The sequence below is a fragment of the Musca vetustissima genome, unplaced genomic scaffold (genome assembly GCF_032173495.1).
Source record: "Musca vetustissima isolate MV318-11 ecotype Yass unplaced genomic scaffold, APGP_CSIRO_Mvet_v1 utg14190, whole genome shotgun sequence".
Classification (NCBI taxonomy): Eukaryota; Metazoa; Arthropoda; class Insecta; order Diptera; family Muscidae; genus Musca; species Musca vetustissima.
This window is the reverse complement of record NW_026872556.1, coordinates 1-133058: the sequence shown is the minus strand read 5'-3', so window position 1 is coordinate 133058 and position 133058 is coordinate 1. Positions and strand designations below refer to the sequence as shown.

General features: G+C 34.6%; 2 protein-coding genes across 2 annotated transcripts; one reads left to right on the top strand and one right to left on the bottom strand.

The window, feature by feature from the left end:
• Positions 1–1745: 1745 nt before the first annotated feature.
• LOC133329038 (ionotropic receptor 21a-like) lies at positions 1746–2985 on the top strand (the record flags this gene model as incomplete). The annotated part of the gene is made up of 5 exons (XM_061537573.1): positions 1746–1823; positions 1877–2200; positions 2261–2363; positions 2423–2534; positions 2591–2985. Coding segments are annotated over 5 exons (1012 nt in total), but the record flags the coding sequence as incomplete, so codon positions are not given.
• A 37358-nt stretch (positions 2986–40343) lies between these two features.
• LOC133329141 (guanine nucleotide exchange factor DBS-like) lies at positions 40344–131510 on the bottom strand (the record flags this gene model as incomplete). The annotated part of the gene is made up of 11 exons (XM_061537674.1): positions 131456–131510; positions 78371–78868; positions 78188–78302; positions 76174–76264; positions 75869–76099; positions 75647–75796; positions 75470–75582; positions 69970–70090; positions 69595–69903; positions 69327–69536; positions 40344–40517 (listed from the first exon to the last, which is right to left on the bottom strand). Coding segments are annotated over exons 1-11 (2037 nt in total), but the record flags the coding sequence as incomplete, so codon positions are not given.
• Between the last annotated feature and the right edge of the window lie 1548 nt (positions 131511–133058).

Genomic DNA, 133058 nt, shown 5'->3' with positions numbered 1-133058 from the left:
GACATTAAACTGTTAGCGTAGACCTTATCTCTATGTTGGCCCTAAACAGAAGTCTGAAGGTTTTAAATCACATGATCTATGTGACCAATTTCATAACATCATCGAGAGATACAATATTCCAAAAATTTTTCCCTATAAACAAACCATGGTCTCCGTCCTAAAAATATCCGAAATCATCTGTTGATATCGAAATCCAAACATCGTAATTGTTGATACAATCCCAATTACGAAAAAAGGAAGGAACATAAATTGTCAGTCACACCTTGAGTGTGGAGAGGCTTCTCAACAATACCTATTTAGTTTTCCGAATCCCAGATGCCATAATTTTGTTTGTTGATCTCTTGATAGCGTAATCCAGTTACCGTAACTGTTTATCTAATGTCATTATCGAAAAAGAAAAGTCCAATGAACCTGACGGGCCACAAACTGCACCGGACAGTCACACCTCGAGGATGCAGAGGCTTCTCAACAATATCTCTGGGGTTTTACGAGCTCTAGATGTGATTATGTTGATTGTTCATCTCTAGATAGTGTAATCCAGTCCTTGTTAAGGTCCAGAAGAATCAAATAGACAACAAACAGCACACTTTGAGGATAGAGAAGTTGTTCTTGTGCTTTCCGAGCATGCAAATTATGTATCGAAACATGTTCGTTATGTAAAAGATGTATCTGCAACATTTTCGTTATGCAAAATGTGTATCTGCAACATTTTCATAACGATAAGCTTTGATCCGCAACATTCTATGCACGAAAAGATTTTGTCGATCACATTTCGGTCGTAAAAAAAGTGTATTCGAAATATTTTCCCAATGATAAAATATATATGGATGAAATATTATCGAAAACACTTTTCTACACCGTATTACCGTAATCTGTTTTTTCTTGGATTTTCCGAGCCCCAGATGATATTATTTCGATTATTGATTTCTTGAGAGCTAAACCAGTCCTTGTAAAGATCCAGAAGAATCCAACAGCACAAACTGAGAGTGGAGAGGCTGTTCGTGTGTTTTCCGAGGATGCAAAAGATGTATCGCAACATGTTCGTTATGCAAAAGATGTATTCGCAACATTTTCGTTATGCAAAATGTGTATCTGCAAAAATATTTTTGTCGATCACATTTCGGTCGAAAAAAAAAATATATTCGGAATATTTTCCCAATGTAAAATATATCGATAAAATGCCGTATCTTCTCTTGGGTTTTCCGAGCCCCAGATGCACACTTTGAGAGTCGAGAGAATGTTCGTGTGTTTTCCGAGCATGCAAAATATGTATCGCAACATGTTCGTTATGAAAAATATGTATCCGCAACATTTTCGTTATGCAAAATATGTATCTGCAACATTTAATTAACGATACTCGTTGATCTGCCACATTTTCTACACGAAAATATTTTATCCGTATCTTCTCTTGGGTTTTCCGAGCCCCAGATGCACACTATGAGGGTCGAGAGGCTGTTCGTGGGATTTTTCCGAGCATGCAAAATATGTATCGCAACATGTTCGTTATGCAAAAGATGTATCCGCAACATTTTCGTTATGCAAAATGTGTATCTGCAACATTTTATTAACGATACTCGTTGATCGGCCACATTTTCTACGCGAAAATATGTTATCCCACACATTTCGGTGGTGAAAAAATTGTAACCGAAATATTTTCCCAGTGATAAAATATAATCGAAAGCGCTAGTCTACAGAAAAAATATTTTGGTATAAAAAATAATAACCGTGTCTTTTTGCTTCAACAGGGATACCGATTACATATATCTGGATATGTCTATGTATTTGGTCAGATCCGGTATAACATGTTTGGTACCAGCGCCAAGGTAAAATAACCTTTGTGAACTTATCGTCCATTCAAAAACAAAATTTCTTTTAGACGTTTGGCAAGTTGGATTTTACCCCTCGAACCTTTTCAATTCACTCTCTGGTTAGCTGTTTTGGTCTATCTCTTTGTAGAGGTCATTAGTCTGGCCTTGACCTATCGATTTGAGACGAGATTTGTGTCCGCAATGAGTGACTCTTGGCCGGAGAGTTTAAATTTTGGTATCGTTACAACTCTTAAATTATTTGTATCACAATCGGGATCGAAAAAGGTAATTTCACAGACGGTGAGGGTTTTGCTATTCACATGTTTCCTAAATGATCTGATCATAACCAGTATTTATGGTGGAGGATTGGCCAGTATTTTAACGGTGCCAAGGTAAGAGGAGGGATTGTTGGAATATTGTATTTGGAAAAATTATCGATTTTTTTGTTAAAGTTATGATGAAGCTGCCGATACCTTGGATCGTATGTGGTCTCACAAATTACAATGGGCTGCAAATTCGGAGGCCTGGGTCTCCGCCATACGCAATGCAGAAGATGTAGGAACAATCTGATATTAAGTGATATATTTCTATCTAACCTCAATTAAATGTTCTAGGATCGTATTAATGGCATTTTGGAGAACTTCTTTATATATTCCGATGAAAAACTGGAACAGTTGGCTAGCTCACCATCAAGTTGGGGCTTTACTGTGGAACGTTTGCCATTTGGTAGGTTTTAATAATGGAGTTAAGGAGATATCTCAATAACTTGTTCGTTCTTATAGGACACTTTGCTATTGGCGATTATCTGACCACGGAAAGTATCAATCATTTGAAAATAATGCAGGAGGATTTATATTTCCAATATACTGTGGCCTTTACCGCCCGATGTTGGCCCATGTTATCGGCTTTTGATAACCTGATTTATTGGTGGCATTCGGCCGGGTTGGATAACTATTGGGAATGGCGTGCTGTGGCCGATAATATGAATGTCCAAAAGCAGAAGCAGGTTGAGGCCACGCTCTATTCGAATATCGAAGATATGGGTCCCGTAAAATTGGGTATGGCCAATTTTGTTGGCATTCTCTTGCTTTGGATGTTGGGTATAACCATTTCGTTTCTGGTATTCTTATATGAGGTGTTGAGAGATTATGTTGAGCGAAAGAAGAGAGGAGAGTAAAAATTAGAACACTTTGTGCACAATTTTTGTAGAGAGTAGAGTAGAAATTACACCCAAATAAATGTACTTAAAAATTTAAAAAAATAGAAATATTTTATTTTTTTTCGGGGGAACAAATTTTTGGGGAAAAATTTTGGGTGAAATTTTTTTTCGGTGAAAAATTTTTTCGTGTAGAAAATTGTTCGGGGAAAAATTTGTCGGTGAAAAAATTTTTCGTTATAGAAAAATTTTTCGTTATAGAAAAATTTTCGATGAAAAAATTTTTCGTTATAGAAAAATTTTCGATGAAAAAATTTTTCGTTATAGAAAAATTTTCGATGAAAAAATTTTTCGTTATAGAAAAATTTTCGATGAAAAAATTTTTCGTTATAGAAAAATTTTCGATGAAAAAATTTTTCGTTATAGAAAAATTTTCGATGAAAAAATTTTTCGTTATAGAAAAATTTTCGATGAAAAAATTTTTCGTTATAGAAAAATTTTCGATGAAAAAATTTTTCGTTATAGAAAAATTTTCGATGAAAAAATTTTTCGTTATAGAAAAATTTTCGATGAAAAAATTTTTCGTTATAGAAAAATTTTCGATGAAAAAATTTTTCGTTATAGAAATATTTTCGATGAAAAAATTTTTCGTTATAGAAAAATTTTCGATGAAAAAATTTTTCGTTATAGAAAAATTTTCGATGAAACAATTTTTCGTTATAGAAAAATTTTCGATGAAACAATTTTTCGTTATAGAAAAATTTTCGATGAAACAATTTTTCGTTATAGAAAAATTTTCGATGAAACAATTTTTCGTTACAGAAAAATTTTCGATGAACAAATTTTTCGTTATAGAAAAATTTTCGATGAACAAATTTTTCGTTATAGAAAAATTTTCGATGAACAAATTTTTCGTTATAGAAAAATTTTCGATGAACAAATTTTTCGTTATAGAAAAATTTTAGATGAACAAATTTTTCGTTATAGAAAAATTTTCGATGGAAAAATTTTTCGTTATAGAGAAATTTTCGATGAAAAAATTTTTCGTTATAGAGAAATTTTCGATGAAAAAATTTTTCGTTATAGAAAAATTTTCTATGAAAAAATTCTTCGTTATAGAAAAATTTTCGATGAAAAAATTCTTCGTTATAGAAAAATTTTCGATGAAAAAATTTTTCGTTACAGAAAAATTTTCGATGAAAAAATTTTTCGTTATAGAAAAATTTTCGATGAAAGAATTTTTCGTTATAGAAAAATTTTGGATGAAAAAATTTTTCGTTATAGAAAAATTTTCGATGAAAAAATTTTTCCTTATAGAAAAATTTTCGATGAAAAAATTTTTCGTTATAGAAAAATTTTCGATGAAAAAATTTTTCGTTATAGAAAAATTTTCGATGAAAAAATTTTTCGTTATAGAAAAATTTTCGATGAAAAAATTTTTCGTTATAGAAAAATTTTCGATGAAAAAATTTTTCGTTATAGAAAAATTTTCGATGAAAAAATTTTTCGTTATAGAAAAATTTTCGATGAAAAAATTTTTCGTTATAGAAAAATTTTCGATGAAAAAATTTTTCGTTATAGAAAAATTTTCGATGAACAAATTTTTCGTTATAGAAAAATTTTCGATGAACAAATTTTTCGTTATAGAAAAATTTTAGATGAACAAATTTTTCGTTATAGAAAAATTTTAGATGAAAAAATTTTTCGTTATAGAAAAATTTTCGATGAACAAATTTTTCGTTATAGAAAAATTTTCGATGAACAAATTTTTCGTTATAGAAAAATTTTCGATGAACAAATTTTTCGTTATAGAAAAATTTTCGATGAACAAATTTTTCGTTATAGAAAAATTTTCGATGAACAAATTTTTCGTTATAGAAAAATTTTCGATGAACAAATTTTTCGTTATAGAAAAATTTTCGATGGAAAAATTTTTCGTTATAGAGAAATTTTCGATGAAAAAATTTTTCGTTATAGAGAAATTTTCGATGAAAAAATTTTTCGTTATAGAAAAATTTTCGATGAAAAAATTTTTCGTTATAGAAAAATTTTCGATGAAAAAATTCTTCGTTATAGAAAAATTTTCGATGAAAAAATTTTTCGTTACAGAAAAATTTTCGATGAAAAAATTTTTCGGTATAGAAAAATTTTCGATAAAATAATTTTTGGGTATAGAAAAATTTTCGATGAAAAAATTTTTCGTTATAGATTTTTTCGTATTGAAAAATGTTCGGGGAAAATTTTTCGTTGAACACAATTTTCGAGTTTTATGCCTTTTTGGGGCGTCTAGAGAAATATTCGGTGGAGAATATGTTTTCGTATTGAAAAAAGTGTTCAAATATGTTGCGCCAAAAACTTCAGTACATTCAACTTTCTTTCTGTAAAATCAATGCCCATCAAATATATATGTCGTAATCGTTGCTTCCGTATTGGTATTGCGGTACCCCTCCACTATTACGTTATAGTACATTTCTCTACTTTCTGTTCGAATTTTCATTACTTCATACTAGGCATGCATTACACGCACATTTCCTGCCCTTTTACAATTTCAATGAACCATAAGCGGAACATGTTGCAGAACGTTACGAGACCTTGGCATTCGCCGTTGCATTTAAGGGGGGAAATGATGCAATTTTCTACACTTTTTCTTTGGCCAGTGAAATGCTGCTCTCTGCCGCTGATTGTTACAACACAGATCGATCGATAGATAGACATTTAACCGATATTGTTGTTGCATTCCAAACGGTTCGGTTATAAATCGAATTGAATTTCTTTCTTTCTCTATTTTTTTTCCTATCTTTCATTAGTAGCGGTGCAAAACCGCCCATTAATTCCCGTTGGAGTTACTTTAATTCAGTTACGGTGGATGTTACTGTTCGATTGTGCCCAGTTCGGTGCAGCGCACCGTTCCGTTGCGATCTCTATTGCCATTATATAATTAGATGGTAAATGTTGTCGTTTTCTTTATCTTCTTCTTTCCCTGATCATTTGCTGGCAATTGCTAAGACCCCATTTGAAGCTACCTTCCATCAAATAGCTGCCATAATATTTACACGATGGCACACACAGCAAGTGAAGTAATGATGACCAGAAGAATTTCTTCTTTTTGCGTAATACGGAGAGTGTTCCGTCTCCATTTGTTGTTGTCATTATGACCACCAGGGAAAAGCGGTTAATATTTGTGGCGATTAGAGACATTTATAAATTACATGGAAGGTTGTGCGTTTGTTTCTGTTGTTGTTGTTACTGTATTAAATTTCTTCAATTTCCTCTAAATTCAAGCTATTGCTGGCGGGCCGCTTAACCACTTCCCCACCTCTGCCAGAGGGGGGCATCATTATAATATGTCCACTCACAGCCGGTGGACTTTCTTCATTTACATAATATTAATCAACATTTTATTATGTCATGTACTTGATGTTGGAGTTGTTGTTGTTGTTATTTTATTTATTTAAATAATTTTTAATCGTAAACATGATTTAAATGTTTTGTGCCTCATCTGCGTGTGAAATAATATGGCCACATAATGTAACAAAGCTCTACAAAGTCTCATGCGACATATTTATCTATTAATTGTGAGGAACAACAACAAAATAGACAAATTTATTTTATAATGGAACTTGTTTGGAAAATAAAACTATTTTTAGAAAAATACGAAGTTTTAACAAATGTTCAAGTTAATATTTTGTCTACAGCAATTTATATACAGGGTTGCCCATAGTCGACGGATTCATGTTTTGTTTTTAAAAAAATCAAAGAAAAAAATAAAAATTTGGCAGTTGGCAATGTTAATCATTTAATTTGTTCCAAGTAGATTTGTTTACATCAATTTTTGAATATGATATCTCTCAAATGGCCGCCTCTGGCGTTGATGACGTATTGTGGCCTTTTTGCTGCATTTTCCATCGTTTTTGCCAACATTTCGGTCGGAATAGCGGCTATTTCTTCACGAATGTTGTCCTTGAGCTCTTTTACGGTCCTTGGCTTGTTAACGTAAACCTTTGACTTCAAATATCCCCACAAGAAGAAGTCAGGCGGCGTCAAATCGGGCGAACGCTATTGCCAGTCCAAATCACCACTTTTCGACACCAAACGGGCGCGGAAACAAATTCTTCAGCAAATCGATTGTTATGCGACTTGTGTGCGGTGGAGCGCCGTCTTGTTGAACCCAGAACTGCCTCATACGCTTTCGACGAATAATTGGCATCACAAAATTGGTCATCATGTCGCGATAACGCTCCTGATTGATGGTAACAGCATGGCCATTTTCATTTTGGAAGAAAAACGGCCCAATGACCGTTTTCGCACTAACGCCGCACCAAACTGTGACTTTTTCGTCATGAAGAGGCACTTCTTAAATCTCCTGAGGATTTTCAGTGGCAACTTTGCTTATTTACGGTCCCATTCAATGTGAAATGGGATTCATCGGACATGATAATTTTCTTCGAAAATTGATCGTCATCTTCGGCCATTTCGATGACTCTTTGGGCCCATTACAATCGACGAGACTTGTCCGCAGGCAACATTCTTTGCGTCAGTTGAATTTTGTACGGGAACAAATCAATGCGAATAATCCGTTGTAAAGTGGACCGAGCCATGCCCAACTGCTGAGAACGGCGTTTTTGGGATGTTCTTGTGATGTTCTCGGCCGATCGCCTTGGTCAACTTTTATATGGCCTCTTCGGATTAGAAAGAGCCTTACCAGTCGAAAATTTTTCGTACAAATGCTTAATGGTGTTCTTAGAAGGCGCACTTCTCACATTTTTTTATGTTTTAAAAGCACGTTGAGTTTTCACAATTGACTTCTTCTGTTGAATAGAAATTTCAACTATTTCAGAGCGCTCGCGTGGCGTGTATTGGTTCATGGTAAAAATCTGCTTGGACTGACGCTTCAAACGCGGTATGTCATTAAGCGATGTGACATCTCTGTCAAAAGTTATGGCGATGCCAGATGGGTCCGTCGAATATGGGCAACCCTGTACAAAACACATTTAAATTTAAAATGTAGTTATTAAAACTATCTTTTGTAGAAAAATATATTTAACACTGTTGAAGATTGGTGTTGAAATCGGAAAATTCCTAAAAATTAAACTTTTCCCACAAAATCCGTAGAAGTAAAGGAAAATAATGTTTTCTTCAGAAGAGTCGAATTTTCGTGGCTTCGAATGTCTCTTTTATCAACATATACGACCTATGTAAAACCACATAGCCTAATATGCCGATGAGGTGCTAAACCAAGGGCAAAACCCGTCGCGTAATGGTGGGTGTATAGGTTCTTCTCCTGGCTTTCTTTTTCATTACAAAACTTCGGACATTACGATCGACTCGAAAGACTTAAAACTCGTGGAAATGGTCATCGTCCTTACAGGAAAAAAATGAGGTATTTTTTCAAGGAAGAACATAGTTTACTTAGCTGGCTCGAGACAGAACATTTGTTTCATAAACCGAGCTTAAAAAATATTTCACGCCATGGAGGACCATATTTCGAAATGTTGTCTTCCTCTTTATTTTTCCATCAAATTCGTGGCCTTCCCCTTCAGCGTGAACCATCAATTGACTCACTTTTATGTTTCTCATCCATTCTCATAACATGATCTAGCCACCGTAGTCGCTGCAGCTCGATACGTCTGACTATGTCGATGTCCGAGTATAGATGGTAAAACTCGTGGTTCATTCGACGGCGATATTTACCGTCGATGCAGATCTTTCAAAGAAATTTTCTCTCATACACTCCAGGAGCTAGCTCATCTGCTTGCGCAAGTACTCATACTTCAGATCTATACACCAGCATAGTAACAGAATCTTGTAGAGTGTGAGAGGTGGCCTTGATCTTGAATTGCTTACTGAGACCATAAAACCACCATCACTATTCTTCTCCGAATTTAAAAACTGATTTTATTGGTTCTATATATATGGCAGTACTGAGGTATAAAAACTCGTTGACTACCTCAAAGCTGTAGTTTTCAAGTTCCGCAGTTGGTCCGAGTCTACTGGACGTCTTGCGTGTTGATACCATCAGCTTGGTGTCAATTCCTTCAAAAGTGTTTATTACCGCTCGCAATGTTCGGCCCATTATGTCAATGTCATCGGCTGTGCTGTTTGGTGTACAGAGTGCCATTTCTGATCACATTTTCGTCTCTTATGACCTTTTCCAGCAGGATGTTAAAAAGGTCACACAACAAACTGTCACCTTGTATGAATCCTCGTTCGGCATTGAAGGTTTCCAAGATGTCCTTTCCGACTTCAACTTCTGATCTTGTGTTATTCTGTATAGCCGTATTAATTTAACAGGAATGCCGAACGCAGACACGGCTTTAAAAACCTCTGAGCGGATTAGGCTGTCGAATGCGGCTTTATAGTCGATGAATAGGTGTTATGTGTCGTTGTGTTTTTCGTGGGTCTTTTTCAGGATGTCGAATGCGGCTTTATAGTCGACGAATAGGTGGTATGTGTCTATGTGTTTTTCGTGGGTCTTTTTCAGGATTTGGCGGAGTGTGAAAATCTGGTCAATGGTGGGTTGGCCAGGTATGAAGCCGTGTTGATAAGATCTAATAATATCATTGACCATTGGTTTCAGTCGTTCACACCGCATGTTCGATAGCACTTTATATGCGATTGGAAGGAGACTAATTCCTCTATAATTGACACATATCATATTGTCTCCTTTTTTGTGCAAGGGACACAGGATGCTGACATTACAATTATTGGACATGCATTCCTCTAGCAAAATTTTTACTAATCAGCTGGTGCATGCTCTTGATTAGCATCTGATAACCGATCTTGAATAGGTGGTATACTGTAATCTCTTATTGGTTCAGGGGTACCTTCTTCATCATGGCGTTAACTTAAAAAATGTAGTTATTAAGAAACAAGGAAAAGCGTCTTTATGTTTGGCCTGGCCGAACCATGATGTGGACATTTAATGGTAATCGTTCGGAACCTTCATAAATGGCGGTCAATGCCATGGTACCAAATTGTAGTCAATTCCTTTTAAAAACGTGCCCATTATACCACATAATAGAGGTTATGTGATGCTAGTCTCAAAAGTGAATCGATATCAATTATTTTTGCTAGGGAGATTAGCCACCCAATGCGATCACAAAGTACGAAAAGCCTTGGTTGATTTGATCGGCTGAATAATGACCGATCATTATCCAAACAGTCCTTCTAATTAGTTGCCACAATTTCCTTCCACATGGAAAAGGGGTGATGTTCGACTGATAATTGTGACGTCTAGAAAGACTAGACTAAAGCAGACAAAAAAAATTTCGGTTCATTTCATGCCCGAAATATCGTCTGATGACCATCGAAAATTATAAGCGTCATCCTTGACGATGACCGGATCCTTGTGTAAAATTTTCATTGCCATCACTGCAACATTTCCGTTCTCTAGTGTGAAAATAGTAATAGTAGGCTGTATCAGAATTATCAACCACTCCTCTTGGATATACTATTAACTTCTCGGGTCTATGTCCTTCAGGAGTAAATATATATGACATAGCATACAAATTTTGTAATTTTTCACACAAAAGTCTGGGTTCATTTGAACCGTTAAATATAGACCGATCTTCATTACGACAGTCATGCTTATTCCGTGGTCAGACCACTTTCTCGATGTTTGGGTCATAATTGTGGACCCTATAACGACTAGACTAAAATATGCGTTTGCGTCCATTTCATCACCAAATTATTAACCGATCATTAGCAAAAACATTAGATGACTTCTTTGTCCAGAACCCATCCTACATGCAAAATTTCGCGACGAATTACTGTGTCCTGTATCGTGTTTGCTTGCTTACTTAGCTGGCTTGTTACAGAACGGTTGTTCCATAAGCCGAGCTTAAAAAAGTTGCATCGTGATTACAAATTATAATGAATAGACAGCCGGCACACATATCTATATCGTCTCAACAAACCAAGCTATGACGATCTATATACAATGAGGTATGTCAAGGACCAAACTTAGTACGACCTAAAATGGTTATCACGACCTAATAAATCAAGTTCGAAGATATGGAAACACAAAGTGTCATCATTTATAAATCCAATTCTAAGCGAATGACATGTCGGACAATAATGGAATATGGATAGAATGTCTTTGGACCTGCGCAAACTATATATATCCGTCATCAACACTGACTGATAATGTAAAATAGTCGTTTTATTCCAAAAAGGGCCTATTGAAAATAGTTATATCTAAAAGATTCTCCTCAAGAATTTGTCTGTGAATATTTTTCCTTATGAACTGAACTTTATCGAAAGAGATGTTTTTTTTAATATTTACTTCACACATCACTTATGGAATCATTTAAGCGAACACAACCCCCCCCTTTTACAATACCCTCACCATAGAAATACTGAAAATTTTTTGAAATGAAAACAATTCTTCCAATCGATTGTTGTAAACCAAATAGAAAATTCAGCAATTTCAATGGGGGTTTTCCTAAAATCTCAAAACCCTAAAATGTTGACATATATTCTTAACGCATGGTACGGTGAAACATGTGTATAAAATCCTGAAAATACTCCAATTTAGAGGGCAATATTATATATGAGGCATACTAAAGCGGGACCAATATTGACAACATTGTGTAGATATTAGCAACAACTTGGTGTTTTCATTATATAAGGGGTTAGGCCTAATTAAGGGCCGATGTAGCTCAAGTTCCAAGCTAATATTTTAGTTTTGAATCCCAATACCGTCCATCACGCTAAATATTAAATAGGTAGGATGTTTTATATAGGACCTGGTCCTAAATGCGGGTCGATACAGTTCATTCTCAAACCTCACGTTTTAGTTTTTAGGTCGATATCCTCCGAGAGAAAAATTATTACAACGTATGGCTATATCGACTAAATCGTTTTAGAATTCCATACTATATGGGGTATGAACTGAAAATTTCGTCTACCGAATATCCCCCCTACTAGGGTGGAATAATGCTATATGGGATAACCGCAACACACAGAAAAACCAGCTAACTATTTTAAAATAAAAAAGGGGGTTATAAGGGGACTACCCCTAAAAGGGGGTGAATATTAATAATTTTTTGTAGGAAGATTTTTTACCATATACGACTACAAAATACCTAATTACAGCGAATTCGGTTGAAAACCGTGCTCAAGAACCCCAAAATACCAAAAATTGGAGGGTACCCTTATATGGGGGCTACCCGAAAAAATGGACCTATATTTAGTGGAGAGATTTGATACCCAATAAGAACTCAAAGTACTAAATTACAGCCAATTCAGTGAAAAAATCCGGTCAAAACCCCCCAAAATCTGAAAATTGGGAGGTACCGTTCTATGGGGGCTACCAGAAAAAGTGGACCTATATTTATAACTTTTAGTGGAGAAAATTGGCATCCAGAAAGAACCCATTTTACCAAATTTCAGCGAATTCGTTTGAAAAACGCGCTCAAGAACCCTGAAATACTGAAAATTTGGCGGTACCCTTATATGAGGGCTACCCGAAAAAATTGACCTATATTTATAATTTTTTGTGGAGAGATTTGATACCCAATAAGAACTCAAAGTACTAAATTACAGTCAATTCGGTGAAAAAAAATCCGGTCAAAACCCCCCAAAAACTGGAAATTGGGAGGTACCGTTCTATGGGTGCCACCAGAAAAAGTGGACCTATATTTATAATTTTTAGTGCAGAAATTTGGTATCCAAAAAAAACCATTTTACTAAATTTCAGCGAATTCGGTTGAAAAACGCGCTCAAGAACATCGAAATACTGAAAATTTGCCTGGACGATATAGCCCATCATCGAACTTGACCTGCCTGCAGACAAAAGACGACTCTATGCTAAATTTTGGCGTTCTATCTCAATTCGTTTAGACGCTAGAGTGATTACAACAGACAGACGGACATGCTTAGATCGTCATAGAATTTTACATTGATCAAGAATATATACCTATACCCTCCATACTATGGTGGAGGGTATAATAAGGAAGTTCTTCACCGATTGGCTTTATCCTAGTTCATTCGATAGCTATACACTCACAGAAAAACGTGTAAAAATTTGCACTCGATTGGGTTATTAGTTTTTGAGTTATCGTGCCCGCCATTCGCAAAAGAGAAAAACGCGTTTAAAGTTTGAGAAGCCCTTCAGCCGTCACTTCTCTGCTGACAGAATAAATCGGCTATATCTTCAAGAGTTCTTGAGATTTTCACTTGAAATTTTGTAGGGACATTCTTGAGCTAGTGTAGATTCGGGAGGGCCCCCTTAAATGTTAATTTTATATTGAAGAAAAAATAACTGCATTTAAATATTTACTTTGTATTTTTCAGTTAAAAAAAATAGAAAACAATGACAAATTATCACATCACAAAACATTTAGACTTTTTTTGCAAGATTTGATGATAACTGATATTCATGTCTCCACCCCATGACAGATGGACTAGCAGAAAATCAAACAAACCACAAAAATAGTATAGCTGATGGAGATTTCCTTCAAATCTATTGTCTTTCATGAATGAATGAATAATGAATGCGTGAATGAACGACTGAATGACAGACATACACAGAGACAGACAGACAAAGTACACAAATATCGTCGAGCCATTTGATTTGCAAAAAAGAAAATTTTGTCATATTCAAAAGAGGTGAACATTTTGTAGCCCCCACCTTTGCAAAACCCAGGGAATCGATAGGGAACCGACCGACATGCGATAGCTATCTATGACCAAGTACATTTATTTCTAATTGCAAATATGTCCATTGTTGGTTTTGTAAAACATTTACATGATGCATTGGTAGGGTAAATATGTGAGTTATGGTGTGTTATAAATGATGCAAATGTTTTTTGCATAGTTTTTTATTTTGTAAAATACCCTCTGTAAGCTTCTTAGACGAAATGTTAATTTTTTTCCGGAATTGTATAATAAAGCATTTTCACAAGTTTGTCTGTTTGAATATTTTGTCTGAAAAATGTTGCCTACATTTGATTGATGGGTGTTTTCTTACAAAATATTGTAGATTTTTCAACAACAACATATGGGTAGGTTTTTTTTATATTGGTTAGTGAAGATTTTGTACATGCAATCGTGATGGCATTTTGTTGTACCCATACGAGTATGTTAGGAAATGCTGGCTATTTGTTGATTTCATAGGCTGGGTATTTAATATTTTAAATTGAAGTTATTACTTAATATCATTAAATTAAAGAGCTTACCAAAAAATTTGTAAGAAATTAATCCGACACTTACCTAAAAAGAGCAAAAAAATAAACAAAGTATTAGATTATTTAATTGAATAAATTAAAAATTGAATTTAATTTCAAATATAAAACGTCAAAATATATTAATGTTTATAAGAGATCAGAAAAAAGACGAAAACTATGTTTTTCAAACCATTATCTTATTCATAAGCAAGTTTATTTACCAAATAAAAGTCCAGATGTTCTAGATAGGCCAGCATGTATAGAAATCCAAAGTTCTTAAGAAAATTTTCCTGACGAAAACCAGAATGTGTCCTATATTATATGTTAATGTCCGGATTTCTGCATTCTATGAATGCAATTCATAAAACTTTAAATACTGGTTTGTTGTCAGTGAGAGCGAAAAACAACTTTGGAGTGTGTTTGCCGATTTTTTATGGCACAGAAACTATTGGCTTTTTGACTTTTTTTAAATTCATTTTATGTTTTCTTCTTTGTTTTGTCTTGTTCTTATTAGAACAATTAGAACCGTCTCATACAATGCTAAACTTTTGACTCGTAAATTTGTTGCTCGTATCAACACTTCTTTGTGATAATGTATTTGACATTTATATCGAAATAATATGGAAAATACAAATGCGAATTTTATAACACCAATGCAGAGGACGTTTGCAGTCTGAAATAAAGAAACAATGGAATACAAAACTGACCACAATCGAGTGAGTGGAGAGACTGCGGTTATAAATAAGAGAAAGAGTAGACAAACAAACGGTTGCAAAAAAAAAACTTCTCTGTCTCTGCCTCCTCACAACCAAAACTTAGATGAACTATGAATGGTGGTGACTTTTTGGGATGAATAAATTTGTTTTAGTCCAAAGAGGGAGAGCGATAGAGAGTGGAAAAAATGAACGCAATTAGTGATAGAGCGAAATATGAAACTAGTTTAATATTAATGAAATTTTTACATTTTTTTCATTTTACTTGCATTCTAAGCGAGGTACAATAGGGAAAAAGAATTATGAATGAAATTATAAAAGTATTCATTAATTTTACTTCTGTGTAAGATATTCATAAACCATAAGAAGATATTCTTATAGAAGAACAGAAGGTATTCTTTGAGAAACCCAGAATGAATGTTATATAAAGTCGGAAGGTCTACGTATAGAGGGTCAGACATAATAATTACATAAATTTAATGGCATAACGCTAGCAATTGCTATTTTCATTAAAAACCAAAATACTTCAATAATAAAACTAGCAACATAGGAAGACCAATAATGTATTTTTCTAAATGACCAGCAGGTCACGAGAGAAATTTTAGAAAACTGATGGCCAGGAGGTCTTTATAGACGAAGTAACGTATATGGAATCAATAAAGGTGAAATGAAGGGCCAGGACCAAGGACATCTTTATAGACGATCTGAAAGGCAGGGAGCATATCATACAGCAGATATAGTGCCGAAGATCAGAGCCATAGTTTCCTGTAGTTGACCTAAATACCAGTGATTGTTCACAGATGTGATGATGAAAATGATTTATATTAAGATAAGCGTAAGAGAGTTTTTATTAAGATGTCTTCTTGCCTTTTTATAGAAAACCTCAAGATCTTCTTATACAGTATCATATATCCGTCCTATAAAAGACCAAAAATACTAAATTTTTTTCTTAACGAAGACCACAAGATTGTTTTATATATACGGCCTAGCGGTCCTCTGCTTATTTTAGAAGACCAACGGGTCGAGGAAATCTTTAGGTTTTTATAAGTCTTCTTATAAAAGCCAATACATACACTTATAGAATACCAAATTGTCTTTCTCTTATAGAAGATTAAAATCTGTTCCCAAAGAGAAGTCTAGAAGATGCATATTTATTATAGAATACCAAAGTTTGTGTTTTCATAAAAATCGAACAGATGCTTAAACAAAATTTTTACGATTGATGGGCACCATAAATAAAAAAAAACAATAATCCAATTGGTTCCAAATTTTAAAACGTTTTTCTGGACCTACATAGCTTTCGTATGAACTAGGATTAATGTAATCGGTCAAGATTTTCCTTATTTTCCATATCGGGGTTTTTTGGTCGAATAATGTATGCTCATTTACCAGCCGGTTGAAATTTGTCTTCAATTATAATTTGATGTCAGAGAATCTTTATAGACGAGTTGAAGAGCGTTTTTTAAGAAGAGTTGGGGTTAGGGATTTTGAATAGGCTAAGAAATGAAGTTCTGGGAATCCTATGTAAATTGCCTGAATACTCGGAAATTATTCACAGTGGAGCTGAATGCCTGCGAGTCGAGGTGAGAAAAAAGGCGTGTCTATGGTTGTCTAGTAGGTTGTCTTATATTTGACCAGAATGGTTCTTTTTCTACATATGATTCGAAGGTTGGTGACTTAAAATCTTCTTCTCAAAGACTATATTTACAGATAGCGGAAAGAACTTAGAAGGTAAATAACTTTTAAAAATTGCAATAATGACAAATGTTGCCAATTTTAGCTTCCAATATAATTTCACACATAACCAAAGGGAAGTCCAGAAGTACTGTTTAAGGAAGACCAGTAGTTCCTCTTTCGGAGGGATTAACTCATAATTCATTATAATATAGAAGACCAGAATGTTTGGAGTTTATATTTATACCCTTCACCACACTGCGGTACAGGGCATTATGTCTTTGTGCGTATGTTTCTAACAGGCAAAAGGAAACGAGATAGGGATGTGGTTCCTTTTGAGAATATGCATAGAATCACTTTTTGAGTCGATTTACGCATGTCCGTCCGTCCGTCTGTCTGTCCATGTTAAATTGGATTGAAATCGAATTGGATGAAATTTGGTATAGGTAACTTATTTGTCCCATATATATATTTTCGTCCGATTGAATGTAAATGGTCCACCAAAGTCCAAATATATCTTTCGATTTCCACGAAATTTGGCACAGCGTAATTAATTAGGCCTAGAATGATGTGTGCTAAGTTTCCTGAAAATCGGTTCAGATTTAGATATAGCTCCCATATATATTTTCGTCGAATTTAATGTAAATGGTGCACCAAAGTTCCTTAAAATCATTCCATTAGCACGAAATTTGGCACAGCGTAATGAGTTAGGTCTAAAATGATGTGTTTTAAGTATCGTGAAAATCGGTTCAGATTTAGATATAGCTCTCATATATATTTTCGTCCGATTTAAGGTAAATGCTGTACCAAAGTCCCTTAATATCATTCGGAATTTGGCACAGCGTAATGAATCACATGTTTATGGATCCAATTTCATTTTACTAGTCCTTTAAAAATGCGACGTCGGTTAGGATTCATCTGTTTAAGGGTATCATATAGTCGGTTCCGTCCGGCTTTACTACTTTCCTTACTGGTTTTATATTGTCTTTTCATATTTTCAAGTCAGTAAAAGACCAAAAGACCAGATTGTGTTCCTATAGAAGAGTCACACCAATAAAAGACTTTAAGAGTCTTCTGCTTTTAAAATTGCAATAATACCAAAGGTTGCTGCTTCCATTGGAATAGCACACATAACTCATATGCCAGTGAACTACTCTCATCTGATAAAAACCAATACTCGAACACATCAATTATTAGATCATGCCATTGCGCCAACAAAAAAACCAATTCCCTTAACTTACTGACATCTGCGTGGGAAGAAAATCACTTTACCATAATAAAGACATGAAAAAAGAAAAATAAATAAAATATCTAAGGTGAAATTATTTATGGAAATTAGCAAAGGCACAAAGTCTCCCGCACATTTTCCATCAAACAAGAGAAAATATACCCTTAGGCCCTAAGCAAAAAAAAAAAAAAGAAGATCAACGACTGATTGGCTGGTCGCGTTGCTGCATTACAATTACCCGCCAAAGATGTCTTATTTAGGCCACCATAAAACCAAATCAGCAAAATAAAGACATAGTCTTTAGTTTATTTGCCATAAAAATGGCCAATTTGTCTGGTCATAAGTGCTCAGGTGGCGGATTGTTGTACATTTCTTGTTAGAGAGACCTGGCTAACATTGCCACCACCACCAAGACCATCATCTTCTTTTTCTTCATTGGCATCTTCATCAGTTTTCGAGACGCATGAAAAACCTCAAAGTCACATTAAATCGGGTAAAATGTGAATGATGGGAAAATTGCAATTATTTTGGTTTTGAAAACAACAACAGTAACAATAAACATGAATTTTCAACAAAATACGAAATATATTTTTCTGTGGAAAATACAAAAAAATTAAAAAAAAAATATTTCCAAAACATTGCTAAAAGAAAAACGAAAGTTTTTTTTGTTTTTTTTTTTCGGTGGGCTCTTGCTGGCCACAATCATCGTGAACATGTTGGATAGTCAGTGAATGAGTGAACGAGCAAGTGACTTGCTAATGTTGTTGCCTTAACGTCATTGCTCACTCATTCATTCACTCACTGTGGCTAGATTTATTTATTTTCTATTTAATTTATTATTCAATTGAGTTGTTGCTGTTGTTGTTTGGATTAATTTTTATTTATTATTGTTTGGAGAGGAGTTTTCAAAACCACTATTAGCAGTCGTGGTTGTTATTATTATGCTTCTTCTTTTTTTGTTGATGTCGATTTTTTCGACATTGTATTGCGCAGTCGTGCGTGCCAATATTGCCGCTGGCTGTGTGTGTTTTTTGGGTTTTCTGACTTTTTCCCCAATTCGACTTCTATTTCTATGATTGGTTATTGCTTCCAGTTTTTTTGTTGATTTCCATTTAAAGCGTTAATTTAATGGTGAAAATTTATTAAATGCTTTTAAACATGCAGCTGCTACTATTGGCACTTCGGCATATGGTAGTGGTTGTCGGTTCAACTTGGTGGGAGGATGATCCGCCAGTAATGCCTGAATGCGAAAACCAACTGCTCACGTCCATTGTGCCGCTGAACATGTTAACAAATTATTCCACCACCACCTCCACCATTCGTATCGTAATATAATCAAAGAAACAACTAATAATTATTTAATTCCGTTTTTTGCCACATTCTACGTGAGCCGGAGTCTTATAAAAAATTGAATAATAATTTGATAATTTGATTTTTCGAATTACCAAAATCAGGTTGTTAACAAGTGTGCGGAAAGTTTTCTTGTGGGCTCATGGAATGGATAATTTTAATGGGGTCCATTAGAAAATATTTTGGTCTTCTATATAGGAAGACTAGTATTTTTAAAGCGCTTATGGGGTTCTCTAAAATACATTCTCAGTTTCTGTAAGAAAAACTCATGATTTAGAAGACCACAAAGACTTTTTATAAAACACCAGATGGCACTTTTATAAAAAAAGGAAATAGACCAATATGTATTGTTATGGAAGAGAAATTTGATATTCTTATAAGAATTGTTTTTTAGATTACTAAAAGGTACTGATTGACTGACTTAGCGATTCATCAACGCCCAGACGAAACGGCTGAAGCTAGAACCATGAAATTTGGGATGAAGGTCACTATTGGTCCGAAGGTGTCAGATAAGGCTTGGTTTTTGGAAATTCGTACTAGAGCGGCACGAAAAGTACTAAAACGTACTAAATGTATTTTTTTTATTAATTTCTCTTTCGAGATGAGCCCATATTCGACGGACCCATCTGGCAACGCCATAACTTTTGACAGAGATGTCACATCGCTTAATGACATACCGTGTTTGAAGGGTCAATCCAAGCAGATTTTTTACCATGAACCAATACATGCCACGCGAGCGCTCTGAAATAGTTGAAATTTACATTCAACAGAAGAAGTCAATTGTGAAAACTCAACGTGCTTTTAAAACATTAAAAAATGTGAGAAGTGCGCCTTCTAAGAACACCATTAAGCATTTATACGAAAAATTTTCGACTGGTAAGGCTCTTTCTAATCCGAAGAGGCCATATAAAAGTCGACCAAGGCGATCGGCCGAGAATATCGCTGCCGTACGAGCCAGTGTTGAGAGGTCCCCAAGAACATCCCAAAAACACCGTTCTCAGCAGTTGGGCATGGCTCGGTCCACTCAACAACGGTCTATTCGCATTGATTTGCATTTGTTCCCGTACAAAATTCAATTGACGCAAGGAATGTTGCCTGCGGACAAGCCTCGTCGATTGGAATGGGCCCAAAGAGTCATCGAAATGACCGAAGATGACGAGAAATTTTGGAACAAAATTATCATGTCCGATGAAGTCCATTTTACATTGAATGGGACCGTAAATAAGCAAAATTGCCGTTTTTACGCCACTGAAAATCCTCATGAGATTCAAGAAGTGTCTCTTCATGACGAAAAAGTCACAGTTTGGTGCGGCGTTAGTGCGAAAACGGTCATTGGGCCGTTTTTCTTCCAAAATGAAAATGGTCATGCTGTTATCATCAATCAGGAGCGTTATCGCGACATGATGACCAATTTTGTGATGCCAATTATTCGTCGAAAGCGTATGAGGCAGTTCTGGTTTCAACAAGACGGCGCTCCACCACACACAAGTCGCATAACAATCGATTTTCTAAAGAATTTGTTTCGAAAAGTGGTGATTTGGACTGGCCACCGCGTTCGCCCGATTTGACGAAGCCTGACTTCTTCTTGTGGGGATATTTGAAGTCAAAGGTTTACGTTAACAAGCCAAGGACCGTAGAAGAGCTCAAGGACAACATTCGTGAAGAAATAGCCGCTATTCCGGCCGAAATGTTGGCAAAATGCAGCAAAAAGGGCACAATACGCCATTAACGCCAGAGGCGGCCATTTGAGAGATATCATATTCAAAAATTGATGTAAACAAATCTACTTGGAACAAATTAAATGATTAACATTGCCAACCGGCTAATTTTTATTTTTTTTCTTTGATTTAAAAAAAAAAAACATGGGTCCGTCGAATATGATCGGAGTTGCAATGAAAAGGAATGCCAGAGAGAGGCCGTTGGTTGAGAGGCTCATCAGGCATATTGGGCAATGTGGCTTACAAATGTCTTTACTTGATAAGTTGTATTTATGTCGACTATTGTTGCGAAATTGCATCTACGAATTAAATTCAACCGTGTCAAGGTTCGGACATTTGGCATCACACCAGAACATTCCTTTTCAGAGCAGATTTTCCTTGTAGTGACGGACTTTTTTTCCATACAGATTACAATATTTTTCTTCAATGGTATGCAACTGCATATTGTACAACCTTAGGAAGATAAGGTGGTGGCTTTGAATGCTAAGGCGCCGGACATCAACAGATGCCATGGGAACCAGGGTTCAAATCACAGCCGGGCTCAAGCTGAATTTTTTGAGTTTTGTTTTTATGTCTTTTTAGGGTTCGCCCTAAAAAGACATAGAAACAAAACTCATTCATGTAAATGTTTTTTATTAACTTCTGTTTCGAGATGAGCTACATGTGTGACTAAATGTCGTACCACTTGTTTTAGGCAAACCGGTAGAGCTACAACTCTTAAATTCGAAATGAGGGTCGCTGACAATTTCAATTTTTATTCTATAGAGCTGGAATCACTGTTGGGGGTACGTAGGAAGTTTTGGAAATGTCTACTAATGTGTTCTAAATGGTACTAAATTTGGTACAATTTGAATTTAGGTGAATCAGTATTGCTGGAACACTGAAATATGGAAATGAGATTATTGTTACAGTGTAGGTTTAGGGGTATTTGAAAAATTGTACTTATGGTTACTAAATGGTACTAAATTTGTTACAATTTGGATTTAGAGAGGTGGATTATTGAAAATTTTAAATTAAGACTACTGTTGGAGTGGAGTATTGAGGTATCTAGGTAGTTTTTAGAATTCTTACTTATGTGTACTAAATAGTACTAAACATGGTACAATTTGAATTTTGGGAGAACCGATAGAGATAGAATTCTGAAATTCGGAGTTTGGATTCCTGTTGGGTGTAGGATTGGGATATATAGGTAGGTTTGGAATTTAGTACTTATATTTACGAAAAACAGTAAATTTGATACAATTTGGATTTAGGTGAAGCGATAGAGCTGAAATACTAAATATTTGGAATTAATATCTGTTGGAGTGTACAATAAAGGCATACAAATGACATTGGAAATTCCTACTAAATGGTACTTAATTTCCTACAATTTGAATTTGGGGTAAGGTCTGGAATCCTTAAATTGGAAAATAAGATTGGTATGGGATAGTATGATATAGGTTGTAATGGAAATCTGTTGGTCGGATTATTGGCGGTCAGAATTGGTGTGTAGTGTTGATATATGGAAGTAGTTTTGGAAATTGAGATATGGAAGTAGTTTGGAACATAGGTAATGAACTTTTAATTATGGTCGGTATTGATTTTTAAATAATTCCCACATTTGCTAACGAAGTAGCGGACATATGCTAGTATATTATAAAAAATAGAATACAACTTCTATTGGAAGACCAGAGTTTTCATATAGAAGACTAGTAAGACTTCATGTAGAGTTATTCTTATAGGAAAACAACAGTTTTTTTTTATAAAAATCGAAAGGTTTTCTTATAGAGAATATCGAGAGGTATTTTTATAAAAAACAGAAAAAGTTCTTATAGAAACTAACCAAGACCAAGACCTTTACGTCATATTTTTGAAGACCCATGTAAGCTCAAGGAGTTTTTATTATTTAAGGGAACCCCCCATTCTCGATTTTAATTTTTCAAGATTTTCAATGGGCTGGTAAATCAATACCAATGATTGTTAATGTTTGTAACTTTGCACATATATATTTGAAGATTTAAAAGAGAAGAAAAATAATTTACAAAAAATTTTTGTTATTGTTTTGTTGTTGTTTTTTTGTAATTAAAGAAAAGTCCTTATTTTTGATGGCGGGCATGATAACTCCCCACTGGAACATCGGAATCCGAAAATTCCAACGGTGTTAGAAAGAGCACATGTCTGTCTCTCGTATGAACTAGGATTATTGACTTCGCTCTAAAATTAACAAAAATGGCGGACTTTTGAAAAAATATTTTTGGAAAATCGCCGATTTTTTACCAAAAAACCAAGTTAAAAAATAAGGAAGATTTTCACCGATTGGCTTTATCCTAGTTCATACGATAGCTATACACTCACAGAGAAACGTGTACAAATTTGGAATCGATTGGGTCATTAGTTTTTGAGTTATCGTGCCCGCCATTCACAAAAGAGAAAAACGAGTTTAAAGTTTGAGAAGCCCTTTAGCCGTCACTTGATGCTGACACAATAAATCGGCTATATCTTCAAGAGTTCTTGAGATTTTCTCTTGAAATTTTGTAGGGACATTCTTGAATTAGAATCAAAAAAAGTTTGACCCCGAGAATGGGGGGGGGGGGGGGGTGTCCCCTTTAGAGAATAGAATAAAAGACTTGATCTTCTCTAAGAAGTGTATTTACTGAACTTATATAAGCAGGTGTCTTCTGGTCTTCTATAAGCAGCCATTCTGACATTCCAAAAGGAAAAAAGAAACTATTCTGGTCTTCCGCAAGAAAAACACTTATGAAAGTAGGGTATTCTATAAGAAGAACTTCCGTTTTCCTATAAAAAAAACCAATAGGGATAGACTTCTATAGACCATCCCCTCTATAAAAAAATCTTCCAGATCATCTATAAGAATAGCTTTAGGTTTTCTATACGGTATTCTACACGAATGGTATTCTATACGAAAAGCATTCTGATATTCTATAAGTAATTCTATTAGTTCTTCTGTTCGTCCGTGAAAGACTCCTTACAGCTGGCCTTTGAAAGTCTACATTCAACTTATCTATGAAAGACTCCTATCTTCAGCTCTTCTATGGAATTCAATATTCAGCTCGTGGATGAAAGTCTTCCTTCTCATCAACTTTTCTATGAAAGACTTCCTATCTATAAATCGTCGTCTATAATCGTCTACATATACTCCATTAGATAGTCTTCTGGTAGTTCATAGAATACTCTCCTCTTCAGCTCGTCCTTGAAATACTCCCTTCAATGAAATTCTACCTTCAGCAAGTGAATGCAAGACTCGATTCAGATCATCTATGAAAGGCTCCTTTGTCTTTAAAAGATTCCCTTTAGGTAGCTTACAATTGCCTCCTTGTCAGCAGGAATATAGATTTATATCAGCTCGTCTATAAAAGTCTTTCTTTAGTTCACCCGTGATTGACTTCCCTCAGTTCGTCTATGAATTGATCACTTCAGATAGCATAGAAAGTCTACCTTATATTATATATTCCGTATATTAGATATAACGGTTGGTCGCGTAAATAGGACCGTTTGGTCATCGATATATAAATTTTCAACATAAATAACCTGCCCATAAAAAAATATCACCCAAAATTCAAAACATATTGTTATTATGGTCAACCGCCATTCACTTTTACATGGAGGCCTACAAGGGACACACATACATACCGAACCCCAATCTAATGACAAAAACAACAACAAATAACAATGTAATTACAAATTTTCCATTGTTTTCGATTTTACCATAATCTAAATTTACTCAGCAAAAAATAAACCACCGACCAACAGTAGCCTAAGCTATCCGTCATGGTGTCTACAACCAACCAAATTACTGATGACCACCACACTATGTCAACCAAACAGCCGATATGCCGGCTTAATTTTTGGATTTTTATTGATGGCGGGAAAAAGGTGCCAACCCAATGAGTTGATGGCTGTATAGTGTGAAAGTTGTATTAGACCAGACGGGCGGATGGAGATTTAAGTCATTGTCATTGGTTTTGATTTGGATGTTGTTGCTGTTGTTCGTATTTTAATACGGGTAGTATTTCTTTGGCAATTGCCAATTTTTTTGTTTTTCTCTTTTCTTCAAAAATCCATTCGGTTGTCATTGAAATTTCCAAATTAAAGTCGTTTGTGTTAAATTTTAAAAATTTCTTAATTAGCAAAAAATTGTCAAAGGCTTTGGATTACAAATACAACAACAATGTGTTGGGCAACTTAGTGGTGTTGAGGAGAGAAAGAATCAGATTATTTGTCGGATATGTGAAATCCTACATTTGACTTAATAATGAGGTTACATTTTTGTAAATGAGTAGAAGTTGGAGAATCGGTATGTATGCCATAGCCAATTATGGCATTTTTCATAGACGTGCTGAGGGGAGTTTTTCATAAATGAGCAGGAGGGAGTCTTTTTAGGCAATCTGAAGGAAGTTTTTCATAGACGAGCTAAAGGGAGTCTTTATAGAGTAGCTGCTGAATTGAGTATTTCATAGACAAGAATGTTTGTCATAAAAGAGGTGGAGAATGTTTGTCATAAAAGAGGTGGAGGTTGTTTTTAATGGAAGAGCTGAGGTTGAGAGGTTTTCATAGAAAAGCTGAGGTTGAGAGTTGTTCATAGAATTGAAAGAGTTGAAGGGAGTCTTCTAAACACTAGCTGATCAATTTTTTTATTATTTTTTTTAATGTGCCTACCATTATTATTTAATATTTTTCTTTCACCACTCATTCACTACCATATATCCTCTCCACGTGAGTGGTTTGACAACATGCGTCTTGCATATTAAATTATTTTTAGCTTTAAATTTAATTTATTTTTTGCATTTTGTCTCAAATTTCTGTCGACAACAGCAAAAATTATTTGCCATAACATAAAAAACTTGGCTACTGAATAATGATAATGAGTGCGAAAATTATTTTGAAAATAGTTTTCGTTTAATGGCAAACTACTAAAATTTCAAACCAAAAAAAAACAAAGCAAAAAACAAAAACTAATTCCAAATACTCTACATGCGAAGATTGTCATCTTCATTTTATGTTAGACTGGCTATGTGTGTGTTTCTTTCATTTCGAATTGCTTTGAATATTTATGACAAGAGGAATTTGTCTCTGTTACTACTGCCTTTCTTGAGATAGTTTTTTTTTTTTTTGTTTCAGTTTGAATTTATTTGGCTTGTCGCTAAATAAATTGAAATTTTACTTTCAATTTAGACGACGTGCCTTGAAACGAAGCAAGAAAGAAAAAAATAACATTTCAAATGCGCGATGCATTGTTGACATTACATAGCTCATCTGCCATGATTTATGATATGGAAAAAGTTTTTTTTTTTTTGTTTTATTTCTTCTATTGTTTTTTTTATTTTTTTATCAATTGAAAAGAAAACATATGTTTTTCATCATAACATTGTAATTGAAATTTCTGGCAAAGCGTTAACAGTCGCGAACCGGCGATGTTAATGAACTTTGGTAAAGAGGGAGAAAAAAAGTTTCAAATGACCTGTTATGCAGTTTTAAGAAAGAAACTTTACAGAGGGGAGGGGATTCATGGGTCTTTTATATAGAAGAGATTATTTTGTGAGGGACTTTCATGGAGTTGGTAAGGATATTGAATGGATTATTGAATGTGTAACCTATTTTAGAGGGTTCTATAATCTAATAAATAAATGTTTGGTTTAAGATCCGTTGGTCTTTTGTTTTAAAATCAGAAGAAGGAATTCTATAGAATACAGAATTGTTAGATATCTTCTATAGCTAGACAATCTTACCGAGATATTTTTAAGGGGACCCCCCCCATTCACGGGGTCATTTTTTTTTATTTAATTCGATTCTACACTAATTCGAGAATGTCTCTACAAAATTTCAAGTGAAAATCTCAAGAGCACTTGAAGATATAGCCAATTTATTGTGTCAGCATCAAGTGACGGCTAAAGGGCTTCTCAAACTTTAAACGCGTTTTTCTCTTTTGCGAATGGCGGGCACGATAACTCAAAAACTAATAATCCAATCGGTTCCAAATTTTGATACGTTTCTTTGTGAGTATATAGCTCTCGTATGAACTAGGATAAAGCCAATAGGAGAAGATCTTCCTTTTTTAACTTTAGTGGTCAAAAATCGGCGATTTTCCAAAACATATTTTTCAAAGGTCCGCCAGTTTGTTAATTTTCGAGCGAAGTCAATAATCTTAGTTCATACGAGAGCCAGACATGTACTCTTTCTAACACACTTGGAATTTCCGGATTTCGATGTGAGGAGTTATCATGTCCGCCATCAAAAATAAGGACTTTTCTTTAATCATCAACAACAACAACTATCATCAAAAAAACAACAACTTAATTTTTCAAATTAGTTTTCTTCTCTCTTAAATCTTCAATTATAAATGCGTTAACCTTAACATGCAAATCTTAACAATAAAAATCTTGAAAATTTAAAATCGAGAATCAGGGAGGTCCCCTTAAATGTCGAATATATTCGACAAAAACACTGAAAGGGTTAAAAGGTTTTCTATTTATAGACGGATTTGGAGAGGTATTTTTTATAGTCCATAATGGCATATATCATAGAATATTTTTAAGATATTGAGGAGCAAACCCGTCTTACAGAGAAATTCTATCTATTCCATTGAAAGAATTCCTCCGATATTTTCTATCGTTAGAAAATATTTTTTGGGGTTTTCTTCCAATAAAAAGTTATAAGAGCTTATAGACGTTTTCAGAAAGCATTCCATTGGTTTCCAAATAATTTCACGCTGAATAGCAAGGAATCTTTCAATGAGGAGATGATGAGCGATTTTCAGAGACAGTTTTTAATAACGAGCTGAAGAGAGCCTATCATAAACGAACCGATGGTGTATTTACAAATTTTCTGTAAAAATCGTTATGGACGAGATATTGGTATGTATGACAAACATAAGACAGTCGAAGTAAACCTATTTTCCTACTTCAATCTACTTTACCTGAATTTGCGCTCATTTTTTCTCTCTTTCTCTTTTTTGACAAAAACAAATGTATTCCTCCGAAGAAAAAACACCACCACCATTCGTTTCCCGCTGTTTTTAGTTTCTGTACGCTTGGTAGATTTATAACCGTTTATTTAATGACTGTTTCTCTGTTTAAAACAACCGCCGTCTCTGCCCTCAGTCGATTGTGGTTAGTTTTGCATTCCACTGTTCCTTTATTTCGACACTGCTACTGACCTCTTCATTGGTGTTGTACAATTCGCATATTTATTTTCCAAATTATTTTGATATTAATGCCAAATATAAAATACGCCACCACCAAACAGACACTCTAAAGTTGTCTTTATCAACTTTTTTTCTCTCTCTCTCTTTCTGATCAGAAACCAGCATTAAAAGTTTTATGAATTGCATTCTTAAAATGCAGAAATCCGGACATTGGCAACATTTCTGAACACTATTCATATAATATACGAATTATTTTTTTCTATGTAGAAAGAATTTCACATATACAATCTGTAGGTGGTGCCTTTTTAAGGTAAGGAAGTCTATATCGAGTGTTTTATAGACAAGCTCTATAGAAGACGGATGTCTTTCATAAACATGCTGAAGGAAGTTATTCACATACGAACGCAAAAAAGGGATTATTTACGAGCTGATTGGATTCTTTTTGTACGGGCTGAAAAAGTCGATCATTGAGGGGCTTTAAGTGAGTCTTGCATAAATTAAATTAGGGATATCTTTCAGTGCAGATTTGCTGATAGTTTTATAGATGGTGCATTCAGTTGTGAGTTACAGGGTGTTAAAAATGGAAGTGAGCAAAGAGAAAATTCAGTACCTTTTTTTTGACAAAGGCGAAAATGTAAGCCAAGCGTCTAAAGTTGTGAATGGTGTTTATGGTTCCAGTTATGTAAAATTTTGGTTTCGTAGATTCCGTTCAGGAATTTTTGATGTCAAAGAGGCACCTCGCACAGGTAGGCCGGTCGTCGGCATATTAGCAGTAGTAACATCGCCCAGGAGCTAAAAATCGACCATAAAACTGTTTTAAACCATTTACTATTGACCAGAAACGGCCAGAATTGGCCAATAGGAGAGCTGTCGTGTTCCACCAGGACAACGCAAGGTCACACACACACATCTACAGGACATTCTGAAGCATGTTAAATGAAGTCCTATAGTTCATATAAAAATAATGGATTTTTTTTTTCTCCAACCTAATATTAACATAAACAGGACTTTAAAAAGTTAAAGGTGGCCATCTCAAGTTTTCAGCGATATTCAATAGATGGAAGATTTTCCGAACAATTTCTTTGGATATATTCCAAAGATCAACATATTATGGAAGTATTTCATTATGCATTTAGAAGTTCAAATGCATTTTTCTGGTTTTCTATAAATGGCAGAATTGTTTACAGGGCCTTCTAGAGTAGAGAAGTTTTATTCTTTAATTTATGTAAGACCTCCAAAAGGTGCTTATAAAAAAGAAGAACCCACATTTTGTACATTGAAATATATACGGAGTTCTTCAATCTACGACTTTTAGACTCTGTGGTGGCTTCAAAATTTTTAAGCAATTCACGCTTTCGGCGAAAATGTGGTGTTTCAAAAATCCATCCATTTGTGACACTTTTCGATGGCTTAACAATATTCAAATTTTAAAACTTTCTGAGAGTATTGAACATATATTAACACTGGTTGGCTTCCTAACGTCCTATACACATTATGGTCTTCAGGAAGTCTATACATTATATGTGGCCTAAGAAAGTCAAATGATTTTTTGATTTCAAAAATTCCTTTCTTATGACCTTCGGAAAGGTTTGCCTTTAAAAATTCCAAATTTGGCCCGAAGAACTAATAAACTTTCAATTTGGTTCGATGGTGGTCCATGACCATTTCGGTCCATTTTCATGCTACTAATTTATGAGAGTTCCTATTGAATTTTAAACGTTGGACCAAAAATCGAATATTCTGCCAAGTGGACTACGCACGTTGAAGCTGCTCACAAGCGTGGGATAACGCAACGTGCATCTGACAAGATTTTGAAGTATGAATTTTGGGATAAGCATGGAGAATATCCGGTTAAAAAATATAGAAACCCCGTATGTCTTCCTCTTGTTTGTAATATATTTTTCGTAAATAATTCGAGCAAATCGGTCAGTTTTTCATAATAAATAATTTATAGTAAATAGTAGCAAATTAGGAAACCCATTAATTCGTTATAATATCGATTTCATGTCTTTGAGGACCCCTTCTAAAATTTTATGAGTTATATTTTTGTGGAATATTGCCAGGATGAAAGACCGCATATTGCGATAAAAAAGTGATGATTTCTATGAGCATAGAAACATTCACAGGCTTTACAGTCTCTATATTATTATACGCGATTCTAAAAATCATTTTTTACCCTTACTCCAACAAACCCCCAATTATTTTCCGTATCATTCAGAGAGGCCATTTTCGGCTATAAATACTCTTTAAAATCTTCATATTACTTATAGACCACCCAAAATGAAAAATTAATTCCTTTCGTTCAAAAAAACCTATTCTAAAGAAATTTCTTCACATGAATTCCTATGACACACGTACTCTGCCGACATTCCATTAGGCCTAGCTGTATGCCTACCAACAGTGCCGCCACCGTTCAATTTTTATTACATCTCGTTGGTAATTTATCAACATAAATGAATTAAAATTTCGTTAACCGCTTTCTTTTGACAAATATTTTGATCTCGATAAGAAATAAGACGACGACGACAACAACAACAAAACAAATATAACTATTTTTATGATCTAAATTTGTTTTTGGGAATATAGTTTAAATTGCCTTTTCCAAAGGTACTGCCGACGTTTTTGCAGTACACTGAAAAAAATTATAGGACATAGTAAAAATCTTTTTAAAACCATTTTTAAGACTTTTTTTCTACACCAACATTAATAAGTCCTATCCCGCCTTTTGATAGTAATATTCAACATAATTCATATTTTTTATTCAACATAATTCCTTTGAAGGGTGTTACACCGATTATGGCGACCCTCGATCTATTGCACTATGAACTGTCTTTTGCTTGAATATGGACTTCTGTTTGATCTGCTAGTCATTTTTTATAACCCTGGCATATTTTTTTCAAATTTGAATACTCGCCATCGAGCCATTTTTCTTCGATTACCCCAATGCAGAGTTTCCAAATTCTCCAATACTCGAATTTACTGTAAATTTCTCTAAGTGTAAAATATTTCCTCTTGTTTTGTTTTGAAGAAAGATTGTGTTTTTTTTTCTTGATTTGATTTATGTTTTACTTCCACACGGAAATTGTCAACCGTGGAGAGAAATTCCCTATCATATGAATGTGTATGGTCGTATGTGCTGTCTTGCATCACGTAGCTGTAGTAGGGGGTTAGGGCCGACAGAGTGGAAGATTTTACATTACCAACCATTAAATGTTTTGCCGCGGTACTTTTTTTCTTGTTATTATTTTTATGGACATTCGTAGGTTAATTTTTTGTGTTGCCTCTTTATGTTGACACACTAAAGATTTATCTTAACAAGGTATAAAAGGTATAGATGGATGTTAAGATGAAAAAAAAAAAAAAACAAACATATACAGAGGGTTGCTACATATATAGCGGAACCAATAAGAAAACCGACAGAGAACACTTATACTAGAGATGGGCAGTGGGTAAATACCCAAAAAGTAAATACCAGGTAAATTGGGTAAATACCCGGTAAATTGGGTAAATACCCGGTAAATGAGTTTATACCCAATTTTTGGGTAAAAACTCGGGTATTTACCCAAGTATTTACCCACGTCTTTAAAGTATCGTAAAACTATCCATTCTAAATCGATTTGATAACAGAAACCCGGAAATAGGGTGTAAGATGTTGTATTACCGAGTCAATATAGTAAATACCCAAATAAATACCCGCAAATGGGTATTTACCCGGTATTTACCCACCCCTTGGGTATTTACCCACCCCTTGGGTATTTACCCGGTAAATACCATCTCTACTTATGACATCTAAAGTGAAAATAAGCCTTTCTGAGGTTATTCTATGGACATCCTTAAAAAATTCTATGGAAATCCTTATTCGGACGAAAATATATATGGGAACTCTACCTAAATCTGGACCGATTTTCAGGGAACTTAACACACATCATTCTAGACCTAATTCAGTATGCTGTGCCAAATTTCGTGCAAATCGAAATATATATAGGGACTTTGATGCACCATTTACATTAAATCGGTCGAAAATATATATGGGAGCTATATCTAAAACTGAACCCTCCACCATAGTATGGAGGGTATATTAAGTTTGTCATTCCGTTTGTAACTCATCGAAATATTCTAAAATTCTAAGACGATCTAGCCATGTCCGTCCGTCTGTTGTAATCATGCTATCTTCTGAAGGAATTGAGATAGGGTGCTGAAATTTTGCATAGGGTTGTCTTTTGTCTGCAGGCAGGTCAAGTTCGAAGATCGGATATATTTTCGGTATTTGGGGGTTCTTGAGGGCATTTTTCAACCGAATTTGCTGCAATTTGGTCTTTTTGGGGTGGTCCCCATATAACCCCCTTTTTTATATTAAAATAGTTATCTGATTTGTTCCGCGTTTTGAGTTTGGTTCTAAGACTCTTGTGTAATCATTTCACCTGCAGAGGATAGAGATATAAACAATTAGAACGTACGGTTCGATAATGAACTATAGCCGCATTTAGACCTAGCCCCTGATTGGAAGTTCTAGAATTTGAACTAAGCTTGGAAGAAATAATAAGATGGGCAAAATTCGGATGAAATCTAAATTTTCTGAAACGGATTTGGTCTAATGAAACATGGGGTCTAGAACCAATATTTCGATGAGCCACATTTTCACCGTGTTAAGAATATATGTCAGTGTAAGGAAGAGGTGCTGTTGACCTCTAATCGGGCAAGCGGGTGGAAATATCCCGAAATATTGCCCAGGCTCAGGATAAACATCCACAGAAAGTTAGAGTTCCGTGGTAGTTGTGGTCGGCCCCGTCCGACTATACTGCTCCGCTCACTGGTTTTAAATTGTATTTTCATAAAAATAACCACTTCATTTTAAGTTCCAAGTCCATGCTGGTAAAAATTTGCACACTACTACAATAGTAGTTTTTTTCTATACTGGAAAAAAAGTGAATTTTCTTTTTGCATTTGTGGTTTACCATACATACGTCTTCACCTGTAAAAAAGCGAAAATAACCTCATCATCCTCAGAGTGTGATAAGAAAATCATAGGTCTAAGACAAAACAATTATACCATGAAAAGTAGTGGCGTGGTACCACCACTTCTATTAATGATGACAAAGTGGCTGGCTGTCTGCCATTGAAAGCAACAACACAAATCCCCGTGTCGGATGAATGGAGATGGAATACCTTTTGTTGTTGGTAGTGTGAATGAGTATGAATGAAAATTAGTTTTGTTTTGAGATAAGTGTTTTTGTCTGGCAACTATCTGCACTGGCTGACAGACTGACTGAATGTCAAGCCTAGAAAACAAAAGACGCCTGCGCATCTGCAGCCTCTATAGAATTGAAATCTTTTTTTCTCAAAACAAATGCAAGTCGCAGCCACTCTCAATTTCGTTCGTAAAGTTCATTTCGGTTAGGGTTTTCTTTTTTCTTCTGCTTATTTGAAAACAAAAAGAAAAAAGATTTTCTTGGCCCAAAAGAAATTTCACTTTTACAACTGTACCACCACCTCCAACAGCAACAACAAATCATATGAAATGAAATGGAAAAAATTGAAATAATCATAGAAATTTAATTTGTGGCAGAGCTTGACATTCGGTTCATCAAATGTCAGTCGCATATTAATCAAAGAAAGAAGTACAACAAACTTTATATTATGATGTATTGTTGTTGTAATCTTCATATATCTTGATACATCATTGACATATTGTTATTGTTGTATTTTTTTAAATTATTCCACAAAAATATGTAGTTTATTATGTCGTTATAATTTCTTCTTCTTCACTTTAATAGATGCACATAACCGTTATGTGAAGATGATAAGCGTAAAAAATTCTTCACACATCCATTTCGAAAAAAAATATTTGTTTATTGAAATCTCTTTTTTTTAATTGCTTGCGGGACAAGTCAATGACCAGGTCTTTATTTTTCGAGAATAGTATTTAGGTCATTGTTTATGAAGATTATTAATAAGCCACCCAGACTATCACAACAAAAACATTAAGATAATTAAGAATATCCTGAGGAAAAATGATTTTCCGGACAAAACCATTGACAATCTCATGATACGAGCAAGAAAAGAAGAGACCAAGAAAACAAGCGACAACAGCGAGAAAATTTACAAAACTATGACATATACACGTGGGTTTTCAGAAAGATTAAAACATTCTAACATTTACGACAACACAACATTTGAGCTGGCATTTAAAACTAAAAACACGCTGAATAATCTTTTCAGCAAATTAAAAAGTAAAATACAGGACGAGGAGAAATCCAACGTAGTATACCGCATTAAATGTAAGGGAGACAAGTCCAACGTATGCCAAAAGGTATATGTTGGCACTACTAAGACTAAATTAAAGACAAGAATATCCGCACATAAATCGGATCAAAAAGCTCTTTACAAACCCATAGAGCAAAAAACAGCCCTTGCAGCACACTGCACAAAAACAGGACATACCCCAGATTTTAATGACATAAAAATTCTAACTCAAGAAAGTAACTATCAAAAAAGGTTTACTCTTGAGATGTTACACATAATCAACACTCCACTTGACACTCGACTCAATTACAAAACCGACACAGATAATTGCGCTCAAATCTACAGACACACAGTAAACAAATACAAATCTGTTAGACCTTAGTTGAAGTAAGAACGTTGACTTAAAGACAACATAACTTTCTTTAAGTAAGTTTATTTGCATATTGTTATTATTTACATCTGTTATAATATATGTAATTGTAGTTCCCTGAGGATGATTGGAGAATCCAATCGAAATATTGGAAATAATAAATATTAAAAATCAAAATCAAAAACGATTTTTTATTTCTAAAAAGCCTACAGCCAAACTAATACAACAAAGATTATTAAAAATGTTATGAAGAATTTTTGGACATAATCACAGAAACAAGAATGCAGAAAATATAAAAAAAAAAATTATGGGAAAAATCCTTTACTGAAATTATGTCATTTTATGTGGTAGAAGGCCAGTACAAACGACTTCAGTAAAATAGATACCATGGGGAATGAATTTTTACATTCTTTAAATATTATTTTTCAAGCATTGCTTTTTGTGGATTTTTATACCCTACACAACTATGTTGTCAGGGTATTATAGCTTTGTGCAGTCCCAAGAGTTTGTAACGCCGCGAAATGTTGATCATAGACCCACCTTTAAGTATACCGATCGTCATATCTCGACTCGATCTAGACATGTGTGTCCGTCGCTTCATTATAATTTTTAAACACGGTACAGGCCACAGTTATGGACCCATCTTTACGAAATTTTGCATGTAGGATGGGTTCTGGCCAATGAAGACCCCTATTGGTAAAGATCGTTTAATATTTAGGGAATGTAATGGACCAAAAACTTTATTTTTGTCTGATTTTCTCGAATTTTTACATGGAGAAGGGGATTGGGGCAAAGAATAAGCATGCCTGTTTTGAAAAAGATCGGTCAATATTTAGCGGGTCAAATGGACCTTGACTTTTGAGTGAAAAATTACAAAATGTGTATTCTAGATAACAAGCAACGGCTCTGATTGGCTTTAACATGGCGAAGCCCAGGCTTATCTTGGTCCCTCTTTCATTTCAATTGTGGACACTGACCTCCACGCGGTGCCACCTGGGGAGCTATTTTCATCACCCGATGAAATAGTGAGCTAATATGTGCCGCGAGTTCAAAAAAAAAAAAAAAATAGCTTGAGGCGTCGGGTTAGTTGCCCAGTCTCGGAAAATCCAACCTACTATGAAAAAGCAAAGAAAAAGAAAACCAAACCCCAATAATGTTGATGACCCCCGCAAACGTATAAAGGACCGCGATCTGCTAATCTGCACTTGGAATGTGCGCACGTTTTACAGAACAGGACCAGGCTTCGCTTTGGCGGATGTACTCGAGAAATACAGGGTTGCCCATATTCGACGGACCCATGTTTTTTTTTTTTTAAATCAAAGAAAAAAAAAATAAAAATTTGGCGGTTGGCAATGTTAATCATTTAATTTGTTCCAAGTAGATTTGTTTACATCAATTTTTGAATATGATATCTCCCAAATTGTTAACGTAAAACTTTGACTTCAAATATCCCCACAAGAAGAAGTCAGGCGGCGTCAAATCGGGCGAACGCGGTGGCCAGTCCAAATCACCACTTTTCGACATCAAACGACCTGGAAACAAATTCTTCAGAAAATCGATTGTTATGCGACTTGTGTGCGGTGGAGCGCCGTCTTGTTGAAACCAGAACTGCCTCATACGCTTTCGACGAATAATTGGCATCACAAAATTGGTCATCATGTCGCGATAACGCTCCTGATTGATGGTAACAGCATGACCATTTTCATTTTGAAAGAAAAACGGCCCAATGACCGTTTTTGCACTAACGCCGCACCAAACTGTGACTTTTTCGTCATGAAGAGGCACTTCTTGAATCTCCTGAGGATTTTCAGTGGCGTAAAAAGGCAATTTTGCTTATTTACGGTCCCATTCAATGTGAAATGGGCTTCATCGGACATGATCATTTTGTTCCAAAATTGCTCGTCATCTTCGGCCATTTCGATGACTCTTTGGGTCCATTCCAATCGACGAGGCTTGTCCGCAGGCAACATTCTTTGCGTCAATTGAATTTTGTACGGGAACAAATGCAAATCAATGCGAATAAGCCGTTGTAAAGTTAACCAAGCCATGTCCAACTGCTGAGAACGGCGTTTTTGGGATGTTCTTGGGGACCTCTCAACACTGGCTCGTACGGCAGCGATATTCTCGGCCGATCACCTTGGTCGACTTTTATATAGCTTCTTCGGATTATAAAGAGCCTTACCAGTCGAACATTTTTCGTATAAACGCTTAATGGTGTTCTTAGAAGGCGCACTTCTCACATTTTTTAATGTTTTAAAAGCACGTTGAGTTTTCACAATTGACTTCTTCTGTTGAATGTAAATTTCAATTATTTCAGAGCGCTCGCGTGGCGTGTATTGGTTCATAGTAAAAATCTGCTTGGACTGACGCTTCAAACGCGGTATGTCATTAAGCGATGTGACATCTCTGTCAAAAGTTATGGCATTGCCAGATGGGTCCGTCGAATATGGGCAACCCTGTACAAAGCCGATATTATTGCCTTAAGGAAATACGATGGAAAGAGACTGGCGTAAGTAAATCAGATGATTACGCCCTGTATAATAGCTGCCATGAAACGAAACATAAATTTGGCTGCGGATTTATGGTTAACAGGAGAATAAAGACCACGTCTCAAGATTCATTCCAGTAGATGAGCAAATTGCTATAATTCGTATAAAAGCGAAGTTCTTCTACATCAGTCTCATTTGCGCCCATGCTCCGACCGACCGAAGATAAAAATGAACAGAGCGAAGACATATTTTACGAGCGCCTAGAAACAGCGTATGATCGTTGCCCTGGCCATGACATTAAAATTCTGCTAGGAGATTTTAATGCACAAAGCGGAAGGGAAAATATATTTGGCCCCACCGTCAGAAAATTCAGCCTCCATGTCTGACGTTTCAGACAAAGGCATGAGGTTGATTGACTTCGCGGCAGCATGGTAGTTAGCAGCACCAGATTCAAGCATCTCGATATACACAAGGCCACTTGGATTTATCCCGATCGAACAACGAGAAATCAAATCGATCATTTTGTGATAGACGGAAGGCATTCATCCAGTGTTTTAGTCTTAATGTAGCAACAAAGGTGCGATCTAATGTAACAGGAAATTTGACGTCGAAAAGCTGCAAACACAACAGATAGCAGAAGCCTACTCCGCTCAACTTACCCAACTGCTTGACGAAAGCACCCCATGTCCCGATAATAATATACAAGCACAACGGCAGAGAATAGCCCACTACCTGCAAAAAAACACTTGGGTACCAAAGACCACCATCAAGAAATCCGTGGTACGATTAGGAATGTCGTAATGCTACTGTTATGAAAAACGCAGCGTATAGGGCAACCCTGCGGACAGTAGCAACACGTAATAAGATAGAGAATTAACGGGAGAAAAGGAGAGAGGAGAAAAGTGTTTTCAGAAAAAAAGAAGAAAGAACGAGAATAACGTGAGCGTGAGCAAATCGAGATGTACAGGAGTCAGAATGAAGTCTGAAAATTCTACCAACGGCTAAAACACCAAAATAGAGATAAAGAAGGAAACCTGTTGACGGATGCAGACAGCGTGCTGAGGATCTGGAAGGAGCATTTTGAAAAACTTCAGGTATCAAACAGTAGCAGTGAAGTGGATACCCCAGAACCAATAATAGATGACGGTATAGAGTGTATACCACCTAGCCAAAATTAAGTCAAAATATCAATCAATCGGCTGAAGAACAATAAAGCAGCTGGTGCCGATGGGTTACAAGCCGAACTATTCAAGACTGGTGGTCAGATGCTGGTAAGGAGCATACACCAGCTGATTAGTACAATTTGGCTAGAGGAAAGCATGCCCAATGATTCGAACCTCAACATTCTGTGTCCCGTGCACAAAAAGGAGACAAGACGATATGTGCCAACTATAGAGGAATAAGTCTCCTTCGCATCGCATATAAAGTGCTATCCAGCGTACTGTGTGAACGACTGAAGCCAATGGTCAATGACATAATTGAACCATAGCAATGTGGCTTCAGACCTGGCAAATCCACCAATGACCAGATTTTCACTCTGCGCCAAATACTGGAAAAGACCAACGAAAAACACATCGACACATTCCACCTATTCGTCGAATATAAAGCCGTATTCGACAGCCCTATCCGTTCAGAGGGGTATGAACTATGAGTTGTACCGGCTATTCTCGGACATCGACATTGTTAGACGTGTTGAGCTGCAGCGACTACGTTAGCTAGGTCATGTTGTGAGAATGGATGAGGATGCACCAGCCCAGAAGGCATATAAAAGCGAACCAGCTGATGGTTCACGCAGAAGGGGGAAGGCCAAGAATACGTTGGAAAGATCAAATCGAAGACAACATCGCCGAAAATGGTCTTTCAAATTGGAAAAACTGCCCAAGAGACCGACGCGCCTGGAAATCTTTTCTAATCTCGGCTTATGGAACGAAAGTTCAGTGACAAGCCAGCTAAGTAAGTAAGTATTCTACAGCGTGTATATTTACCCCTGAAAGATATAGACTCGAGAAGTTGATAGCATATCCAAGAGTGATTGACCTGTAAACTGATACCAATTACATTGTCGTATGTACTCGGATGTGGGAGTTACACTTAAATATTTACAGGTGCTTACGTATTTTTAGTAAGCCATTACCACACGAGAGGGGGGTGGGGAATATAGCGCTGATCCCTTTGAAATTTTCCATGAGGGTCCAGGTATGGTCAAGGACAACGCCTTCGGCGATGATCAGATAATAATATTGACATGTAGTCGACCGAAAATTTACTTTTCGTGTTTTTTAGTCGATATATAAGCCACAATACAAAGCCGAACATCACAACGCAACCCACGGGGAAGGAAGTATAGTCAAGTAATTAGAAGGGCTGTATGGAATATTAGTAATAGTTGGCGACCTTTAGTCGGTCAATAAGATGCAAATATAGCGAAATATTTTCCATGCTTTGAATATAGAACTACAGAAAGTTAGAATTTCGTGGAAGTTGTATAGGGTATCATATGGTCAGCCCCGTTCGATTCGTTCGTGGGGTTCTTCAAATTATTTTTTCAGGGACTACCATTAGGCGTGGATTTCTTCAAATTATTTTTTTAGGGACTATCATTAGGCGTGGATTTCTTCAAATTATTTTTTCAGGGACTATCTTAGGCGTGGGGTTCTTCAAATTATTTTTTCTGGGACTACCAATAGGCGTGGGGTTCTTCAAATTATTTTTTCAGGGACGTGGATTTTTCAAATTATTTTTTTAGGGACTATCATTAGGCGTGGATTTCTTCAAATTATTTTTTCAGGGACTATCTTAGGCGTGGGGTTCTTCAAATTATTTTTTCTGGGACTACCAATAGGCGTGGGGTTCTTCAAATTATTTTTTCAGGGACGTGGATTTTTTTAGGCGTGGATTTCTTCAAATTATTTTTTCAGGGAATACCATTAGGCGTGGGGTTCTTCGAATTATTTTTTCAGGGACTACCATTAGGCGTGGATTTCTTCAAATTATTTTTTCAGGGACTACCATTAGGCGTGGACTATCATTAGGACTATCATTGGACCTTCAATTGTCAGAAGACTTCCTAGAGATGTTTTCAAGTCCGAAACCTCTTACAGGTTTCCTGTAGTCAGAAGTTTGTCTTATATAGTTTGAAGACCTCTTACAGGTCTTTTGTAGACACAATAACTTTTACCGATATTCTGCTCTGTTCTTGTATAGACACGGGGCTTTTATTATTTTCAAAGATTGGATACATTAAATATATATATATATATATTATAAAAATATAATTATAAAAAAACGTACCTTATGTTTACGCCTTAATAGATGTGGAGCCCCACCCGGGGGCTGTAGCGGCACAGCCGGTTCTGGTGTAACAGTCTGTACCGGACGCGGTGGTTTCAATGCCAATTTCTTTAGACTGGCAATACGTTTATCACACATCAATGAGACATCGTCAATTCTTTGGAGAACCTAAAAGAAAAAAAAGAAACAGAAAACAAATGGATAAGCTTTTAGAGGTCGGAATGTGGACTATTCAATTTCATGTGGAACAATAATAGTAATAAAACAATAAAACAGCGACGACAACAATAAAATTATAACAATACTGAACAAAATCTGTTTTCATTTTATTGTTGGTCATGGCCAGAAGAATAAAAACAAAATCACAAAAACAACTGCTTGAGATTCTGGAGAAAGTGTCATAAAATAGCATTTTTTTTTGGGAATCAGAATTGTTGACATAGCATGGAGATGGAGAGAAGAGAAGTTTGGTTACATGTGGGCATACACATAAGCATAAAGAATAAATATATGTTTTAAGTGGATTATTTGTAGTTGGTTGTCTTGTAACTTTCATGGCCTAGAATTGGGCTATCAGAACAGAAAATGAAAACATTTGGAAACCGAAACAAAAAAAAAAAAACACTTTTAGCAATAATTTCTTTCTAAGAAATTCAATTCGAGTTGTGTTTTTTCTTTCGTACCGAAGATCCACAACGATGACGACGACTATGTAGAACAACTGTGGCTTTTGTTTTCAATGACGGAACAAGGCATACTGCTGTCTGTCTGTCTGCTTTGTCGGCCCAATTGAATAGAGGGAGGAGGGTTTTTGAGATTTGTGGCAGCCGTTTTATAGAAAACAAAGCTTAGCCTTTTATTTATGACTAAGTGTGGCATTTGTTTTGATTCAAATTCGAAAGTGCTGGCTATGGGCCTAGATTCCATTTGAAAAAAATTATAACTGATGGATTTATAAACTAATTAATTACAAATGTGTATCTGCAGCATTAAAAGATTTCAGACGCATATGAAGATCTACACAAAAGAATTATGCATCAGTGCAATAGGGTCTACAAGAGAACAGTGGGACAAAATAATATTTACGTTTTTTAATGAACAACAGGCGTGGATTTTTTAAACTATTTTTGCAGGGACTTGCATTAGGCGTGGATTTTTTAAAAATATTTTAGGCAATTCCTTTAAGCATGGATTTTCCAAAAATATTTTAGGCAATTCCTTTAAGCATGGATTTTCCAAAAATATTTTTTCAAAGCCTACCATTAGATTTTCCTAAAATATTTTTTATGGACTACCATTAGGCGTGGATTTTTTAAAAATATATTTTCAAAGACTACCATTAGGCGTGGATTTTTTAAAGATATATTTTTATGGACTACCATTAGGCGTGGATTTTTTAAAGATATATTTTTATGGACTACCATTAGGCGTGGATTTTTTAAAGATATATTTTTATGGACTACCATTAGGCGTGGATTTTTTAAAGATATATTTTTATGGACTACCATTAGGCGTGGATTTTTTAAAGATATATTTTTATGGACTACCACTAGGCGTGGATTTTTTTAAAATATATTTTTTATGGATATATTTATATTTTTATGGACTACCACTAGGCGTGGATTTTTTTAAGATATATTGTTATGGACTACCATTAGGCGTGGATTTTTTAAAAATATATTTTCAAAGACTACCCTAAGGCGTGGATTTTTTAAAAATATATTTTCAAAGACTACCCTAAGGCGTGGATTTTTTAAAGATATATTTTTGTGGACTACCATTAGGCGTTGATTTTTTTAAAACATATTCCCCTGTGGACTACCTTTAGGCGTTGATTTTTTTAAAACATATTCCCCTGTGGACTACCTTTAGGCGTGGATTTTTTTACCATACCACTGTTTCAAACCATAAACAGGAGAATACAAACAATTGTATTGTGCGTCTAATATTCATTGCACATGCGTCGAACCAGGCAAACCGTCGAACCTCCTCCATAGAAAGTAAACAGAAAATGTATAATTGCTTTCGAATGATTTTTAATTTCATTTGCGCTCTTTTTCGCTTGGCATGCAAACGCTGTAGTTTGTTAGTACCGCCATCAAAATAATCGCGATGATGATTATTGCCGAAAACTGGCATTGCATTCCCGCCAAAAAAAAAAACAAATAACGAATCGAAACAATGGTAGTCTTTTATTGTTGGCATGAATGCATGTTCGTTGATCTGTCACATCGTCGACGGTCATAAATACGCACCACCAGTAATTAATCACCGGGCAATGATTGTTAATAGCCGATAGCAGGCAACCGAACGTTAGCTTCCATTGCCATCCGCAATCATAAATGCGTTGCTAATGTGTGGCATGTCGTTCTCATAAAACTATCGAAAAATAAAAAAAAGAGTTCCAAGAAACTTTTGATTTCAACATCATTATTAACGTCGTCGAATGCAGTTGGATTTTTTCGTTCGTTCGTTTGCTCGTTCATTTGAACGATGACAGCCGTAAAGAGTTTTAATTCAATTGCCTCATAAGCATAAAGATGAAAAATGTTTCGATAGAGAAATTTTGCTGTCGACTGGCAGCAGTTTATAAAGGAAAATCATTTTAAATAATCATTAAATGTTTTTTAAAAAGTCGAGCACTGGAAAAACCTCTGAAATTATTTTTTAAAAAGTCGAGCCCTGGAAAACCCTGTGAAAATATGTTTTAAAAAGTCGAGCCCTGGAAAAACCTCTGAAATTTTTTTTAGAAATCCACGCCTTTTGATAGGCCCATACAAATATATTTTTTTAGAAATCCACGCCTTTTGATAGACCCATACAAATATATATTTTTTTTAGAAATCCACGCCTTTTTATAGACCCATACAAATATATTTTTTTAGAAATCCACGCCTTTTTATAGACCCATACAAATATATTTTTTTAGAAATCCACGCCTTTTTATAGACCCATACAAATATATTTTTTTTAGAAATCCACGCCTTTTGATAGACACTTACAATTATTCTTTAAAAAATACACGGTTTTGATAGACCCTTACAAATATTCTTTAAAAAATCCACGCCTTTTGATAGACCCTTAAAAATATACTTTTAAAAATCCACGCCTTTTGATAGACCCTTAAAAATATACTTTTAAAAATCCACGCCTTTGGATAGACCCTTAAATATATACTTTTAAAAAATCCACGCCTTTTGATAGACCTTTACAAATATTAATTTAAAAATCCACGCCTAGAATAGACACCAAAAATATTAATTTAAAAATCCACGCCTAGAATAGACCCCAAAAATATTAATTTAAAAATCCACGCCTAGAAGTAGACACCAAAAATTTTAATTTAAAAATCCACGCCTAGAAGTAGACCCCAAAAATATTAATTTAAAAATCCACGCCTAGAAGTGGACCCCAAAAATATTAATTTAAAAATCCACGCCTAGAAGTGGACCCCAAAAATATTAATTTAAAAATCCACGCCTAGAAGTAGACCCCAAAAATATTAATTTAAAAATACACGCCTAGAAGTAGACCCCAAAAATATTAATGTAAAAATCCACTCCTAGAAGTAGACCCCAAAAATATTAATTTAATAATCTACGCTAAGAAGTAGACCCCAAAAATATTAATTTAAAAATCCACGCCTAGAATAGACACCAAAAATATTAATTTAAAAATCTACGCCTAGAAGTAGACCCTAAAAATATTAATTTAAAAATCCACGCCTAGAAGTAGACCCCAAAAATATTAATTTAAAAATCCACGCCTAGAAGTAGACCCCAAAAATGTATTTTTCAAAAATCCATGCCTGGAAATAGACCCCAAAAATATTAATTTAAGAATCCACGCCTAAAAGAAGTCCCCAACAAATTTAATTAAAAGAGTAAAAAATTCACTCCTTTTGAAAAAATTGAAAATTTTTTCAATAACAAAAATTTTTATAGAAAATATTATGAATAACAATAATTTTCCGACGAAATGAAAAAAAATTGAATGACGTCCAGACCACTCGTTTGAATATCTCCTACAACTCCTAACAAGCCATAATCCCCCACACAAATTGAAATCAATCATCATTTACACCTCCATCATCAGCAGAAGTCGCCACAACTTCAGATGCCAACTAGAAAATAATTAAATTCACATTTTGTTTGAAAAAAAAAAACTGAAACTGAAAAGTTTCACTCTTTTTTACCCAAAACCAAAAAATATTCGAAGAAGATAAGTCATTTAAATAAATTTGTGAATTGCATTAAAAAAAAAAAAAATAACTCCGCAGAGGACCAAGTCTGGCCAATTGTATTGACCATGAAAACAAAAAGTGGAAACATTTGGCATAATGTTATTGTTGTTGTTGTTGTTTGGGAGGCATCTTCAATGCCAAACAAAATACAAGTTGCAACTTCGGCCAGCACCAAGGCATTGCAACAGATTGCCAATTGGCATTGTTGGTTTTGTTGTTGCTATTGTATGGTGCAATCTGATGATGAGTTTTCCTTGATTTATGACGCTGGCAGTCGACTTGGTGTAGTGGCTATTGGTGCTTCTTTAAGTTTGGGTTGAATACGATAAAATGATGCGCATTATTGTGGTGATGGAGACAGTGGTTATATGTGGACATATTTTAAGGGTATACCACTACAAATAATTTTGACGCCTTCTTTTAGGCGTGAATTGTTTAAGGGAACCCCCCCCATTCCGATTTGAATTTTTTAAGATTTTCAATGGGCTGGTAAATCAATACCAATGCTTGTTAAGGTTTGTAACTTTGCACATATATAATTGAAGATTTAAAAAAGAAGAAAAATAATTTACAAAAAATTTTTGTTATTGTTTTGTTGTTGTTTTTTGTAATTAAAGAAAAGTCCTTATTTTTGATGGCGGGCATGATAACTCCTCACTGGAACATCGGAATCCGAAAATTCCAACGGTGTTAGAAAGAGTACATGTCTGGCTCTCGTATGAACTAGGATTATTGACTTCGCTCTAAAATTAACAAAATGGTGGACCTTTGAAAAAATATTTTTGGAAAATCGCCGATTTTTGACCAAAAACCAAATTAAAAAATAAGGAAGATCTTCACCGATTGGCTTTATCCTAGTTCATACGAGAGCTATACACTCCCAGAGAAACGATGCAAAATTTGGAACCGATTGGATTATTAGTTTTTGAGTTATCGTGCCCGCCATTCGCAAAAAAATGTTTAGAGAAAAACGCGTTTAAAGTTTGAGAAACCCTTTAGCCGTCACTTGATGCTGACACACTAAATCGGATATATCTTCAACAGTTCTTGAGATTTTCACTTGAAATTTTGTAGAGACATTCTTTAATCAGTGTAGATTTTTAAGGGTATACCACTACAAATAATTTTGACGCCTTCTTTTAGGCGTGAATTGTTTAAATCAATTTTTGGGGTCTACCACAAGGCGTGAATTTTTTAAAGAAATATTTTAAGTGTCTTTACTAAGGCGTGGATTTTTTAAAGAAATATTTTAAGGGTGAAGAAGCTCGTGAGCGGAGCTGTAGGCCTATTCTGTAATTTTTTAACAATATTCGACATTGTTTATTTTACAACAATTTCATTTGTTTGTTTTGTTGTTTTTACAATAACAAAAGAAAATTAAACAATGTCGAATGTTGCTAAAAGTTACAGAATAGGCCTACTGGTATCCGAAATAACAAGATTTAAAATACTCCTTGTTTAGGAACTACTTCCAGCTTATGATCTGAGTCCATAAACTTGGGCAAGCGTGGGTAATGATCATAAGCATTCAGAGTTCGCTAAATGAGGAGTCCAGACTCGGAGTGTCGCGATTTTATTAAAATTAGATTTAACTTAGGTACTACTTATGAGAAGCAAGATTCTCCTTAGTAATGGTTGTGTAATAATGTAGTAATATCAGTGTTGTAGTTTTTGGAACTATTTTCAGATTATTTACATAAGTAACCGTTACTTTCAAATATTTAAATAAGAGTTGCATTTTAGTATTGAAATGATTAATAAAACGTATGTGTTTATACTGTAGTAAATAACATTTGAATAAAATTTGAGTTGATCCGCTTCAGTCTCCCCCTCTGATGCTGAAATCGTCCCGATGATGCATCAGTAATAAAGGGTTATGGAATCTGATAGATGCTAAGTAGAGCTGGAGTGTTGATTCAGTAATGAAGATGGCGTTCTCGTAGTCATCATGTATTTCTAGGAGTTGGAATCTCTTCAGGTTCTCCCCCAAGAGCAGAACTGCGACCGATATGATACTTGGTGATTCTGCAAAATACCATATATTTTCGGAACTGCATAATCTTCCAATAGCAGCTGCATTCCGTTTACTGCGTCGGCGTCTGAAATGTCTTTATATACTGTTATGGATGTCACAAATTCTTCAATTGAGGCGACATCTCTCCGATGCCGAAAACGCAAAGTACAATGCGAAAACGAAGCCGTCCGGTTGTTTTTCTGCATTGCCTGGATCAGTTGTTTGAATTGGCTTTCAGTAAACTGCGTCATCTCTTCTTCTTCGCCGGACACGTACTCGTCGCAATCAGCTTTGGTAGTTTCCTGGATTTCAATATTTGTGTCGTTGTTCGTGGCCACTTCGTTGTGCGTCCATGCAACAGCTCGTGTGATTTGTTGGTGTTGTCCTCGGCTTTTGCTTGTAGGTCGTAGTTGATGGCCACTGGGTTGGTTGGGCGTCAATAAAGAATACCTCTTTGACCGTCAATGAAGCAGGTCCAACGTTGTGCGCCACACACCTCTCGTAGGGCGTCACTGAAACAAGCTCCACATTGGACGTCAATGTAGAAGACGGTTAGCGGAGCTGGTATCCGAAATAACAAGACTCAAAAGATTAATTTTTTACTCCTTGTTTAGGAACTACTTCCAGCTTATGATCTGGGTCCATCAACTTGGGCAAGCGTGGGTAATGATCTTAAGCCTTCAGTGTTCGCAAAACGAATCAGAGTCGAAGGGTCCAGACTCGGAGTGTAGCGATTTTATTATGTACTTAGGTACTACTTATGAGAGGCAAGATTCTTCTCTAGTAATGGTTGTATAAGGGTCTTTATTAAGGCGTGGATTTTTTTAAGGAAATATATTAGTGGTCTTTACTATGGATGCAACCTCTTGATAAGGTTAAGTGATGTTACATAAAATGTCAATACAGTCGTGTGTTTGGCGTGTCAAATGATGGCGTTGCTCCTTTGAAAGAAGTTGAAATGTTTATCCGAAATAACAAGACTTAAAAAAAACTTGGGTAAGCGTGGCTAATCATCTTAAGCCTTCAGTGTTCGCAAAACGAATCAGAGTCGGAGGGTCCAGACTCGGAGTGTAAGGATTTTATTAGGTTTTTATTAGGTACTTAGGTACTACTTATGAATGCAAGATTCTTCTCTAGTAATGGTTGTGTAAGAGTCTTTACTAAGGCGTGGATTTTTTAAAGAAATATTTTAAGGGTCTTTACTAAGGCGTGGATTTTTTAAAGAAATATTTTAAGGGTCTTTACTAAGGCGTGGATTTTTTAAAGAAATATTTTAAGGGTCTTTACTAAGGCGTGGATTTTTTAAAGAAATATTTTAAGGGTCTTTACTAAGGCGTGGATTTTTTAAAGAAATATTTTAAGGGTCTTTACTAAGGCGTGGATTTTTTAAAGAAATATTTTAAGGGTCTTTATTAAGGCGTGGATTTTTTAAAGAAATATTTTAAGGGTCTTTACTAAGGCGTGGATTTTTTAAAGAAATATTTTAAGGGTCTTTACTAAGGCGTGGATTTTTTAAAGAAATATTTTAAGGGTCTTTACTAAGGCGTGGATTTTTTAAAGAAATATTTTAAGGGTCTTTACTAAGGCGTGGATTTTTTAAAGAAATATTTTAAGGGTCTTTACTAAGGCGTGGATTTTTTAAAGAAATATTTTAAGGGTCTTTACTAAGGCGTGGATTTTTTAAAGAAATATTTTAAGGGTCTTTACTAAGGCGTGGATTTTTTAAAGAAATATTTTAAGGGTCTTTACTAAGGCGTGGATTTTTTAAAGAAATATTTTAAGGGTCTTTACATAGGCGTGGATTTTTTAAAGAAATATTTTTCAGGGGCTTACATAGGCGTGGATTTTTTAAAGAAATATTTTTCAGGGGCTTACATAGGCGTGGATTTTTTAAAGAAATATTTTTCAGGGGCTTACATAGGCGTGGATTTTTTAAAGAAATATTTTTCAGGGGCTTAACTAAGGCGTGGATTTTTTAAAGAAATATTTTAAGGGTCTTTACTAAGGCGTGGATTTTTTAAAGAAATATTTTAAGGGTCTTTACTAAGGCGTGGATTTTTTAAAGAAATATTTTAAGGGTCTTTACTAAGGCGTGGATTTTTTAAAGAAATATTTTAAGGGTCTTTACTAAGGCGTGGATTTTTTAAAGAAATATTTTAAGGGTCTTTACTAAGGCGTGGATTTTTTAAAGAAATATTTTAAGGGTCTTTACTAAGGCGTGGATTTTTTAAAGAAATATTTTAAGGGTCTTTACTAAGGCGTGGATTTTTTAAAGAAATATTTTAAGGGTCTTTACTAAGGCGTGGATTTTTTAAAGAAATATTTTAAGGGTCTTTACTAAGGCGTGGATTTTTTAAAGAAATATTGTAGTGGTCTTTACTATGGCGGACATTTTTAATAAATTGTTGTTTTAAATGTTTTTTTCCTGAAAATCACAATATCTGGAAAATGTTCGCGTGTTCCACGTTTTCTTCATCATCACTGGACGAAAAAACTACAATGGTCTTCTAGCTTACCAGACCAGACTAGACTCCTTATCATTTTTTTTCTTTTTTTTTAAGCAAAAGGTCATCAAGTTTATGTTGGCAACATTAGCGGAAGTATTGGCTGTTGAAGATGCCACAACCCCACAGCACACCACAACGAATGCCATCCATTGGAAGTTCAAAACCAAGACAATTTGCCCAAAAGGCAAACAGGTCTAAGCCGCACCGTATCGTTTAGTGCGGATGGAAAGATGGATAATGATGGTAGTTGTGGTGGCGGTGACATTGCCACAAGGAATCTCCCATGAAGATGAAACAAGCATGTACAGGGAAGCAAGCAGCATGTTTGTGGTTGGAGTGTCTCCCGCCGACGGGCAATGGACTGTTTGTTCAAAAATAGTTTATGTAATGTTCGGGAAGATAAATTCGTGGAAAATATTGTGGTGACATTAAACTGGAAAAACAAAAGGAGTCTCAACTTTTTTTTGTGTGGAGGATTTACATATTTTTCGCCAGACAATTTCCGGCTAATCGAATGCTAAACATCTTTTTTTTTTGTTGGGAAATGTTGCAGCAACCCACGATACAACAAACGGTTGGTTGTCAAAGAAAAATTATGAATTTTCATAAAATTAAATTTAAATGTTAATAACCAAAAAAATAACATTTGAAAAATACCACCATTTGAAACTCAAAGGAACCAATCGATTTATTCCACCAACCAGCAAGGTGTGTAGTTGGGTAATCGAATTTGTGGTTTCGCCCCCTCGTCCACACAGACATAGCCTTGGGGTTATTTGTTCAGTGATTGTGGAGTTATGCTGTAATTGCATAAAGAGGATTCCATTTGGAAGATGTGGGCATCTTCTTCAAAACTTTATTTTCTGTTTGGTTGCGATGTTGTTGGCATTAACAATTTTTCAAATATCCTCCTCAAACGATGAAAAGGAAAAATCTCTTGGCAATGTTGTAGTGAAAGTTTTAATGGGGATGTTCGCCTTGTTGTTTTGAAGAGGATCCAAAAAGTTGTTGTTGTTGTTGTTATTTGTTCTCTTTGGTGACAATGAATTCGGTTGGATGCAACCTCTTGATAAGGTTAAGTGATGTTGCATAAAATGTCAATGCTGTCGTGTGTTTGGCGTGTCAAATGATGGCGTTGCTCCTTTGAAAGAAGTTGAAATGTTTCTTGAACACAATCAGGAGTTCAAAAACTTTGATAAATTTTGAGGAAGATATTTTTTTATTTAATTGGTTGTTAAATAACAAATGCAATTGCAGGGTTATGTAAATTAGTAAGACCCTCAAAAATATCCACGCCTTGTGGTAGACCCCAAAAATATTTATTTAAAAAATCCACGCCTTGTGGTAGACCCCAAAAATATTTATTTAAAAAATCCACGCCTTGTGGTAGACCCCAAAAATATTTATTTAAAAAATCCACGCCTTGTGGTAGACCCCAAAAATATTTATTTAAAAAATCCACGCCTTGTGGTAGACCCCAAAAATATTTATTTAAAAAATCCACGCCTTGTGGTAGACCCCAAAAATATTTATTTAAAAAATCCACGCCTTGTGGTAGACCCCAAAAATATTTATTTAAAAAATCCACGCCTTGTGGTAGACCCCAAAAATATTTATTTAAAAAATCCACGCCTAGAAGAAGACCTCAAAAATAATTATTTTAAAAATGTTTAATTGTATTTTTGTCTTGTATTTATTTTATTAATTTTTTTTTTTCAAAAATTCACATAATTATTTAAACGAAATTAATTCCATAGACTAATTAAAATAAATTCTTAATGTCATATTAAATAACAAAACGAAAATGATGATGAAAATGAAGGGAAACATATTTTTAAAATTGATTAGGTTGATACCCTTTATGTTTGTATACAAAAACAATGAAATATGCTGAGAACGAACGGCTTAGCTTGATTGATTGAGGAAATAAAACAGAAATGAAACAATCAAACTAATTTTTTTAATTATTCTATGAAAATTACCACGACTAAAACAATAATCAAACAAAATTCCCATCATTATCACAATACAGACACAAATAATTCATTTGCCGAGCTTAAGATTTAACCTCAGGTCAGCCAGACAATTAAGACCAAGACGTAGAATGAAAATATCAAAAAAGTCAGCATAAAATGTGGCAACCTGTTTTGAAACTACTAATATCGGTTATTAGCTCATCTATGGTTCAAAGTATTTATGGCCCACTTATGAACCGAAGAAAAATGAGGAAGTTCAAAGAAATTGCCATTAGAGAACCCATCAAACAAAACTTGTCCACGCTACATTCTTAAGTTAATATTTTCTTCCTCTCTCTCCATCTTCTAACCAATCAAAGCAGTTGGCCGAATGACTATTATCAAACTATGTATTACACCTTGAAGAGTCAGCTTCAGATGCCGAACACTCTTACCCAACTGCAGTTACGTGTGCTAATTAATTCATAATACTTTTTCTTGCTCTGACCGAACGGCTGTGCGGCCGCTTCATCACCATCATAATAATTTGCAACATTCTCTTAAAATTCTTGCTTAAATATTCTGTCGTAAAAATAGCAACAAACATAAAAATTATTTTCAAGAAAAAAAAAAAGTTATAGAAAATATTCATTATCTTTGGAAAGGCAGTTTTCATATTAAGAGTTGTAAAAAAAGTGGGACTGAATTCGCACACTTCTATTTCGAAGTGAATATCTACATATCAGACTGTAATACTGGTAGTCATTGCCAAATTGTTCATAGATCCAAAAAGAAAATAACGTAATTTAGAATACACTCAAAAAGAAAAGACAGTGGGAATTAAACAAAATTGTCCTGCTGATAATTTTTTTCACTGGCGCCCATTAAGAAAATCATGATCGAGAAAAGTTCCCTTTAGCTGCGTCTGAAAAATAAGCTCTTTGCTTTTCAATCCTCGTATCGACAAACAAAACTATAAAAAAACCTGATCAACCGGAGAATTTTAATAAACAAACTACTCAGCAAGAAACTGGCGCCCAATCAGAAAATTATGATCCAGAAAAATTATCTTCTGTTGCCTCTGAAAATAAATCTCTTGAGATTTTACAAATCTTCAAATAAAACTAATATCCAGAAATCTTGCGCCCAAGCGATATGAATAGGTCTAAAGATTTTCTTTTTGTTTGATACATCGACAAAGAAAACAAACGTACAGAAAATTGGCGCCCAAGCAGGTCAATTATATCGGATGATTTTCTCTGTCGTTCGACAAATCTGCTAACAAAGCTAATTTTCGAGAAACCGACACACAAGCGAACAATTATAACTGAATAAATAAAAAAACATTTTCCAAAAAAAAAAAAAAAAAAAAAAAATGGCGCCCAAACTGGCTATGAAGATCTTCCTTTTTGTTGCATGTCAAAATAACTCTTCGGACATTCAAGAGCACAAATCGGAATACAAAAGGCAATATACACCGACATATACTTAGTAGAGTTTGCCAATATGGTTCATGGAGCAGATCGATCTTTCTCGTTTATATTTGCAATGTAACTAGTTCCTATTTACAGTTCCGATTCCTAGATTCAAAAAATCTTTTCAATTCACACATCGACAAACGAAATTAATATCCAGAAATCAGGAGCTCAATAAGAAAACTATGATCCAGAAAAGTTCCCTTTTGTTGGCTTTCCAATCCACAAATCAAGAAACCAAATATCCAGGAAACTGGCGCCCAAGCGAGGCAAATAGGTATGAAGATCTTCTTTTCATTTGACAAATCGACAAACACAACTAATTTACAGGGAAGTGGCATCCAAGCAGAACAATTAGATCGGATGATTGACAAATCGACAATTGACACATAGACTAACAAAGACTGGCGCTCAAGGAGAACAATTAGATCTGAAGATTGACAAATCAAGAAAACAAAATCAAATTTCTGAAAAATGGCGCCCAAGCGATTCAAATATGTCTGAAAATTTTATTTTCATTTAAAAAATCGACAAACACAGCTAATTTACCGGTAAGTGGCGTCCAAGCAGAACATTTAGATCGGATGATTAACAAATCGACAAAGTTGAACAGTTAGATCGAAAGTCATTTCCTTTTGTTTGACACATAGACTAACAAAGACTGGCGCCCAGAGGCAAATTATTGGTAATCTCAAAAATTTATAGTAAGAATTAACCTCAAAAATGTCTTTAGAATGTCGGTTGTCTTTTAAATCATTACTAATCCCAACAATGTAAATACTAACATTGAGCTATAGATGGCGCTCATGCATTTATAAGGAGCGTGTTTCAGAAAAATCTTGCTGGACGTGATTTTTTTTAAAGATGTGGGGGCTTAACTTAATGGGTAAGCCTGCAGAATGATTACAATTAATCCCTTTGCTTTGGAATTCTGCTTTTTGGCGCCCAAATGTATGCACAACCAATCAAATTTGTCAAATATTTTAAATATAGATGGCGTATGTTCTGACTTACTTTGTGATTATATGATTGATGCCTTGTACCTATTTAAAATGATTTTCTAAATACCGAATTTAACCTAGAATCTGACTCTAACGAAGAATATCGTAGACTCAGCTTCAGACTCATCTTCCAATACTCTCATAAAAAACTTATTATGTTCCATCAACATTTTTCTCGAGTGTCTCAAAAAAAAAAAAACTTTATCAAAAAGATCCTGTTACAAAATCCGAAGCAGTCTACTACTGTTACCCGACTTGATTCATGGATTTGTTCCACTGACCTAACGAACGACGAGTAGTAAAGAGGATCTCCTTCAGACCGAAGCAACTAAAAAATTATGCCAAAATAATCATTGAATATCATCTAACAGGAGTGTGTGATCATAATATTCGAAGCTTAAAATAGATTCTAGAAGTAATGGAAAAATATGCAGTTGCATTCTCAACTGGTTGATGGTGATGATGATGGTGGTGGTTATAACCAGCCATGACGAAGGCAGAATCAATTTGGGAACAAGTTTTGGAACTTTTTCTCTCTCTCTCTCTCTCTCTCTCTATTGGTGCATTCACTAGATATTCAATGAAATTGCTGCTGATGATGATGACTACGATGACCTATAAAGGAGAGTAAGAACGTCTTTACATGGCCACCGTAAAACGTGTAGGCAGCGGTGGTTTCATTACATGATCAAGACGGCGAAGAACATTACGATGTAGTAGCAAGAAAGTTGGTTAGTAGGCAAATTATCAAAAAAGATACAAGAAGAAAAAAATCATCATCAAATATGAGAAGGAAAAACAACACAAAACATGTAACCACAATTCTGGTTCTATAAAATATAGGCCAGCAATTTGTAGGTTGTTGTTGGTTTCTCTCCGATGGGAAGGAGGAGAGCTGGGCTAGCAAATAAACAGGCCGAAGTCATTTAGTCAAAAGTGGTGAAATTGACATTGAACAAAATGTGATTTCAGGTTTTACTGAAGCATAAGAAGATTTCAAATATTTTGAGATGCTGAGAATCTGAGAAAAGTGGGTTAGAACATTTAAGAAAATGTACTTTTATGACGTGCAGTAAATGGGTAAAAATTGAAAAAAAAAATAGAACACATATCGCTTTATCAGAGGTCAAGCATTTACTATAAGGCTCCTTAGGTCTGATTTTTATTCAAAAGATTTTTTCTATAGAAAAAAAATAAATCAAACACTGAGGTCTGATTTTTTTTTTCTGAGGTCTTAGCATTTATTCTTTAAATAAAGTGCCTCGGATTTTTTTCTACAGAAAAAAGAACCACAACTGAAGTATCTGACTTTTTTTGTATCGAAGAAGAATACCTCAACTGTGGTCTCGCGAATTTTTTTCTATACAAGAAGAATACCTCAACTGTAGTCTCGCGAATTTTTGTCTTAGTAGAAAAATACCTCAGAAACAGAGGTCCAATTTTTTTTTCATAAAAAAACCCCAAAATAGGGCCTCACAATTCTTTTCTATAGAAAAAGAATACCCCAACCAAAGGTCTCACAATTTTTTCTATAGAAAAAGAATACTTCAACCAAGGGTCTAGCGGATTTTTTTCTATAGAAAAAACCCTCAACCAAGGGTCTCGCGGATTTTTTCTATAGAAAAAGAATATCTCAGAAAAAGATTATCTCTTTATAGAAAAATAATACTTCAACCAAGGGTCTAGCGGATTTTTTTCTATTGAAAAATAATACCTCAACCAAGGGTCTCGAGTATCTCAACATAGCGTCTTGCAATTTTTTTTATAGAAAAATAATACCTCAACATAGGGTCTCGCAATTCTTTTCTAAAGAAAAAGACCCCAACCAAGGGTCTCGCGATTTTTTCTATAGCAAAAGAATACCTCGACCAAGGGTCTCGCGATTTTTTTCTACAGAAAAAGAACACCTCGACCAAGGGTCTCGCGATTTTTTTCTACAGAAAAAGAATATCTCAACCAAGGGTCTCGCGATTTTTTTTTTTCTATAGAAAAAGAATAGCTCAACCAAGGGTCTCGCGATTTTTTTTCTATAGAAAAAGAATAGCTCAACCAAGGGTCTCGCGATTTTTTTTTCTATAGAAAAAGAATAGCTCAACCAAGGGTCTTGCGATTTTTTTTTCTATAGAAAAAGAATAGCTCAACCAAGGGTCTCGCGATTTTTTTTCTATAGAAAAAGAATAGTTCAACCAAGGGTCTCGCGATTTTTTTTCTATAGAAAAAGAATAGCTCAACCAAGGGTATCGCGATTTTTTTTCTATAGAAAAAGAATACTTCAAACAAGGGTCTAGCGGATTTTTTTCTATAGAAAAAAACACCCCAACCAAGGGTCTCGCGGATTTTTTCTATAGAAAAAGAATATCTCAGAAAAAGATTATCTCTTTATAGAAAAATAATACTTCAACCAAGGGTCTAGCGGATTTTTTTCTATTGAAAAATAATACCTCAACCAAGGGTCTCGAGTATCTCAACATAGCGTCTTGCAATTTTTTTTATAGAAAAACAATACCTCAACATAGGGTCTCGCAATTCTTTTCTAAAGAAAAAGACCCCAACCAAGGGTCTCGCGATTTTTTTCTACAGAAAAAGAATATCTCAACCAAGGGTCTCGCGATTTTTTTTCTATAGAAAAAGAATAGCTCAACCAAGGGTCTCGCGATTTTTTTTTTCTATAGAAAAAGAATAGCTTAACCAAGGATATCGCGATTTTTTTTTCTATAGAAAAAGAATAGCTCAACCAAGGGTCTCGCGATTTTTTTCTATAGAAAAAGAATAGCTCAACCAAGGGTCTAGCGATTTTTTTTTCTATAGAAAAAGAATAGCTCAACCAAGGGTCTCGCGATTTTTTTTCTATAGAAAAAGAATAGCTCAACCAAGGGTCTCGCGAATTTTTTTTCTATAGAAAAAGAATAGCTCATCCAAGGGTCTCGCGATTTTTTTTCTATAGAAAAAGAATAGCTCAACCAAGGGTCTCGCGAATTTTTTTTTTCTATAGAAAAAGAATAGCTCAACCAAGGGTCTCGTGATTTTTTTTCTATAGAAAAAGAATAGCTCAACCAAGGGTCTCGCAATTTTTTCTATACAAAAAGAATAGCTCAACCAAGGGTCTCGCAATTTTTTTCTATAGAAAAAGAATAGCTCAACCAAGGGTCTCGCAATTTTTTTTCTATAGAAAAAGAATAGCTCAACCAAGGGTCTCGCAATTGTTTTCTATAGAAAAAGAATAGCTCAACCAAGGGTCTCGCGAATTTTTTTCTATAGAAAAAGAATAGCTCAACCAAGGGTCTCGCAATTTTTTCTATACAAAAAGAATAGCTCAACCAAGGGTCTCGCGAATTTTTTTCTATAGAAAAAGAATAGCTCAACCAAGGGTCTCGCGAATTTTTTTCTATAGAAAAAGAATAGCTCAACCAAGGGTCTCGCGAATTTTTTTCTATAGAAAAAGAATAGCTCAACCAAGGGTCTCGCGAATTTTTTTCTATAGAAAAAGAATAGCTCAACCAAGGGTCTGGCGAATTTTTTTCTATAGAAAAAGAATAGCTCAACCAAGGGTCTGGCGAATTTTTTTCTATAGAAAAAGAATAGCTCAACCAAGGGTCTCGCGAATTTTTTTCTATAGAAAAAGAATAGCTCAACCAAGGGTCTCGCAGTTTTTTTCTATAGAAAAATAGATTTCTGTAGAAAAAGAATAGCTCAACCAAGGGACTCGCGGATTTTTTCTATAGAACAAGAATACTTCAACCAAGGGTCTCGCGGATTTTTTCTATAGAAAAAGAATAGCTCAGCCAAGGGTCTCGCGAATTTTTTTCTATAGAAAAAGAATAGCTCAACCAAGGGTCTCGCGAATTTTTTTCTATAGAAAAAGAATAGCTCAACCAAGGGTCTCGCGAATTTGTTTCTATAGAAAAAGAATAGCTCAACCAAGGGTCTCGCGAATTTTTTTCTATAGAAAAAGAATAGCTCAACCAAGGGTCTCGCGAATTTTTTTCTATAGAAAAAGAATAGCTCAACCAAGGGTCTCGCGAATTTTTTTCTATAGAAAAAGAATAGCTCAACCAAGGGTCTCGCGAATTTTTTTCTATAGAAAAAGAATAGCTCAACCATGGGTCTCGGATTTTTTTCTATGGAAAAAGAATACCTCAACCATGGGTCTCGGATTTTTTTCTATGGAAAAAGAATACCTCAACCATGGGCCTCGAATTTTTTTCTATAGAAAAAGAATACCTCAACCATGGGTCTCGGATTTTTTTCTATAGAAAAAGAATACCTCAACCATGGGTCTCGGATTTTTTTCTTTAGAAAAAGAATACCTCAACCATGGGTCTCGGATTTTTTTCTATAGAAAAAGAATACCTCAACCATGGGTCTCGGATTTTTTTCTATAGAAAAAGAATACCTCAACCATGGGTCTCGGATTTTTTTCTATAGAAAAAGAATACCTCAACCATGGGTCTCGGATTTTTTTCTATAGAAAAAGAATACCTCAACCATGGGTCTCGGATTTTTTTCTATAGAAAAAGAATTCCTCAACCATGGGTCTCGGATTTTTTCTATAGAAAAAGAATACCTCAACCATGGGTCTCGCGAATTTCTTTCTATAGAAAAAGAATAGCTCAACCAAGGGTCTCGCGAATTTTTTTCTATAGAAAAAGAATAGGTCAACCAAGGGTCTCGCGAATTTTTTTCTATAGAAAAAGAATACCTCAACTGAGGTCTCGGAATTTTTTCTATAGAAAAAGAATACCTCAACTGAGGTCTCGGATTTTTTTCTATAGAAAAAGAATACCTCAACCATGGGTCTCGGATTTTTTTCTATAGAAAAAGAATACCTCAACTGAGGTCTCGGAATTTTTTCTATAGAAAAAGAATAACTCAACTGAGGTCTCGGAATTTTTTCTATAGAAAAAGAATAGCTCAACCAAGGGTCCCGCGAATTTTTTTCTATAGAAAAAGAATAGCTCAACCAAGGGTCTCGCGAATTTTTTTCTATAGAAAAAGAATACCTCGCGATTTTTTCTATAGAAAAAGAATACCTCAACATAGGGTCTCGCAATTCTTTTTATAGAAAAAGAATACCCCAACCAAGGGGTATCGGATTTATTTGTCGCAACTGAGGTCTCGGACTTTTTTATGTAGAAAAAAGGTCTCGGACTTTTTTTCTATAGAAAAAGAATACCTCAGATACCGAGGTTGATTTTTTTCTATAAGAAAAAATACCTCATACACCGAGGTCTGATTATTTTCTATATAAAAAATACCTCAGACACTAAGGTCTGATTTTTGTCTATAGAAAAAAATACCTCATACACCGAGGTCTGATTTTTTTTTTCAATAGAAAAAAAGTACCTCAGACACTGATGTCGGATTTTTTGACTCGGATTTGTTTGTCGCAACTGAGGTCTCGGATTTTTTGTGTAGAAAAAAGTGCCTCATCTGAGGTTTATTTTTTAATATCCCTGTTATCTATCCCATTCTAATAACCTTTCCATTTGTGGTTTGTTCCACATTTTTATTGATTTCTTTCACTTCCATTCCGTTAGCTAGAACACCACAAAAACAGCAGCCACAACAACAAAAATGTTAATCTGAATATTATCTCATATAATAAGCCTATGGCTTTTCAGTGCTAGAACTATTCCAAGTTAGTTGACTCCAATAAAAATCTGGTTCTGTGGTTAATTCTACTAGAACAACAACAAGAACATCAATTACAACAACAACAGCATCGCTCCCAATAAGAAGAAAAACCGCTTTACATCATGCATGTGGTAATCGAATGGCTGAGATTCTCCACAATTGCCATCGATGGAAGAACCGCATTCTAAGTAAGGCAGCAACAGTGTCGCCCGTGTCGGTCTGTCGTTATGGAGGCCTCGTAATGCCACAAAATTAAAATTGTGTAATGCCGATGTTTATTGTGATCTTGCAACACTGCCAATTACAGTCGATGGTCGTTGGCATTCGGTCCTCTAGTTGATCTGATTAAGAAAAAAATCAACCGAGCTAACTAAAACTTTGTTCTCTGATCAAGGCATTGACCGGCAGAATTGCCAATCACAGTCACCAAATTGAAATCCCGTTTATGGCCATGAAAGTTGTCACTATGGTCATGTCAGGTTAGGTTAGGAGCAGCTAGTCAGCCAGCCATGGAGATTTTTTTCTGTTTTTGGCCACTTAGAGGCCAAACTAAAACTAGAAATAACACACAATGTTGTAATGGGAAGACTTTGGAGAGAGAACTGGTAGCAGGTTGTATATGCCATAAGAAGAAGTAATGGACATGACGTGGTTGACTAGTCAAAGCCAGTGCGGCAGCCATCCTCCAACTAGTCCGAACATAAGATTTCAATCTAATGTTGCCTCTAAAAATAATGGAGTGATGAGCAGCTCCAAATTGATTGGCATCGATTGTGTTGTGGGGTTTGAAATCAAACATGTTTGATACAACCATTGGACTTTTCTTGGGTTCCATCAGTTTTGTTCGCTTCAATCTTGAATATCTAAACTTGAAATCATTCAATTGATTTTCTACAGAAAAAATTATGGAGTATTTTTGAAAAAAAATCAAGATTTGAAAAATGGCCATAACCCCATGCGCTACACAAGAATATCTGTAGCTGTAGTAACAACCATAAATAATATAAAAAAAAAATTATTCACATCTCTAAGCCAACTGGATGGATGGCCGGACAACAAACCGTTCGTGTTACCAAGAAATGATAGAAATCAATGGCTGGCAATAATAAAATCATGTGGATGGAATAAGAAGATGATTGCTATTAATATCTATCATCACGGTCATCTCATCATCAAGAGCACATTATGTGGGAAACGAACAACAACATTTCTAATCACGTATTATCGGTTATGTAACGGCGGCTAGGCAGGCTAGATGATAATTTCCAGGAAATCACAGATGACATAAAACAAGAGATGCCAATTGGATTCGATACGATTTGATCAAAGGTTCAATGAACTGGACAGGTATTTTTTGTATAGAACAAATAAAGAAAAAAAAAAATCCGAACCTCAAGTGAGGTACTTTTACTATAGAAAAAAATCGCGAGACCCTTGGTTGAGGCATTCTTTTTCTATAGAAAAAGAAACCGATACCCTTGGTTGGCCATTCTTTTTCTATAGGAAAAGAAACCGAGATCCTTGTTTGAGGCATTCTTTTTCTATAGAAAAAGAAACCGATACCCTTGGTTGGCCATTCTTTTTCTAAAGAAAAAGAAACGAGACCCTTGTAGAAAAAAATCCGAGACCCTTGGTTGATTAGCTCTTTTTTTCTACAGAAAAATTTGCGAGACCCATGGTTGAGGTATTCTTTTTCTATAGAAAAAATTCGCGAAACCCTTGGTTGAGGTATTCTTTTTCTATAGAAAAAATTGCAAGACCCCTGGTTGAGGTATTCTTTTTCTATAGAAAAAAATTGCGAGACCCTTGGTCGAGGTATTCTTTTTCTATAGAAAAAAATTGCGAGACCCTTGGTCGAGGTATTCTTTTTCTATAGAAAAAAATTGCGAGACCCCTGGTCGAGGTATTCTTTTTCTATAGAAAAAAATTGCGAGACCCTTGGTCGAGGTATTCTTTTTCTATAGAAAAAAATTGCGAGACCCTTGGTCGAGGTATTCTTTTTCTATAGAAAAAAATTGCGAGACCCTTGGTCGAGGTATTCTTTTTCTATAGAAAAAAATTGCGAGACCCTTGGTCGAGGTATTCTTTTTCTATAGAAAAAAATTGCGAGACCCTTGGTCGAGGTATTCTTTTTCTATAGAAAAAAATTGCGAGACCCTTGGTCGAGGTATTCTTTTTCTATAGAAAAAAATTGCGAGACCCTTGGTCGAGGTATTCTTTTTCTATAGAAAAAAATTGCGAGACCCTTGGTCGAGGTATTCTTTTTCTATAGAAAAAAATTGCGAGACCCTTGGTCGAGGTATTCTTTTTCTATAGAAAAAAATTGCGAGACCCTTGGTCGAGGTATTCTTTTTCTATAGAAAAAAATTGCGAGACCCTTGGTCGAGGTATTCTTTTTCTATAGAAAAAAATTGCGAGACCCTTGGTCGAGGTATTCTTTTTCTATAGAAAAAAATTGCGAGACCCTTGGTCGAGGTATTCTTTTTCTATAGAAAAAAATTGCGAGACCCTTGGTCGAGGTATTCTTTTTCTATAGAAAAAAATTGCGAGACCCTTGGTCGAGGTATTCTTTTTCTATAGAAAAAAATTGCGAGACCCTTGGTTGAGGAGCTCTTTTTTCTATAGAAAAAAATTGCGAGACCCTTGGTCGAGACCCCTGGTTGAGGAGCTCCTTTTTCTATAGAAAAAAATCCGAGACCCCTGGTTGAGGAGCTCCTTTTTCTATAGAAAAAAATCCGAGACCCCTGGTTGAGGAGCTCCTTTTTCTATAGAAAAATATTGCGGGACCGTTGGTTGAGGAGCTCTTTTTTCTATAGAAAAAAATTCACGAGATCCTTGGTTGAGGAGCTCTTTTTTCTATAGAAAACAATTCGCGAGACCCTTGGTTGAGGAGCTCCTTTTTCTATAGAAAAAAATTCAGGTACTCTTTCCCTGTTTTTTCCCCCAAACAAGAAATTTGGAAACCTCAGTTTATCTTCATTGTAGACTATACGTTGGGCGCCACTGCAAAAAAGTCAACAATTTCCAATTTTTAATGAATGAAAAATTCCGTTCCAATGAAAAATCCCATTCCAACAAAACTGCTTCTCAAAAAATAAATTCCAAGCATATTTTTATTGACATTGAAAATTACCGCTACTTCCTCAGCTGCAGCAGATTTTCCACCAAAATAACTGCCAAAAAAAATATTCATTAATATTTTGTCAAAATAATATTTATTTAATTGGAAATTATAGCCAAAAATAAACGTGATTGCGAAATGACACAAATATGGATTAACTTTGAATTTTTTGTTTTCCGAACAGGATCATGTTTGGCGGGGAAAACCAGAAGTCCAACTCGGCATCCATCGATTACATCAGCCACCAAATCAAGATCTACAATTACGGTTTAAATGTTGTTTTTGCTCACTTTTTTGAGATGTGTTACACAGCTTTGTTTTATTATCCCAAAAATGGGTCTGATTTTGAATGACAAGATGGGCTGGTTGGCTGGCTGCGGGACTGGTTCCACGGTGGTAAACTTCATTTAACACAAATAATATTGTTGCGATAACTAAACTGTAAAACATGATTTGTTGATGTGTTTTTCTTTTTTTCTTCTTCTTCCACTACTTCTATTTTATTGTGTGTTGGCAACAACAACAACAGCAATAATGACACATAGCCATTCGTGCAACATGGTGGCACGTTGAGCGATAATAAACAAATTATTGTTGATTGGGGTGGGGTAAGTATAATTTCCAATATGGAATAATAGGAAGGATGGTAGAGATAGGAAATTGGAGGGTGAGGTCCTTGGATCCTTGTCCCTAACCATAGGCTCCATCGGAAATTTTTTTATTTTTTTTTCTATATTTCCCAATGTTTACCCCCTCTAATATCCAGCGAGAGCTGCAAGCATCAACAACAACATAATAAAATGAAAAACTGTTGCATGTCGCGACATACCGCCATGCCATGCCGTTGTATTTGATTGACCATTGTGACAAATATGGGTTAAACTGTAATACCACAACTGTGTGGATGTGGATGGAAACAGCAATCACAGCACAACAACCGCTCAGCAGTGGGAACGCCAATAAAAAATATTGAAACGTAAAATAAAAAATCTTGTAAATGATGATAATTGTTACCGAAGCAAATGCCAGCACAACATCGAACTGCATCACCTATCGGTGGGGTGGTGAGCAAGAGGTGCTTGTCAGCCGATACTGGTATAAATGTTGGGTGTCATATTATTTTTTGCTGAACAGTTGCTTATGGTGATGATGGTGGAATTGCCGGTGTTGAATGTTTTTGTTATTGTTTTATTAAGAGAGGTATAAAAAACTAAGTCAATTAGAGAATGGTGTAAAATACCGGATATGCATATTATTATTGAGCTCTTCTCTAAAGTATTACATTTCGAGGCAGGGTGAGGGTTTTAAGAACTCAGGATCCATAGGTTCTAAGAGGGTGCCATACAGAGTGACCTTAGTTCAGGTATTCTCTTCATCTATAAAAAATCGGAACCCTAGATGATGTACTCTTTTTTCTAAAAAAATATTACGAACCCTTAGTTGACGTATTTTTCCTATAGAAAGAATCCGAGGCCTTAGCTATTTTTTTATAGAAAAAAATTTTCTATGGAAAAAAATCCGATACCTTAGTTAAGGTATACTTTTTCTATAGTAATAAATCAGAGATCTTAATTGAGGTATTCTTTCCTTATAGAAAAAATCCGAGACCTTAGTTGAGGTATTCTATTTCTATTGAAAAAATTCGAGACCTTAGTTCAGGTATTCTTTTTCTATATAAAAAAACCTAAAACCTCGTTGAGCCACTTTTTCCAAAGAAAAAATATCCGAAGCCGATGTTAAGGTACACATTTCTCTACAGAAGAAAAATCAAGAACCTCAGTTGAGATCCTTTTATAGACCGATACATTTGTTGAGGTTCTTAAGATAATAGCACATCAGGACCATTATGTTTATAAAAATAGACCGTCACGCCGGTCCTGACAGCCTCTCAGAGACCATTAACATAACATAAAGGACCATTAACATAAAGATAACATTATATTTAAGATAATAGGCCGTCAGGACCATTAGTTTTAAGATAATAGTCCGTCAGGACCATTCCCTTTAAGGTAATATAGCGTCAGAACCATTATCTTTAAGACTATAGGGCCATTAGTTTTAAGATAATAGTCCATCAGGAGCATTATCTTTAAGATAATAGTCCATCAGGAGCATTATCTTTAAGATAATAGTCCGTCAGGAAGATTCTCTTTAAGATAATAGTCCATCAGGACCATTATCTTTAAGATAATAGTCCGTCAGGAACATTATCTTTAAGATAATAGTCCGTCAGGAACATTATCTTTAAGATAATAGTCCGTCCGGACAATTATCTTTAAGATATAGGCCGTCAGGGCCATTAGTTTTAAGACAATAGTCCGTCAGGACCGTTATCTTTAAGACAATAGTCCGTCAGGACCGTTATCTTTAAGGTAATAGTCCGTCAGGATCGTTATCTTTAAGATAATAGTCCATCTTTAAGATAATAGTCCTCAGTCATCTTTAGATCCTTTTATAGACCGATACATTTGTTGAGGTTCTTTTTTCGTTAAGATAAAAACACATCAGAACCATTATGTTTATAAAAATAGACCGTCAGGCCGGTCCTGACAGCCTCTCAGAGTAATAGGCCGACAGGAGATTTATCCCCTTACTCTGTCAGGACCATTAACATAAAGATAATAGTCCGTCAGGGCCATTATATTTAAGATAATACGCAGTCAAGGCCATTAGCTTAAAGATAATATTCCGTTAGGACCATTGTCGTTAAGATAGCAGGACGTCAAGGCCATTATCTTCAAGATAATAGTCCATCAGGACCATTATCATTAAGATAATAGTCCGTCAGGATCATTATCTCGGAGATAATAGTCCGTCAGGAGCATCTTCAAGATAATAGTCCATCAGGACCATTATCTTTAAGATAATAGTCCGCCAGGAGCATTATCTTTAAGATAATAGTCTGTAAGGAGCATTATCTTTAAGATAATAGTCCATCAGGACCATTATCTTTAAGATAATAGTCCTTCAGGAGCATTATCTTTAAGATAATAGTCCGTCAGGACCGTTATCTTTAAGATAATAGTCCGTCAGGACCGTTATCTTTAAGATAATAGTCCGTCAGGACCGTTATCTTTAAGATAATAGTCCGTTATCTTTAAGATAATAGTCCGTCAGGACCGTTATCTTTAAGATAATAGTCCGTCAGGACCGTTATCTTTAAGATAATAGTCCGTCAGGACCGTTATCTTTAAGATAATAGTCCGTCAGGACCGTTATCTTTAAGATAATAGTCCGTCAGGACCGTTATCTTTAAGATAATAGTCCGTCAGGACCGTTATCTTTAAGATAATAGTCCGTCAGGACCGTTATCTTTAAGATAATAGTCCGTCAGGACCGTTATCTTTAAGATAATAGTCCGTCAAAACCATTATCAATAATATTATCTTTAAAAGTTATACAAGACCATGATTTTTGAGATAAATGTAGGACATGTATTTTGTAGAAAGTATATCGACAGGTCCTGTATTTCCAACATAAGAGTTTATCAATACCATCATCTGATATTCGCCAAGAATATTTATCCGAAATATAAGCTCCTCTAAGTAATTATCAGTACATTAATTTAATTTATTCGAAAATAACTTCAATTCAACTGAGTAAACTTTTCGATGGATATATAACAATATTTCAGTCTTTTTTGCACATAATTTCGACCGAAATTTCTAGATACTTCAATGAGACACAACAACAAAAATAAAAAATCCAATAAATTGTGATTCAATTTTATCAAATTTGTTGGGCGCCATACAACAGCACACTATAAAAAGAAGTTCAAGTTGGTCATTAATGAAGATATCTTGGATGGCGCCCGACGTTTATTATAATTTTATAAATATATAACACATATTATCATTTCAATTCTATATTCATTTCTCTTTAATATTTATTCAGGATATGTAAACTTTATATTTTGCTGAATTTAAAAAAACTGCGTTAAACTTGATAAATTACTGCACTCACTTGAAAATCAACACCACTATGAGTAACATTTCTAATGACTGGTATTGGGCATGACCAACGGCGGCGTTCGGTATCCTCATTGAGATATGAGATGAACATTTTACACACGATCACCAAAATAACCGCAAGAAAAATACAATATTTTTTTCAAAAATAATAAAATATTTTTTTCTTTTTTTATTTAATTAATCACTTTTGATTTGAAGGCTTTGATCTTTCATGGTATCAATATCAAACTCGCGTTCACGAAAATATTAAGATCGTCGATTAACATTTTCCACGAAAAATTTTAAGTATAGTATGTTACAATAACAACAACGACGTATTCATCAAAGGTTGATTCTAAACTAAATAAATGTTTTTAAATGACGAAGGCATACAAAATCTCCCCCACATATGGGCATGACTCAGTTGCAAACACAAAATCAACCGCACACATACAATGGCAGGCAAGCAGCATCCAGGCATAAACAAAAATAAATAAAAACGAAACAGAAACAGCCTGATCCCGACACCACAATCAGCATTCAAGGAAAATTAAAAAAAAAAAATAATATTTTTTTATTTCCACTTTATTTTCTTCTTCTTTACAACCGTTCTCGGTGTAAACAGCAAGAAAACAAATAATTAAAACAAAACAAGAGAGAACACAACAAAACCAGTAAGAATAATAATCCAAAAAATTGTAATATAAGCCACAAATCTAAAATAATTTATTTTGAAATGTCAGCTCAGCTCGTAGTATGTAAAGGAATCGCAATTCAATGTCTAGCCGCCCGCCGCATTTTCATTGCGATCTTAAATTTTAGTCGAATCATTTACAGAATCATCTGATGGAGAAATCTGTCTCAATTTTGTTTTTCGTAGGTCAACTAGGCGGTACATACATAAGTAGTGAAATAAAAACATAAACTTATGTTCCCTTCACACTCGGTGGGAGTGTGTTTGGCTTTGTGTGTACTGAGCTGGGCTGATAGGGTGAATGGTATGTGTGTGTGTGTGTTTTTAAATTAGCTGGCGACTAGTCCGCGCTTATCATTTTAAATAAAACTGCGGGTGTAAATAAACTCATTAACCCTTGGATGGTGCAAGGGGCTGCCTAATGGCTTGGGAGAAAAGGCTGTTTGTGAGACGTCACAAGAAATGTGGCAAATATATTCAGAGTGTGATTTTATTCGACCTTTATTTAAGGAGAACCCGGACCATTGACTCAAATATATTAGACCGTCAGAATCATTATCTCAAAGATAATAGACCCTCAGGATCATTATCTATAAGATAATAGGCCGTCAGAACCATTATCTACAGCATAATAGGCCCTTACGAACAATATCTCAAATGTAATGGGCCATCTGGATCATTATCTACAAGATAATAGGCCGTCTGGACCATTATCTTAGATATAAGGTCGTCAGGACCATTATCTCAGAGATAATAGACCGTCTGGACCATTATTTTAGAGATAAGGCCGTCAGTACCATAAAAAAACCGTCAGAACTATTATATCAGAGACTATTTCTCTCAAAGATAATAGACCGTCAGGATCATTATCTACAAAATAATAGGCCGTCAGGATCATTATCTCTGTGATAATAGGCGTTCAGAACCATTATCTCAGAGATAATAGACCTTCAGGACCATCATCTAAAAGATGATAGGCTGTAAGGGTCATTATCTACAAGATAATAGGCCGTCAGGGCCATTATCTCAAAGATAGTAGGCTGTCAGGATCATTATCTCGGAGATAATAGGCCGTCGGGGTCATGCTATTAGAGATAATAGGCCTTCAGAACCATTATCTCGGAGATAATAGGCCGTCAGGATCATTATCTCGGAGATAATAGGGGTAATCTCGGGGTCATGCTATTAGAAATAATAGGCCTTCAGGACCATTATCTCAATGATAGTAGGCCGTCAGGGTCATTATCTCGGAGATAATAGGTCTTCAGAATTATTATATGAAATATAATAGGCCTTCAGGATTATTATCTCAAAATTAGTAGGCCGTCAGGACCATTATCTCAGAGATAATAGGCCGTAAGGGTCATTATCTACAAAATAATAGGCCTTCAGGACTATTATCTCAAAGGTAATAAGCCGTCAGGGCCATTATCTCAGAGATAATAGGCCGTCAAGACCATTATCTCAGAGATAATAGGCCGTAATGACCACTATTTCAGAGATAAGACGTTGTCAGGACCATTATATCGGAGACCTTCAGGACCATTATCTCAAAGATAGAAGACCGTCAGGTTTATTATCTCGGAGATAATAGGTCTTCAGGATTATTATCTCAAATATAATAGGCCTTCAGGATCAGAGGAAATAGCCGTAAGGGTCATTATCTACAAAATAATAGGCCTTCAGGACAATTATCTCAAATGTAATAGGCCGTCAGGGTCATTATATACAAGGTAATAGTTCATCACGTCATTATCTTTAATTGCATACCCTGGCGGAAAAATTATCTTTACGATAATAGTGGTTCGACATTTTATCTTTACGATAATAGTCCGTCTTTAAGATAATAGTGCGTCACCATTTATCTTTACATTATCTTTAAGTAATAGTAATGGTCCACCAGGACCATTATCTTTAAGGTAATAGTCCATCAAGACCATTATATTCGAGCACCTTTATCTTTAAGATAATAGTCCGCCACTACCATTATTTTTAAGATAATAATCCGTCAGGATCATTATCCCTAAGATAATAATCCATCAGGACCATTATCTTTAAGATTATATTCCGTCAGAACCATTATCTTTAAGATAATAGTCCGTCAGGACCATTATCTTTAAGATACTAGTCCCTTATTACCAGTATCTTTAAGATAATAGTCCGTCAGGTCCTGATAATGACGCACCATTATCTTAAAGTAAAAGTCTAACAGGACCGTTATTTTAAATTAGTATTCCGACAGTGTAATTATCTCTAAGATAATTGGCCTTCTGGATCATTATCTCTGATATAGTACTGCCTCAATTCAAGTTTTTCGGAGTTTTCATAGAAAAAATTCCATTATTCTACATAATTTCACTTATATTAGTTTCCTTTTTCTTACCTGGGATACTAAAGCTTTGGTTTCTGGTGTAGTACTTTCTAAGAAGATCTTTTTAAATTCACTAGGACTAGATAATTTGAATTCCGATGCGGAGGCAATGAATGCCTGTATCTCGTGGAGACTTTGTTCAGCCAATTCCGGGGATGTTGAACATTTTTCAATGCGCTGGTTGGTGAGTAGCTCAACGCCGTTAGCACACCATTCATTAGCCTAGAAGGACACCACCGGTAATTAAATCTTGATCAAATTTCGTATGCCATCCCCTTACCTTTTCAACTCTCTCCATTAATTCACGATTTTTATTTAAAATCTCCAAACGCTTTTGTAATTTTTCCGTGATAATATCACACATTCTTTGCAGTTCATCACATTTGGGCTGGACAATTTCCCAGGGGTAAACACCACGTGACCCAATTAGTTGTTGACCAGCAGCAATTACTTCGGAGGCTTTTTCAATGTCAGCGGAACACTGATTTTGGAATTCTTTAGTTTCATCGATAAGACTGTCGACACGCTCAACACTTTCGCCAATTTCCGTCATTTCCGATATCTTGTTCATGTGGGTATCAAAGCAGATCTGGAACAAAGACAATACATTTTAGTTTAAGATAAAATGATATAAATCTATTTCCTTACAACTCACCTGTAATTCACGAAAACTCTGTTCAAATTTCCTCAGCTCCAAACACTGCTGCAATCGGTTACTGTGGGTGCGCCAGAATTCATCGAAACGTCGCTCCGTCTCTTCCAGCTGCACCAGAAGTCTACGATAATCCCGACAGTCATCATAGTATTGGGGTTTTTTCAATTTGTATTGTTGATGATAAATAATTTGATGTCGTTTAATTAGTTGTTGTTGTTGAGGATATGTTTGCCCTGCACTGGATCTGCATTGTTACTCATCGAGTTTTCAATGTTCGCAAAGAATCGCGTAATATTTTTAAAAATGTATCGCATTCAGTTCAGTTTTTTGTTTTGTGAATAAGAGAGTGGATGAAAGTTTTCGCATGTTTGGTTTTCATGATCGATCGGATAGTTCAGTTCGGTTTGGTTTGTCATATTATGAATTACACAAAAACAAACACGCACACGTATTGTCAAGTGAGATGTGTGATAGAGCATTGCGCCATTTTTAGAGAGAGAGAGACAGTTTTGATAGAAAAAGAGAGACACACAAAAATTGTTTTGGATGATCAATGGAATGATGTAAACATTGACATTTGTATGTACATTTTGTTATTGTAATTGCAACAAGAGAAAGAGAGAAAGAGGCAGAGATAGAGAAAGTGTGAGAGATATAGTGTGATAGAGAGAAAAAATGAAGCATGACGAGTATAAATGAGAAGTTATTGTTAAGTCTCTTATCTGGTGTATGATGTGATGAAAGTGTCAGAAAGTAAAAAGTGAGTTAAGGCCTAAATGGGGTGATATTATACATAATGCATGATTATCTTTGAGATAAATGAACGTAAGGAGAATTTTGTCGTTGATAAAAGCCCAAGGATAGAGTATTTTATCAAAAGTGAATAACAGAAGAGGAATTATTTCAGATACCGAGGAATTATTACCGATAGCATTGCCACTTAATTAATAGGCCCTGAGATGAATTATCTTTGAGATAATGAAACTACATCGCCGTCAGGATAATTATCTCAGAGAAAATAGGTCGTCAGAACCTTTATCTCAGAGATAATAGGCTGTCAGGACCATTATCTCGGAAAAAATAGGCAATTATCTCAAAGATAATAGGCCGTCAGCACCATTATCTCAGTAATAATAGACCGTCGGGACTGTCATGTCAGATACAATAGGTCGCCAGCACCATTATCTAAGAGATAATAGGCCGTCAGGACCATTATCTCAGAGATACTCGACCGTCAGGACCATTATATCAAAGGTAATAGACCGTCAGGACCATTATCTGAGAGATAATAGACCGTCAGGACCATTATCTTAGAGATAATATCTCAGAGATAATAGGCCGACAGGATTATTATCTCAAAGATAATAGGCCGACAGGATTATTATCTCACAGATGATAGGCCGTCAGGATTATTATCTCACAGATAATAGACTGTCAGGACCATTATCTCAGAGATAATAGACCGTTTAAATCATTATCTTAGAGATAACATACTGTCAGGACCATTATCTCAGATATAGTAGGTCGTCGGGGTCATTATCTCAGAGATAATATGCCTTCAGGACCATTACCATAGAATTAATAGACCGTCAAGACCATTATCACAAGGATAATAGGCTGTCAGGACCATTATCTCAGAGATATTAGGCCGTCAGGACCATTATCTCAGAGATAATAGGCCGTCAGGACCATTATCTCAGAGATAATAGGCCGTCAGGACCACTATCTCAGAGATAATAGGCAGTGGGGACATTTATCTTAGAGATAATAGGCAGTCAGTATCATTATGTCAGAGATATCAGACCGTCAGGACCATTATCTCAGAGATAATAGGCCGTCAGGACCATTACAGTCCGTGATGTCCATTGTATACTGCCAGTAAAATTATCTATAACATAATATCATATATGTGATGAAAGCCCGTCAGGACTAAGATTTTTAGAATACAATAAGCATTATCTTTGAGATAATAAACTGACAGGAGTACTGAAAATTAGATAAAATATCGTGAGAAGAATTAATCTTTACATAATGGAGGGGAGAGAGTTTTCTTTGGATTATAATAGTATGCTGAGCATTATTTCTGGGATAATAATCCGCCAGCAGCATCATCTCTGAAATAATAGGACGCGAGGACCATTATCACATAGATAAAAGTCCATCAGGGACATTATGTTTGAGATAATTTACCAATTATATCTCATCAGAAGCATTGCATCCGAGATAATAGCCCGTCCGAAATTTATCTGTGAGGCAATAGACCACCAGAAGCATTATCTCTTATATGATAGATCATCAGGAACATCACCATCTTTTAGAAAATAGTTCGTCAGGACGACTATCTCTGAGAATATTAAATGCGAGGTATCACACAATTCTTTTTTTGGTTACGAACAAAACATCCCCCATGTCTGGACAATTTTTCCCATAATCATTTAATAGTACATGATATTTCATAGTATACTTTCAGGCGGTTGTTAATAGATGAAAATAAGTGATCAAAAATGTTGGGTGGGTGTGTGTGTGTGTGCATAAATTGTGAGGTGTGATTAGAAAAAAACAACAAGAGGTGAACATTTATTGTGTGGTGTATTTTGTGTATGTTTGGTTTGTGTCTTGGGTGATCGAGGTGTAATTGAAGGCAAATGTGTAGAGTTGTGTGTTGGGAATTTATCTCCATGGTATTTATTTTTTTATTCTTTGAACAATTACAAATGAACAAACATGCAAACACTGACACGAAACGAACGAACTACTGACTCTGATACTACGAACAAAACTTAGAAGAAGACGAATTTAATTCTATGAAAATTAAATGTAAGATTAATTAATTAGTTAACTACAAAACAAATTGAAAAGAATGCCAACGATTTTAAAGAAGAAGATATTTGAAAAATAAAATGAATTGGAAACCAAGGCTGAGTCCCTTTGGAGGCCAAATATGCATCCACCAAGTCAATGCCTCTGAGATATGTGAGCACCTGGTCTAAAAATTTCTGATATCAGAAGCCGTCAGAAGTATTTTCTCTGAGATAGGAGGCTGGGAGGACCATTAGCGCTGAGATAAGATGCCGTCAGGCCATTTATCGATGAGATCGGAGGACGTTAGAAATATTATCTCTGATATAGAGAGTCATTACCTTTGAGATAAGAAGCCATTGGGACATTATCCCGAGATAAGTGGCCATTAGAAACATTATCTCTGAGGTCGTCAGAACCTTTATCAATAGGATCACAACCGTCAGGACCTTTATGGATATATGGATATATAGTGTCATTATCTTTGAAAGAAGATACCATTATCTCTCGGATAATATGCCGACAGAAACATTATCTAAGAGATAATAGGCCATCAGATGATAAGATAAAATAAGAGTCCGTCAGTACCTTTATTGATGAGATCAGAACCGTCAAGACCTTTATCGATGAAATCAGGCTGTAATACCAATATCTCAAAAATGAAGGACCATTTTGCCTTAGATAGGTAGCCGAGAGGACCATTAGCGCTGAGATAAGAAACCGACAGGAGAATTATCTCTATGATAAAATACCATCAGTACCTTTTTCGATAAGATCACAGGTCGTCAGAACCGTATCTATGAAATAAAGGGAACTTATAATTCAGATAAGAAGCCGTCAGGGCCATTATCCCTGGGATGAGAGACCAACAGAACCATTATCTATGAGATAATAGGCCATCAGGAACTTTTTTCGATGAGTCCGATGATAAGAGTCCGTCAGGACCTTTATCGATGAGATCAGGGCCTTTATCGATGAAATCAGAGGCTTAATATATCTAAAAATTGAAGGACCATTTTGCCTGAGGCCGGGAGGACCGTTATTACTGACACAAGAAACCTACAGTACCATTATCTCTGAGATAAAAGACCGTTAGTACCATCTTCGATGAATTCAGAACCATCAGGACCTTTATCTCTGAAATAAGGGATCATTATCTTTGAGATAAGAAAATGTCAGGACAATTATCTATAGGATAGGAGGTCGTCAGTAGCTTTTAGGTCCATTATTTACAATATAAGACACATTACCTCTGGGACACGGATCATGGCGAGTACGCGATCCCTACATATAAGAGTGGTCTCCCCACGATCCATAAGGAGTTGAGAAATATGGAGTTGGGAATGTTGGAAAAAGTAAATAAAGAGGACATCATGACCATCTCTGATATAAGAGATCGTCTGTTTAATTATTTATGAGATTATAGGGCAATTATCTCAGAGATTAGAGACAAATATCTCCACTATCTTGTGCTCATTATTTCTGAGAGAAGAATCAGAATCAGAACCATTACATTTGAAATCAGAGATCATCAGGACCATTGAACTCAGAACATTGACCACTGAATACTTATACGAACATTATCTTTGAGATAAAAGGACGTACGAATAGGAACAGTTTCTAGTCTATTATTCTGCAGGAAGTCTTCGGTTTTTTTTAAAAGGAGACCCTCGTTCTTCCACAGAGAGACCTTCTAGTATTCTAAAACGAAGACTTTTTGGACCTCTAAACAAGTTATGCTGCTATTCGAACAGAAGATCTCATATACTTCCAAATAGAGACATCCCAGAAAGACTTTCTGGTTTTAGAAAGGGAGACTTTCGGGTATTCTAATGAAAATCCACCTGGTATTCTAAGGAATACCTCTTGGTCTTCTTTGAGATGACCAGTTGGTCATCTAAAAGAAGACCTTTCGGCCTTTTATGAGAAGACCGCTTAACCTTATATGAGAAGACCTATTGATCTTCTATTAAAAGAACTCTTGGTTTTCTATGAGAAGACTTCTTGGTCTTCTATAAAGGGTCTTTTGTTTTACTATAGGAAAATTTGCTGATCGTCTATGACATTTCCTATCGCCTAAAATCTACAAAACACAAACATCGGGAATGACATTATGAAAAAAATCATGTCAAACAAATGACAACTATTGTGGCTTGAAATGAAATTAGAAATGAAATACGTAAACGAAATGAATTTAAAAACTGGATTTTACAAAACCGAGACGATCTTTTACCGATTCCATTTGGATTTAAAATTAAAATAATTTGGCAGTTAAATTTGATTTTTTTAAAATAAATATTACAAAAACATATCGTTTTTAGTTTTATATTTTTTTTACAAAACCAGTGCAGAGCTAGAACTGAATTTAATTATAATAAACATTTAAACAGATTAAAGAATAGTTGTTTTTTTTAAGAGGTTAGAAAAAATATAGTATAGAAAAGAAACTAAAACCATTATTTTAATACAAAGACAAAGGGGTTGGGGGCGATTAGTAAACATGGCGGTTAGGGGTTTTAGTTTCATTAAGGAATTCATATTTATTGTGTGGGTGGGGGGTTAGGATTTTAAGTTGAAAATTAGTCTCAGGGTTAGAAGGGGTTATCATCATTGTTTAAATATTTATATATTAGAAAAAAGCTTTTTGGAAAATAAATTCATAAAAAGCTTGAATTTTCTGTTTTTTCAAATTCCGACTTACCGTTCTATGGAGCTAACATTGCCGGTACGTTCTGAGAATTCCTTGATTTCTTCATTCGATTTAATGTTATTGAGCAAAGTTTCACCATGTTTGGCGGCCGCTAGGATTTCATCCTTGAATTTATATAAAAAAAACAATTATTGGGACTACCATTAAATCATATTTGAAATATCCTACCTTTAATCTTTGATAATCCGCTCCCTGATCATCTAACAGCTTTTGGGTGGCTTCAACAGAATTCGGAAATTCTGTATCGTGTATGGCCTGTATGAAAATGTCCAATTCCGCCGAGACTTGATGCGTTAAACTGGAGAATTTTTCAAGGGACTACAAAAGTAATAAAACAAATAAATAAGAAATAAAATAAACAACAACAAAATTGTTTTTTTTTTATCTTACTATTCTTTGTTGTATCCACTCATGATGTGAATATATCAGAGATCCACCCATATCTGCTGTCAGTTGACTCTGTTCAATATATTCATGTAGATCACTCAGTGCCGAACAGATAACCAAACGAAAACGATATTCATCTTTGGAAAATTTTGTACTGACTTCAGAGATGGCCTTTTGAAAGAGACCCGATGGCCGTAACACATAGACAACATGTATAATGCCGGGAAAGTAGATCTAGGCGGAAGAGAGGGAGAGAGAAGTGAATATTAGGGGAAATGTTGGAAGATGTACTACAAATGTTTACTTACCGATATCCTTTGCAGAACTGTCTTAACGGAATTCCATTTATCTTTTCGCCTATCGATAATTAAATGAAAACCCAAATCGGCATCTTGTAATCTGGAAATGGAGGGAAGAAACGATGGATAAATAAACGGAGTAGAGCGTTCATCTTTTAAGGGGAGCTAAAGAAGGAATTCATCACTTTATAAATAAGGTCCTCTGGACAGAAAACCATTAGCAGCCAGAATAATTATAACTGAGATGAAAAATCGTCAGAACCATTACAGGACTGCCACAAATATTTCCTCTGAGAGGATATTGCAACAGAACCATTATATCGAATATAAGAGATCATTATCTGTGAGATAAGATTCTGCTATGGGCATTATCTCCAAAGAAGACTTTATAAATTCCATTATCTTTGAGATAATAGCATTTCAGAAACATTATTTCATAGATAACAGCCAGATAGGATCACTATAAGTCAGATTAGAACCTTTCTGGGAAAATGATATCTGAGATAAGAATATGATCGGACCATTATTAAGTTAGTGTCTTTATCTTTGAGATGAAAGTGTGTCAAGCTCATTTTATCTTAGATAAGAGTCCTGACCGACTCTTATCTAAGAGCCTATCGGGATCTATATTTCTGCGATAAGAACCTGCCGTTGCCAATGTTCCAATGTTTGAGTTAGTCAGAACCATTATTTCCGTGATAAGAACCAAATATCTCCGATATATGTCTGCCAGGACAATTATATAGCTAAGATAACAGTCTGAGAGTACCACTATCTTTGATATAACATCATGTCAGGATCATCATCTCTGAGATAAATTATCTCTGTGATAAGAAGACTATTAGCTATTAGATTAGATCTGAGATAAGGGCCTGTCTTTAACCATATATCTTAGATAATAAATTGTCAGGAACATTATCTCCGAGATATGAGTCTGTCAGGACCATCACCTCTGTGATAAGAACCCATCGGGAACATTATCTCTGATATATGTCTCTCAGGACCATTATATAGATAACATAGGTGTCTGATAGGCCCTCTATCTTTGAAATAACAGCTTGTCAGGATCATTATCTCTTATAAATGCCTGTCCGGACAATTATCTCTGAGATAAGTATCTGCCAAGAATGGAATAGAGACAGATAGGACCGTTATATCTATCATTATTTCTGAGATCCTGTCGGGATCCATATCTCTGATATAAGCACATGTCGTTACCTATATCTTTTAGACAAGAGTCTAAGACATATGAGTCCGACAGAGCAAGGGAATTCATAGATGATCAAAATCTGGGAGTCTTTCTTAGAAGAAGGGAAGCTCTTATTGACGAGCGGAAGGGAGTCTTTTGTAGAAGATGGGAGTTTTTCATAGACGGGCTGAAGGGAACCTTTTTAGAGGAGTTGGTGGAAGTCTGTGTAGACGATCTGAAGGGAGTCTTTCATAGACGAGCTGAAGGGAGTCTTTCATAGACGAGCTGAAGGGAGTCTTTCATAGACGAGCTGAAGGGAGTCTTTCATAGACGAGTTGAAGGGAGTCTTTCATAGACGAGCTGAAGGGAATCTAGTGGGAGCCAGTGGGACCTACTTTAGAAAGCTCTGGAAACAGAACATTGTTCAGTAGAAAACCTTTTCGTTTTTCTAGAAGGCCTGAAAATATTGTTAAAGAGAAGGGAACTGATAAACAGCTATACGAACACCCCAAGGTATATGAAAGATTCTTATGAAGCCGCTCTGAAGCTAGAAAACATTCCGAAGCACTTCAAAGGATGGAAGTCTTCTTAAAGTCCTCGTATTGATAGGGAATCTTCTGGAGCTCTGATATTGATAGAAGATCTTAAGACACTCTTCTATTGCAATAAATCGTTGTTTGTACCTTTACATAGAATATCCTTTTTAGATGATCTTCTGAACCTCTTTTATGGCTAGAAAACATCTAAATACCTTCTATAAATAATGCACTGCTTAATCTTCTACTGTAGTCCCCACCTTCGTGGCCAATTGCAATTCTTTTACATAATACTTACGATGGCACTGAAGTCAGATATAATATTAATTTTTGATAATCAACCTCTTCCAGTGTATTGAAATTATTATTATCGGGAAATATGATGAGGGGACAACCTTCCTGGGAACGACCACCTATAAAAACAAAACGAAAAACCATAATTAATATCGAAACAAAAAACACGAAGCTTCTTCCCACTCACCTGTTATAATGGCATGCTGGGGATGTAATAGATCCGCTACATCGCCAATATTCAAGACACCCTCACTGCTCATTGTCGCCGGGGCTATGTGTTCCAGCAGTGAATTTACACTGCCTGAAACGTGACGTAAAATGCCCGGCAGCGCCTCGGTGGCATAAGAAATAGTCTGTGAATTAATCGACGAATTGGAGTTGGTACTGATGATGGACTGTTGTTGGAGCATAGAGATAGTGTTGCCGTTATGTTTTGGTGTTGTTGTTGCTGATGCACTACCTCCACCGCCACAGCCACTGCCACTACTGTTGTTATTGTAAATGACAGATTGCTGTAGAACGGTTTGTATGGAAGTTGTACTATTTGTGGAACATTGCGATTCTAACATTTGATGGTTCACCATTTGTTGTAGCTGGGGATGTGACTGTCGCTGCTGCTGTTGTGTCGATGTCATAACAATTGTTGTTGTCTGAGATCCAGTCACTACGGAGTCAACATCATTATCTGTAAAAAAGTGACGGAAAAATGTTAAAAGAATTATGATTATGATAGCTAGAGCACGATGGTTGCATCGTGTAAGACGCTGAGGAATTGCAGAAATAGACAGACAAACAAACAAAGCCAAGTAAAACAATTCCAAGCTGATTACAAAAACAGTTGTTGGGGTATATTGTGTTGCTGGACGCTCTTATTGCCTTGCAATGGCAAATATTTACTTTGCCAATGTTTGTCGAACTGCACGCAATAAATATCTAAGCGTAAATGCCACCAGTCCAGTTCTGTCGTCTGTTGCGTTTGTTCTTTGCATTGCCTTTTTGTCATTTGGGTCACAACGATTATGCGGAAAATACATAGATTTCCCTATGTGTGTCTTGTGGAACAAACACACACACACACAGAAGACCGATATGGGATGAAACAGAAGACGTGAACTTTATTCAGAAGTTATGATAATTAGAGTTATATGGAATCTTGAAATACCAGTTTGAAATGAAAATGGCGGGATACGGATTTTGAAATGTATAAAATAAAAATAAATTAATATAAAAAGAAAATATAAAGGAAATTTTGATAACTGATAATTCAGAAGTTTTCCACAAATGTTCCTGCTTGTTTTTGTTGCGAAGTAGGGAGTCTTTCGTATACTAGCTTAAGGGGGTATTTCATAGACGAGCTGAAATAGGGAGTCTTTATAGACGAGCTAAAGGGAGGCTCTCACAGATGAGCTTAAAGGGGAACTTTCAAAGATAAACTGAAAGAAGCCTTTCAAAGATGAACTGAATATAGACTTTGATAGACGAACTGAATGGATTCTTTATGGACGCGCTGAAGGGAGCATTCCATAGACGAACTGGACTAGACGAACTAGATAGACGAACTAGACTAGCTTAAGGGTGTTTTTCATAGACGAGCTGAAATAGGGAGTCTTTATAGACGAGCTAAAGGGAGGCTTTAACAGATGAGCTTAAAGGGAACCTTTCAAAGATAAACTGAAAGAAGCCTTTCAAAGATGAACTGAATATAGACTTTGATAGACGAACTGAATGGAGTTTTTATGGACGCGCTGAAGGGAGCATTCCATAGACGAACTGGAGGAAGTCTTCCATAGACGATCTGAAGGGAGTCTTTCATAGACGAGCTGAAGGGAGTCTTTCAAAAACGAGATTTTCATAGACGAGCTGAAGCAGGGAGTTTTTCATAAATGAGTTGAAGTAGGGAGTCTTTATAGAGGAGCTATAGGGAGACTTTAATAGACGACCTGAAGGAAGTCTTTAATAGACCAGCTGAAGGGAGCATTTCATAGACGAACTGGAGGAAGTCTTTCATAGACGAACTGAAGGGAGTCTTTCATAGACGAGCTGAAGGGAGTCTTTTAAAAACGAGATTTTCATAGACGAGCTGAAGCAGGGAGTTTTTCATAAATGAGTTGAAGTAGGGAGTCTTTATAGAGGAGCTATAGGGAGACTTTCATAGACAAGCTGAAGGGAGTCTTTTATAGGCGACTTGAAGGAAGTCTTTCATAGACGAGATGAAGGGAGTCTTTTATAGACGATTTGCAGGAAGTCTTTCATAGACGAGCTGAAGGGAGGATGTCTTTCATAGACGATTTGACGTAGAAAATCTTTATAGACGAGCTGAAGTGAGTCTTTTATAGTCGAGTTGAAGGGAGCTTTTTACACAAGAGCTGAATCAGGGAGTCGTTCATAGGCGAACTGAAAGCAGTCTATCGTAGAAGAGCTGAAGGGAATTTTTTCATAGACGATGTGAAGCATGTTCTTTCATAAACTGAAGGTATTAAAGATTAGCTAGAGGAAAACATTATAGACGAGTTGAAGGAGAAATTAAGGTGAACTTTTATGAATAAAAATTATAAACTTAGCAGTTATATCCTCCATGTAAAACACATTAAAAAATCCGCTATTACCTTATATAGAATTTAGTAATAGTCCTTTGAAAAATATCCTTTAAAAAATCCACGCATATAGCTCTGATAGTCCTTTGAAAAAAAATCATTTAAAATAAAAAAACATGCCCACAGCTCTAAAAGTCCTATAAATGATAGTGATTTGAAAAATACACGCCCATAGATCTGATAGTCCTTTGAAAAATAATCCACGCTCTGATAGCCCTCTGAAAAATATCCTTTAAAAATCCATAATAAATGCACGCTCTGATAGTCGTTTGAAAAATATTTTATAAAAAATAACCTATTGCTCTGATAGTCATTTAAAAATCCACGCCTATGGTTCTGATAGTCGTTTGAAAAATATTTTTTAAAAAATCGCCTATTGCTCTGATAGTCCTTTTAAATATCCACGCCTATTGCTCTGATAGTCCTTTAAAAAATTCACGACTATTGCTCTGATAGTCATTTTAAATATCCACGCCTATTGCTCTGATAGTCCTTTTAAATATCCACGCCTATTGCTCTGATAGTCCTTTAAAAAATTCACGCATATTGCTCTGATAGTCCTTTAAAAAATCCTATTGCTATGAAAGTCTTTTAAAAATTCACGACTATTGTTCTGATAGTCCTTTGAAAAATATTCTTTAAAAAATCCACGCCTATGGCTCGATAGTCCTTTGAAAAATATTCTTTAAAAAATCCACGCCTATGGCTCGATAGTCCTTTGAAAAATATCCTTTAAAAAATCCACGCCTATGGCTCTATAGTCCTTTGAAAAATATTCTTTAAAAAATCCACGCCTATGGCTCAATAGTCCTTTGAAAAATATTCTTTAAAAAAATCCACGCCAATGGCTCGATAGTCCTTTAAAAATTTTCTTTAAAAAATCCACGCCTATGGCTCGATAGTCCTTTAAAAATTTTCTTTAAAAAATCCACGCCTATGGCTCGATAGTCCTTTGAAAAATATTCTTTAAAAGAATCCACGCCTATGGCTCGATAGTCCTTTGAAAAGCATTCTTTAAAAAATCCACGCCTATGGCTCTGATAGTCCTTTGAAAAATATTCTGAAAAAAATCCTTAAAAAAGATCCACGCCTATAGTTCTGCGAGTTCTTTGAAATATACTCTTTAAAAACTCCTCTTCTCTGACTTTGATAGTCTTTGTGAAAATATATATATTTTTTTAAATGTAAATTCACCTTGCTTTCAATACCACCCTCCATATTTATTAAAAATAAATATTTATTTATTTCAATCCCCACATTTCACATGCCGTTAATGGCTCCTATTATTATTTTTTTTTTATAATTTTTGTAAAGTGGAAAAAACTAATAGATTTTTTTTACAATTCTACCTCCCCTTTTATTATTAATTGTTTTTTTTTCTTTATTTCAATTCTTTTATTTCTGTTTACATTTCCCAGATCTTATTCACTTCCCTATTTGTTTGTCTACAAATATACTTAAAATGGGGAAAAATACAAAGTGATTTAGTTGGCATGTGAATGAACGGACTAAATTGAAAGACTAAGGGCTAAGAGTGGTATTGCACCGACAAAATGCGAACATGCTATGGTCGATGGGTCCAAACGATAACATATTAAATGTACGAGTATATATTTAAATATAGGTCACTGGCTAAGTAGACTATATGTGTATGAGATGTGTGGGTGTGCGTGTGAGTGCATATTGCCTGGAGTCTAAACATCGTTGGCTTCTCTTATTCCCATTCAATTGTAAGGTTGGCTGGCTAGGCCTTACCTTAAGAACTCCATAGATTTCCATTTATTTATTATTTTTTTCTATTTACTTATTGTGGGCAAACATATGGTACTGTTGTTGTTGTTTTTGTTTCATCCGCCCGCACAATTACCACCCAATTGTCCCATTGCCCATTATTAAGTGAATGGGTGTGTGTGTGTGTGCGCGCTCTTCTATTTACCATCCATTCAGCCCCACAATAATAATAAACACCAAAACCCCAAAGCCAATCCAATTCATTCCAAACCAAAGAAACAACTATTCCAGCAACCATCCAACGAAGAGGAAACCATTGAAAAATAAGAAAAATCGTCATGAATTAAGTTGTAGAAACGTAGTCGTGGGCAAACATTCAAAGTTACATGGAGTGTAACTGCAACATCCAGTAAAACCAGCAGTTATTCATAAATCCACCATCAACCATTCACTCCAACAGATGCCCTTCTATTGATGAAACGTACAGTGGGTCAAGGGAGCTCTAAAACACTTACAAAAATATAATTTAAGAAATTCAAAAATATTCTTTGAAAAATCCTCTCCTATAGCTCCGATAACACACTAAAAGTATAAAAAAACCACTCCTATAGCTTTATCGCCTTTAGCTCTACTAGTTCTTTGAAAATATTCATCAAAAAATCCATACCTATAGCTCTGATGGTCCTTAGAACATTTTTCTTCAAAAATCCACAACCATGCATGTGATAGTCCTTTGAAAAATGTTTTCTAAAAAATGGCCTGTAGCTCAGATAGTCCTATGAAAAAAAAATTTTCCTTAAAACGGTCTATAGCTCAGAAATTTCTTAAGCTCCTTAAAAAATTTACCTTCAAAAAAGCCACTACATTTGATCTGCTTATCCTTTGAAAAACCAAAAAAAAAAATCCACGTTTATTGCTCTGATAGTCCTTTGAAAATAATCTTTAAAAAATCCACGTCTGTAGGTCTGATACCCCTCTAAATATATCCTTTAAAAAGTCTACGCCTGTAGTTTCGATAACCCCCTAAAAATATTCTACAAAAAATCACGTCAGTAGCTCTGATAGTTCTCATAGTTCTTTTAAAAATAGTCTTTAAAAAATCCACGCGTGTAGCTCTGATACCCCTCCCAAAATATTCTTTAAAAAATCCACGCCTGTAGCTCTGATACTCCTCCCAAAATAGTCTTTAAAAAAATCCACGCCTGTAGCTCTGATACCCCTCCCAAAATATTCTTTAAAAAATCCACGGTTGTAGCTCTGATACCCCTCCCAAAATATTCTTTAAAAAATCCACGCCTTTAGCTCTGATACCCCTCCCAAAATATTCTTTAAAAAATCCACGCCTTTAGCTCTGATACCCCTCCCAAAATATTCTTTAAAAAATCCACGCCTGTAGCTCTGATACCCCTCCCAAAATATTCTTTAAAAAATCCACGCCTGTAGCTCTGATACTCCTCCCAAAATATTCTTTAAAAAGTCCACGCCTGTAGCTCTGATACCCCTCCCAAAATATTCTTTAAAAAATCCACGCCTGTAGCTCTGATACCCCTCCCAAAATATTCTTTAAAAAATCCACGCCTGTAGCTCTGATACCCCTCCCAAAATATTCTTTAAAAAATCCACGCCTGTAGCTCTGATACCCATCCCAAAATATTCTTTAAAAAATCCACGCCTGTAGCTCTGGTACCCCTCCCAAAATATTCTTTAAAAAATCCACGCCTGTAGCTCTGATACCCCTCTAAAATATTCTTTAAAAAAATCGTTGTCTGTAGCTCCGATAACATTTTAAAAATATTCTTATGGCTTTGATAGTCATTTGAAAAATATTATCTAAAAAATCTACGCCTATAGCCCTGAACGTTCTTTGAAAACTATTCGCGAACATAACTTTGAAAGTCCTTATAAAAAAATATTTTTAAAACCGTAAGGAACTATTAGCCATCTTTGGAGCCACTGTACCCCCATCACCATCTGCCTCAAATTGAGATGCATTAAATAGTACTTTGAAAAATATATTTTTTTAAAAATCCTCGTCTATAGCCCCTAGAGCTCATCATATCTTTTAATGGACTACCCGAGCCATTGGCGTGGATTTTCTAAAGAATAATTTTTCAAAGGACTACCATAACCATAGGCGTGGATTTATTAAATAATATTTTCCAAAGGACAATCAAGGCGTGTATTTTATAAAGAATATTTTTTCAAAGGACCATCAAGGCGTGGATTTTATAAAGAATATTTTTTCAAAGGACCATCAAGGCGTGGATTTTATAAAAAATATTTTTTCAAAGGACCATCAAGTCGTGGATTTTATAAAGAATATTTTTTTAAAGGACCATCAAGGCGTGGATTTTATAAAGAATATTTTTTCAAAGGACCATCAAGGCGTGGATTTTATAAAGAATATTTTTTCAAAGGACCATCAAGGCGTGGATTTTATAAAGAATATTTGACAAAGGACTATCAAGGCATGGATTTTGTAAAGAATTTAATTTCAAAGGACTATCAAGGCATGGATTTTGTAAAGAATTTATTTTCAAAGGACTATCAAGGCGTGGATTTTATAAAGAATTTTTTTTCAAAGGACCATCAAGGCGTGGATTTTATAAAGAATTTTTTTTCAAAGGACCATCAAGGCGTGGATTTTATAAAGAATTTTTTTTCAAAGGACCATCAAGGCGTGGATTTTATAAAAAATATTTTTTCAAAGGACCATCAAGGCGTGGATTTTATAAAGAATATTTTTTCAAAGGACCATCAAGGCGTGGATTTTATAAGGAATATTTTTACAAAGGACTATCAAGGCGAGGATTTTATAAAAAATATTTTTGCAATAGACCACCAAGGCGTGGATTTTATAAGGAATATTTTTACAAAGGACTATCAAGGCGAGGATTTTATAAGGAATATTTTTACAAAGGACTATCAAGGCGAGGATTTTATAAAAAATATTTTTGCAATAGACCACCAAGGCGTGGATTTTATAAAGAATATTTTTTCAAAGGACCATCAAGGCGTGGATTTTATAAAGAATATTTTTTCAAAGGACCATCAAGGCGTGGATTTTATAAGGAATATTTTTACAAAGGACTATCAAGGCGAGGATTTTATAAAAAATATTTTTGCAATAGACCACCAAGGCGTGGATTTTATAAAGAATATTTTTTCAAAGGACCATCAAGGCGTGGATTTTATAAAGAATATTTTTTCAAAGGACCATCAAGGCGTGGATTTTATAAGGAATATTTTTACAAAGGACTATCAAGGCGAGGATTTTATAAAAAATATTTTTGCAATAGACCACCAAGGCGTGGTTTTTATACAAAATATTTTTGCAATAGACCACCAAGGCGTGGATTTTATAAGGAATATTTTTACAAAGGACTATCAAGGCGAGGATTTTATAAGGAATATTTTTACAAAGGACTATCAAGGCGAGGATTTTATAAAAAATATTTTTGCAATAGACCACCAAGGCGTGGATTTTATAAAGAATATTTTTTCAAAGGACCATCAAGGCGTGGATTTTATAAAGAATATTTTTTCAAACGACCATCAAGGCGTGGATTTTATAAAGAATTTTTTTTTCAAAGGACCATCAAGGCGTGGATTTTATAAAGAATTTTTTTTTCAAAGGACCATCAAGGCGTGGATTTTATAAAGAATTTTTTTTCAAAGGACCATCAATACGTGGATTTTATAAAGAATATTTTTTCAAAGGACTATCTGGGCGTGGATTTTTTAAAGAATATTTTTTCAAAGGACCATCAAGGCGTGGATTTTATAAAGAATATTTTTTCAAAGGAGCATCAAGGCGTGGATTTTATAAAGAATATTTTTTTAAAGGACTATCAAGGCGTGGATTTTATTAAGAATATTTTTTCAAAGGACCATCAAGGCGTGGATTTTATAAAGAATATTTTTTCAAAGGACTATCAAGGCGTGGATTTTATAAAGAATATTTTTTCAAAGGACCATCAAGGCGTGGATTTTATAAAGAATATTTTTTTAAAGGACTATCAAGGCGTGGATTTTATAAAGAATATTTTTTCAAAGGACCATCAAGGCGTGGAATTTATAAAGAATATTTTTTCAATTTTTTAAAAGAATATTTTTTCAATTTTTTAAAAGAACATTTTTTCAAAGAATATTTTTTTCAATTTTTTAAAAGAACATTTTTTCAAAGAATATTTTTTCAATTTTTTAAAAGAACATTTTTTTAGAACATTTTTTCAAAGGACTATCAAGGCCTGAGTTTTATAAAGAATATTTTTTAAAGGACTATCAAGGCCTGGGTTTTATAAAGAATATTTATTAAAGGACTAGTAGGGCGAGGATTTTAGAAAAAATATTTTTTCCAAGGGCTATCAGGGCCCGGATTTTTTAAAGCATATTTTTCAAAGGAATATCAGGGCCGTGGGCAAGGATTTTACAAAGAATAATTTTTCCAAGGGCTATCAGGGCCCGGATTTTTAAAGAATATTTTTCAAATGACTATCAGGGCCATAGGCGTGAATTTTATAAAGAATATTTTTTCCAAGGAGTATCCGGCATCTGTGGAACCACTGTCCCCCCATCACCATCTGTCTCAAATTGAGATGCATTCATTTGTAATAGAGTCCGAGTCCGGTGGTTACAAGAAGTACATTTAAAGGTGAATGGTTTTTATATTTCTTAGGTTACAGTTGGTCGTTGTGGTGGCTGGCTGGAGGTGATGGTGACTGACTGAATTACTTCTTCACCAAAGTTGAATTGGTTGATGGTTAGCTGATGGCTGTGGCGGTGGTGATGGTGGTCTTATGAATGAACATCATTTAACATGGAAATGGAATACAAGAACAATTAAAGAAACTGCAACAGCAACAACAACTGACTGAGTGACTGCCACCAGTGATAGTGGTAAAATGTTTATGGCTCTGTTTATATTTTTTAACCACATCTGAAGAAAAAAAAAACGAAAAAAATTAAAAGAAAAAAATGGGAAACAGATTTCATTCGAACGCGTGTCTTTTTTTTGTTTTTGCCCCCATAACAAGTGGAGTTGGTTTTTTTGTTTGTTTGGTTAGGGAATGGGAACTATTGCCGCTCACCCACAAAAACAACAACAACAACTGTTAAAAGTGGTTCTGGTTCTTATTACTCTGTGTGCTATGTTTAGGGTCTTTGCGTACATAGCTCACAACTCACAATATTTTTCAGTTGCATACCTCGAACCAAAGAAACTGTTGTTGTTGTTGTTCTTTGTTATCTTTGCCAAGTGTGTTCTTGTATTTCATTTCATCTTGTTATTGTTGTTGTTGTTTTAATATTTTCCACATTAAAATTGTTAATTGTTGTACAAATTGGCACGTAACTTCGGATCCAGTTACTGCAACGGCAAATAACTGAAGGAGACACTGGTGACAGACAACGGCAACGACAACATTCAATTGCAAGGTGTCTAAGAAGTTTTTGTTCTGCTTCTCCGAAGAACAAAAGTATTTCAGAATATTATTTTATATAGAATGATAAAAGAGACAACAATGCACACAGTCATGTAAATAAGTATTAGGTGTCTAGACGAGGTAGAACGTTTTGTCCCCAGACTAAACTTCTTGGTGATGGGCAAACAAAATTTAAAGGGCCGTACAGAGAAGAAATTTACTTTTTTAAAGAATATTTTTCAAAGGACTAACAGACCTATAGACCTAGATTTTCAAAGAATATTTTCCAATGGACAATCAGAGTCGTAGACAAAGATTTAAAAAAATTTTTTTGCAAAGGACTTTCAAATCCAAATGCTTGGAATTGTTAAAGAATATTTTTCAAAGGACTGTCAGCGCGTTGCTTTTTTAAGGAATATTTTTCAAACTACTTTCAAAGTCAGAGGCGTGGATTTTTTAAGGAATTTTTTCCAAGGACTTTCAAAGTCAGAGGCGTGGATTTTTTAAAGGACTTTCAAAGTCAGAGGCGTGGATTTTTTTTAAAGGACTTTAAAAGTCGGAGGCGTGGATTTTTTAAAGGACTTTCAAAGTCAGAGGCGTGGATTTTTTAAAGGACTTTCAAAGTCGGAGGAGTGGATTTTTTAAAGGACTTTCAAAGTCAGAGGCGTGGATTTTTTAAAGGACTTTCAAAGTCAGAGGCGTGGATTTTTTAAGGACTTTCAAAGTCAGAGGCGTGGATTTTTTAAAGGACTTTCAATGTCAGAGGCGTGGATTTTTTAAAGGACTTTTAAAGTCAGAGGCGTGGATTTTTTAAAGGACTTTTAAAGTCAGAGGCGTGGATTTTTTAAAGGACTTTCAAAGTCAGAGGCGTGGATTTTTTTTAAAGGACTTTCAAAGTCAGAGGCGTGGATTTTTTAAACGGCTTTCAAAGTCAGAGGCGTGGATTTTTTAAAGGACTTTCAAAGTCAGAGGCGTGGATTTTTTTTAAAGGACTTTCAAAGTCAGAGGCGTGGATTTTTTAAAGGACTTTCAAAGTCAGAGGCGTGGATTTTTTAAAGGACTTTCAAAGTCAGAGGCGTGGATTTTTTAAAGGACTTTCAAAGTCAGAGGCGTGGATTTTTTAAAGGACTTTCAAAGTCAGAGGCGTGGATTTTTTAAAGGACTTTCAAAGTCAGAGGCGTGGATTTTTTAAAGAACTTTCAAAGTCAGAGGCGTGGAGTTTTTAAAGGACTTTCAAAGTCAGAGTCGTGGATTTTTTAAAGAACTTTCAAAGTCAGAGGCCTGGATTTTTTAAAGGACTTTCAAAGTCAGAGGCGTGGATTTTTTAAAGGACTTTCAAAGTCAGAGGCGTGGATTTTTTAAAGGGCTTTCAAAGTCAGAGGCGTGGATTTTTTAAAGGACTTTCAAAGTCAGAGGCGTGGATTTTTTAAAGGACTTTCAAAGTCAGAGGCGTGGATTTTTTAAAGGACTTTCAAAGTCAGAGGCGTGGATTATTTAAAGGACTTTCAAAGTCAGAGGCGTGGATTTTTGAAATAACTTTCAAAGTCAGAGGCGTGGATTTTTTAAAGGACTTTCAAAGTCAGAGGCGTGGATTTTTTTAAAGGACTTTCAAAGTCAGAGGCGTGGATTTTTTAAAGGACTTTCAAAGTCAGAGGCGTGGATTTTTTAAAGGACTTTCAAAGTCAGAGGCGTGGATTTTTTAAAGGACTTTTAAAGTCAGAGGCGTGGATTTTTTAAAGGACTTTTAAAGTCAGAGGCGTTGATTTTTTAAAGGACTTTTAAAGTCAGAGGCGTGGATTTTTTAAAGGACTTTCAAAGTCAGAGGCGTGGATTTTTTAAAGGACTTTCAAAGTCAGAGGCGTGGATTTTTTAAAGGACTTTCAAAGTCAGAGGCGTGGATTTTTTTTAAAGGACTTTCAAAGTCAGAGGCGTGGATTTTTTAAAGGACTTTCAAAGTCAGAGGCGTGGATTTTTAAAGGACTTTCAAAGTCAGAGGCGTGGATTTTTAAAGGACTTTCAAAGTCAGAGGCGTGGATTTTTAAAGGACTTTCAAAGTCAGAGGCGTGGTTTTTTTAAGAATATTTTTAAAGGACTTTCAAAGTCAGAGGCGTGTTTTTTTAGGAATATTTTTTAAAGGACCAATAGATTTTTTAAAGACTTTTGTCTGACGATTTTTTCTTTAACAAAAAATTAGTCCGAGATTTGAGGGATATTTCTTAAAAAAAAAACATATTTCCTATGTCCAGGATAAGGGCATGAGTACTACAGAAAACTACTAAAAATAAAGTTCATCATTCCACCGGAATTTCCGTGACCTTCCAAATGAAATAAAATTACTCATAATTATTAGTATTTTTTTGTTATCGATAATGACATTCGTTGGCGAAATATTTTTGCAATGTTGTTTTTTTTATTTTCATTATTGTGTTTCACGAGTTTTCAAGTTTTGTTTTTATTTTACAATATCTGCTTGTATGTGTTTGCCATTTGAAATAACTAATAAATAATTACATGGTGCCATTAGCAGCTATTTCCGAATTGTTTAAAATTCATATTCACAGTGTGATGCTAAAAATCACGACGATGACGTTATAAATTTTTAATTTTATTTGAGATTAGGGGGAGGGGTTATAAATGAGGAGGTGTAGTTTTCACACAATGCTAGTGGAGGCAATGGAGCTTAAAATCTAACAACATGCCAAAATGTCAACAGTAGTAGCAAGCTTAGAGATCGAACGACTAATCATGTAGGGTTCGGGACATAATGATAATTTGTTGATATTTGTACAAGGTAAAGGGTTTGATGCCCTGCAGGGGGTTTAAATTAAATTAATGTATGTATATATTTTTTCTCAAAACTAACTTTGAAAAAATGAGTACTTAGGTTATAACGATTGGATCATCACTAACGAGGACCTGGCATGGGAAAAATCAGTCTTGGACAAAATACAGTCCTGAGGGCCTGACGATTTTTTTTCTTTAGAAAAAATTTATCCTGAGGGCCTGACAATTATTTGTCAAAAGAAAAAAATTGTCCTGAGGGCCTGACGAATTTTTAATAGCAAAAGTCGGTCCTGTGGACCTGACAATTTTGTTTATAAAAAAAAGTTTTTTTTCTGTAGAAAACAATCATTCCTGAAGGCCTGACGTTTTTTTCTATAAAAAGGGGATTTCAGAGGGAGAATTCGGTCGATCCTGAGAAAATCAGAAAAAAATCAGTCCTGAGGGCTTGGCTAATTTTTTCTATAGAAAAAAGTCTGTCCTGTGTCTATAGAAATAAATAATGTGTAGAAATTTAACATTTAATCTTAGGGTCTTAATTAGATTTGTCGTTTTATTTTCAGATTTATTTTTCTTTCAAGTTTGGCGGAAGTCAAATATAAGCTAGAAATGTTGGCGCTTTCTCTTAGCTCACGTTGGTTATTAAATGTGGGCACAAAATGCCCATATATAAACCAAACAGAACATCATTATCAACTAGAACATAATGGCTATATTTGATTTTATTTGATCTCAAAACACATCTCGTAAATATTAGTTTAATGATGACTTCAACGAATAAACAAATACAGTCAATCCTATGTCAAATGAACAGCGTCGAGGGCTTTATTTTTTTAAATGATTGCTTACACGACGCGAAGTTCCCACTAGCTTCACTGTCGGAACACAATCGCTTCGAGAAATGTAGGTGATTCTATGATGATTTGATCTATTTTCTTCTTCATCTTTTGTTCATATGCCGTGTTCTTCATTGTCAATTTTGTTTGTGTGTGTGTTTTTTCTTCTAAATTAGGTTTCCGCATTTTTATTCATTTTTGTTTTGCTCTTTACATTTTTTGTTTATTTTGTTTTCATCTCTTTTTTTTCATGCCACCACTCTCTGATAGTTCATCACCATCGTCATAATAAAATAGAAAATATAAACAAAACTACGTGATTTTTCGGTTGATGGGTGACTGTGACTGGTGGTTGGTCCCATTGTTAATTGATAACAATTAGCCACAATCATCAATTCAGCCATCAATCCATCCATCCATCAATACTTTCTTTTTGGCCAATGCCGCACATAAAGGGAATTAATTCCGGCATGATAACAGATGTACTTCCCATTGATATCGAACAAAAGAAACGAGTCCAAATAAAGAGAAGGTGAAACAGAATTCTTTTTTATTAGAAATTGTTACAATAGATTAAGAAAAGTAAAACGGGAGATGATTTCGGCAGGTGACTTAATCTTACAAAAAAACATCAATTTTTGACTGCGGAATTTCTTTCATAAAAAGTTCAGTATAACTAATTTTTGTCTATAAAAAATCAGTCTCGAGGGCCTGACGAATTTTTCCAGAAAAAATCAGATGCGACGAATTGTTTTCTATAAAAAAATCAGTTCCGATGGCCTGACATTTTTTATAGAAAAAAATCAGTCCCGAAATCTGACTGTCATACTTTTTTCTATAAAAAAATCAGAAACAAGGTCTGAAGAATTTTTGTCTATAGAAAAACATCAGACCCAATGACTGACGATTTTTTTTCTATAGAAAAATCAGACCTGAGTTCCGACGATGTTTTTCTATAGAAATAAATCAAACCTGAGTTTTGACATCAGACCTCACGTCTGACTTATTTTTTCCCATAAAAAAATCAGATCTGAATATCTTTTTCTGTAGAAAAAAAATAAGACCTGACCTTTTATATAAAAAAATTAGAACTATGGTCTGATGATTTTTTTCTATAGAAAAACAATCAGTCCTGAGGGTCAGTCAAAAAGTCAGTTCTAAGGGGCTGACGAGTTTTTTTTCTATAGAGAAAAGTCAGTCCTAAGGGCCACACGAACTTTTTTCTATAGAAAAAAATCAGTCCCGTGGGCCTGACAATTCTTTTCTATGAAAAAAAAATCAGTAACGAGGGCCTAATGTTTTTTTCTGTATAAAACAAAATTAGTTCTGAGGAATATTTATACCCTTCACCACACTGTGGTACAGGGTATTATGTCTTTGTGCATATGTTTGTAAGAGGCAAAAATAATCGAGATAGACCCATGGTTCCTTTTGAGAATATGCATAGAATCACTTCCTGAGTCGATTTATTCATGTCCGTCCGTCCGTCTGTCCATGTTAAATTGTAAACAAAGTACAGGACGCATTTATGATCCGATTTGGATGAAATTTGGCACATCTCATTTGTTTGACGAACCCTATTGAGATTGGGAAAAATCGGTCCAGATTTAGATATAGCTCCCATATATATTTTCGTCCGATTTAAGGTAAATGAGGTACCAAAGTCTCTAAATATCTTTCGATTTGCACGAAATTTGGTACAGCCTACTGAATTATGTCTTGAATGGTGTGTACCAAGTTTCGTGAAAATCGGTTCAGATTTAGATATAGCTCCCATATATAGTTTCGCCCGATTTTAGGTAAATGGTGCACCAAAGTCCCTGAAAATCATTTGATTTACACGAATTTTGGCGTAGCGTATTGAATTAAGTCTAGAATGATGTGTGCTAAGTTTCGTGAAAATCGGTTCAGATTTAGATATAGCTCCCATATATATTTTCGTCCGATTTAAGGTAAAAGGGTACCAAAGTCCCTATATATTTTTCGATTTGCACGAAATTTGGCATAGTGTACTGAATTAAGTCGAGAAAGATGTGTGGTAAATTAGTATAACCTAATCTGTGACAAGTTTCGTTGAAATCGGTTAATATTTGGATATAACTTCCATATATATTTTTGCCCGATTTTAAGTAAATTGGACATCAAACTCTTCATGTTAGTCAGATTTGCACAACGTACAAAATTGAGCATAGAATTACGTAGTTGCGTTTTATAGAATTACAGACATGTCCCAACGGATGACCTATTGATATGTGTTTGAAGGCGATTAACACTTAGATAAATATCACATATTTTATTTCATCCAATTTCATGTTAATAGTCCTATTTAATATACCCATAGTGGTGAAGGGTATCATATAGTCGGCCCGTCCGACTTTACTACTATTCTTACTGGTTTTCTTTTAAAAAAATTTCATCAAACCTCAGCTCTGATATTTTCAGACGATCCTCTTATGTTTTATTTTTATAATGCAAATTGTTCGTAGTTTCAATTGTTTAAAAAAATTCTCATATTGCATTGTTGACGTCTTTGGAAAATAATTTAATATCCAAAAACAGTTGTTAGACCTTCTTTCGGAATGTTTTGTTTCTGACTTTACAAAACATTCGAATATAAAATTACTAGCCATGTTTTTTGGGTGATGGAATTACATGACAAAATATTTCGCAAAAACCAAACGTTGTGCTTCGTTTTGTTCTCATTTCTATAACAAAAAACATATTCATAACAAAAGAATCTACAAATTAAAAAAAATTGTATTTCAAACAAACCGACAAACTGCAAACAAGATCTCTTCTCAGCATCATAAAAAATTAAAACTATGAAAAAAAAAAAAATAAAATAATTATTTGATGGCGCTAGAGTGAGGGGAACATTATTTACACGATACACTGACAATATATGCAAATTTGTTGTTGTCGGGGTGATGAGGTAGTAAAGTGTGGCTAAATAACCCCTTCACACACACAGCAATTTTTTTATTTCATTTCCATAACTTGCAAAAATCTAAAAAAATGCTTATAATGAGAATGATGATTACATATCACATAATTGTAATTATTTGCATATGTGTGTGCACATGTGTGCGTGCGTGACCTGTGTTCATTTGTGTGTTTGTTTGTTTGTGACAATTCCAACTCATGTGAGAAAAAATAATAATTTCCATTTTTGTATACAAATTTGTATTTCAACTAAAAAATAATGTGATTTTTTTATTTTGCTACAACTCACACACGCAATTTACATTTGAGCGGAGGTTTTGCTTTTCAGTCAAGGCCATTCTCGCTATTTTTTATCGCAATGTTTTTTTTTTTTTTTTGACATGGGATGTCGCCCATATAAAGAAAACCAACAACAACTACTGAATTCTACTTTTCAACTTTGAAATCAACACCAGTCAAGAGAATCGTTCGTTTTCCCAAACAACAATGTGGGGCGTGAATATTTTATAGTTTATTTCTGCAGTTTAAAACTTATGTGACATATTTGAAAAATAAACAATCAATTAATTGACAAACTGATGTCTATCGATCGATCGATCGAACGAACAAAGCCCACAATTGTAAATTGAACCAATTTCCGATCATAAATATTGACATGTTCTACTTTGAGATGATAAATAAAATGTTGTAAATATTTGTTTCGGAAAAATTGCACATAGGACTGACATAATTATTAATAAAGAAAAATATTGACGGACCCACTGATTGTTTTTTTTAACTCAACAGGTAATATTTTTTTAGAAACATATTTGACGGACACTCAGGAAAAAGAAAAACTTGACATGCACTCAGATCTAAGTATATTTTCTATAGAAAACATTTTAAAGTCCCTCAGGACTGATTTTTTTCTTATGGGAAAAATCGATTCCCTCCCTCAAGACAAATTCAGAAAAATTCAGACAGGCACTAAGAACTGATTTTTTCTACAGAAAATTGTTTTTCTATAAAAAAAAAACGGCAGGACTGACTCATTTCCTATAGAAAAAATTTCGCCAGATTGACTGACCTCAGGATTAACTTTTTCCCATAGAAAAAATTCTAAAAAATTAGACAGGTGATTTTATTGTAAAAAAAAAATATTTGGCAGACCCTCAGGTTTGATTTTTCCTACAGAAAAAAAAATCGACAAACCCTAATAATAAAGAAATATTTGACAGGCTCTCAGAACTAAGTATATTTTCTATAGAAAACATTTTGAAGCCCTTCAGAACTGTTTTTTTTTCTAAGGGGAAAAATCGATAATCCCTTAAGACTAATTTGTTCTATAGAAAAAATTTGGACAAGCACTCTGGACCAATTATTTTTTCATAAAAAAATCGGTTGGGCCTGCGGACTGATTTTTATTTTCTACAGAATAATATTTGAAAGGCCCTAATGACTGATATTATTACAAAAATAATTGGGACAAGCACTCAGGACCAATTATTATCCTAATAAAAAATCGACATGTCCTCAGCACAGATTTTTTTCTATAAAAAATCGACTGGGCCTCAGGACTGATTGTCTTCTATAGAAAAATATTTGACGAAAAAATATCGACAGGACTGATTTTTTCCACTGAAAAAAAATTGGACAGGCTCCCAAGACCAAGTATTTTCCTCAGCGACAATCGACATGTCCTCAGCAGTGATTTTTTCTATGAAAAATCGACTGGGCCTCAGGAGTAATTTTTTTAATAGAAAACATATTGACAGTACCTCAGAGCAGAAACTCAGGACAGATTTTTTTTCTATAGGAAAAAATTTACAAAAAAATCTATAGAAAAAAATTAAGAGACCCAAAAGACTCTCAAGAAGACGAAGAAACTCAGGACAGATTTTTTTCTATAGGAAAAAATTTACAGAAAAAAATTAAGAGACACAAAAGACTGATTTTTTTCTATAGAAAAAAATTTGTTGGTACCACAGGACTGATTCTTTGGCTTAGAAACAAAGTCGACAGTCCCTCAGGACAGATTTTTTTATAGAAAAAATTGTGAGACCCTCAGGACACATTTTTTCTATAGGCTCACAGGAGACGATTTTTTGATAGAAAAAAAAAAACTTGTCGGCAAAAATTATTGGACTTTTATGAAGAGACTTATTGGTCTGCTATCAAAAGGCATCCTGACATTTATAAAAACAATTCCTGTTTTATCCATTAGAAGACCTTCCGGTAATCTTTAGCAGTCGTCTGTCTTCTATGGGAGTTTTGTGTCTTCTGATTTTCTATAGGAAGACATTCTGATCATTTAAAATAAGACCTTTTGGTCTTCTATAAAGACCTTCTCATCTTCATAAAGAAGACCAGTAGGTCTTACCGTAAGAGACCAGGAGGACGTCTCTTACGGTAAGACCTACTGGTCTTCTATAGGAAGACTTTATGGTCTTATGTAGGGAAATTTCTAGTCTTCTTTAAGGGAACCCCCCCCCCCCCTTTCTCGATTTTAATTTTTCAAGATTTTCAATGGGCTTGTAAATGAATACCAATGCTTGTTAAGGTTTGTAACTTTGCACATATATATTTGAAGATTTAAAAGAGAAGAAAAATAATTTACAAAAATAGTTTGTTGTTGTTTTTTGTAATTACAGAGAAGTCCTTATTTTTGATGGCGGGCATGATAACTCCTCACTGGAACATCGGAATCCGAAAATTCCAACGGTGTTCGAAAGAGTACATGTCTGGCTCTCATGTGAACTAGGATTATTAACTTCGCTTTAAAATTAACAAAATGGCGGACCTTTGAAAAAATATTTTTGGAAAATCGCCGATTTTTGACCAAAAACCAATTTAAAAAATAAGGTAGATCTTCACCGATTGGCTTTATCCTAGTTCATACGATAGCTATACACTCACAGAAAAACGTGTAAAAATTTGGAATCGATTGGGTTATTAGTTTTTGAGTTATCGTGCCCGCCATTCACAAAAGAGAAAACGCGTTAAAAGTTTGAGAAGCCCTTTAGCCGTCACTTGATGCTGACATAATAAATCGGCTATATCTTCAAGAGTTCTTGAGATTTTCACTTGAAATTTTGTAGGGACATTCTTGAATTAACGTAGATTCGAATTAAATCAAAAAAAAAAAAAAAAATTGACCCCGAGAATGGGGGGGTCCCCTTAAGAAGACCTCACAGCCAATTGTTATATGAGCTTCTGGTTTTCTTTAAAAATAGTTTCTGACCTTTCATTAGAATTTCAATCCGTGAGAAGACAATTGTTCCTCTATAAGAATCCCCATTTTATAACAAGGCCTTCTGGTCTCGTTTAAGACGACCTCTTCTTATAGGCCAGCAGTGTAAGAAGATTCGCTTCTATATGAATACCTTAAAGTCTTCTATAATAAACCCTATTGATCTTATATAAGAAGATCTCCTAGTTTTCTATAAGTAGACCTTTTGGTCAACTATAAAATTGAATCCTGGTATGATATTTTTTAGAACGCCTTCTGAAAGAAGACGTCCAAGTGTTCTAAAATAATAACCCCCGGTCTATTAGAAGATCTACTTGGTCTCTATAACAGGAAGTCCTGTTGATATTTCATACGTAAAATTCGGTCTTAGTTTTTCCATAAAAAAATCTTCTGGTTGTTTTTAAAAGAACCTTATCTGGTAGATTTTCCTGTATCACAAAATTAATAAAATTTCATTCAATTTTTCGATTTTTGTTGTTGTCTTATCCAATTCCGTTACACTTGATTATCTTACCCAAACAAAATTTTTCTTTATATTTTCATTGTATGCAATTCATTGTTAGGTTACACCGCCTATACTTGGAAGCATTGTGCATTATCGCCCAAAAAGCAAAGCATATCTATCTGTTGTTGGATTGGAGATAACACAAAAATATTTAGATGTAAACAAGATTATGTTTTATCTTATCTTATTTACATATATATTGAGATATTTTATATGAATACTGTAAACGAAACGTCAACATCAGTTTACAAGTATGTTTGCAACATAGCTTAAAGAAATTTATATAACTATGAGAACAGAACAATAATAGCGAGATTTAAGCCCACATACACAGAAAAAATGTTTAATGGATATTTATTAAATATAATTTATTAATTTAATTTTTTCCATATTGTGCATGGACCTCCGCTTACAATACAAGTACAAATTCTTATAATCATGAGAAGGGCACTATTTTTTCCAAAAAAATTTAAACATTTCATTCATATTACAACTGATTTCCTACTTTGCTCTACTTTATTGAAAATTGCCCTCATTTTTCTTATTTCACTGTCTCTCTCTCTCTCTCTTTTTGGACAAAAACAAATGTGTTCTTCGCGAGAAATAAAAACACCACCACCACCCCAACCACCATTGCTCGACTATGTTTTGTTTTGGTATCGATTGTGACTAGTTTTGCAATGTATTTCTTATTTCAGACACTCTTACCGATCTCTGCATTGCTGGTACAAAATTGGCATATGTATTTTCCAAATTATTTCGATATAAATGCTAAATACAATTAACCACTTTGCTCTACTTTATTACAAATTGCCCTCATTTTTATTATCTCACTGTCTCTCTCGCTCTTTTTGGACAAAAAAAAAGTGTTCTTCGCGAGGAAAAAAAAAACACCACCACCACAACCACCATTGCTCGACTATGTTGTGTTTTGGTATCGATTGTGACTAGTTTTCCAATGAATTTCTTATTTCAAGCACTCTTACCGATATCTGCATTGCTGGTACAAAATTCGCATATGTATTTTCCAAATTATTTCGATATAAATACTAAATACAATAAACCAAACAAGCGTTGATACGATATCAAAATATCAAAATAATCCCCAAAATATTAATGTATCCATATCCCTTTTTGGCGAGGTGTTAATGTAACTTCCAAAAAATCACACAAAATAATAAAATAAATTTAAAAGATAAATGCAACAACCTCTCTTTTTTTCGGGGAGTGACACTAGTCCGCTACATAAATTTATTTTCTTATAATTCCCAAAAAAAAAGAAAATCTTCATAAATCTTTTTTATTGGAAAAAGATGAACAAAATCTCTTTCTAGAAGAAATATTCATTGGCAACTGAAACAACAAACCATGAAAGAAAGCAACAACAACAATTTTATTCCCCGACATGATTAGGCTCTTACGCACCTCTCGTACGAAGGAAGGCCTGCAAGGCGAGCAGCAACACACGCATCATTGAGATCATTGAACTATGCTCGATGACGGCTGGTTCACACCTCTATTTTTTTTTCATTGTCATTGAAAATGAGAGAACGGAGAAATGTTAAACCATTCAATCAACCGAGCAGAAAAGCATATTCCGCAGTGTTTGTATATCAGCCAACATTTGCCAAACTGTCATTTCCATTAAAAAGATTAAAGATCGAGTCTTTGACGTGCCCATAATTTTGTTATGAGGGGCAAGCCAACAACCATTTCTACATGTCATGGCCCAGGCCAAAGATTTATGACCAAACAGCAGCAAAATATTAATATATATTTTTTTTATATTGAGGAAATGTTAATTTGTTTAATGAATCAGTTGAAGGTAGTTATGCCCAAAGGTCACATGGATGAGGTACTTATGAAAATTCAGCAAAGGAAATGGAAAATTCTATAGGAATGATAATATGTTTAGAGTGACATAGAACTGATTTTAAAATGTGAAATAAGAATCAATGTTATTTTTTAAGAAACCAGTAAGCAGGACCGAACATGTGATACCTTGATCTACACAACTGCCACTAATCTTAAAAATTTTGCCTTAGCTATATCCCAAGCTTGGTCAAAATTAAGAATGTCACCCATCTATTGGTATTCTATCAGAAAACATTCAAAGTAGCTATACATGACGATCTTCGCTAGAAATAAGATAACAATTGCGATAATCTCTCAATAAAAAAAAAACAATTCGTATATTATATGAATAGTGTTCAAAAAGTGTTTGTACTTAGCATTTATATCGAAATAATTTGGAAAATACATATGCGAATTTTGTAACAACAATGCAGAGGTTGGTGTCTATAATAAGGAAACAATGGAATACCAAAACAATCAAAATCGAGTAAGAGGAAAGTCGACGGTTGTTATCAACAGAAACAGTAATATATTAGGTTGGGGAAAAAAGAAATCCATTATGACAATGTCGATAAAATCGGAGAAAGCAGCCGTAACATCGCATTATGAAGTTATCTTTAAAATGCAACAATTCATACAACAAAATGGTGCATATTTGGCCCAAACAGGACATTCCGAAGCAGTTCATATAAAAATAATGATGGATTTCTTTTTCCCTAACCTAATATGAAACGGTTGAAAAAAACCAAGTAAGAGGAGAGGCGGAAAAGATACCAAAGCAAAACACAGCCGAACAATGGACGGTGCTTTTGGTGTTTTTGTTTTTGTTTTTGTTTCTGTTTTTTTTTTTTTGAGGAATACATTGGTTTTGTCAAAAGAGGGAGAGAGAGAGGAAAAAATGAGCACAAATTGTAGTAATGCAGAGCAAATTAGGAAATTAATTGTGATATTAATGAAATGTTTACATTTTTGGAAAAAATGTGTCTGTATTTTGAGATGTATATTGCATATGCATATTCGTGAGGTTATCGAGGTTAGAGGGCAGCAACATTTGCGATTAAAGTAAAAATAGCATTTCTTATTGGTGATCGAATAACTGGAGAGTCGTTCAGATCAGTGTAATACCTTTAAATGGAATTAAGTATGTCTAAAGAGATGCTGGTCCAAAGAATAGTAAACGGTATTAAGTTTACACCAGTAGAAAAACTATAAAGATCATTCCGACTATTGAAGACAGGTAAAAGGTATTCTGACCTCCTTAATTTGAAGGTTCCCAGTCTATGTAAGATCTGTTGAAGATTTGCCAGACAATAGAATATTTATAGAAGGTTTTCTGACCACTGAACATATTCTATCTATAGAAGGTACTTTGTCGATAGAAGACCTACATAAATTATGTGGAAGATTCACTGTCCATAGAAGGACCTGTAGTAGGTTTTTTGTCCATAAAAGAACTGTACCACTGTCTGAGGAAAATTCCCTGTCGATAGCACGGCCTGGAGAAGGTTTTATGTGTCCATAGGTAAAAATGTATCTGCCGAAAAATGTGTAGCCACTCAGAACGCAACAATTTAAAAACATAAAACTATATTGAACATTTTCAGTTAAGAAGTTTATTTGCCCACCAAGAATCAGGAATATCAGATACTCAGTTCGGGAAATTCGGTTTGGTCCTTTAACATTCTGAAAATTGGGCAGGGGCTTTTATATGAAGACTATGCCAAAAAATGCTGCGAAGAAGTTGATCACTCCTCCATAATACAAAATGTCATATTTGCAGCTCCTTAGACTGGAAAATGTCTTTCAAAACCTTCATCATACCGAAATTGGGTTATTTGGGGGCTATACGAGTAGTAGCAATATATCAATATTTATACCCTACACAACTATGTTGTCAGGGTATTATAGCTTTGTACAGCCCCAAGAGTTTGTAACGCCGCGAAATATTGGTCCTAGACCCACCTTTAAGACATGTGTGTTCGTCCGTTTGTCCATTATAATTTGTAAACACGATACAGGCCACAGTTATGAACCAATCTTCACGAAATTTTGCATGTAGAATGGGTTCTGGCCAATGAAGACCCCTATTGTTTTTGGTAAAGTTTGGTTAATATTAAGGGGATGAAATGGACCAAATACTAAATTTTTGTCGGTTTTTCTGCTCGCTCCAGAGGCCGCGATTATGGCCTGAACATCGTGAAATTTTACATTGAGAAGGGGATCGGGCCAAAGAAAAGGCATGCCTGCTTTGATAAAGATCGGTCAATATTTAGCGGGTCAAATGGACCCTGACTTTTGTGTGAAAAATTACAAAATTTGGATTCTATGGCGTATATATTTACTCCTAAACAGAGAGGAGTGGCTGACCTTTAAATTGATAACAATTATATTGTCGTATGTTCTTAAATATTTACAGGTGCTTACGTATTCAGATATTATATAATAACCCTTACCACACTGGAGGGCGGAAATATTAAGCTGATCGATTTGACATTTTCCATGGGGTTCCAGTTATGGTCAAGGACAGCGCTTGTAATTTTCGGTGATGATCAGATAATAATTTTGGGATGAAGTGGACCGAAAACTCAATTTTTTTGCAATTTTTCGAACCGATATATATAGGCCACAGTTATATGCCGATCATCACCATACAACCCACGCTGAAGTCAATCTGGACAAGTAATAAGGAGGGCTGTACTGAATATTAGTAATATTCGGAAAATATGTCAGTGTATGGAAGATGTGCTGTTGACCTCTAATCGGGCAAGAGGGTGCAAATGTCACGTAATATTTCCCAGGCTCAGAAAAAAGTTCTTTAGAAAGTTAGAACTCCGTCGTAGTTGTGTAGGGTATAGTATGGTCGGCCCCGTCCGACTATACTGCTCCGCTCAATGTAATAAATATTGCGATTTTAGTGTGATTGAGAGGACGGATGCGGCTTAATCTTCATAGAATTTTATACCGATCATAATTATCATTTATGACGTCTCCGCCAATATTTCAAAATGTTGTAAACGGTATGACAACCTTTTTAAACTAGACAAGAACCTGCTAAAGGTATTCTGCCTTTAGAAAAAATATAAAAAACCTTGAGTTCAAGGTCTGTCGAAGGTCTTCTGTCCTGACCTCCTTCAAAACTTATAACGCCTCTAGAAATTTTTCTACATTTAAGACATTTATGTGGACTTGTGGAAAACATCGTTTCTATTTTAATTACGAAGACATTTTCCCTTTCAATATCGAATACAAATTTCCCTTTCACTTTCCTTTTCAAACTCCATCCCTATTTTCAATTATTTTTCGCTGATAATGTAAACCACCATCACAACAGATGTTATTATCTAACACGTGACACACATACATTTTTTGGAAATGTAACTTTTAGTGCTAAAAATTATTGACAGGTGATTTAAATTCAATTTTCGAAAATATATTTCCAAATGCAATTACGTTGTCAGAGCTGCCTGCCAAAGGTAAAAAGAACAACAACGCAGATAAGGGTGGCCCTAAGGGAAATTTTTATATTAGAAATATCTTTACAGATCAAACTAATTCCAACAACAAAATTTAAGAATTGTAAAAACATCCCTCCCAAAAACAACACCAACAATACTTAAAACCACTATAACAACATCCCTCCCTTAGGAAAACAAAATTTTTTATTGCAAAAGGAGAGGGGTCATAAATTTTTCAAATAACACTCAGTATCAACAATTAGGGTCGAAAAATAACACAAAACCTCAATAAATAAAGTAAATATTGTCAATGGCAAACAAATAGATAAATAGGGTATATGTCTCTCCGTCATCACAACTAAAAGCGAAGAAGAAGTTTGGAAAATAAACTATGCGATTTAATTAAAGCCTATCTTGATGATTTTTTCGCCACACAAATACAAAAATATTTCTTCTTGTTTGGTTGTTAAACAAGACCAACAAAGCGAAGCGAAGTAAACAAAAAATAACAACAACATATAAAAAATATATTTATTATAATATTTATTATTGATGGCAAAATAAGTACTAACTGACTGACTGCATGCATGGGGAGGCGGAGTTCGAAGCAAATTATGTGAGCGGCACTGTTGCTGCTGCCAGCATTAAAATAAGTACTTTCGAAGCGGAATTCTTTTGCCATGGGTGTTATTAGCATAACTCGATAAAGGGTGATTCAACAGGGGCATGGTGGAATATCAAAAACGTTGTTAGTCGACATAACAAGTCAGATCTATAGTAGACCAGTAGAACGTCTAATGCTTATAGAAGACTTACAGAAGTCAGTTGATCTATAAAAGACCTGTAGACGAAGAAATACCAAACTACAGACCCTCAGGTTGAATAATTGTGTAATTTAGCACGCAGAAAATGCGGCAGGAACCTTATATGTAGGGTCTATATAAACATTAAACCCTATCGTAAATTACACTGTGAGACAAAATCGATGTCATGGTCTGAGGGGTGGAAAATTCCTATTAGGGATGAAAGACCTTGGTGAGTATATGTGATATTTTTTTTTTTTTTTTTTTTTTTGCTGGCGATCCTATTATACATGAAGACATAGCTTCATATCCTGATTTGTAGCTATTTTATGTATTTTTATACCCTTCACCACACTGTGGTACAGGGTATTATGTCTTTGTGCATATGTTTGTAACAGACAAAAATAATTAAGATATACCCATGGTTCCTTTTGAGAATATGCATAGAATCACTTTCTGAGTCGATCTATGCATGTCGGTCTGTCCGTCCGTCCATGTATTTTTGTGAGTAAAGTACAGGTCGCATTTATGATCCGAATTGGATGAAATTTGCCACAGCCCATTAGTTTAGCCCAAGGACGAACCCTATTAAAATTACAGAAAATCGGTTCAGATTTAGATGTAGCGCCCATGCTACTAAAACCTTCTTTATTATGGAAAAATGTCGGATTCGTTCGAATTATTTACTAAAACATATATAGTTAGGTCAAATGAGCCAAAAAAAGAGTAATTTTGAGGTTAATATAAACGAATTTATACATTTTTAAACCGGATATTTGGATAATAAAACCGGTTTTAATACTTTATATACATATCATTAGGAAGCATGTAAACAAACTTTTTTTTTGAACCGGATTATTATCGGTTTTATTATATGAATATGCGGTTCAACATTTTTCAAACCTTCCTTTCTGCAAAGATGTTTTGCAGAATGAACCTGGAATCAAATTGCAGATAAGGCCTTCAAAAGACTGAAAATCGATCAGGATACAGATTGCAACCACTTCGTTAGGAAAATGCAGCTAAGACCTTTAAAAATAAATAATATGGGGAATTTTATATGGAAACTATACCGAATCGCGGACCTATATTAATGCCAGATTACAGCCTATTCCGTTGGAAAATGTAGATACGATTTTCAAAAATACAGAATATGGGGCGTGAACTCTATATGGAGGCTTCATCAAAACATGAAACTAAATTGAAAATTTTAGGCAAAGCTTTTTCTCAACCTCCACGAACCCGGAATACCAAATTACAGCCAATTTGTTTGGGACAGTGCGATTAGATCCCTAAAAATATCGAAAAAGTACAAAGACTTCTTTAGGAGTGCTATGTGAAGGCATGGACCTATATTGAAAATTTTCTACAAAGATGTTTGCAAACTCTGCTTAATTATAGCCACTTCGGTTAGAATGGGGCGGGAGCTATATAAGGGTGATATGTCTAAAGGTGGACCTATATAACGAAAAGCTTCTACAATGATATTTTTTCATCCTCCAAGAACCAAGTATGTCGTGCTACAGCCGTTTCGGTTGGAAAATGTGGTAATGGATTTCAAAATACTGAAAATAGGCCGGGACCATTATATGTGGATTATTTCAGAACATCGAATTATGTTGACAATATTCAGCGAAAATAATTTTCAACCTCCAAAGAAAAAAGCCCAAAATTTGGGAACAAAAAGTCTTCCAACAACCGATATATGGGAGCTATTATTAATCGTGGACCGTGCCTATGACCTTTCTGGTTCAGAAGAAGTGGACCGATGGGTACACTCTTCGGTTTTTATCTAGTCCAATGTTCGGTCTTATTAAATCGGATACTCCATTAGCTTCATATGGACCGATAAGCCACCAAGGATGCCAGCAAAGGTGAATCTTACAGACCGATTTCAGACCAGTAGCGACAAAAGTGAAAGCCTTGAGGCTTTACTCCTCCCCAACATTAGAGAAAGCTATCCAGTTGCGGATCATCAACATGGATGCCGTAAGCAACACAGTACAACAACAGCGTTACACGCCATTTCCACGCATATAAGTAGAGGACTTAACCAGAAGCGGCCGTGCGATACAACAGTGTTTGTAGCGCTTGACCTATCAAAAGCCTTTGATACTGTCAGCCATGCCACGCTGTTTGAGGACATTGAGAGCACTTCCCTCCGGGCAAGTTTGAAACGTCGGATAATCAACTATATGTGTGGACGCTAGTCGTACGTGGAGTTCCGGAACAAGAAGTCCTAACACCGTAGAGTTAAACAGGGAGTTTCCCAGGGTGGAGTGATTTCTCCGGAACTGTTTATCCTCTACCTTTCCGGTATTCCACGCCCTCCGGACGGCATAGAAATCGTTACATATACAGATGATTGTACGATTATGGCGCCGGGTCCCAAAAGCGATAGGTCGATCTGTGGCTAGCTATGCGGTTCCAGTGTAGTCTGCGAATTCCAGTGCAATGGAGAAAGAAGCCCTGAGGACAGGGTGCCTCCTCATGACACCAGTGGACCATCTTAATGAGGAGACGAAGATCCTTCCCGTACGTCAGCATAGCAATATGCTTTCTTTGCAGTACCTGCTCGGGTGTTTCAGGGACGATCATCCCAACCATATAGTGGATAGGACTCCCCCACCCACGCGTGTCAGGAAGGATCTGCATGATCTAGAGAGAGAGGTCCAACGATATAAAAGGGAGCCTCTAGATTAAGTTGCCTATCGAGCAGGTCTGAATGGCATTCATACAGATGCAGTAGCCGGAGCGCTGAACGGTTACAAAGTGAATGTCGTCCTCTGAGCTTACCACCCACCCATAGCAGCTGAAGAACGTCAGCTGCCCAGACAAACCAGAGTAGTTTTGGCCCAGTTACGTAATGTTAATAAATTTGATATTAGATGTAGGGGAATAGAGGTGGAATTCGGAATTAGAACCGACATTTCACATCTTTGAATTTTATGTTTGGAAGGAATATTACAATGTGCAAAGTCTGAATAAAATCGATAACAACCTTCTAGAATTATCGTGACCGATATTTGTATATAAATTTCAATTTGGTCCAAAGAATTATGGGCTCTAAAACCGATATTTCGATGGAGCACATTTTTGTCGTAGCCAAGTCTATATTGACCATAAGACTGAAGTTACCACAATATAAAATATGCACATTTTTATTTTCCATCATTCCAATTTGCCATAAACCCCTTTTCAAAAACAAAAAAACACTAATAAGCCGGCAGCAGACACCAGGCCGTTAAGCATGCCCAACTTGTTTATTGAAGAATCACTTCAATTGCTTCATTTATTTATTTTTTTTCTGCAGCAATATTGGCAAGGCATGTTGCTGGTCCAATATGTAATTTTTTTTCTTACCAGCCAGACAGACAATCATCCAGTCAGTCACTCGGAGGCAATGAAGAGCCCAAAAGAAAATGAGAAGTGGAAAAATAATAACCCATAATTTTATTGGCAGACAGGGCCGACAAAGTGAAAGAGAAGTAAATTCCGCTGCCGGTGTTGGCTGGAAAATATTCAAACAAGACACACTTCAAATGAAGTGTAGTAGTAGCTCACCTCCCTAGCAGATTGAGGGGCTTTGGGTTATTAGAGCAGTATTTGTTTTGCAAATGTAACAACATTTTCAATTTCAATTAAAATGCAATCACTTTTCGTTTACTATTTTTTTTAGAAGGCGGTTAAAAAATTCGAAAAAAAATTTTTGGAACGCTCAATTAATTAGCAAAAGGTGGTATTTACAAAAAATATTTCAAAACCACCCAAACGAAAATAAAAATGAAAAAATAAGGAATTCCAATATAAAACCAGTGAGCGGAGCAGTATAGTAGGACGGGGCCGACCATACGATACCCTACACAACTACCACGGAACTCAAATTTTCTGCGGATGTATATTCCGAGCCTGGGCAATAATTCGTGATAATTGCACCCTCTTGCCCGATTAGTGGTAAACAGCACATCTTCCTCACACTGACATATTTTCCGAATATTACGAGTATTCAGTACAGCTATTGTCCAGATTCCCTTTACCGTGGGTTGTGTTGTGATGTTCGGCTTTCATTTGTGGTCTATAGATCGACTCGATAATAACACAAAAAATTAAGTTTTCGGTCCACTTCATTCCAAAATTATTATCTGATCATCACCGAAAATTATAGGCGTTGGCCTTGACCATAACTGGAACATCATGGAACATTTCAAAGCGATCAGCGCTATAGTTCCGCTCTCTAGAGTGATAATGGGTTACTAAATAATATACGAATACGGAGATTCCTGTAAATATTTAGGTGTAACTCCCACATCCGAGCACATACAACAATATAATTGGTATTAATTTAAAGGTCAACCACTCCTCTTGGATATAATATAAACTTCTCGGGTCTATGTCCTTCAGGGGTAAATATATACGCTATAGAATACAAATTTTGTCATTTTTCACACAAAAGTCAGGGTCCATTTGACCCACTAAATATTGACCGATCTTTATGAAAACAGGCATGTTTATTCTTTGGCTTGATCCCCTTCTCCATGGAAAATTTCACGATGTTTGGGCCATAATTGCGGCCTCTGGAGCGACCAGAAAAACCGACAAAAATTTAGTATTTGGTCCATTTCATCCCCTAAATATTAATCGATCTTTCCCTAAAACAATAGGGGTCTTCATTGGCCAGAACCCATCCTACATGCAAAATTTCGTGTAGATTGGTCCATAACTGTGGCCTGTATCGTGTTTACAAATTATAATGGATAGACGGACGGACGGACACACATGTCTAGATCGACTTAGCTAGTCGAGATATGACGATCGGTATACTTAAAGGTGGGTCTAGCACCAATACTTCGCGGCGTTACAAACTTTTGGATCTGCACAAAGCTACAATACCCTGACAACATAGTTGTGTAGGGTATAAATACGAAAGGAAGGTTCGATTTTCTATATCGGAATTTCTCCGAAATGTTATTAGGTCTTAAGTTTATAAACCCCTTTCGAATGCCTTTTTGTTTGATATTAAAAAAAAAAAACACAAACACACGACGATTAGATCACACCACAACAACAAACAAAATTTAAAAAAAGTAATTGACCTGATGTTTGAATTAGTTCCTCTTCTTCTTCTTTTTCATTTGCTTCAATACTTTGTACTATCAATAGAAAAAATTGGCAAATTTTTCCTTTTAGGTTTTCTCAGCGTCGTCATCTGTATCTGATGACTTTTTTTCGCCTATCGCAGATACGGTGAGATATATTTTTGTATTTTTTTCAATTTTTTTCCTGAAATTATTTTTAAAACATTCATTTATTCACGAGGCGAGACAGGCAAACAGACAGACATGTCGTGTATTTTTTGTTTTTTTTTTTTTTGGTTTTTATTTTTATTATTTGTTTTAACGCTTGCCAAATGTATTCTCGTGAGTAGCAAAAAAAAAAAAAACAGCAAAAAGTAAACATTTGAATGGCGCAAAACGAAAAATGGGCGATAAATTAAACTTTTAACATTTGTCATGTTCTGTATTTGTATTTAATTGAATTTTGATGCTATAACACAAGTCCAGATTTCGATATTTTTTAATGGAATATTCAATTGGAATGGAACCGTTAGGGAGAGAAATATTATTAACTTTGATCTGAGCTTTGAATATTTTAGACACTTCGACTCAAAACTTTGGATTTTGTTCTAAAAAATACATATTTTTCGAAGGAGGGTCTATTGGAATTTTTCTTACAGGTATGGCTATCCATATTGCATTAAAATTTGAAATGTCAATGGTCGCCAAAAAAACTGTATTAAAAATGCACGTCTAGTTTAAATATTCGGTCAGGACATTTATATCTGCTAGGTTCCCCAGAAACAGTGGACCTATGGGTACCACCTTCGGTCTTTATTTGGTCCCATCTTCACTCGTTATCTGATCCTAGTTTTGATTGTATTAAATTGGATACTCCATAATCTTCATATGAAATTTCCAAATGTTTAAAATATTAAAACTTTGTGGAGTAGGGTGCCAGAAGGAATTGGTTTCATCTTTGAACTGAGTCGATGTTTGGTAAATGTATTATGATGTGCAATGTTTGAAGTAATCAGATATTCGCTTTATACGAAATTTACGAATTTTCCAAATGCTGACCCTTTGTGGGGGAGGAGGAGGAGTGGACCAATATACCCTAAATTTAAAGATTATAAAGTCATGGTTACAGTATAGAAAGTTCGTGTATTTTATAAAGAAATTTCATAAGACCGATAGGCTTGGATTTTATAAAGAAATTTCTTAAGACCAATAGGCGTGGATTTTATAAAGAAATTTCTGAAGACCAATAGGCGTGGATTTTATAAAGAAATTTCTGAAGACCAATAGGCGTGGATTTTATAAAGAAATTTCTAAAGACCAATAGGCGTGGATTTTATAAAGAAATTTCTAAAGACCAATAGGGGTGGATTTTATAAAGAAATTTCTTAAGACCAATATTCGGTCAGGACCTTTATATCTGGTTTTAAAAACTGAGCAATGAACTTCATCTTACCGAAAATTAGGTGGAAACTTTGTAATATAGCTTTAAAATTAATATTTTCTGGGGAGACATTTTATTTATCGGGATTCCGGAATGATAAATATCAGTCACTTCGGTGAGAAAATGACGAAAATTGGGAAGTTGCATTGGTTGGAGCATTCGAAAAAAATGTTCAAAAGTGTTTTTGTTCTTCAAGAACCCAGAATTTCGCATTGCAATTCCTTCGATGAAAAAAATTTAGCTTGAACCTTGCAAATAGGGCGGGACCTTTATATGGGAGATATTTTAAATATGATACTATATATCTAAAGTTGTCTACAGAGATGTTTATCACATTCCGAAAAACCGGAATACCAAATTACAACCACTTCGGTGAGAAAATGCATGTGAAACCTTTAAAATACCAAAAATGGGATTTGACCTTTATATGGGTGGCTATGTTAAAACATGGACCTATTCGAAAATTTGTACCGACCTCCAAGAACCCAGAATGATAAATTATAGCCCCTTTGATTAGAAATGGCGACAGCCAATAACAGAACAAACCCCAAATAACAGCCAATTCTATTGAAACACATGCCAAAAATCCTTAAAATGCCGAATATTTTAGATTTACAGTTATATTGAGGCCGTACCAAAATATGGACCGATAAATTGTATAACAAATACAAAACTCCCTAAGAGTAGGATCAATGTATGTACCAGAAAAAGGTCTATCATAAATATTGCGAGCTCTATTGTGATTTCAACAGACAGACGGACATGGCAGACATTGACAGATCAAGTACCCGACTCCGATCAAACGGAATGACATACCAACGGAACGAACTTTGTATGCCCTCCATGAAATTGCAACACTTCGGATTTTCAGGTATAATCAGATTGAATGGTTTTTACGCTCTGTGAACATGTTATAGCCACTTCGGCGGGCTATGTAAAAATACATAGGTATTGAGGGCATATGCTAATTATTGACCTCTGAAACCCCCAGTCAATACAAATGTGTGCATTTACATAGGATATTCAAAATTGGGCTATCTTTAGTTGCTGTTTTCAAGGTGGCGTTATTACAAGTCTGAGCGAGGTATATCGATTATATTAACCCGCAATGACGAAGTCCATGTTTCACTCTACTGGATTTGCACTTATTATTCTGCAAATTTAGGTACTATATTAATAGTACATTTAAAAAAAATGTTCTAAGCTTTAAGAATGGCCAGAGCGCAGTCTTCCTGACACTGTTCTAGTCCTCGTAGGAAATGTGTTGTGTGCATGGAGGTTCTGATGCTGTATTTGTCTGCAAATCCAGCGATATCCCATATGCTGGAAAATCTGCTTTAGCATTATCATAGGCACTTCATATGACACTTGCAACATTAACCATAGCCCTGCCACTTTCGAGATGTTCGAAAAATTGTTGTTAAAAAATGTCTGACCAAATACAGTCAATATTAGTCCAATTTAGGTAAAGTCCCTATATAACCAAATTCCCAACAAAATTAATTTAAAATTCCAAATTCCCAACAAAATTAATAATTATATAATTGATTATTAACACTATTATTTCACAGATGTAGTCCCATATAATGGTGTCCCTCGATTTCTGAATTGCTTGTAATTTTATATTTTTGATAGGTGACGTCAAACCTTTTATTTTAATTTTGCTTTAGTTTATTTTTTTAAATTTTCGATATAGTGTCGTTATTTGACCCAGCACTCTTAATCATTAACAGGTTTAGTTCTGCTATATGATATGAATATATTTATTAAAACTTTCTGCACCAGAATCTACTAAATTAATTATTTTCTTTTTTTATCATTTTTGTTTCCTTTATAAACTTGAAAATCTTTGCACTTTTTTGATATGCTGAACAGGCTTTAAATTTCTAATTTTATTTTCCACATTTTTCAAAAATATATTTTTTAATATTTGTATATTAATTTCCATTAATTTTTAAAGTATCTTACAGATACGTTTTTTCTTCGTTGAAAAGCATGCACATTTCACCATGATGAAATACAAAATTTCAAAAATTCACTAATTCTTTTTTTCTCAAAATATTTTCACTTTCATTCGTTTTGGCGTGCGATTTTTACGCCGGATTTAAATCGTATAGCAGCAACTTCCGTTTTTAGAATGATTGCAGATATATCTCTAGAAGTTGACATTACAAAAATCTCGAGAGCAGCACTGATAAACCGAACTGTTGCATCTAATGGGATTTACACAGAGCTATGGGCATAGGCAGCAATTCTTGGCATACACTAATACAATTACATACATCGAGGATGTACAGTGGTGGCCACAGAATTAAAACATTTACTGTGGTAAACATTTTTTGATCAGCCCTCGATTCGTTTGAAGTATTTTTGAAAATTTTTTAATTCAGAACACTTCGATATACTGCACTTAAGAGATTTAGTGTGGAAATGGAAAATTATTTCATGCAATTTTTCCATAAATAACGGTTTTTATGAAAATACATCGACTTTGAAGTGGCCATATAATTAAAACATTGTGTAATTTTTTACTTTACTGCATTTTTTTTTTAATATTTTTTAAAAAAGCTCTTTAATTTAGTTAAATTATGTAAACTAAGCACCGATAAAATCATTTACTGATAAAAATTTTTGAAAAAAATCTGTAAAATCTATCAAAATTGCCAACAATTTGTACAGTACACCTTACATTCAGAAAATAACCCTTATTATAGAAAATAAAGGTCCGAATGCACCAGAAATTGCTAGAATTAGTAAAAAACAATAAATAATTCTCAAAATAAATAAATATTTGAAATAAAAACTTAAAAAATGGGAATTAACCTAAAGGAACGATTCAATTTCAATAGCCTTTATTGAAGAAGGCCGGAATATTTTTGCAGTATGTGAGGAAATATCGATTGATATTGGCATTTATTACATCAAATCGATTGTTCGAGTAGTACAGAATATATTTTATCAAAAAATATACCAGTCACAACAGAAAGAACAGAGATCAATGCCTATGTTGACGAGTAAAAGATTCCGCCACACAGCAGCATTTTTGATGCTCAACACAAGACTTTAAATATTTGTCAAATTGTAAAATTTTTCTTTCTTTTAGGCTAAAATAGATTAAATGGGCATTATTCTCTCCAAAAAATATTATTTTGGAAAAATATTGTCATGTTCAATAGATTTGAAGGGTCAAGAGTTAACCATCAAACATGCTGCTGTGTACCAGAAACGTTTTCTCGTCAACATAGGTGTTGATCTCTGTTCGTTCTGTTGTGACTGATAAATTTTTTGATTAAATATATTCTGTACTACTCGAACAATCGATTTGATATAATAAATACCAATATCAATCGATATTTTCTCACATACTGCAAAAATATTCCGGCCTTCTTCAGTAAAGGCTATTGAAATTGAATCGTTCCTTTAGGTTAATTCCCATTTTTTGAGTTTTTATTTCAAATATTTATTTATTTTGAGAATTATTTATTGTTTTTTACTAATTCTAGCAATTTCTGGTGCATTCGGACCTTTATTTTCTATAATAAAGGTGATTTTCTGAATGTTAGGTGTACTGTACAAATTGTTGGCAATTTTGATAGATTTTACAGATTTTTTTCAAAAATTTTTATCAGTAAATGATTTTATCGGTGCTTAGTTTACATAATTTAACTAAATTAAAGAGCTTTTTTAAAAAATATTAAAAAAAAAATGCAGTAAAGTAAAAAATTACACAATGTTTTAATTATATGGCCACTTCAAAGTCGATGTATTTTCATAAAAACCGTTATTTATGGAAAAATTGCATGAAATAATTTTCCATTTCCACACTAAATCTCTTAAGTGCAGTATATCGAAGTGTTCTGAATTAAAAAATTTTCAAAAATACTTCAAACGAATCGAGGGCTGATCAAAAAATGTTTACCACAGTAAATGTTTTAATTCTGTGGCCACCACTGTATGTAAAGAAAAAAATATTTTTTTATTTATTTTTTGCACTTTTATCATAGACCCACCACGAGATAATAGAAATATTAATTTATTTATTTTTTTTTTTTGCAATATTTCTTTTTTCTTCTTTCATATAATAAATAAATATTTATTTATTGCATAGAACAATAAGAGGACCATCGACACAATAACCACGAGAGCAACAACAATACACCACCATATGGGGGAGGATAAAATTAGAACGAAATATACCACAAATAATACCGCCAATTTTTTATTTTTGCTTTCAACGCTTCTGAGAAGGGATTTTTTTAAAAGAATTTTTATTCATATATTTTTTTCAAAATATTTCTTTAAAATATATTTTAATTCACTTATTTTCTTTTTAATATAAAATTTATTTTATTTTTAATATGTATATTTATTTCCAATCGAACATAAACTCAATACGACAAATACGAATACGAACGACAAGACAACAACGTGCTATATTCAGATACGGCTGTCCGTGTGGTACTGGTGGGAACATTTGTTTCTACACCGGCAAAAGATCGCCAAACTCCCTAAGATACATAGAATACTCGTATATGGTGTTGTATACAAACGGGCATATCTTACTCTCCCGCTCTCTCTCTTTAAATGTCTCCCATACCTATTTTCTCCAACCTCACCACCCCAACCACCCTTTGTAATCCACACATAATGAAAACAAAACATTATCTCCCAACTATGGTTGGCTCTTTGACTCTGCCCCGTACTCAGTGACTCTCTCAGGGTGTTTTCTGTTATTTGGGGATGACTCTCTGAGTAATATTTTATTCAAAAATGAATAAACATTTGCCATGGATTGAGAGAGTGGCGATTCCGTATTTTAGATTCTAAAATTTAGAATCTGAAAGATACATTTGTTACTTTCCGTCTGTCTATCTTTGTTATTGTTTCTCCATTCGTTCTCATCAGTTTGTTTCTCATTTCTTGGCCTTTGTTTTGTTTATTTCGCTTTCATGTGTTTTCTTTCGTTTTGTTGTTATCAGCTGTGTATGTTCTTTCCGCCTTGCGTAGTTCATACACAGAGCACGAGTATGGTCATATGAGGCTTGGGAGTCAATGTTGGAGATTTTAATAAAAGTTCACAGGGTAACAACAATTTTGGAGTGAAAGAAACTGTAAATTTGTATATGGAGCTTGAATACGACTTAATTGAGCGTTCCGGGAAGACTTCTATCGATGTCGTAAAAGAGCTCTAGAAGCTCATCTAAGCATAGAAACTTCGAAATACCTTCTCGATGATGTACCTCTGGTTGTAGTCGACATTCTAGAGGACTACACTTCTTCTACCTAGTGAGTGACTGGCAGATCATCGCCCAGACGAAACGGGTTGTTGTTTGTGTACAGGCGTGGGATAAGGCTGGGTTTTTGGAAATTCGAACTAAAGGGGTTCAAAAAGTACTAAAATTTAGTACAATATGGCACTCTTTGTATTAGGCTATCGGGAAGAGCTCAAAATCTGATTTGGAATGTGAGTCACTAAGGGAAAGTTAGAAAGATGTACAAAAGTTTTTTTCGGAAATTCGACCTGTAAGTGTACGAAAAGTACTAAATTTAGTTCTAATTGTATATATATTGAACATATATAGCTACAATCTTGAAATTTTTATATGGAATGCAGGTTGGGAAGTGGTGTTGATGTATGAAAATGGTTTTAGAAATTCGTTCTCTTATGGGTACGAATAGTATTAAATGGTACTAAATATGGTACAATTTGAATTTGTGTGTACGGATGGGGCTGAGATCCTAAAATTCAAATAATTGTTGGAGTTGAAGAATGTGGTAGTTCTTCAAATTCGTACTTATGGGTACGAAAAGTACTAAAGGTACTAAATATGGTATAAGTTGAATTTGTGTAAACGGGTAGCATGGGGATCCTAAAATTTGGAATTAGAATTGAGACATGGGTGAAGTTTTGAAATTGGTACAAAATTTAGTAGAAGTTAGATTTGAGAGAACGAATAGAGATGGAAAACTTATATTTGGAATTAAAATTACTGTTAATTTTTCTATCGCCTAAAAAAGGCATTTCGAGGCCTTTAAAGGCTTCTATCGCCTAAAAAAGGCATTGCGAGGCCTTTAAAGGCTTCTATTGCCTTAAAAAGGCATTTTAATTTTCTGTGGTCAAAGAAGGCATTTTAAGGCCTTTTCTGTGGTCCTAGAAGGCATTTTAAGGCCTTCAAAGGCTTCTATCGCCTAAAAAAGGCGTTTTAATTTTCTGTGGTCTAAAAAGGCATTTTAAGGCCTTTAAAGGCTTCTATCGACTAAAAAGGGCATTTTAAGGCCTTTAAAGGCTTCTATAGCCTAAAAAAGGCATTTTAATTTTCTGTGGTCTAAAAAGACATTTTAAGGTCTTTAAAGGCTTTTATCGCCTAAAAAAGGCATTTTAAGGCCTTTAAAGGCTTCTATCGCCTAAAACCGGCATTTTAATTTTCTGTGGTCTAAGAAGGCATTTAAAGGCTTCTATCGCCTAAAAAAAGGCATTTTAATTTTCTCTGACCTAAAAAGGCATTCTAAGGCCTTTAAAGGCTTCTATCGCCTAAAAAGGCCTTTAAAGGCTTCTTTCTAACGCCTAAAAAAGGGATTTTAATTTTCTGTGGTCTAAAAAAGCATTTTAAGGCCTTTAAAGGCTTCTATCGCCTAAAAAAGGCATTTTAAGGCCTTTAAAGGCTTCTATCGCCTAAAAAAAGGCATTTTAAGGCCTTTAAACGCTTCTAACGCCTAGAAAACGCATTTTAATTTTCTGTGGTCTAAAAAGGAATTTTAAGGCCTTTAAACGCTTCTAACGCCTAAAAAGCATTTTAATTTTCTGTGGTCTAAGAAGGCATTTTAAGGCCTTTAAAGGCTTCTATCGCCTAAAAAAGGGATTTTAAGGCCTTTAAAGGCTTCTATCGCCTGAGAAGGCATTTTAAGGCCTTTAAAGGCTCCTATCGCCTAAAAAGGCATTTTAATTTTCTGTGGTCTAAAAAGGCATTTTAAGGCCTTTAAAGGTTTCTATCGCCTAAAAAGGCATTTTAAGGCCTTTAAAAGGCTTTCTATCGCCTAAAAAAGGCATTTTAATTTTCTGTGGTCTAAAAAGGCATTCTAAGGCCTTTAAAGGCTTCTATTGCCTAAAAAAAGGCACTTAACTTTCTGTGGTCTAAAAAAAAGGCATTTTAATTTTCTGTGGTCCAAAAGGGCATTTTAAGGCCCTTAAAGGCTTCTATCGCCTAAAAAAGGCATTTTAATTTTTTGTGGTCTAAAAAGGCATTTTAAGGCCTTTAAAGGCTTCTATTGCCTAAAAAAGGCATTTAACTTTCTGTGGTCTAAAAAAAGGCATTTTAATTTTCTGTGGTCCAAAGGGCATTTTAAGGCCCTTAAAGGCTTCTATCGCCTAAAAAAGGCATTTTAATTTTCTGTGGTCTAAAAAGGCATTTTAAGGCCTTTAAAGGCTTCTATTGCCTAAAAAAGGCATTTAACTTTCTGTGGTCTAAAAAAAGGCATTTTAATTTTCTGTGGTCCAAAAGGGCATTTTAAGGCCTTTAAAGACTTCTATCGCCCAAAAAAAGCATTTTAAGGCCCTTAAAGGCTTCTATCGCCTAAAAAAGGCATTTTAATTGTCTGTGGTCTAAAAAGGCTTCTATGGCCTAATAAAGGCATTGTAAGACCTCTAAAGGCTTCTATCGCCTAATAAAGGCATTTTAAGGCCTCTAATAAATAAATACATTTTAAGGCATCTCGTCTTTCAAATTGGAAGAGATGCGCACAAGATTGACGTGCCAGGAAATCTTTTTTAATATTGGCTTATGGAACAAATGTTCTGTCACAAGCCAGTTAAGTAAGTAAGTAATACCGAATATAAGCAGGAAGCTCCTTCCATTGAAACAAGAGATTAAGAACTGTAAATTATGAAAAAATGAGGCCGTGCTGTTATCGGAGATTATTGCGGACCTTATAAACATACTAAAAGTAGCTGTTGCATCGTTACTAACATATTACATATCAGTACAATTTTTATAGAAATGTGATTTACATCATACCTCAACCCTACACACAATATCTTCTATAATTCAAATTTTAGTACGATTGTGTACCTTTCGTACAGCTACACACCAACAACACTGACCTTGATAAACTTCGAAGTTCAAATTCTATCAGTACATCAAATTTCATAGTTAGTACATTTTGTTGTAATAGAGTAATTCCAAAAGCACCTCCATATGTCAAAAACACGTCCATTTAATACTTTTCGTACATTTAAGTACAAAATTCCAAAATCACCTATTTACAAGCCTAGTTCTCAATCCTAATACAACAATCATTTTAGTACTTTTATTCACTTATAGTTCGAACTTGTACAAATCCTTTAGTACACCTATTCATCAGGGAGACTCATTTATAATTTTCAGAGTTCTAGATCTACCAATTCGCCATAAACAAATGTACCTACCGTTTAGGAACGAATTACCAACCTTATCTGAAATTTTCGGATCATCAGGAGTCCTCATTTGGCTATATAAAACTTCATCATTCCAATCAGAACGCGTTTTTTTCCGCTCAAAAGGAAATTTAATCTTTTTGTTTATTGAACATCAACAGAAAAAAAAAACATTTGTTGGAATGAGGTGGAATTAATTGACAATACAATTTGCAACATGTGCGAACCGCCAATCAATCCATAGCGTAGGAATTGAGAAAAAAAAGTGGAAAGTGCAGTGGAAATTTCGTCAATGTTATATCACAACAACAACAAATTACGACGATATTAATTAAGAAAGTAAATTATCATCAATTGGTATTTAATTAGAGAAAATCGGTGGATTTTATAGAACTAAATGCTTACGATTACACAAGTTACAAAATAGGGCCTATTATTTTGATGTAATTGAAGTCAGGTTAAGATAGGGGTGATATGGGTTCAGGTTATGAAAAAAAGGTTGCGGTGCTTTAAATGACATCACATGGAATCATGACACTTGAAAAGGTTCTATGGACCGGAAATTCAAAAAAATATCACAACCTTAACTCTAGTTCAGTCATCAATATATAGATTTAAACAATGGAAGAAATTAAAAATATCTTTTGGAGGCAGGCTCTTGTTATAAATGACCTGCGCGAGGAATTATATACTTTCAAAGGCTAAATATATTTACAATTTATAGGAGATATACCGAGATTTTGAAGTGGCTTGAAAGGTTCCGTTTTATTTCATTCGAGAATTTTTTCAAGACATTCATCTAGATTCTTCGTAATGAAATTAAAAATTATCTCATTTATTTACATTTTCCCACAATTCTTACATACAATCAGTACTATCCGAAAAAAATCCGCAATCCGCAAAATCACCTAGATATCTGCTTGCAATCCTCTTGTATCTGTCAGCCTTTTTATTTCTTTATCACATTCAGCATAGGCCGAACCCAAACCAAATCCCATAGCCAATAAAATTGGCCATCGGTGACGCCGAAGAAATGTTGCGGACACCAATATACCCACAAGCAAACCGCCAGAAGTTTTTACCATTGTATTGGCAAAACAACGATCGAGAAATTTTTTAAAATCTTCTTCAGAAAATTGCGGTTGAAGTGGAGAAATATTTGAGGTAGTTGCTGTCATGTCGAAAAACTTTTTATTGAATAAAAAAAATAATTGGAAAACATATTTAAAAAGAAAATAGAAAATTTTACAAAGTAGATATTCAATTGATATGGATTAGAGCTCGCATTGTCATGGTGCACAGTGGTTCGTTTTTCGAACGTCTCCGAAGACTTGAAGCAAGCAAATTGCGGCATATCACTCAGAATTGGCCTCCAATGTTGCAGAAGCGGAACAGGATTCACATGATCAGTTCTGACGAATAAGCAGGCAACTACATTTGCTTCGAAGTAATTTTTCCATAAATAACTTCTCAAAAGCAACAAAAGTATAGGAGTCAGAACGAAGTACGGAAATTTTACCAAAGAGTAAAACAGCAAACCGAAGGCTTTGGTGCAGGCACATCCTCCTGTAGAGATGAAGATGGAAACCTGGTGACAGATACATATAGCGTATTGAGGATCTGGAAGGAGCATTTTACAAAGCTTTTGATATCAAATAGTGCCGATGAAGAACATACCCCAGTACCAATAAGAGATGACGGTATAGAGTGTATATCACCTAGCCAAGATGATGTCAGAATAGCAATTAATCGGCTGAAGAATAAAAAAGCAGCAGGAGCCGCTGGGCAAATGCTGATCGGGAGCATGCACCAACTGATTAGTAAAATTTGGAAAGAGGAATGCATGCCCAATGATTGGAACCTCAGCATCCTGTGTCCCTTGCACAAAAAAGGAGATAAGACGATATGTGCCAACTATAGAGGAATAAGTCTCCTTCCCATCACATATAATATTCTACTATTCTGTGAGAACGACCAAAGCAAATGGTCAATAACATTATTGGACCATACCAATGCGGCTTCAGACCTGGCATATCCACCATTGACCACATTTTCACTGTGCGCCAAATCCTGAAAAACCACAAAAAACATATCGACACATTCCACCTATTCGCCGACTATAAAGCCGCATTCGACAGCCCTATCCGTTCAGAGGTGTTTAAAGCCATGTCTGCGTTAGGCATTCCTGCAAAATTAATACCGCAATGCAGGATAACTTTAACTGACACAAGGTCAACAGTTAAAGTCAGAAAGTACGTCTCGAAGCCCTTTATTACCTCGAACTAGGATTCAGACAAGGTGACAGTTTGTTGTGTGATCTTTTTAACATTCAGCTTGAAAAGGTCATACGAAAGGCAAAAGTGAACAGAAACGACAGTCTGTACGCCAAACAACAACGTTACTAACCTACGATGACATCGATATAATGGGTCGAACATTGCGAGCGGTAACAGCCACCTTTGAACAAATTAAGAAGAAGTCTGCCAAAGTGGGTCTGGCAGTAAATGGAGAGAAGACCAAGCTGATGGTATAGACGCGCATGACGTTAGTAGACTCGGACCAGTTGTGGAACTTGTGAACTACAGCTTCGAAGTAGTCGAAGATTGTATATACCTTGGTACCGCCCTAATTAAAACATATTACATCAGTTTTGTAATTCGGAGGAGAATAGTATTGGCCAACAGATGCTACTATGGTCTGAGCAAAGAACTCAAAAGCGAGGTCACCGCCCGCCAGACCAAACTCACACTCTGCAAGACGCTGATACAACCTGGATCTGAAGCAAGGGTACTTGCACAAGCATATGAGGCAGCTCTTGGTGAATATCGCCGTCAAATGAACCATGAGTTGTACCAGCTATTCTCGGACATCGACATAGTTAGACGTATTGAGCTGCAGCGACTACGTTGTCTAGGTCATGTTGTGAGAATGTATGCGGATGCCCCAGCTCAGAAGGCATATAAAAGCGAACCAGCTGATGTTTCACCCAGAAGGGGAAGGCCAAGAATACGATGGAAAGATCAAGTCGAAGACAACATTGCTGAAAATGATCTTTCAAATTGGAAAAACTGCGCAAAAAACCGACGCGCCTTGAAATCCTTTTTTAAGCTCGGCTTATGGAACGAAAGTTCTGTCACAAGCCAGCTAAGTAAGTAGATACTTTGAAAAACTTTATAAAAACTTGATTTTTATTCTTTAAAATTAAACTTCGAAAAAACGTCGCATATCCTTTAAAAAATAATCGTTAAAAAATCCTTGCCTTTGAGGGTTCTTTAAAAAATCGTCGCTTTTTATGGGCCATTCAAAAAACATTATTTAAAACTCTTTTGTGAGTCCCTTAAATAATCCTCGACTTTTGGGAGTTCTTTAAATAATTCTCGCATTTTTGGGGTCCTTTAAATAATCTTCACCTTATGTGTTTCCTTAAAAATATTCTTTAAAAAAATCCACACCTTTCGAGTGTCCTTAAAAAATATTCTTTAAAAAATCCTATCAAGGATAGGTCTTGAAAAAACATTCTTTAACAAAGCCACACCTTTCTTGTGTCCTTAAAAACATATTCTTTAAAAAAACTAGGATGAAGGATAGGCATTTCCTTAAAAAAATCCTCGCCTTTTGTGGGTCCTTAAAAAATATTCTTTAAAAAAAACTAGGATAAAGGATAGGCATTCCCTTAAAAAATCCTTGCCTTTTGTGGATCCTCAAAAGTATTCTTTAAAAATCCACGGCTTTTGTGGGTCCTTAAAAGTATTCTTTAAAAATCCACGGCTTTTGTGGGTCCTTAAAAGTATTCTTTAAAAATCCAAGCCTTTTGTGTATCCTCAAAAGTATTCTTTAAAAATCCACGCCTTGTTTGGTCCTTGGAAAGATATTCCTCAAAAAAAAATTCGCGGCTTGTTTGGTCCTTGGAAAGATATTCCTCAAAAAAAAAAATTCGCGGCTTCTTTGGTCCTTGAAAAACATTCCTTAAAAAATCCACGCGTTGTTTGGTCCTTGAAAAAAAACATTCTTTAAAAAATCCACGCCTTGCTTAGTCCTTGAAAAAACATTCTTTAAAAAATCCACGCCTTGTTTGGTCCTTGAAAAACATTCCTTAAAACATCCACGCCTTGTTTGGTCCTTAAAAAAACATTTTTTAAAAAATTCACGCCTTGCTTAGTCCTTGAAAAAACATTCTTTAAAAAATCCACGCCTTGTTCAGTGCTTGAAAAAAGTATTCTTCAAAAAATCCTGGCCTTGTTTAGTCCTTGAAAAATATTCTTAAAAAAATCCACGCCTTTTTTGGTCCTTGAAAAAACATTCTTGTTTAGTCCTTGAAAAATATTCTTTAAAAAATCCACGCCTTTTTTGGTCCTTGGAAAACAATTCTTGTTTAGTCCTTGAAAAAATATTATTATAAAAACCACGCCTTGTTTGGCCCTTTAAGAAATATTATTTAAAAAATCCTTTGTTTGGCCCCTAAAATATATTCTCAAAAAATCCACTCCTGTTACGGTGCATTTATAAACTCTTCTTTAAAAATCCACACCTGTTGTGATTACTTTACAAAATTTTATTTATTATTTTATTTACGCTCATAAAATATTTAAAATCCTAATTTTCTAAGGATTATCTCAAAAAGGAATTACACTCTTAATTACATTTCATCACTTACATTGACACCACTTCATTCCTTAAAATATTTAACACAATTTAAATGTCATTGCTAAACCGCACTTAGTTTACATACCAACCACAACATCTTGTATATCCTTCCACCTCGATGAATCCTACACACACAAAATCCTCATCAAGGTTTATGTCAAGGTTCAGCGAAATTTTTAATGAAATTTTGCCGGCTTCATATAGTCTACACACTCCCACCCCACTCCACCATCACCACATATCCTTATCTTCCTCGGCTAATGAGATTAAACACTTGTGCATCCTATGACCTTTTCTTTGTCCCCCCAAACACGACAAGGTCATATTATTATGTAAAGAAGGTGTCACAAAATCGTTCAGGTTTTTAATATTCAACCAAAAAAATTAGTTCAGAAGAATGAAAATTCGCTAAATGTTATAATTTTTTCCATATTGGCAATTTTCGCTGGCTCTTCCCCTATCCTAACGCCCCTCGCCCTTTCATTTTGGTTATTAATTTTCATATTTTCTTAAGACTTGAGTCATCGCCAAAGTTGTTGGCATTTTTTGTTTTTGCAATTTTCTTTCGTTTTTATGGCCTCAATGGAGGCCATCGCATTAGGTTCGACGTCATCGCCATAATCTTTTGTCAATAATCGTTGGGGGAATGAATGGGGGGATACTATGCTACGTGCTAATTAATGAAGGGAGACACTGCCATTCTCATGTATTCCAAGTCTGGTGGATGAATTCATCGACTTTTTTTTCAAGTTTGGTTGCTATTGTTTTCCTTACTTCTTTGTATGGTTATGAAAAAACAAAGGAGGTCTACGAATAACGGCCATAACTGGTATGGGATACTAATAGGGGGGGAATGATTAATAAATTGGATTAAAGACTGATTTTAATGGGATTTTTTATAGAAAATATTAAAATATTAAAAAACAAACTTAAAGCAAAAATCAAATAAATAAAAATATTATTAAAAAAATCCATAAAATATTTTTTAAAAAAATCCACGCCTATATTTTTTAGCTTCCACTATAGGCGTGGATTTTTTAGGTTATACAAAAGGCGTGGATTTGTTAAAAAATATTATTTAAGTTCCAAAATAGGCGTGAATATTTTAAAAGTTATTTTTTTTTTCATTTCAAAATTGTCATGGATATTTAAAAAAATTCCTGCTCATTGTGGAATCTAAAAAATATTTTTTTTAAAAATCCACGCCTGTTAGGGATCCTAAAAAATATTTTTTTTAAATCCACTCCTGTTAGGGATCCTAAAAAAATATTTTTTTAAAAATCCACGCCTGTTAGGGATCCTAAAAAATATTTTTTTTAAATCCACGCCTGTTAGGGATCCTAAAAGATATATTTTTTAAAAAATCCACACCTGTTAGGGATCCTAAAAAATATTTTTTTAAAAATCCACGCCTGTTAGGGATCTTAAAAAATATTTTTTTATAAGTCCACGCCTGTTAGGGATCCTAAAAAATATATTTTTTAAAAATCCACGCCTGTTAGGGATCTTAAAAAATCCACGCCTGTCAGGGATCCTAAAAAAAGGGAAGGAATGGAATTGTTTGTAAATGCCTTGTTAACCTCGAAGTGAGGCATCAGCGAAATTCTCATGCAGTTTATGTCGTTGGTCAGCTAAATACTTCGCTTTGTTACAAGAGACATTTGGGTATGAAAGGTTTTTTTGTATAGAAGCAATAGCTTCTGGGAAGAATATCCCAACAAAAAACTAAGGGAACTAATGAGGATCAGTGGCGTGATCCGAAACTATAGTCTTCCCTGCCTAACCCCTCGGCAAACAATGCCATACATTCCCCACTAATAAATAATTGTTTTTTTTTTTATAAAAACAACAAACTGGGATTCAGCCTGACTATTTTGCAAAAACAAGATCCTAATTTTTTTTTTTTTAAATCAGAGCCTCTTAGGGATCCTTAAAAATATTTCTAAAAAATCCAGGCCTGTTTTGGAACCTAAAAAATAATTTTTAAAAATCCACGCCTGTTAGGGATCCTAAAAAATATTTCTAAAAAATCCAGGCCTGCTTTGGAACCTAAAAAATAATTTTTAAAAAATCCACGCTTGTTAGGGTCCTAAAAAATATTTCTAAAAAATCCACGCCTATTGTGGAACCTAAAAAATAATTTTTAAAAAATCCACACCTATTGTGGAATCTAAAAAATGATTTTTAAAAAATCCACGCCTATTGTGGAACCTAAAAAAATATTTTTTTAATCCACGCCTGTTGGGGAACCTGGAAAAAAGTATCTTAAAAAGTCCACAACCTGGTAGTCCTTCAATACCTGTACTTTAAAACTATTCTCTATTAATTTTAGGTCCCCGGCCTGGCCATCAACCTTTCACCACATCTCAAGTATTGGATTAAAATGAAATCCCATGTTTTTTTTTTTTTTTTTTTTTTGAAAAATGAAAATTTCAATACTTGTCACTTGAGACACTTCTTCGTAGTTTATACATTGTTTGAAGGATACCCTGACATGCTAAAAACATTTGCCTGTATATAGTTTTTTTTCAGTTTGTCCTGTACCCTGAAATCCCTTCTTGCATTGCTCTCCTCGCCTGTCAAGCCACAGCTAGTCGACAAGTGTCAATTTCATGCTTTAACTGGCTTTCATGTGACATGTTAAGTGATTTTTATGCTTTCATGATTGTTGTCGTCATTTGATTCTCTTGCTGGCGCACTCACTCGTAGGATGCTGGTAATGGGGATGGTACTGCTGTTGCTGACGTTGATGATGACGACATTTTTTCTGCTTACAAAAAGGATAATAGTTTTGTGTTTAGACATCTTTGAGGTATTGTGGAGAGGCATCAGTGGGGGTTTGGTGAAAGAATTTTATCTGCTGATAAAAAAAATAAACTAAATTCTAGGTCGAGGATTACATTTAATGAAATAGGTTTAAGAGGGTGATGAGACCAAAATAATCCAGAAGGGATTTTTTTCTGTTGACAAAGAGGATTTACTAAGGATTAGTGAAGTGAATAGGTTTAGAGCTTAAAAAAAATATTCTTCAAAAAATCCTTGAAAAAAAATTAAAAAATCCACGCCTTGGATAGAATTTGAAAAAAAAATATTCTTCAAAAAATCCTTGAAAAAATATTTAAAAAATCCACGCCTTGGATAGAATTTGAAAAAATATTCTTCAAAAAATCCTTGAAAAAATATTTAAAAAATCCACGCCTTGGATAGAATTTGAAAAAATATTCTTCAAAAAATCTTGAAATATTCTTTAAAAAATCCACGCCTTGGATAGACTTTGAAAAAATATTCTTTAAAAAATCCACGCCTTGGATAGACTTTGAAAAAATATTCTTTAAAAAATCCACGCCTTGGATAGACTTTGAAAAAATATTCTTTAAAAAATCCACGCCTTGGATAGACTTTGAAAAAATATTCTTTAAAAAATCCACGCCTTGGATAGACTTTGAAAAAATATTCTTTAAAAAATCCACGCCTTGGATAGACTTTGAAAAAATATTCTTTAAAAAATCCACGCCTTGGATAGACTTTGAAAAAATATTCTTTAAAAAATCCACGCCTTGGATAGACTTTGAAAAAATATTCTTTAAAAAATCCACGCCTTGGATAGACTTTGAAAAAATATTCTTTAAAAAATCCACGCCTTGGATAGACTTTGAAAAAATATTCTTTAAAAAATCCACGCCTTGGATAGACTTTGAAAAAATATTCTTTAAAAAATCCACGCCTTGGATAGACTTTGAAAAAATATTCTTTAAAAAATCCACGCCTTGGATAGACTTTGAAAAAATATTCTTTAAAAAATCCACGCCTTGGATAGACTTTGAAAAAATATTCTTTAAAAAATCCACGCCTTGGATAGACTTTGAAAAAATATTCTTTAAAAAATCCACGCCTTGGATAGACTTTGAAAAAATATTCTTTAAAAAATCCACGCCTTGGATAGACTTTGAAAAAATATTCTTTAAAAAATCCACGCCTTGGATAGACTTTGAAAAAATATTCTTTAAAAAATCCACGCCTTGGATAGACTTTGAAAAAATATTCTTTAAAAAATCCACGCCTTGGATAGACTTTGAAAAAATATTCTTTAAAAAATCCACGCCTTGGATAGACTTTGAAAAAATATTCTTTAAAAAATCCACGCCTTGGATAGACTTTGAAAAAATATTCTTTAAAAAATCCACGCCTTGGATAGACTTTGAAAAAATATTCTTTAAAAAATCCACGCCTTGGATAGACTTTGAAAAAATATTCTTTAAAAAATCCACGCCTTGGATAGACTTTGAAAAAATATTCTTTAAAAAATCCACGCCTTGGATAGACTTTGAAAAAATATTCTTTAAAAAATCCACGCCTTGGATAGACTTTGAAAAAATATTCTTTAAAAAATCCACGCCTTGGATAGACTTTGAAAAAATATTCTTTAAAAAATCCACGCCTTGGATAGACTTTGAAAAAATATTCTTTAAAAAATCCACGCCTTGGATAGACTTTGAAAAAATATTCTTTAAAAAATCCACGCCTTGGATAGACTTTGAAAAAATATTCTTTAAAAAATCCACGCCTTGGATAGACTTTGAAAAAATATTCTTTAAAAAATCCACGCCTTGGATAGACTTTGAAAAAATATTCTTTAAAAAATCCACGCCTTGGATAGACTTTGAAAAAATATTCTTTAAAAAATCCACGCCTTGGATAGACTTTGAAAAAATATTCTTTAAAAAATCCACGCCTTGGATAGACTTTGAAAAAATATTCTTTAAAAAATCCACGCCTTGGATAGACTTTGAAAAAATATTCTTTAAAAAATCCACGCCTTGGATAGACTTTGAAAAAATATTCTTTAAAAAATCCACGCCTTGGATAGACTTTGAAAAAATATTCTTTAAAAAATCCACGCCTTGGATAGACTTTGAAAAAATATTCTTTAAAAAATCCACGCCTTGGATAGACTTTGAAAAAATATTCTTTAAAAAATCCACGCCTTGGATAGACTTTGAAAAAATATTCTTTAAAAAATCCACGCCTTGGATAGACTTTGAAAAAATATTCTTTAAAAAATCCACGCCTTGGATAGACTTTGAAAAAATATTCTTTAAAAAATCCACGCCTTGGATAGACTTTGAAAAAATATTCTTTAAAAAATCCACGCCTTGGATAGACTTTGAAAAAATATTCTTTAAAAAATCCACGCCTTGGATAGACTTTGAAAAAATATTCTTTAAAAAATCCACGCCTTGGATAGACTTTGAAAAAATATTCTTTAAAAAATCCACGCCTTGGATAGACTTTGAAAAAATATTCTTTAAAAAATCCACGCCTTGGATAGACTTTGAAAAAATATTCTTTAAAAAATCCACGCCTTGGATAGACTTTGAAAAAATATTCTTTAAAAAATCCACGCCTTGGATAGACTTTGAAAAAATATTCTTTAAAAAATCCACGCCTTGGATAGACTTTGAAAAAATATTCTTTAAAAAATCCACGCCTTGGATAGACTTTGAAAAAATATTCTTTAAAAAATCCACGCCTTGGATAGACTTTGAAAAAATATTCTTTAAAAAATCCACGCCTTGGATAGACTTTGAAAAAATATTCTTTAAAAAATCCACGCCTTGGATAGACTTTGAAAAAATATTCTTTAAAAAATCCACGCCTTGGATAGACTTTGAAAAAATATTCTTTAAAAAATCCACGCCTTGGATAGACTTTGAAAAAATATTCTTTAAAAAATCCACGCCTTGGATAGACTTTGAAAAAATATTCTTTAAAAAATCCACGCCTTGGATAGACTTTGAAAAAATATTCTTTAAAAAATCCACGCCTTGGATAGACTTTGAAAAAATATTCTTTAAAAAATCCACGCCTTGGATAGACTTTGAAAAAATATTCTTTAAAAAATCCACGCCTTGGATAGACTTTGAAAAAATATTCTTTAAAAAATCCACGCCTTGGATAGACTTTGAAAAAATATTCTTTAAAAAATCCACGCCTTGGATAGACTTTGAAAAAATATTCTTTAAAAAATCCACGCCTTGGATAGACTTTGAAAAAATATTCTTTAAAAAATCCACGCCTTGGATAGACTTTGAAAAAATATTCTTTAAAAAATCCACGCCTTGGATAGACTTTGAAAAAATATTCTTTAAAAAATCCACGCCTTGGATAGACTTTGAAAAAATATTCTTTAAAAAATCCACGCCTTGGATAGACTTTGAAAAAATATTCTTTAAAAAATCCACGCCTTGGATAGACTTTGAAAAAATATTCTTTAAAAAATCCACGCCTTGGATAGACTTTGAAAAAATATTCTTTAAAAAATCCACGCCTTGGATAGACTTTGAAAAAATATTCTTTAAAAAATCCACGCCTTGGATAGACTTTGAAAAAATATTCTTTAAAAAATCCACGCCTTGGATAGACTTTGAAAAAATATTCTTTAAAAAATCCACGCCTTGGATAGACTTTGAAAAAATATTCTTTAAAAAATCCACGCCTTGGATAGACTTTGAAAAAATATTCTTTAAAAAATCCACGCCTTGGATAGACTTTGAAAAAATATTCTTTAAAAAATCCACGCCTTGGATAGACTTTGAAAAAATATTCTTTAAAAAATCCACGCCTTGGATAGACTTTGAAAAAATATTCTTTAAAAAATCCACGCCTTGGATAGACTTTGAAAAAATATTCTTTAAAAAATCCACGCCTTGGATAGACTTTGAAAAAATATTCTTTAAAAAATCCACGCCTTGGATAGACTTTGAAAAAATATTCTTTAAAAAATCCACGCCTTGGATAGACTTTGAAAAAATATTCTTTAAAAAATCCACGCCTTGGATAGACTTTGAAAAAATATTCTTTAAAAAATCCACGCCTTGGATAGACTTTGAAAAAATATTCTTTAAAAAATCCACGCCTTGGATAGACTTTGAAAAAATATTCTTTAAAAAATCCACGCCTTGGATAGACTTTGAAAAAATATTCTTTAAAAAATCCACGCCTTGGATAGACTTTGAAAAAATATTCTTTAAAAAATCCACGCCTTGGATAGACTTTGAAAAAATATTCTTTAAAAAATCCACGCCTTGGATAGACTTTGAAAAAATATTCTTTAAAAAATCCACGCCTTGGATAGACTTTGAAAAAATATTCTTTAAAAAATCCACGCCTTGGATAGACTTTGAAAAAATATTCTTTAAAAAATCCACGCCTTGGATAGACTTTGAAAAAATATTCTTTAAAAAATCCACGCCTTGGATAGACTTTGAAAAAATATTCTTTAAAAAATCCACGCCTTGGATGGTCGTTGAAAAAAATATTCTTTAAAAAATCCACGCCTTGGATGGTCGTTGAAAAAATATTCTTAAGAAAAGTTCACGCTCTGGAATCCTATTATTTTCCTTTTGTTTAAATCCACGTTCTGATATTCTTTAAAATCCAATCTTTTTACACTTTTAAAATATATTTTATACTAGTATTTAATTTTGAAATTGTTGGCATCTCTTCTCAATTCTATTTATTGTTACACTTTTCACCTTCGAAACTTACTTTTCTTTTTGCGTAACTTTTTCATTTTTTCATAATTTTTCTTAAAGAAATTCTTTGGTTTTGCCATAATTTTTTTATAAATTATTTTTAATATTTTTCAATTTCAATTTTTTTAATAATGACTTTCTTGTTTTTTTCTTATATTTTATTAATTATTTCACAAATTAAATATTTTTTGTAAATTTTATTGCCTAATGCACTTATTGCTGCGTTCGAGTTTTAAACGATATCGCGACGCACGTAATAATGACAAATTGCCAATTAAACAAATACGCTATGAGCTATTGAACAAAAATTTTTATTTTAAACTCCCACAATTGAGTGTAAACGATCGACAGGCAGACAGACACTCGAATAAAACAATGGCACTCACACGTCTTCCGACTAGGTGCTACCGGGGAATAACTACTGACAACAAACGGATCGTTGACAAAAGGTGGTATGGCGGTCTCATCGAATGTAAATCGTTAAATTGTTTTTGTTGTTTTACCTATTATTGCTATTTTATCCAGAGCTTTAAAAGTAGATACCCTAGAGTTGGTCGAAGAAGACAAAATTTTTACGAAATATAAACTCTATGATAGTACGAAAAATAATCTTAAAAAAAGTTTGTTAAAAAAATCCACGTTCTATCAAAAAATGCACGCTCCAAAAGCCGTTAAAATATTTTATTCTTTAATATTTTATTAAACAAAAACTGTCTAAAAGTCATTGAAAAAAAAAAACAATATTCTTCAAAAATCAATTCATTATAAATTAAAAAAAATTAAAAAGACTAAGTTCAACACTTATTTGCAATACTGCAACGAGTAATGTTGAAAAGTGTGGGTAAAACTTGCAATCGTTATTCAGGGGATATACCAAAAAAATGAAAAAAAAAGATTAGAGTATTAAATTTCAGTAGCTTCATACCGTCCTATTTTGGTATTTATAGTGACTGTCCGAATTCATATTAGGCCCCTTGACAAAATGTGATGTTTAACGCCGTTTTTGAATTCCTGCATAGTTTGTAGGTCCATTGCACTACTTGATTAGTTTGTGCAAACTTTGTTTAAATTGGATAACACGTTCGATGTTGTATGGGAAGTGAAATCTTTGAACAAATCGTTTTAAAATCGACTCCAAATAGTGTGAAACGGATTTGGTCCAAAAAAAGCATGGGTCTAAAATCGATATTTCGATGAGACACATTTTTAAAGATCATAGTTGCTATTCCTCCTTTATGTCATGTATCTATTTCCTAAAGATGTAATCCCGAAAAATATCGAAACAAATGTAAAAAATTTTCATCCCACATTATCCTAGCTACCTCATTATCTATAAGGCTGATGTAAAAAAACGACTCGTTTGAAAGCAGACATATGCTGGCCGCTCCAGCACTTTTCTAGCCGAGGACAATGACAATGACTTCAAAATTGCGATTTCATGAAAAAAGCATTTCAATTCTCTGCACGCATTATATGGGGTCTGGGCCTAAATGCGAAACGATATAGTTCATTCTCGAACCTGGCATTCTAGTTTTTTATCTCGAAATCCTCAGCAGGTAGAATGAAAACAAAAAAAGTCTAAGAACCAAACCCAAAACGCGAAAACAAATCAGATA